The sequence below is a fragment of the Alosa pseudoharengus genome, unplaced genomic scaffold, assembly GCF_046254945.1.
Source record: "Alosa pseudoharengus isolate Yale_2024_CS ecotype anadromous, Long Island Sound unplaced genomic scaffold, YU_APseudo_1.1 YU_APseudo_1.1_scf_9, whole genome shotgun sequence".
In the NCBI taxonomy this organism is placed as follows: Eukaryota; Metazoa; Chordata; class Actinopteri; order Clupeiformes; family Clupeidae; genus Alosa; species Alosa pseudoharengus.
Window position 1 is genome coordinate 3,220,633 of NW_027468881.1, and position 144,179 is coordinate 3,364,811.

A 144,179-nucleotide genomic window follows, 5' to 3' on the forward strand; every position below is an offset into this window, starting at 1 on the left:
GAACATGGAGCTGATAACGAGCGATAACGTTAGCTAGTCACCATAACTGTTGTTAGTTATAACTGACGTCTGAAACTCTTATTGATGCCGTTTATTTGTTAAACACAAATTTGAAACAACACTTCTTGTCTATGCAAAGTTTCCCTGTAGGTGATCCTGACAGGCTGGGTGCTGGAGAGGGCTCTGGACTCCTAACTTCACTTCTCGTCTGTGCAGTCGACTCAGAAGCATCACTTCAGAACTGATTCCGTGGTACTTTGACATTTTTCATACATTTAAATGGAGCAACCTACTGGATTCAATTGGCCTAGCTGTCTATTCCAGACATGGTTAGCATACTGAACAAACATGAATGCATTTCAGACATTTAGAGTGGCCTTTTATTGTGAGCAGTCCGGGGCACATCTGTGCAATAATTATCATGACCTCTTTTGATAAGTCACACATGGAAAGTAGCCTTTAAATCAGCAGGTTTTGGTTGGATACAGATTGGATAATTAAAGAATATGGCATCAGTGACTGGCTATTGTTTGACTGGACCTTGGCCTAACTGTTAATAACTACCTCAATGGGGTGTAGACATGAGCTTACACTGTTCCACTGAAAACATTAAAATACAAGAAATGGTTGTTGTACAGAACTTTGAATACACCAAATTTGGTTTTGCTTATTGCCTGCATAAACAGGACATGTGCAAATAGTTGAATACGCCTGTCCTGTCCCCATTCAGCTAAGTGTTCTGTGAGTTTGTTCATTATACATATTGGGAGTATTTTTTAGCTTAATTTGTGACCACTTGTTCATAGTTTGCAGTAAGTTCAAGGATGTGACATATACCAATATTTCTGTTTTCAGATCTGGAACATTTTGAAATCCTACCAGATGGGGCACAAGTCATTGAGCAGTGGCAGCTTCTGACTTCAAAGACTTTGTTCACCAGCAGACCCCTTGATTACCTTTATTTACAGCATTTGCATCTGTCAGTCTTTAAAGTGATCTAATATGTATTGACTATGTACTAGCTTAGTACATATTAGTTTTTGTTATTTTAGTTTCACAAATTCAGTGGTTACCTGTAATGCTCAAGATATACAAGTAAAAAAAACACCTTTACTTCTGCATCTGGGTCTTCAATTCAACCTACTGACTGAAGCTGACAGATTTGTATAAATGTTTTTGAGAGCACAGGCAAATTGGTTTGATAGATAGATAGATAGATACTTTATTGATCTCCAAAGGGAAATTCAAGGTCTCAGTAGCATACAGACATCACACACAACATGCACTTACAGCAGAAATGGTAAATATAAGTATAAACATATAACAAAACTCCACTGTACAATAGACAGCTGAAGATAAGAAAAACTAACAAAACTAAATACTGGCATTAGTTTTAATGTAATTCACAGTTCAGAAAAGTTCCATAAACATTTCCAAGTTCAGTGCCATCATCAGTAAGTTTGCTTTCTGATTCTGATATTTAAAGAACAAAATTAGGGTTTGGCATAAGTAAAGGGTAGGTGTAACATTCCAACATAACCATCAATAGACATAAAGTGAAATGTACTGTATAGTCTTAATGGGTTCAATATCACCACACCCCAGCCAAACCACTTCACCTGGACCTCTAGTCCCAGGTTAAGAGCCCATGGACCTCCTTGCCGCCTCCTCCCCATGGTGAACTGCCAAAACAGAAAGGTAAACATTTTATTAGTCATAACTACTTACAAGATAATACAATAATGCAAACCAACACCACTTGTTGTAATCAACAAAATTACAGTTGTTGTACAATGCTGTAGTACTATTGTGCGATTTGAAATGGGTCTTCAGTGACAAAGTACACTAATATTGGCATTGTTATGCCAAACACCGGACACTAACTGGATTTAACGTTTTGATAATAGCCTGACAAGGGGAAATAAGGCAAGCTAACCGAACATGAACGCTGGATCGTGAAATGGCCACCGATGAGAAATTTCAATGTCATCTTAGACCAAACTACCACTGACAACTTTAGAGCAATATAGCGATTTCAAAACGTGATATTAAGAGTTAATCGAAAATAATTAATGATGTACAAGTTAACTAATACCCTACGATTTTGTTATCAATTCACACCATACGTTGACAGAATACAGCGAGCTGGCTGATGTTATCGTAAATTAATTAACGTTACAATGATGGCTGCCACTGAGAATATGAGATGGATAACGTTAATTACAAAACAATAAAGGCAAAGATACATTTTTGTCAGTATGAGTTGCTAAACCTGTAAACTGCTAAGTTACTCTACGTGAGTTGGTAAACCTGTAACGCTAGATTACTCTACGTTAGTTGACCGTAACTTCAGCAAGGGAGGGATAGCTAACGTTAGTTTATTTTATCTAGAAGCTAGAATCTGCAAACTCAACTCTTCATTCTCAACTTTTCAACCGTTCACCCGAATATAACCTTTCAGCATACAACATTAAAAAGTGTCTGAACATGGCATTAAGAAACATACATGAACTTCACGTTAGCAGATCAAACTTACCAGCAATGTTACAGCAACGTCTGTGCCAGTCCATCTTGTAGGCTAACGTTAGCTGAGGTTGCTCGGCTGACGACGAGGCGGGTTCACCGGCTTGCTCAGTCTCATACAAAGCCCCGCCCTTTTACCCATATATGGATTGGCTAGGAGGTAGGCGGGGTTAGGATTTCCCAACGTTTTCCAAGATGGCGCCGCCCATACCCCCCATAAACGGCTTCATAACCGTTCTTCAGAAAATCTATGGGTGACGTCACAGACGCTTTGTCCATATTTTTTACAGTCTATGGTTTTCACCCATGGGAAGCACCTCTTTTGGGATCACAATTCAGCACATATTTCATCACATTAGTCTGCACAAAATCCCAAATATCTCACTTCCTGTTGGGCGTGGCTAATGCATTGTACATAGGAAAGTTGTTCATCTTGGAGAGATACAGACACCTACCAAATTTGGTGTGTGTAGCTGAAATTATATGCCAATCACGGGATCAGTCACCTAAGGAGGCGTAAGGGGGCGCTAGCGAGTCCCTGGGCCATGCCCGGGGCCAAGCTTTTGTACCTAGCTGCTTTGTGTGACACCTGATGTGTGTGTCAAATTTCAAGACTTTTCGTTCATGTTAACCACCTCAAAATATATGCCAACCACGAGATCAGTCACCTAAGGGGGCGCTAGCGAGACCCTGGGCCACGCCCGGAGTCAAACTCTTGTACATAACTGCGATGCGTGACACTTGACGTGTGTGCCACATTTCAAGAATTTTTGGCAATGTTAACCACTTAAAAAACAGGAAAGCAAAAAAGTAGAATAATGAATAATAATAATAATAATAATCCTTACAAAAACAATAGGGCCTTGCGCCCTTCGGTGCTCGGGCCCTAAATATAGCCGCAAGCGGCAATGGCGGGCCCGAGCACCTGCGGGCCGCAACCCGTGACATGTCAGAATCCAACAAAGCACTGACATGGTGCGTTTGTGAAATGTACATATTTCATGCGTGTGCTATTTGCTTTTGTATTTTATTTTCTGCCACATTTACTCGCTTGGCCAGGTGGGGGCGTAATGCAAGGCAGGCCCAATGAGTGTCATCATAATCATAATATATATTAACCTGAGAAATTTCAGACCATTCATTCAAAGCATAGAGCATTTCTGGCATATTTCCTGTTTGGCCAGATGGTGGCGCTATGCTAGGCATGTGAATTATATGTGTGAATATCATCACAATAAGGATATCCGATATTTTATAAAGTTTCAGATCAATCACTTAAAGCATTGTCCATTTCTGGCACATTTCCTACTTGGCCAGGTGGTGGCGCTATGCCAGGCAGGCCCATTGGGTGTCTGGATATCATCATAATCATAATATCTAATAACCTGAAAAGTTTCAGACCATTTATTCAAAGCATAGAGCATTTCTGGCACATTTCCTGCTTGGCCAGAAGGTGGCGCTATGCTAGGCCTGTGAATTACGCACGTGAATATCATCACAATAATGATATCCAATATTTTATAAAGTTTCAGATCAATCACTTAAGGCATTGTCCATTTCTGGCACATTTCCTGCTTGGCCAGGTGGTGGCGCTATGCCAGGCAGGCCCATTGGGTGTCTGGATATCATCATAATCATGATATCTATTAACCTGAGAAGTTTCAGACCATTCATTCAATGCACTGTGATTTATGACACATTTCCTGTTTATGTGGTGAGATATTAAAATCATATCAAATATATTACAACATTCCAAAATCCATTCACAATTTAACATCAGCGACATCTTGGCATAATGTTTGCCAAATTTCAAATGAATCTGACAAACCGTCTAGGAGGAGTATGTTCAAATTGATCATGTGACATCAGTATAATTGTCATTCTTTCTGTTGCCAGTTGGTGGCGCTATGCCAAACATGCATTATGGGCATGTGAATATTATCATTAACATGGTCTTCAATGACCTGTGAAATTTAAAACATTTCAAGCCATGCATGGTGAATTATGACACATTTATTGTTTATGTGGAAGGGTATTAAAATTAATAATTTCGCCATTTCGTCAAATTACAACATATCAAAAAAAAACTTCACAATTTATAATCAGGAACATCTCGGCATCATGTATACCAACTTTGACATGAATCGGAGCAACCGTCTAGGAGGAGTACGTTAAAATTGATCATGTCCATAACGCACAAAATCTCAATTACCTCACTTCCTGTGGGCGTGGCTAATGGCATGTTAATACAAAAGTTGTTTGTTTTTGGGAGTTACATACACCCACCAAATTTGGTGTGTGTATCTAAAACTATATGCCAACCACAAGTCACTGTGACGTAAGGGGGCGCTATGGAGTTCCTGGGCAACGCCCGGTGCCAAGCTTTTATCCCTGTCTATTCACTGTACCACTTGATGTGTGTGTTAAATTTCATGCATTTTCGACTATGTTAACCACCTCAAAATATTTGCCAACCACGAGATCAGTCACCTAAGGAGGCGCTAGCGAGTCCCTGGGCCACGCCCGGGGTCAAGCTCTTGTACCTAACTGCGATGCATGACACCTGACGTGTGTGCCAAATTTCAAGAGGTTTCGACCATGTTAACCACCTCAAAAACAGGAAAGCAAAAAAGTGAAATAACAATAATAATAATAAATATAGCCGCAAGCGGCAATGGCGGGCCCGAGCACCTGCGGGCCGCAACCCGTGACATGTTGGAATCCAACAAAGCACCGACGTGGTGCGTTTGTGAAATGTATATATTTGATGCGTGTGCTATTTGTTTTTGTATTTTATTTTCTGCCACATTTACTCGCTTGGCCAGGTGGGGGCGTAATGCAAGGCAGGCCCATTGGGTGTCATCATAATCATAATATATATTAACCTGAGAAATTTCAGACCATTCATTTTAAGTAAAGAACATTTCTGATACACTTTTTGGTTGGCCAAATGGTGGCGCTATGTTAGGCATGAAAATTACACATGTGAATACCATCACAATAATGATATCCAAAATGTTTGTAAACTTTCAGATCAATCACTTAAGGCATTGTCCATTTCTGGCAAATTTCCTGCTTGACCAGCTGGTGGCGCTATGCCAGGCAGGCCCATTGGGTGTCTGGATATCATCATAATCATAATATCTATTAACCTGAGAAGTTTCAGACCATTTATTCAAAGCATAGAGCATTTCTGGCACATTTCCTGCTTGGCCAGAAGGTGGCGCTATGTTAGGCCTGTGAATTACGCATGTGAATATCATCACAATAATGATATCCAATATTTTATAAAGTTTCAGATCAATCACTTAAGGCATTGTCCATTTCTGGCACATTTCCTGCTTGGCCAGGTGGTGGCGCTATGCCAGGCAGGACCATTGGGTGTCTGGATATCATCATAATCATGATATCTATTAACCTGAGAAGTTTCAGACCATTCATTCAATGCACTGTGATTTATGACACATTTCCTGTTTATGTGGTGAGATATTAAAATCATATCAAATATATTACAACATTCAAAAATCCATTCACAATTTAACATCAGCGACATCTTGGCATAATATTTGCCAAATTTCAAATGAATCTGACAAACCATCTAGGAGGAGTATGTTCAAATTGATCATGTGACATCAGTATAATTGTCATTCTTTCTGTTGCCAGTTGGTGGCGCTATGCCAAACATGCATTATGGGCATTTGAATATTATCATTAACATGGTCTTCAATGACCTGTGAAATTTAAAACATTTCAAGCCATGCATGGTGAATTATGACACATTTATTGTTTATGTGGAAGGGTATTAAAATTAATAATTTCGCCATTTCGTCAAATTACAACATATCAAAAAAAGGCTTCACAATTTACAATCAGGAACATCTCGGCATCATGTATACCAACTTTGACATGAATCCGATCAACCGTCTAGGAGGAGTACGTTAAAATTGATCATGTCCACAACGCACAAAATCTCAATTACCTCACTTCCTGTGGGCGTGGCTAATGGCATGTTAATACAAAAGTTGTTTGTTTTTGGGAGTTACATACACCCACCAAATTTGGTGTGTGTATCTAAAACTATATGCCAACCACAAGCCACTGTGACGTAAGGGGGTGCTATGGAGTTCCTGGGCAACGCCCGGTGCCAAGCTTTTATCCCTGTCTATTCACTATACCACTTGATGTGTGTGCTAAATTTCATGCGTTTTCGATTATGTTAACCACCTCAAAATATTTGCCAACCACGGGATCAGTCACCTAAGGAGGCGCTAGCGAGTCCCTGGGCCACGCCCGGGGTCAAGCTCTTGTACCTAACTGCGATGCATGACACCTGACGTGTGTGACAAATTTCAAGAGGTTTCGACCATGTTAACCACCTCGAAAACAGGAAAGCAAAAAAGTGGAATAACAATAATAATAATAATAATAATAATAATAATAATAATAATAATAATAATTATCCTTACAAAAACAATAGGGCCTTGCGCCCTTCGGTGCTCGGGCCCTAATAATAATAATAATCCTTACAAAAACAATAGGGCCTTGCGCCCTTCGGTGCTCGGGCCCTAATAATAATAATCCTTACAAAAACAATAGGGCCTTGCGCCCTTCGGTGCTCGGGCCCTAAATATAGCCGCAAGCGGCAATGGCGGGCCCGAGCACCTGCGGGCCGCAACCCGTGACATTTCGGAATCCAACAAAGCACTGACGTGGTGCGTTTGCGAAATGTGCATATTTGATGTGTGTGCTATTTGTTTTTGCATTTTATTTTCTGGCACATTTACTTGCTTGGCCAGGTGGGAGCGCAATGAAAGGCAGGCCCATTGGATGTCATCATAATCATAATATATATTAACCTGAGAAATTTCAGACTATTCATTTTAAGCAAAGAACATTTCTGATGCATTTTTGGTTGGCCAGATGGTGGCGCTATGTTAGGCATGGAAATTACACATGTAAATATCATCAAAATAATGATATTTAATTAAAATTTTGTAAATAAATTCCAAAAACTATTCTGACTATGGCCAGCTGATGGCGCTATGCCACACCGGCATATTGGGTGTTTGGATGTCATATACACCCAATCTGATTAATCAGATGCATCTGATTGTAATATCCAACAGACTTGGAAAAAACACATTCCTTCTCTTGCCAATTGGTGGCGCTATGCAAGGCATGTTAAAAAGACATATGAATATCATCATCATGATATCTAATTTTGTGTAAAATTTCAGATCAATCAGTCAAAGCATTGAACATTTTTGGCACATTTCCTGATTGGCCAGATGGTGGCGCTATGCTAAGCATGTGAATTCCACATGTGAATGTCATCACAATAATATCCAATATTTTATAAAGTTTCAGATTAATCAGTTAAGGCATCGTCCATTTCTGGCACATTTCCTGCTTGACCAGGTGGTGGCGCTATGCCAGGCAGGCCCATTGGGTGTGTGGATATCATCATAATCCTAATATGTATTAACCTGTTAAGTTTCAGACCATTCATTCAAAGCATAAAGCATTTCTGGCACATTTCATGCTTGGCCAGATGGTGGCGGTATACTAGGCATCAGAATTACACATGTGAATATCATCACAATAATGATTTCAAATATTTTATACCTACCAAGTTTAAAATAAATCAGTTAAGGCATTACCCATTTCTGGCACATTTCCTGTTTGGCCAGATGGTGGCGCTATGTTAGACATGGAAATTAGACATGTGAATATCATCACAATAATGACATCCAATATTTTGTAAAGTTTCAGATCAACCAATAAAGGCATTACCAATTTCTGGCACATTTTCCTGCTTGGCCAGGTGGTGGCGCTATGCCAGGCAGGCCCATTGGGTATCTGGATATCATCATAATCATAATATCTATTAACCTGAAAAGTTTCAGACCATTTATTCAAAGCATAGAGCATTTCTGGCACATTTCCTGCTTGGCCAGAAGGTGGCGCTATGTTAGGCCTGTGAATTACGAATGTGAATATCATCACAATAATGATATCCAATATTTTATAAAGTTTCAGATCAATCACTTAAGGCATTGTCCATTTCTGGCACATTTCCTGCTTGGCCAGGTGGTGGCGCTATGCCAGGGAGGCCCATTGGGTGTCTGGATATCATCATAATCATGATATCTATTAACCTGAGAAGTTTCAGACCATTCATTCAATGCACTGTGATTTATGACACATTTCCTGTTTATGTGGTGAGATATTAAAATCATATCAAATATATTACAATATTCAAAAATCCCTTCACAATTTAGCATCAGCGACATCTTGGCATAATGTTTGCCAAATTTCAAATGAATCTGGCAAACCGTCTAGGAGGAGTATGTTCAAATTGATCATGTGACATCAGTATAATTGTCATTCTTTCTGTTGCCAGTTGGTGGCGCTATGCCAAACATGCATTATGGGCATGTGAATATTATCATTAACATGGTCTTCAATGACCTGTGAAATTTAAAACATTTCAAGCCATGCATGGTGAATTATGACACATTTATTGTTTATGTGGAAGGGTGTTAAAATTAATAATTTTGCCATTTCGTCAAATTACAACATATCGAAAAAAAACTTCACAATTTATAATCAGGAACATCTCGGCATCATGTATACCAACTTTGACATGAATCGGATCAACCGTCTAGGAGGAGTACTTTAAAATTGATCATGTCCACAACGCACAAAATCTCAATTACCTCACTTCCTGTGGGCGTGGCTAATGGCATGTTAATACAAAAGTTGTTTGTTTTTGGGAGTTACATACACCCACCAAATTTGGTGTGTGTATCTAAAACTATATGCCAACCACAAGTCACTGTGACGTAAGGGGGCGCTATGGAGTTCCTGGGCAACGCCCGGTGCCAAGCTTTTATCCCTGTCTATTCACTGTACCACTTGATGTGTGTGCTAAATTTCATGCATTTTCGATTATGTTAACCACCTCAAAATATTTGCCAACCACGGGATCAGTCACCTAAGGGGGCGCTAGCGAGTCCCTGGGCCACGCCCGGGGTCAAGCTCTTGTACCTAACTGCGATGCATGACACCTGACGTGTGTGCCAAATTTCAACAGGTTTCGACCATGTTAACCACCTCAAAAACAGGAAAGCAAAAAAGTGGAATAACAATAATAATAATAATAATCCTTACAAAAACAATAGGGCCTTGCGCCCTTCGGGTGCTCGGGCCCTAATAATAATCCTTACAAAAACAATAGGGCCTTGCGCCCTTCGGTGCTCGGGCCCTAATAATAATAATAATAATAATAATAATAATCCTTACAAAAACAATAGGGCCTTGCGCCCTTCGGTGCTCGGGCCCTAATAATAATAATAATAATCCTTACAAAAACAATAGGGCCTTGCGCCCTTCGGTGCTCGGGCCCTAATAATAATCCTTACAAAAACAATAGGGCCTTGCGCCCTTCGGTGCTCGGGCCCTAATAATAATAATAATCCTTACAAAAACAATAGGGCCTTGCGCCCTTCGGTGCTCGGGCCCTAATAATAATCCTTACAAAAACAATAGGACCTTGCGCCCTTCAGTGCTCGGGCCCTAATAATAATCCTTACAAAAACAATAGGGCCTTGCGCCCTTCGGTGCTCGGGCCCTAATAATAATAATAATCCTTACAAAAACAATAGGGCCTTGCGCCCTTCGGTGCTCGGGCCCTAATAATAATCCTTACAAAAACAATAGGGCCTTGCGCCCTTCGGTGCTCGGGCCCTAATAATAATAATAATAATCCTTACAAAAACAATAGGGCCTTGCGCCCTTCGGTGCTCGGGCCCTAATAATAATAGTGAAAAATAATAATCCTTACAAAAACAATAGGGCCTTGCTCCCTTCGGTGCTCGGGCCCTAATAATAATAATAATCCTTACAAAAACAATAGGGCCTTGCGCCCTTCGGTGCTCGGGCCCTAATAATAATAATAATCCTTACAAAAACAATAGGGCCTTGCGCCCTTCGGTGCTCGAGCCCTAATAATAATAATAATAATCCTTACAAAAACAATAGGGCCTTGCGCCCTTCGGTGCTCGGGCCCTAATAATAATAATCCTTACAAAAACAATAGGGCCTTGCGCCCTTCGGTGCTCGGGCCCTAATAATCCTTTCAAAAACAATAGGGCTTCGCACCTCTCGGTGCGCAAGGCCCGTCGGTGCTCGGGCCCTAATAATAATAAGAATAATAATCCTTACAAAAACAATAGGGCCTTGTGCCCTTCGGTGCTCGGGCCCTAAATATCAAACCAGAATTCGTACACATACACTACATGGTCATTGTAAACATTGTCAACACCTCATAAAATATGTACCTTCAAGAATTTAGATGTACGCATATTTAATGAGATATTGCCTCATTTGCATATTTTATTTTATTTTTTAGGCAAAGTGTAATACAAAAAGTATTTATCTTAATATGAAGATTAATCTGGTATAAATGTATGGGGATATCTATAAAGGGAAAAAAAAGTCCCATTCACCTGTAGTGTGATAATAGTGTCATCTGTTGTGGTCATTTTCAGGACTTTCGTCCCGGGTAGAGATTTTGGCACACATCCCACGTTGTTCAGTGGGGTCATATAACAGTTGAGTTATTCTCCGCTAAATGAAATGCATACAAATCATACCCAGGACCTAGACTATTAGACCCTAAGCTAGCAAAATATGCAAAAAAAATAAATTTTTACAAGAAAATCCAGCGGGATTGCACAAGACACCGTACTGTGGGGAAAAAAACAAAGTAATCACGGGGGCGGTCCTTGCATCCCAGGTGCCACCAAGAGGAACCAACTACACTAAAATTATGTTTTGGTAGGACTCTTTTTCTGACGCACGTACAGTACGTGGACAAAATGGCGACTGACTGGTCTCTTGAAATGCTGCTCTGAAGACTGCACTGTTGGGTTGAAGTTTACCGGCTGTTAGGATAATGATATGCGAAATGACAGTTGGCAAATAACATTGTAGGAACCATATAATGCATTTCAAGTCTTCCCAGAAGGACGTTAACAATACATTTCGGTAGGTTATATTCTCATCATAAGCATACAGTTAGTTAACACACATGAGTTACGATACGACACGATACTGCAGTAGTTGCTAACGTTAACGTTAATGTTATCGTTAAACTTGGCTGGCTCACGTAATCTGCTTAGTTAGGCAACTTTCTTGCACGACAGTATGCTGACCTGCTAGCGATAACAATAAGTTAGTGATAACTTGTCCGACATAAATATCGTACTGCCAGTTAATTTGCGTTAAACCATCAGACATGTTAATTGATATTATCGGATTTATTCACATAATTAATAAAATAACAAACTTACTGTATTGCTAAGGTTTAGCTGGCAAATTAGTTATCACTAGAAGCAGCTACAACGTTATAGCTACACTGATCGCAAATGCATGATCTTTCGGCATATCATGCAGCCAGTTACTGTCTGTTACGCTTTTCATAGGCGCAAACTTCGATCCATTACCTGAGCTTTATTGTTCAACCTAAAGTGGCCACTCGTTACAATGGGTGTGAATGTTCAGGAGCCCAGCCCCATAGTACATTTACATGTATTCATTTAGCAAACACTCCTACTCAAAGTGACTTTTATGTCAATAATATAGCAAGGTCCATCCCGGAGCAACTTGAGGTTAAGTGTCTAGCTCAAGGACACAACAGTGGAAGCCGGGAATTGAACCCACAACTTTTCAGGCTACTATAAAACTAGGGTGATAGCGAGTCAGAGTTGTCGATCTTTATTCTGTGTTACATTCCTTTTTTGGACTGAGAATAAGGCTTGAGGATTCGTCTGCTTGCAGAGAGTTAGAATCTAGATTGCTGACAGTCTTTTTCCTTATTTGTTTTCATTGTAGGGACCGCATCAACTTCTTGTAGCTTACTGCTTAAATCACCTTGTACGAGGTGTGTTGAAGACCTGCAAGTGGATGCTGTATGTGAATCTGACCAGGCAATGGCCCAGGGTAAATCTGCCTGCTCGGAATCATCCACGTGTGTTCTAGCAGCTGGTTCCGATGGTCAGCAAGATCCCATACAGCCTGTCGATGGTGATGGCACAGGATTGAGTTTGAAAGGACATGTCCGCAGCAACTACACAGACAACAACAGCTCATCAGGGATTGCAAGGGTGGCAATGGATGTCAAACACAAATGTGAAGCCTATGTGCTGGCTCTACGTCCTTGGAGTTTTAGTGCTTCCCTAACACCAGTTGCCCTGGGCAGTGCCTTGGCTTATAAACTTGAAGGTCAAGTGGACCTGCTGGTGTTGTTGGTGTGTGCGGTGGCTGTACTAGTCGTGCATGGTGCTGGGAATTTGGTTAATACCTACTATGACTTCTCCAAGGGCATTGACCACAAGAAGAGTGATGATCGCACACTGGTGGACCAGATCCTTGAGCCACAAGATGTGGTTATGTTCGGAGCAGTCCTGTACTCAGTTGGCTGTCTTTGTGCCACATTGCTCTTCTTTCTCTCCACCCTTAGACTGGAACACCTGGCACTCATTTATTTTGGTGGCCTCTCAAGCTCTTTTCTGTACACAGGAGGTAAAACAGCCAATTGTTTTCTTATGCTACAGTGCATTTTCTTGTGATCTGTTTAGTGCAGTGGTTCTCTAGCTGGGGGCAATGGAACCCTGAACAACCAACCGCTGATCAGAGTTTAACAGACCACCAGGCGCAGAGTGTGTCCAAATGTGTCTGAAATTAACATCACCTTACTCAGATATGTGCCACGTCAACAATCCCATGTCAAAATAAATGGCAGGACTATTGCAGGGTTTCCACAGGGTCATAAAAAGTCTTAAATTTGATAATAAGAATTGTAGGCCCTAAAAATTCATAAAAACATCCCAATTTTCTATACAAGGTCATAAATTACGTTTAGTCACGTCTTAAATTCATACACTCGTTCATTCATTGGTTCTACCATTGCCTTTTCCCCACCAGAAATGCACAGGCGGCGGTATTCATTCATTCCGCCTCTTGTTGTAGTTCTGTCTGAGGAATCTGGGTGTTATCACAGCATTCCACAATTCAAGGTCGATGCGGCAGTGCAGCAAACAGACTTGTCGGAAGGACTTTCACAAAAACCCGTGCAAACTCCGAACACCCAGGCTTCACTGCCATTGTTTTCTTTTACAGTCTATGGTTGAGTGTTGCACCAGAGAGGGTTGAAGCAGGTTTCTGTGAAATTCCAGCTATTAAATCCATTAAGAATGACAGTGTTGTTTTGGAATAAGATACGTATTTCATGTCAGTGTGCGCAAAGCATGCTTCTAGTGCTTACCGTAGCATGTCTTTTCTCCTCACACACGTACGCAGCTTTCAACCTGCAACTGTCATGTGTGATGCTGTGACCGCAAAGCAACAAATAATAGCCTAGTAGCCTAGGTCAATGTTAAGTTGATTTGCTGAAATGTATCTCTCAAGTTTGTGTTGCTACCCTACCTAGGCTATGGAATTTAGTTCATTTAGGCCTACTGTTGGGTTTAATGACATTTCAGAAATAGGCTACGCAGCCTATTGACAAACTCACCAAAATCATAGAAATGAACATTGCAAGACACTTATCTCTGCCTTGATCCCAGAAAGATTTTCTTTGGCTTGTTAGTTTTTTGAACATTTATTTTATCTAATGACATAGAAAACACAATGATTTTGCATCCACATATCCTTGCACTATGCACATTTTCCACTAGCCTAAAACTGAGACTGAAAGCTAATTACTTTTTTACGTACTTAAAGTGACAGGCACTCAATTACACCTACACACCACCAATGTAATGACAATAAATACAAGTGTAATAGTTTACAAATCAATATGAAGTATTCAAATTACTAAATATTTAGCTATTACTAATTATCCAGATCATAAAATACTAGAAATTATTAACAAAATATACAGCTCTGGAAAAAATTTAAGAGACCATTGCAAATTTGAATAGGACTGTCAACTCATTTAAATGTCACTCAGCAACAGTAGGATAACATCAGAAAAATGTGCAGTGGTCTCCTGATGTTTTCCAGAGCTGTATAAAGTTTATATGAATTTCAAAATATGAAATAAAAACATATAACATAAGCTATCAGCTATGGCTCGAAGAGGATGCGTTTAGTAGTTGCCTCAAACCCGTCCCTAACAATCGGTATTAATTAATAGGTACCAATCAAAAAGATCGATACTCCGCGGGATTCCATCTGTGTCGTCTCCAGTTCCACACACAGTGGGTTCAGATCAACCTCCTTGAACCACCTTGAAAGCGGAGGTCCTGTGGGTGTTGAATACCGTGACTAAACACCACTTGTACGGGAACGAAGATATAGCCAAATTTTTCCAAACAATGTTCCCAGATAGCATCGCCCAAAAATATTTTGAAGGGAATTTTAATGACTAAAGTTATTTTTTGTAATTTGGGTAGGTTATAAATTTAAATCATAATGGTCATAAAAAGTCTTACATTTGACTGACTGAACCCTGCAGAAACCCTGTATTGTGAAGTAATCTGTTTTTAAGGTTACAAGAAATTCCATCTCTGCACCTCACTGTTTTTTGAGAAATTGGACAAAATATGGTGTAAAATTGAAATGACAAACAGTACATGAAACATATTCTAATCTACAGTGCATTGATGTTGAAAGTTGTCATCACATCTTTCTTTTTTAAAACAAAATGTGCCTTAATGTGAGGAACTGACAGTTTGCAGTTAAAACAATCTGATGGAATTGACAAATTATTTTCACAAAACAAATTGAGTTCATGCCAGTCATTTTGTTTTACTGCCGATGCTAGCTGCTAACTAGCCTGATGTAGCCATACTCAATTCTAGTCAGAATTTGAGTATGATACTGTTTGATTGGGACGTGATTATGGAGCTTATTTCAACCGATACATGGGGAGAAATGCCTCTGCACTCAATTGGATAGACCTAACTAATTAGAGCAACGAACTAGCCTACCATGAATCCTGTAGGGAGAACAGCCAAAACATCCTTCTTCTTGCTGTTTTAGTTTTGTTTTGTTTTAGATCGTTTTTAAAAGTTATATATATCTTGTACAACAGACGCGATAGCCAAATCTAAATGTATCTATTCTAGCGACAACATTTTTGTTATAAACAAGATCAACCGAAGCCTGCTCAGGTGACAGGTGATAGACTAGACACCATTGGCCATCTGTCCATCATCGAATAAAGCCCGCCTGGACAATTAGGTTGGTGCGGACTGCTCTGGTTCGATTGCTTGTAAATGGAGCAAGTCCAGACCGAATATCCCGACCTCAAATTTTGTGACCGGGGATAAATTCGGGCTGGCTTCCAGACTAAATGCTAACAGAACCTACTAGAAAATAATGAGGTTATCTCTAAGAATTTTTAAATAATTTTCTCAGAAATCTGCAGGAATTGGCATATGGATGTGAGACAGGAGATAACAATATTTAAATTAAGAATATTTAAAAACATGTGTGATGTGGCAAGGGATCCTAAAGCTTGATGGATGCCCTTGATATTGCCTGATTTTGTTACATTTCAATTAATATCTGAGAGTTGACAAAAAGTGGTGTACCATTCTGAAACTGTATGAAACGCATGTCATTTGGAAGTTTGTGAGTTAATTTAGCTTTTTATGTTAAAGCTTATTTTAAGTTTTACATCTTTAAAACACATTTTATTGAATGAATGGTTGAACCCCTTCTTTGTTGACACACTGTTTTTATTTGTAGTGGGAATACGATAAGTGTCATAAATGTGACACAGTACTAATACAATTGAGGAGGATAATTGTCTCATATACATTCTATTAACATTTAAACATAACATTAAAAATATATTAATTATTGAACCTGATAGTTTCAACTCCTGCACATGTTTTGTATAGAGATGCACCAATTTGGAAATTTCAGGCCGATAACGATAACTGTATTTAAAACCAATAACTCTATTTATTGGTTTGTTGTGGCCAATACTGATACGATAGCTGATAATATTACTCTTGGATTTTTTTTTTCTTTAAGTGCAAGGTACAGCATTTAATAAGCAGCATTTCATTTGCAGTCATTTTGCATACCACCAGTGACAGGCAGAACTACATTGATAGATAGATAGATAGATAGATAGATAGATAGATAAATAGATAGATAGATAGAGTGATAGATAGATAGATACTTTATTGATCCCAAGGGGAAATTCAACATTTTGAACTCATAATAGGCCTGTCCTCAAGCAGCAAAACTAGTCATCAAAATAGTATGTGTGGCTCCTTTAAGGTGAAGGTCAGTCAGTGAGTGTCTGTCCAGCGAGAGTGGACGGAGATAAACGGAAAAGCTGGAAAAATGCTGGTGACCGGATCCGAGGTCATGATGAAGGAAACTTGAGCATAGTTTTAACTTCAATTGAATAAAGCTCAGGGTTCCCACGGGTCATGGAATTTATGGAATATCGTGACATTTTCGAAAGTCTATTCCAGACATGTAAAGTCAGGGAATTTTATACAGGCACCATTTGCATAAGCTGCATTTAATTAGTTATTGGCATTATGGACTAGTTGTTATAACACAGTGAATGCAAAGAATTGTGGCTTGTGTAAGGCTACCAGCATACCATGCCATGTACCATGACTGAAAAAGGGGATGCATTTCTGTTATGTTATTACAAAGCAGACAGCTGCCTTTGATTTGTAACAGTCAGATCTGAAGCAAAATTTGTTTTGAAGTCATATTGGTCTATTCCATGCCAACACATTCAAAATTCAGAGCATTTCAGGATTCAAGAAATTTGCACGCTACAGCTTGTAATGGCTTTGGTTTCTTGCCTACTAGATAATGTCATGTTGCTCTGTGTCTGAACAAAATGTGTTCTAAAAGTCTACAACTAGAATCCTGTTCCCCCCAACATTTAAGAAATACCATGTTGAAATGTGATTCTGATGTAGTGAGATTTTTTACTCTTACCTGAAACATGGAATAGGGTCATTTTTTTCTGATATTCCACTAACATACAAATTCATTTGTCTTCTAGGAATTGGTTTCAAATATGTGGCCCTGGGTGATGTCGTTATCCTCATTACATTTGGCCCTCTTGCTGTGATGTTTGCACATGCTGTGCAGGTTGGATATCTTTCAGTATTGCCTCTGGTCTATGCCGTGCCACTTGCCCTCAACACAGAAGCTATCTTACATAGCAACAACACCCGAGACATGGACTCTGACAAGCAAGCAGGCATTGTCACATTGGCCATCCTGGTGGGGCCTACATTATCTTATGTGCTTTATAATCTGTTGCTTTTTGTCCCTTATGTACTCTTCTGTATCCTGGCCACACACTACACCATTAGCATGGCATTGCCCTTGCTTACCCTGCCTATGGCCTTCCCCCTAGAGCGGCAGTTCCGCAGCCAGTGTTATTCCAAAATACCCCAAAAGACTGCGAAACTCAACCTGCTCATGGGGCTGTTTTATGTTTTCGGAATAATCTTAGCACCACAAGGAAGCTTACCATTACTGTGAAAATATTTTAGAGATGTTGCTGTTTGTTTTCATGTAAAAATGCTTCTCATTGTTTTGTATTTATGTATTTGTGTTCCCTACAGATTCCAAAAGTAAGTTACTGCATTAATATTGGAAAAGTGATTTATCAGAAAGACTTGCAGGCTCACACATTCAAGTTTGGTTTTTGTATGTCTATGAGGGTGCTGTCAGGAGGTCTTCTTTGTAATTTTTCACTACCTCTGATTTCTAAGTATAAACTGAAAAACAACCCTTAAATAAAGAAACAAGGCCATTGTACTTTCCTTCCAGGCCCTGTATTTTCTTTTGCATTTTCACCATTTTGAAAGAAAAGCTTAGATTTGTAATCCCTTGTCTCCTTCAGATCTATAATATTTTGAGCTCATTGTTGGTACCATGAAGAATAAAATGTGCCTTTAAAATTTTTGTTTGTATGTGTAAAAGCTTTAGTAAACTTAATTGTTTGATGCAGGGGCATGTCTACGGTTGCTTGATGGTCTTTTGGGACCCCACCGTCGACTTCAAGGCAGCGCTGCCACTGTCGACTTCAGGGCAGCTCTGACCATCAACCAGAGTTTAATTAAAGAAAAAAAAGCAATGTTTCAACCTAACAGGGTCTTCTTCAGGCAAACCATAAAGAAGACCCTGGTGGGTTGAAATGTTGCTTTTTTCTTTTAATTACACACTGGGAGCTACTCCGGTGTGCGGACACTTTTTACATTGACACGTTCCCCTGGCTGCTAAAGTGGAGACCAATTCCCTCTGCCAGTCACTGTGCTAAATTGTCTCACGCATACCAAGACATTCACCTCGCAATAGTGTTCCATTTGCTACCTTTGATACATTCGCTAGAAGTGTGCCATTCACTTCATCTGTTGATGGAAAACCACCCAGCATGGTAGAAAAATTTGCATTAACAGGGACATTAAGACATAATTTAATTAGCTAGAATCAGTCTGTTGAATGGAAAACCATTTTGGGGCTTCTAATATCACTCAAAATGACATTGAATGAATGAATGAATGTAATTCGCTTGAAAATCTTATGGAAAAAGGGCTATAGTCACCTGCATATTGATTTTGTGTTGATGGTAATAAGGGTACTGCAGCTAAAACACAAAACATGCTTGTACGATGTGTTATTTTATTTTATCAGCACTCATGACCCCCCCCCCCCCCACACACACACACACCTACAAGACTTTTAGCACTTTTACATCCCTCTCCCTATGCTACAGACCTTTTATTTATTTTCTTATTTCATCACATGTCAAAACACACACACACACACACATATCTGACTTTCTCCAACTTTTGCACATCTCCATTTATTTATTATTTTTGATTTCTCCTCCATCTACCCATGTCCTTGATTGCCTAGCCTTTCTGCCCCCCCCCCCCCCCCCACCCCCATCCCCAACACACACACAAAAAACACACACACTTACATCATCACTGTCATGACCTCACATACATACAGCACACTACTTGCTACAGTAAGCCTCCTCTACATACTTGCTGCACACTGCCCCCCCTCCTCCCTACATACACAGCACATTGTCTTCAGGATCTTCTCCAACACACATCCTCTACATACTTACAGCACACTGCCCCCACCTACCCACACACACACTACACACACATACACACAGTCACTGCTCCACTCCCCTCCCGCCCACACACACATCTTCACTGTCATCACTCACATACATCATACATACAGTACTCTGCTTGCAATAGTAAGTCCCTTCATCATACTTGCAGTACACTGCCCCCCCCCCCCCAATACACAGCACATTGTCTCATGAGGAAGCTTCTCCAACACACACTGCACACTGCCCTCTCCCCACATACACAGCACACTATCCCATTTCCCCTGTCATCCCCCCAACACACACACCAAGACCCCTGGCAGTTGGGTTAGCCCCTTGAGCCGTGGATCTGCCCAAGGTTTCTTCCTTGGTAAGGGAGTTTTTCCTTGCCCCTGTTGCTCTTGGGTGCTCCTTGTTGGTGCCCCCGCCCCCCCCAATCCCAATCCTCCCCCACCTTTCTTATGCAGCCCTTGCCACTTAATCTACTAAACCCCTCTTCTACTGACCCCCGCCACCCCCCCATAAATGCACAAATAGGCTGACACCAGACATAATTTCACTGCATTTCTTACTTCCAGTAACTATATGCATGTGACAATAAACTTCCTTGTATCCTTGAAAGTCATCAAATTTAACATCGAGAGAAAAAAATAGATTGACTACAGAAATTGGAGAATAATGAAAGCATACATTTAAAACAACAATGCTAATGGTTTGAAATCAATTGCGAGTTTGATTGGCTTCACTCTTGAACACATAGACTATAGCCTACAGTGCTGGAACAAAAGGAGTGAATGAATAAATAGTATAAACTCAAAAACAACTTTGCCATATTGGTCATAAAATAAATTAGTATCAACATAATAGCCTATTGTCTCCCATAAGTCCCAAAGTGTTTGAAATAAAATGATCTGAAATGCAATGGCAATGAAATAAGCCAGGTTTGGCCTTTAGCGAGGTTGATGGAATAGCCCCCTGGTCACCCCACCACTAGTGGTGTCAACCATAGACATAAGGTGTCAACATCTTCACATTCAAAAATTTGGGGGGACCTGACTGTGCTTTTTGTCCTTTTGGCGTTCCTGCAATTTTGCCACCTTTTATGTATGGGTATGGAACCCTTTTTATTTAGGTATATATTTTTTATAACTGCTATTTGATACTTGATGTTCATCTATTAATAGCCTAAAAATGATGGCAACCGCACACACGTAAGCCTTTAGGTCACGATGCTCTCTACAGCCAATGGGAGGCGAGAATGTAAGCACATTGCACATGGATTCCAGAAACGAGAATTGTCTCTAACGTTAGCGTTGATGCGCATTACGGCATTACCTCGCGAATATTATAACTTCTGAAAGTGTTGCAGAACAGTTGGATTGGAAGTGAGGTGTAACTGCGTTAGACATATGAAAGACCCTTACAATTTGGTAAGTGGACTTTAACGTGACCGACGTTTACTGGTGTTTGATCTTTTGTTAAGGTTATGTCCTTCTTTCCAGGAAGCTAAAAGTCAGCGTTAGTTAACGGTAAGTTAGTTATTCACGTCAAATTTACTTGTCACGACTCTGCTTTCGTCTTCCCCATATGGTGTGGTGTTACGTCCGCGGGTTTAGAATAGATCTAGATATCTGTCAAATCGATTAGAATTCGTTAAAGTTTACTATCGAGTCTGTAGTCTATGTGTATTGGCTCTATTTCGGTTCAGACAGGAAGACAGACAGACAGCGTTTCTCAGCAGCAGCACCTCTTTTATCAGTTTGTAAATGTAATGTAACGTTAACGATAACGTTTTTTCTTTCCTTTTTTGTGGATCAGCTAGAGCTTTTTGACAATAGCAGATATACAGCATTGAATTACTTTACAACTTGTAGCACTAGCTGCTGCAATCTCTCCGAGTTCTTCGATATCTTCTGGCGTCACACTAAGTTAGCACTGTAACGTTAGTGCTAGTTCTAGTCGTTTCTGTTGAGGCAACGTTAGGAACACTTGTGGAATAACGTTAACGAATCATTAACGTTAACATTAACTTAAATTATTCGGTTCATGACAATTAGCAGCTATATCAAACTGCATGCTTTCCTGCGCTAACTGTCGTCATATGCCGCCACTTTGTGGCCGCTACTTCGTTTATTAAACATGTACAATAGGCCTGCCTAACGTTATGCTTTAAAAACAAAAATGGCAGAACGATCACATTAACCTAGCAGCTAGTACCAGTACATGGACACTGTCCGTCTATATTGGACTGTTTCGTTTTAAACTTGAATATCTATGGCTCTACAAATTGCATAATAATCAGTTATGGCTTAAAGTAAAGAGGATACTTAGTCCATCAACTTAAGACATTTTAAGAATGTTATTTTGAAACGAGTGCACTTTTACAGCTGCAACAGCAAAACAATTTCCATACGTCTACTGTTTTCTTTGTTTATTGCAGTATGGAACTGGTTATGAGAGTCTTAAGAAATTAAAAACTACATTGCATGATTCAACAACGTCATGGTAGTAGCTGGTAGATAGGTAAAGGTTTACTGGTATTACAAAGAAGATTTAATATGATATCTTTAGGCGTTGCCAAGTGTCTAATAGCCACCAAAACAACATATCAATCCCTGAATATCAAGTGGGTTTACTTTTTTCGTGCATTAAGTTATGTCCTACAGCAAACCATCCTGAATTAATTTATATGTGATATGATGGATTCTTTGTTGGAATCTAAATGACGGTCTATACCTTCTACAAAATATACCCAAAACCGATATAAATACAAAGTAAGCTCTTGTGATGTTGTCATGTGAGGTTTCCTCACATTTGTCCCCGAGATCTTCCGATTAACAAAAATTAGTTGTCCACATCAGAGCCCCGTTAGCCCGAACAATTACTAAGCTTGTAATGTGCTGTACAACTTCAGGTAATCCACCTGAACTCCAGGTGTCCACTTGGGGCAGAGTGGAAACAAAACAGGACATCCTTCTCAGAGTGATCTCACCCGTCTACTGGGTCAGGTGCAGAAGCTGCAGCTGCTGCGCATAGTGCTGCTGCATGCAGTTGTTGTGGTGGTGCAGCTGCTGCGCACGTTGGTGGTGGTGTGCCTTGCCCATGTAGCCCATGTGGAAGGCCTGAATGACCTGACAGAACAGAGCTGTTGGTTGCACAACTGGAGCCTCTTCAGCCGAGGTGGCAATGGGAGGGACTCAGGGGAGGAAGAGTCAGCCGCACAGAGGGTCCTCTGCAGCTGCCTTGAGTGATGGGAGGGACAGGTGCAGAGGAAAGGCCAGGTGTGGTTCATTCCGAAATGAAAAAAATAGCAAATGTTATATCAGGGAACACACAAAAAACCAAGGAAACAATCTGTATAATATTAGGTATGTATACACATAATACATGCATTTCACTATCTAGCATAGATATTGTAGAACAAAACACAGGTTGAACTAGATTTCCCTGTCCTATTATGCAGGTATGAGGAATACATGTAAGCTTACTTCACTAATGATTGACAGTTGTACGGGACCATATGGGTTATACACAAGTTATATGTACGACAACATGCATAGTCTTCCTTAGACTTATGGAAGGCAATATCTGAATATTAGAATTAGCCAGGCTATAGGCGTGTTTCTGCTGTAGGTAATCGGCCCCCTACCTAGGTAAAGGGGATAGGTACCGCCTCGCTTTTCAGTCCTTGTCTTTCCATTGTTTACAGGACCTACTTATATGCAGCCTTTTTTGCTGCACTATCGCGACATATGGCATTACAACTGCAGTAAATACTCTCCCCACACTATACACCTTTTGCTTTAACATTTTTATTAACTTTATTAACAACATCAACATTTTTGCATCAGCTAAGCCTATTTTATGCAAATACCTTTAAATGGATTGAACTAAGGTCAGTAGAGACCATAGGCTACCGTTGAATAGCTGTTCCAAATCAAATGTTGCATTATGTAGGTTTCATTTGTAATTACTATAGCCTACTTGGTAAATAAATATACCATCGACATTCTAACAACAGCAAAAGCCTATTTTAGCCCATTCAGTGTAGGTTACCTAGCCTAGGCCAGTTTCATTACATTAGCTAACTGTAGTTTGCAAACATTAGCTAAGCTTATAGCCAATAAATATAGGAAATATTAACCAAAATCTATCTAAATGCATACTCGTTAAAGCTCTGCATGTTCATTTCCAAATGCAATCAAACTACGGATATTAGGCTACATGTTCAGACGCAATCTAGCCTTTCTTTAATTAGAGGAATCCATGCTGGCTGGAGCCTGGATTCCCATCAAAAAGACGCATTGACATTTTTTCCCTCGACTAGACCCAATGTGAAAAGCATGTCGAAAACCTGTTCCCTGTTAAATCTCTTCAATATTGTTTGTAAATTCTACCAATAATGCGAAAACTATGAAGAGTTGCCAGCACAGGTAGTCAGGTACACGCGTGCAATTATCAACAAAGCATGGCAGAGCATGACGCACCACTGTCAAATTTGGTTACACATCAATCAATCACACGTCAATGTCTTTCGATGTTGGGCAATTGTCATACCGTTTTGAAGCTGAAACCCAGTACTATTGGATAAAACAGGTGTCAATCAGACAGGAACCATGGTTATCGTCACATTAGAATCGGTTGTTTAAAATGCGGAAGTGGTTTAGGTATACACTACTCATGAAAACAATCACCAGACAAGGAATACAATGTATTTCAGTGATAAAAACCATATCATCTTGTGGAGAACATATTAGGATTTCGTAATATAGCCATGGTTTTGGGGGAAAACGTTTTTATATGACCGCTACAAGATCTTCACCATTATGTAAGTACGATAATAAACTACTGAAACGTGAGTAGATAGTCTACCCAGTCTTGTCATTGTCTTTTAGATGGCAGTTTTTTTGACAACTCCAACATGTCTAAATGAATGATTCGTTTGGAAGACATTATCAATAACTGTTTTCTAGTGAACTGTAGGATCTATGCTTCTGAAATTGTGTGCTTGTATCAATATTAGTGATTATTATGTTGACACATTGCTTATGAAAATATGATTTATTTTTGTTGTTAGATTAATGTGAAGTTGAAGCAATCAGTTTGGGATCGGTGGCGATCCCACTAGGGGGGCGCTTCAGCATGAACAGGTTAAAAGCCAATGGAAATTATTCTCATGGATTGCACAATTATCATGAAGTAGGTTAGAAACAGAAGATGAAATTGAATTCTGCCAGTCTCAGTCCTGAACACCTCTGTTTTTTTAGTGCTCATATGTGAGGGGACTCAATAGCACTGTTGATTTTAATGATTTAAATAGGCATTTGTTCACATGATTTCAGTTAGGTGTGGGTGGAGCAAGAATGAAAAGAGAATGAGGTTGCTAGGTGACGAATATGCTGGTGAGTTACGCCGCTATGTCTGGCATGTTGTTTTTGTTTGATTTTTTTTATTAGTGGGCTTGCAGAGCAGAGGGGTGACTGCCCCTTGTTGTTCTTTCGTTATTTGTGTTTTTTGTCACTCCCCCCTCCCGAATGGCGGAATGTTAGCCGATTATGACATCATAATGCAGAGTGTAGAATGCTCTCTGGCAGCTGAGTTGAGTAGGCTACCAAAGTGTGATGTACTGTTTCCATGACGACAGTTCCACTGGATCTAAATAAACTTTCGAAGTTCATCGATAGTAGACGTGGCAGCATTTCTACCTTACAACATGTTTTACCTGCTGGGAAGAAGCTTAGCCACATAATACAGATTCCCTGTCAGGCGCGTAATAAGAAACAAAATCCCAGTGAATATTTCATGTCTTATGGCTGGCGGCTATTAATAGTGACGTTTTTTGCCTCAAAAATAAAACTGAGACGTCTGTGAATTTAAGGACGTTTACCGCAGGCTCTGAAGTTATGTACAGGTAGCTTTTACGGAGGATTTACTACAGAATTAAAATAAATTCTGTCACCAATTAAAAATAAATTCTGTAGTTGAAATTTATCATTTTGGTATGAATATATGTTGTAGTATGTGATTCCTGCAGTGTGGAAAAATTATACTTATGTCATAGAAACATAGTAAAATAATCTAAATAGATTAAGAAAGCCACCACTATGGTCACCACCATAGTTAGATTGATTTGTTGATTTGTTTACAGTAGATCCAGTGAAATTGCTACCTTGACAACGCCACGTCATGGCTTCAATACTCTATTCTGCAGCTGGGCTGGGCTGGGCTGTCTTTGTCTGTGAAGGTGTGTGCATGTAACTTTTGACTCGTATGCCTAATTTTTTTCAAAAATGAGGTACTGTTGGAATCCTTGGATGGAGCCGAGTTCCCTGCACCAGATCAAGCCCACTTTTGCAGTTTTGCATAAATGCAGTTTAGTTAGAGCAAGCCCACTATTGTTTGTAGTGCATCCAAATGATCAAAGGTAACGTCCAAGCTTCTGCTAAAAATAGGATTTTATCAGGCTGAGGCAACAAGTGAGTAGTAGGATGACAATTTTGTTTAAGGGCTACTCTGAATAGTGGGAAAAAAATGTTTATTTTACTGTCTATGGAGGAAAAAACGAGCAGGTCTGAAAGCCGTTGGACCCGAAAAGAGGTTTATTATCCCATTATTGCATCATCAATAACCGAATAATTATGAAGCTGGGCTAAGCGGTCTTTTTCTGTGAAGGTGTGTGTGCATGTTAATTTTGACCCGTATGCACGATTTTCAAAAATGAGGTACTGTTGGAATCAAACTGCCAAAAAAACAGCTCACCGAAAAAGAAGGGTTCGCTGGCCTGTTCTTCTTCAGTGAGTTTTTTTTTTGTCAGTTTGCACAAAATGTTTGATAACAAAACACTATGCAAATCAGATTTATCTACTAAAACGGAAACCCCACAGAGTTTGTTTTGTATGCTAGGCTACTTATCCCCAACTAGCGTGAAGTACAGAGCTACACTAGTTGTATGTTTTTCAAGTGCAAGACTGAAATAAGCATTGTAAGTAAGTTTCATGAAAGTGTAGGGGCTACTATGATTTAAGGGAAACTGTGTAAGTATCGGTGGGTGGTATCGGGGAATCTTTACAAGTACGAGTATATGTGCCCGGTATGGCTCGATCCCCGATGCCAGGATCGGTATTGGCCCATCATGAATAAAATGCGCTACACAAATAAAACTGACTTGACTTGACTAGTGTTTACTTTTGCACTAGGCTTTTGCCTGCACTATGCCAGTAGTTCAAATTCTGTATGGAACTTAGGATAATTAATTAAACAGATCATCTTTTGCACACACCAACATTGTTATTTCCACTAAGGAGATTATATTAATGTGGTTTGTCTGTTTGCAGAAAAAAACTTATACGAATAACAATGATCATCACAGTAGCATTAAAAGTAACAGTTTAAAAATCATAATAATAGACTAATAATAATGACAATAATAGTCTTCAAAGTCTAATCAGGTAGACTGAGGGATAACCTAAGGCACAAGTGCAAAGTAGGCTGCAATTTCATCACCAAATACAGCCTGCTGAAAGAGCACTGCCATACTTAATTTTTAGTTATAGTTAAGCCCAGAGCCATAGAAAGAGAAAATTGCGACACTCTTTGATGTTGCCACCATGCGATCAACAGTTCCAAAAAACCTGTGCTGAATGGCTATGTCGCAGGAGGGTTGGATGTATTTCCAGATGCTGGTGGGCGTAATTTGGTAACTCATTGGCTACTGACCAAGTGATTGGCAGTTTTCAGTTCCAAAACTGTCTCCATTACCAGAAACTGGCATGGAAAAGCATCTTTTTCCACAGTCTCTTATGGAAGTGTTGCCACTGTATTCTCTACCCCTCTGGTTAAGCCAAGTTACACCTGTTCAGTTATACCACAGTTTCTGGCTCTAATGCTCATTTACTGCTAGTAAAATTGAGTAGCCCTTGTGGACAAAAGATGTCTGGTGGAAAAGGTAGACCTAAGTGTTCATTTCAGTCCCAGGGATCTTTCTCTCTCTTTACTTGAGAATGGCACTTATCGTGTCTTTAGTCAGTAGTGATATTATGACCCAATAATAGGAAATTCTGTCTGGACCCTGTGAGATGGATAGGTGAGGCCTTGACTACGTTCTGTCTACAGAATAGCTCAGGGGTTTAACAAGTTGGGCAATCAGTGCTTGTGGTATGTCCCACCAGGATGTGAAGAGTAATGCCAACCCAGCCCCCATCCCCCCAAACATACACTGGAATTGGATATTAGTGGTGTATTTATAGAGCAACAGCAGCTAGAAGTCCTATTACGAAAGGAAAGATGCCACACATTAAGTAATGCCGTTTATTGAAAAACAAGTAGACATAACCTATCAATTATGTGAGCTAATTAAATAAGTGACCAGTTTCGTAAATATAGGCTAGCGTTAGGTGTGTTTCACAATAACCTGGGACAAAGTGTGACATGAGTACCAAAAAATAAAACTATGTATGTTTTTTGGTGAAACCTTTAGAAAAAAACAGTTCTGTGAATATGAAAGGGGAGTTTCTAGATTAAATCTTGGTACATGATAACTTGCTATTGTTTACAAAAAAACAATAGCCTAAAGCATTATTTTATGCATTATGCATGAGACACATCCCAAATCTTGAAATGATCAATACAGTGACATATTTAGGCAAAAAAGAACTTGCTTCAGTGTAGACCTGTTAAGGAAGATGGATAACTTCTAATTCAAAATTAACACCGGTTATTTATAAAATATGTATTTTATATTCAACAAGCAGACTGTGAAATGCACTGCAATGCAATTGTTAGAGCTGTAACGAAATCACGATACAAACATCCACAATTTTGTGTCGTGGTTCGAGAAGACAGAACTACAGCACACATCCCTCTCCAGGGCATAATTCACGTTAATACCAATTAGGCCTGCAGTAGAGGGTAAACCTAGACTAATTATTTGAACATCTAAGTTTTTCAAAAAAAAAGCTAAATATTTTGTCTTTTCTGTTTACAGAAGAAAGCATATCATCCTACACCTGCACATTAAAAATCAGCCAGTGACAACTGTGATGGAGAAACCACTGGTTCAGACACAGGCTTCTACACTACCTTTCTTTGACACGGCCCATGCCTTCAACCTACTACGAGGAATTCATGAGCTACGGGCTGAGCGCAAGTTCTTTGATGTGACATTGTGTGCTGAAGGCCGAGAATTTCATTGCCACCGGACAGTCCTTGCTGCTGCCAGCACATATTTCCGTGCCATGTTTGCAGGAACACTCCGTGAGAGTGCCATGGACCGTGTGGTCCTTTATGAAGTTTCAGCAGAGTTGCTAGGCCTACTGGTAGACTTTTGCTACACCGGCCGGGTCACCGTTACACAGGACAATGTGGATCTTCTTTTGAAAACTGCTGACCTCTTCCAGTTCCCATCAGTAAAGGAGGCCTGTTGTGCTTTCCTGGAGCAGAATTTAGATGTGTCCAACTGCCTGGAGATACAAGACTTTGCAGAGGCCTATGCCTGCCGTGATCTTGCTGCTAGCGCTCGTCGCTTTATCCTCAAAAATATTGTTGAGTTGGCCAAGGGCAAAGATTTCGAGCGATTGCCCTGGAAGCGTCTGCTTGAGTTTATGTCAGATGACGGACTGTGTGTGGACAAAGAGGAGACCGCATACCAGATAGCAATACGCTGGGTAAAGGGTGACCTACAACGGAGACTTCACTACTGGCCTGAGCTTTTGCAACAGGTGCGGTTACCATTTGTACGACGTTTCTACTTGCTGGCCCATGTGGAAAGTGACCCATTGGTCTATCTCTCACCATCATGCCTAAGGCTGGTCAGTGAGGCACGTAGTTTCCAGTCTTGTGAATATGACCGACATGACTTTCCCTGCCATCGCATGCACCCGCGCCCATCCACTGGCCTGGCTGAGATCCTGGTGGTGGTAGGAGGCTGTGACCAGGACTGTGATGAACTGGTGACTGTTGACTGCTATAACCCACAAACAGGCCAGTGGAGGTATCTAGCGGAGTTTCCTGACCATCTTGGTGGAGGATACAGCATTGCTGCCCTGGGCAGCGATATGTATGTGACAGGTAATTACCTTTTGAGTGATATTATTGTAGTTATACTTGCTGTGGAATTGTATGATTAATGCATCATGAAATATAATGTGATAATAAGATGATAATAGACAGGCTTAGTTTGCAGAATAGTAGGCTAATTTAAATTATTTTTATTATAATAGTGATTTGTTTGTCGACACCCCATCATAGCTGGCCCCATGACCTATGTAATTGGAATTGACACGTAGGATGAATTACTTTAGAGTCTAATAGATGTGGCATTAAAGATATGTACTAATGTATAGGCGCCTAGTGCAGCTGAATTCAGCACTGTGATGCATTGGGCAGATTTTGTAAAATTACTTCAAAAAGTTTGTCTTTGGAGGCCTTGTTAGCTTGTTATAACTAGTAATACTTTTGTTACATTGCTTTCATTTATACTCCAACAAGCTTCTTAGAAGCTACTTAGAGGTGTTACTCGGATGTCCTCTTTGGGTGGGCATTTGGACTTAAATATAATTCAATATTGAAAATACAGTTCCCATACCAAGTGATGATGCTACTTGTCAGGACACTCTCCACAGCTGAGGAGTAAAAGGCCTTCAAGATGGGTGCTGATACTTTGAACTTCGTCGTAGGAACGTACAGTCTTTGCAGGGTTTCCCGCAGGAAATGTGTTAGTCAAGGTGGTAGGTCATAGGTGGGGGGGGGGGGTCTTGTATCGGTTGCCGTTGGTGGGGGGGGTGTGGGTGTTGGCGTTTTGTTTGTGCAAACAACAAAGACTATTACAAACTATAGAACAAGTGCAAAAGAAAGTGCAAAACAACAAAATGTGCAAATGTGATCAGTCACTACTTATGGCAGAGCTGACAACTAGCATCGTTACAAGCCATCCTCCTTGGCTTTAAAAAGATCATTTCAAGGGCCCTTTGGTAATTGCACTGTTTTACTATTGGACCATTAATGCTTATCTTCATGCAGGCTGTCAGACTGTTGACCTGCAGCCTGTTCCGCAAGTCTGTCCTGATCTATACACCGAGAGTGAATGAAGTTTAGATCATTTTATAGTTTTGTGTAATATGGATGGAATTTGAGCGCGGAGCGCTTTTTAATTTAGAGGCCGGAGTTGCCGCTCTGTTCTGCTCCCATACCGCTCACACCATAAGTCTGAGGCATGCCCAACTGTCTTCCTAATAAAACCAAGACCGTTAAATTTCAAAGATATTGGCCATATAGCCTAAGTTCGTTGATGGGGATGGAGTTGGCTCAATAATTTAGAAAGCATACGCGTAGGCACGGATGGGCCTGGACGGGCCTAGGCCCGTCTATTGTCAGTTTTGCGCGTACGATTAGACCCGCAAGTCAACACTGTGCTGAGAGCAGGTGGCTGTTTACTCGGCTGCTTCTCCAGGCAAATTCGCGTTAGCTCCCCGGTCCCAAAGAACTAAGAGCAACGGCAATATATTTCACTCAGAACATTTATTTTAAAAGACTGCAACACTGATAGTGAAACAACAAACAAGCTTGGCAACGTTAACTAAAGGGATCAGTCGGGATTAATTGCCAAAAGAACGAAAATTACAAATCACGCAGTTGGATAAACATTTTAAACTTGCGCCAAACGGATGAACCCAGCAACGGTGCGTCGCATAAATTAAAACACAAATTGAAGCAACAACTTGATCATTGGACAACCCTACCACTAAACCTTTCAATAGGCCTGCAACGTTTGTGACATAAAAAGTGGAATATGAACGCATTTCATCACACCTGACAATTAAATGGAGCTGTGGCTGTTTGCGGTTTGACTGATTCTTGAGAACGAGGAGCGAGATATTTGCACCGCTCAGCTCCGCTCACTAGCTCTGATTCGGAGGCATATCACATATGTAAAGATTATCAAATCTGATTATTTTTCGATTCATGACACGTTTCTTCTTATTTTTTAATGCGTTCTGCGGAGAAGGGAGATTGGCGTTGGTCACGGTTTGGAATGAAAGGGAGAAAACAGGACAAAGTAGTAAGTAAGTAAGAAAGTAAGGCGGCAGGCTTGTTTTGCCAAGGTGGCCGCCTTGACTGCTGCGGGAAACCCTGCTTTGCCTAGATTTCCTCGTGCTGGGTGTTAACAGTCCATGTTAGATCGTCAGTGAGGTGTACTCCCAGCAGTGTTGCGCGGTCTGCCCGAAATTAAGCGGTCGCCCGCGGATGACCGCGGTTACCCGCGGTTATGAGTCATAAACAAAATATTTTAATGATATTCGGGTCATTTGCGGGCGGGTCAGTTAAAATTAATTAAATATATATTTTCTACAAATAGGCCTACTTAAAATATCACGAGAAGGCTAGCATCAATACAGTAAAGCATCAATACAGTAAAGTCAACAGTAAAGAAGCTGAAGACGGAGTTAAAATAATAAAGACACCCATTCAGGAAAACAGGACTTTAAACAGTGGATGTGCTTTAGTAAAGCTTTGTGCTTCATTCAGCATTATAAACCAGTTCTTACGCTAACGTTTTGACCAGCAATGTATCTGTCTTGCCTACCTTACCTCACCATTTCTGTTTTCGAAAGAAAGATGTATGTCCATGGCCTTCAAATCTTATCCTAGTGTTCTAATGGTTGCGTGCGTGCTTGCGCTCTTAATCTCATTCTCTCTCCTGCGCAAACATTAGCCTATGTCCTGCATGCCTACTGCGTGTAGTTCTACTGCATAAAGTTTCGCAAATAAATTCGTTTGTTTTACAGAAATGGCCTACTGTCACGCTGCATGCAGCCTATAACCAAAAGCACACATTTTGTAAATAAGCGGGTCGGATCGCGGGTCGGGTATAATTTTGTCCTAATTAATATTCGCGGTCCGAGTTGCGGTCGGGTTGATTAAAATATCGGGCGACCGCGGGCCGCTTGTGACCAAACCCGCGCAACACTGACTCCCAGGTATTTGAAGTTTGTGACTCTCCACTGGCAAGCCTACTGATCTTAAGTGGAGTGTAAGCTCTGTTCTGTTGTTTCCTGTAGTTCATCACCATTTCCTTTGTTTTGCTGACATTCAAATTGAGGCTGTTGGACTGGCACCACTGTGCTACATCCTCCACCTGGTTCAGATAGGCCTGTTCATTGTTGTTGCTGATCAGGCCCACCACCACCGTGTCATCTGCAAATTTAATGAAGGAGGTGTGACTGCTGCTGGCTCTGCAGTCATGAGTGTAGATGCAAAACCAATAACAAAAACATCAATAAACAAATGATAAACAATTGTGGTTTAAAGTCTGAATGAAAAAGGAGGGTACTATGATCATTTTCAACTTGTGTAATGGAGTCAAGTCTGTGGTGGGGGTCCATAGCTTGGGTGCAGCGTAGAAGAAGGGCCTTGTACCTATTGTGTTGAGCCTGGTGTTTGGAATGACCACTGATCCTATTGTGATCCTAGATGACTGTAGGGAACAGGTGGGAGTGTGGTTCTGGAGGATGTTTGTGATTTGGCAGGGTAAAGGTTGTGAAAACCTTTAAATGCCATTAGCAGGATTTCGAAGTTGATCTATTGCGATGTTGAGCCACTGTTGGATCAGCAGGCGCATGATATGATGGGTGGACTTTGAGTTTGTTATGGGCATAAACTGGACTCAATGGATGAGTTTGGGATACAGGATCGGGTTGCAGTAGTCAAGGGCGTGATGTCACTAGGGCATTGACAAACACATTCAGTAGAGTGTTTAGTCAATGTCAGGGCACAGTCTAGAAATCTTTCTGTAGCAGTTGGCTTAGTGGACACCATAGATAAGTAGCAAGATGTCTCCTTTAGCTCCTCAGCATACATGTCTGTGCCATTGACCGTGGACGAGTAACGACTATGAAGTTTGGGGGGCAGCCAAGTTTCCCAGGTGGGACATGGGAGTAGTTTCATGAGTTTGTATGGGAATATGTGACTGCATGCTCTTGTATAAGTTAATCATTACATACATGCTTTGTCCCAACAAAATACAGATTTATGTGCAAATTACTTCAAATAAGTACTGCATCATTTCTTTATGCCAGCAGGAATCCCATTCTCTGTCTATGGTCCACTAGCATGCTAAGTTAACTGTTTCCAGTCTGTTTTTTACTAGCAGCTACTAGCCAAGACGGCAGAAGTGAACACATATTTGTAATACTTATGAAAGGTACACTATGCAATATTTTACCTTAATATAACCTCTACAAAGTAGAAGTCTGCGCGGGATAGATTTTTCAGTCCCGCCTACTCCCGCAACATTCTGTCCCATTCCCACCCACTCCCACAATACATTTTTAGTCCCCCTCCCTCCTGCATCTGTAACGTAGGTCCTGCGGGAGTGCAGACCTCTACTACAAAGCCAATTTGATGGTCAACAAACTTGTAAAAGGGGAATCATTCACTTAGCATCTATAGAGCATAGCCGTAGCAAATCGCTAACAAGAGAACCAGCCTTGCAACTTCAAAAATTGTCCCTGGTCTATAAAATCTACAAAAATAAGTAATAGTTCTAAAAACTCTTTGAAAAGATTGAACTTATTGGTGTCCTGTCCTGGTGTCTGTCCTCCACCAGTTCTAACTGAAGAAAGGTTTATAAAACCAAAATAATTCCAAATGAAGCATGAAAGAAACCTTCAAATATGTGTATGCTTACACTACATTACAATGATGATGGCTAGTAAAGTAAGCTTGTATGTGGGCATGTAGAAATTATCTTGATATTGTCTATATTTTGACAGGTGGATCAGATGGTTCACGTCTGTATGATGGAGTATGGCGCTACAACTCAAGTGTGAATGAGTGGACTGAAGTGTCGCCCATGCTGAAGCCAAGGGAGTACCACAGTTCCTGTGTACTCAAGGGTCAGCTGTATGTGGTGGCATCTGACAGTACTGAGCGCTATGACCATGCTTTGGACTGTTGGGAATCCCTTGCACCAATGCTACATCCTATGGACAACTGTTCTACCACCACCTGCCGAGGACGCCTCTATGCTATTGGCTCACTCACTGGGCAGGACGCTATGGCCATCCAGTGCTATGATGCAGACACTAACCATTGGTCACTTGTCAACAGTGCCCAACTACCGCCTTGGTCCTTTGCTCCTAAGACTGTTACACTCAATGGTCTCATTTATTTTGTGAGGTAAGAATTACAGAGAAAGCATGCAAATAGTCAGTTGTTGTGCACACTCATTATGTCCTGAGGAGTGTTGAAGAACAAGGTATTTTTCTGTATTTTAGAGATGACTCAGCTGAGGTTGATGTCTACAATCCTCTGAAGAACGAATGGGACAAAATAGAGTCAATGAACCAGGTAAAACACACAGCACTAAAGGCCCGGTTATACTCGACGCACCCGACCTGTAGCACGACAATGTGACGTCACAGAAGCGCCGTAACCATTTATACTCACGACACTCACGACACTAGTTGCAATATTCTCCTGAACAGAGGTGTCGCTGTTGTGAAAAGATTAACGCTAACTACGTTAGGCTACACAGCAGAAGAAGCTGCATTAAGAAACACTAGTAGCAGAGAATGTAAACGGGCTCTGCTATTACCTAGCCTCTGTGATGGTACTTCAGACTTTGGTTGCTACTATTCACAACTACCACCATCATTATCATCTAGTTTCCAAGGTGTGCGCACAGGTAGATAGATAGATAGATAGATAGATAGATAGATAGATAGATAGATAGATACTTTAGTCATCCCGAGGGAAATTTTAATCATTTAAACAGTTTAGTTAGCTGGCTAGCTAGCTAGCAGCTGGCTGAGTTTGTGTAATTTCCTGAAGTGGAAAGAGATTTTGTTCAGGCCTTAATAGATATCCTTTGTTTGAAAATAAATCGTTTCTATTCTTTCCTCTTAATTCCATGTGTTGCAACTCTGACTGGTAACTTTGTTAACTTATCCAGCAAACTATTAAAAATTCACGACTGTAACAAAACACTGCAACTCGCTTGCCCTCGAACTAGTCCATCTTCCTGTTTCCGCCTTGTCGCGCTCGTCTGAAAAAAAAATGAGTGGTGCGCTACCGTGGGCTACACGGCCAAAACCCTGGCGCGCCAGAGAGATCTACGTCATTTTGACGTCACGTTGTCGCGCTACCGGTCCGGTGCGGCGAGTATAACCGGGCCTTTACCTTCTCTTGCTTGCTCTTTCCTTATCATATTATTGCATTTTTTTTCTCCCTCCCATCTTGTTTTGACTCTTGTAAAGTGACATTGAGTTTGAGAAAGGCGCTATATAAATATATTATTAGGGCCCGAGCACCGAAGGGAGTATTATTATTTTAACTTTGTCTCAGAGCGTTTTCCTTTTTTGAGGTGGTTAAGATGGGTGAAAAGTCTTGAAATTTGGCACACATATCAGGTGTCACGCAAAGCAGTTAGGTACAAGAGCTTGGCCCTGGGCGTGGCCCATGGACTCAGTAGCGCCCCCTTAGGTGATTGAGGCAGTGGTTGGCACATACTTTCAGCTAGACGCATCAAATTTGGTAGGTGTGTGTATCTCCCCAAGATGAACAACTTTCGTATGTACAATGTATTAGCCACGCCCAACAGGAAGTGAGGTATTTGGAATTTTGTGCGGACTAAAATGTGATGAATTGTGATGCCAAAAGGTTCTTCCCATCGGTGAAAACACATGAAATTTGGCACACATGTCAAGAGGTACCATGAATACACAGGGGAAAAGCCTTGGCACTGGGCTTGGCCCAGGAACTCCATAGCGCCCCCTTATGTCACTGTGACTTGTGGTTGGCATATAGTTTTAGATACACACACCAAATTTGGTGGGTGTGTGTAACTCCCAAAAACAATCGACGTTTGTATTAACATGCCATTAGCCACGCCCACAGGAAGTGAGGTAATTGGGATTTTGTGCATTGTGGACATGATCAATTTTAACATACTCCTCCTAGACGGTTTGTCAGATTCATGTGAAATTTGGCAAATATGATGCCAAGATGTTGCTGATGTTAAATTGTGAAGGGATTTTTGATATGTTGTAATATGTCATGATTTTAATATCTCACCATATAAACAGGAAATGTGTCATGAAGTCACAGTGCATTGAATGAATGGTCTGAAACTTCTCAGGTTAATAGATATTATGATTATGATGATATTCAGACACCCAATTGGCCTGCCTGGCATAGCGCCACCACCTGGCCAAGTAGGAAATGTGCCAGAAATGGACAATGCCTTAAGTGATTGATCTGAAACTTTATGAAATATTTGATATCATTATTGTGATGATATTCACACATATAATTCACATGCCTAGCATAGCGCCACCATCTGACCAAACAGGAAATATGCCAGAAATGCTCTATGCTTTGAATGAATGGTCTGAAACTTCTGAGGTTAATAGATATTATAATTATGATGATATCCAGAGACCCTATGGGCCTGCCTGGCATAGCGCCACCACCTGGCCAAGCAGGAAAATGTGCCAGAAATTGGTAATGCCTTTATTGGTTGATCTAAAACTTTGCAAAATATTGGATATCATTATTGTGATAATATTCACATGTGTAATTCAAATGCCTAATATAGCGCCACCATCTGGCCAAAAAGTGTATCAGAAATGTTCTTTGCTTAAAATGAATGGTCTGAAATTTCTCAGGTTAATATATATTATGATTATGATGACACCCAATGGGCCTGCCTTGCATTGCGCCCCCACCTGGCCAAGCAAGTACATGTGGCAGAAAATAAAATACAAAAACAAATAGCACACGCATCAAATATGTACATTTCACAAATGCATTACGTCGGTGCTTTGTTGGATTCCGACATGTCACGAGTTGTGGCCCGCAGGTGCGCGGGCCCGCCATTGCCGCTTGCGGCTATATTTATTATTATTATTATTATTATTATTATTATTATTATTATTAACAACTAGGGGTGGAATGGTACAGAAATGTTTAGATTGGAATTTTATTTTTGCATTGCATAATATTACAAATGTTTTGAAGACCCAACATCAATCACAGACATACATATACTTTATTTGTCAAGTCAAAGTCAAGTCACATCAAATCAAATTCTCTGAACAATGCATTCGGTCCACAGTTAGTATCACACGGTGCCCTCCACACTTATTTTTACTCCTGGTAAAGTTGACTGAAAACAGGTAAAAAAAAAATCTTTTAGTGATTTATCATAATCTCACAATGAAAACAATGAGGAAAAATCCAGCCTTGAAGGGATTGAGAATAAAAAAAAGAAATACATGTGCTAGAACTATTTTCACCCCTAGAAAATCTTAAAAAACAAAATGTACCAGAAGCTGTTTTTCCCATATATATTCAATTTATTTAAGTTAATCAGGGTGCCTGTGAACTTCAGTAGTAATCAGCAGTTATCCATGACTTCTTTTCACTAAGGTATGAAAATAATGTGACACAGAGGTGAAATCCACTAGTCATTTTTCAACATGGGAAAGACAAGAGAATAAGCTAAATTCAAATAAAAGGAAAGCGTGTTGATCTTTGTAAACCAGGTTATGGCTATACAAACGAGGTACTCTGTTGAAAATGTGCATATTATTACAGTTAAAATGATAAGTAAAAGGTTCCAGTCAACTGGAAATGTGACAAACTTGCTTGGACAAAGACCCATGTTTATCTTGGAAGATTTTTAAACCTTAGGCTAAGTCAACAATTTAGTTCAATCTGTAAAATTATAGCGACTCATTTATATGATCACACAAACAAAGTAAAATTAAAGGACTAATTTACATACTACTAGTGCAGTGCCCGTTTAAACATGCAAACAATTTCTATAGAAAACCTGTAGAAAACCAATTACATGCCCACAGGTAGGCCTGCTTTAACTCTTTTCCCCATGGAACGCCTTATAGAACTACCCTTTTAGAACATTCCAAGGCTACCCATGGAGTATTATTGAATAAAACAATTAAAACTCGCCAGGTGATTACAAATGAATGATACACTCCATCAACTTACCTGAAACATAGTCATGTTATATATTTTTAGAAACCTGAGGTTCTGAGCTATCTATTATGACAATGTCCATTTGTTTTAAATAATATATAGGCAAGTCCTCACCATTGGAACATTTAAAATTCTCTAAACTAGTGTTTAGTTTTTTAAAATAAAACATACTCTCCATTTAATATATACATGTTATGAACTTTGTACACACATACAAAATATTCCAATATGTTGGCCAAGTTATTGAGACAATGAAAATATCACCAGGTATGGTATAGAACAGTTTTCATCTATTTTAACTTTTAATTAATTGGGGGGGGGGGTGGCATTCTAAACTCGCCAGGTGATAAACTTGATGTTACACTCCATGGACCTTAGAGAAACCCAGTCATGTTATATATCTTTGGAAACCTGAAATTATGGACTATCTGAAAAGAATTATGTAAGTATGCAATGGTAAGTATGGTATTGAGACCCTGTACCTGTACACATGGAAATTGCAGCGAGGGTCTTCTCATGATCAGGTAAGTAATGGGAAATATGGCAATGAACTATTTCACACCTGTTTTACCAATCTTGTAGTCTGTTGTAGTCAAGATTCCCCAAGTTGTAAGTAATGGTAAGTGTGGTACAAAACAGTTTCAAGCCTATTTGACCTGTTTTGTGTTGTAGTTTCAGTTATCAATCTTATACGAAATAAAACCAGATTTGACAGTGTTTGGTTGTTTCAATTAATATCTGTTTTTACTGAAACAAAATCAGATAATATGATAAACAGATATCATAAATAGATAAAGATAAATATGTATCATGAACAACACATTTACCACCTCATTAGGTGTGGCAATAATATAAAAACAGATATAATATCAATAGATAAAGATAAATATATCATGAACAACACCTTTACCACATTAGATCATTAGGTGTGGCAATAATATAAAAACAGATATAATATAAATATATAAAGCTAAGTATATATCACATGAACAACACCTTTACCACATTAGGTCATTAGGTGTGGCAATAATATAAAAACAGATATAATATAAATAGATAAAGATATCATATGAACACCTTTACCAACCCATTAGGCGTAACAATAATATAAAAACCGATATAATATAAATATATAAAGCTGAGTATATATCACATGAACAACACCTTTACCACCTCATTAGGTGTGGCAATAATATAAAAACAGGTATAATAGAAATAGATAAAGATATCAGATGAACATCTTTACCACCTCATTAGGCGTAACAATAATATAAAAACAGATATAATATGAATAGATAAAGATATCAGATGTACAACAAGTTTACCAACTAATTAAGCATAACAATAATATAAACAGATATTATCTAGATACATACATAATATATACATACATATCAGATAAACAACACCTTTAGTTCATTCCTCAGGTTGGTGCAGCTGGAGGAAACAGTCCCTGCACATGTGTGTGTTGCATGTGGCACAGCCAAACACCGTTTCATGCCGACGCTCAAGTCTGTAACAATTTTTACACCTACGGTGCTTGCCGGGAAGTCGCTCGAAGGTGTGAGCCGTCTTGTGCCTTTTTGGATCAATTTCAACCCCCCTTTCTGTGATGGTAGATCGCTTCCTACTGGTGAAGCCATTGATCAAACCCTTACCAAGCTCCAAGATGAAATCTTTCTGGGTGTATCGCGTCTTTCTCCCCACTCGTCTTGTAGAGGCCATCCTGTACAAAATCCACGCATTCACTCGGCAGACGTCCACCACAAACCATAAGATATACTTCCAGTACTTCTTACTGGGACGAGAGGCAGCGTATTTTTTTCTTAGCTGATCGTGCACATCCACGCCATTCATGTGCTGATTGTATCGAGTGATAGCTTGTGGTTATGGCACAACTAGCTTTTCCGTCTCAACCTGCCGATGACAGGTCACCATCTGACCAGGATGTGGGAGACAGGTGTGAGCTACGACAACTACATTGTTGTCATTCCATGCTGTGACAGTGATGCCGGCCTTCTGGAAAAAAATACTGTCACTTCGTTTCCGTAGAAGCTTTTTCAGGTTTCTTTTTTGCTTTATTTCTGTGGGGGCACCTTTTCTATTGGACATTAGCGTTCCACAGGCATAAATGCTATCTGCTAGCAGACTCTGCAAGAGGGGAATGCTTGTGAAAAAGCGGTCGAAATAAACACAGTGATTGAGGCCAATCAAATCCCTGGTCATATCATGCACGACCCTGTATCCCAAACCATGGATCCGTTGAAGAGGTGTCTGGTCCCGTTTCCCTGAATAAAGCTTGAAGTCTGACATGTAAGAGGTGTTGCCGTCACACCGGGCCCAGAACTTGATTCCAAACTTTTCTGGTTTGTTAGGCATGTACATTACAAGCTCTGTTCTGCCTTTGAACCCTTTCATAGCCTCGTCAATAGAAATGTCACGACCGTGTTGATAAAACAACTTGCAATTTTGACGTGCCATCTCAAACACCGGCGCAACTTTAGCTATCGGATGATAGCTAGCATCAGCTCTCGTCACTCGCGCGGCAGCATTATTACAGTGTAAGTACTGGCACAACTTTTCGTACCTGTTCACAGTCATGGCACGTTGAAACCCGCTGACACCCAGGAATGGATCGATCCGTGGACCAGTAATCACTGTATTCATGTTTCGGATTAACACCCATCAGGATATTTAATCCAAAAAAAGCTCTCATCTCGGCGCCGTCAGTCGGAAACCAGAGGCTATCAACTCGCGAGTGTTCTTGAGCACAGCGCTCCGCGTACAAGTTGGTTTCAGTAGCAATCTTCTGAAACATTGTCTCGACGAAAAAAAGAAAAAAGTAATCCAAGGGTGTAGCGTTTCCTACATTGAATGTCCTTGGCAACTTCGGTCCCGAATCCATAGTAAATGGATTGATTGGTTGGTCCCTTATAACGCGACTCCAGGCTACATCTCCCGTTTCTCTCATCTCGTCAGTGACATGTTCGTGACCATCACTTTCGCTGTCACTTTCCTCCGGGGGTATAAAATCATCTTCAAACCCAGAAAAATCAGACCCATCAGACTCGTTATCAAGAAAATTCTCAATATAAAAGGCTGCATCTTCCGGATTCCTAAACACTCGCGCCGCCATGGTCAAAATCTCAACATTCGCGGGTCCCTCTGACAGCTGACGCGCTCGTCTTTTTTCCCCTCAGAGGCTAGAACTTAGATCGTCAAACTTCGGAAAACTCCGCGAATATGTATCCCTCACTCCTATTGGTTAGCCTGGTGTTGCTAGGTTTCGGCTCTGCCGATCAGATTATTTGTTACAAAGGCAAACACGGTACTTGCTCTAGTCATCGTCAAAACACGTCTTTATTGATACAACAGACTCGTCAAAACTCGTCATAAAGGATTTGTGGGGGGTAGTCATATGACGTCTTTATGGGGGAAAGAGTTAAAAATAGAATGATAGGGGAAAACATCATTCCAGCTAAGCATTCAATAATGAATATTGAATATTATTATATTATTTTATTTATTAATTTTTTAAGTATATTTTTTGGGCTTTTTTGCCTTTATTTGGAGAGGAGAGTAGAGAGTGACAGGAAGCAAGTGGGAAATAGAGATGGGGTGGGACTGTGAAAAATGACCCCAGGTCGGATTCGAACCTGGGTTCCCGTGGGCACTCTGTCCTGTATATGGTACGGACGCTGTAGCCTGCTGCGCCACAGCGCCCCCCGCATATTATTATATTATAATATATTATAATAAATGTGCAGGAAGCAGAATATAGGCCTAAGCATGGCTGCATGTGACATTTTGTACAAACAACAGCCTAACAGCTGTTTTGAGTTAGGGCTATGTTTAGCCCAATTGAACTCGATGATGGAAAAGACAAACCATTTTGTGGAATGTCATATGAAATTTGTAACAGTGTGACTCTTAAGTGACATTATGCTCTGTCTGCCACTCGTTGTCTATAGCTGGTCATGCTTTTCATGTGTGGCATTCTGAAGACGTCTTTAAATTCGGGACCAAGCTTGCAAGCAGTCGGAATTGTCGTTTGTTTAATCAAAGTCCAAAGACATTTCAAAGTAGCCTGGACATCTTTATGTTGTTTTGATATTCACTCTTTACCAGTGTTGGCATGTTGTTGCAAAATCCACAGAATCATTTTATGCAAGCAAATCGCATACAGAGAGGCAGTCTTTATTGTTGTGGTCAGACATTATAATCATCCAAACATTTTGCACTCGCTTGACTTTTTACCCGTGTCCGCTGATTCAGTTTTGCTAAAGCTCCGCTTCTACCCTCTCTGGTGCAGTGTTGTGTGAGAGGGGAAGTGGCTACAGTAGGGCGGCAAAAGCCAATGTGTGCTTCTTTTACCGATATTTAACAATATCTTTTGCATTTCTTATCTAAATTTCAAACTTGGCACTACACTCACTTGTGCCTGCAGCAAGACACCTGCCAAGTTTGAAGTCAGTCAGACGAACGGTTCGACAGATATGCAAATAACACACAAACACAGACGTTTCTATCATTAATAGATATATTATTGTGTGTTTTTACATATTAATTTGTAAAATGCAGGTCACTTCATACAGTTTATCTAAACGGTTATCATACTGCCCCTTTTCCAGCTAATGTTCTGATACAGTGCAACCGGAAAGTTTTCAGACTCTTTCAAGTTTTACACATTTTGCTATGTTTCAGACTCCTCTTAAAATGGATTCAATCAATTCGATCAATCTACAGACAATACTCCAATACTCCACAAATAACAGGTGTGAAATATCCCATTTACTAGTATTCAGACTAGGGGTGTGATGATACACTCAACCCATGAGACGAGACGGTACACGATATCGGGTTCACGAGACGAGATATTTTTAAGAAATTGTCAATGATGAAATATATGACTAGAAAAATACCCTTTTATTGACTGAAAGTCACAGAATGCAAAAAACTAGACATTTTATTAAATAACATTTCGATCATTTGGAACACTAGCGGAATACAATATTTGAAAACCTGGACTGATTTAAACACTGAAGAACCATATGAACTTATGGTCTCATAACAAATTATGGCAAAATAAATAGCCGAAGCTATAACATTTCTCTTTTCTCTGTAACAAAATACTGTTGAAAATAAACAGAACTAAACTCCATTGTGAAGATGATTTCAACCAAGTTCTCATAAATTTACAAAGTTAATAAAATGGCTATTCTCTTTTACACTGAGGTAACAGACTTGCTGTCTGTGCTGTAAACAAAGTGTGTAAGTAAACAAGGAAACAACTTCTTTCTCTTAAAGGTGCAGTCAGGGATTTTGCAGGAAGTCTTGTTTGTTTGTGTTTATGTTTAGGCCAGTGGCGTCGTTAGACCTAGGCATTCGAGGCTATATCCCCGGATCTCTATGCCTTAAAAGATAATAATGAAAACCTATACGTTTTTATGAGGTTCTAATCGAACACCACGGCCAGCAGCCACAACTGCAACTGCAACTGAACGCTGACCTGGCGTTCTTTACGGAGTTGGAATAATTTGTTGCAAATTCAACATCAGTGTTCTATTCTTTCCCCCCTCTGTCAAACTGATATTACCAGAGCCTGTCTACAGTTTAATAGCCTACTATTGCGTTAGTTAGTATAGTAATATGGATACAAGAAGAGGTTGAGAGTGAGACATCTCCCCCAACCCCTGATAATACTTCCATCAGCTCAGGTTTGTGAAAAAAGCAACCAGCTCTGGCTTTGAATTTATGGTCTGTGTTACTAGCTAGCAGTAGCCAGCCTCTGTACGTCGCTAGCTTTAAGACACTTCCTTTGGATAACTGAAGAAATAAACTTACTTACGTATCCTACCGGCTCTGTAGGATCGAATCACATTCTTCACAAGCATTCGTTTTCCATGAACTTGTTCCATTAAGTCTACTAGTACAGTAGTCAACAGCCTTTCTTAACACTGCTAGCTACCATAGGGTGTAAACCGAGTGGAACAGCCGGGATAGCCAGAGGTAGTCCTACTGTAGGCAAACATACCAATGATTTCCATGAAAACTGAAAATTGAACAAGGAGTTGTGTTGGATTAATCCATTTACAGTTAGCAATTAGAGTGGCACCTGAAAATGATGCATTCATTCATCACGTCACGAGCATAAAAAATTGTTTGGGTGTGAGGTCTTTGTTAAATGACGATTTTTTTCTCTTAATGCCCCATAAATACCATATACTCAATAGGCCTAGTGAGGGAAAATTAGCTTTATTTGTTATAAAAATATGATGATTAAGGACCCCAACAATTGGCCTTCCTTTCCTTCTCAAACTACGAAATTGCATCTTTAACAGCCCAATTTTCAAAATTTCACGGGGGAGAAACCTCCGGATCCCCGTAAAAAAAATTTCCTGGCTAAGCCCCGGATCTTTTGCACTCCTAGTGACGCCCCTGCTTTTTAGGCTATGTTTAAATTTGTTCTGTAATTTGTTTCTCCCATGTCCACAAAGGAACTCTGGATCTCATTCATAGTTGCCATTGGGTCCTTGGTTACCTGGCCATCTGTCCCGGTTTACTCAGTTTGGCTGATCGACCAGATCTAGGAAGGCTGTTGGTTGTTCCAAACTTTTCCATTTGAGAATGATAGAGGCTACCATGCTCTTGGGCACTTTCAATGCTACATAAATGTTCTTGTACAGTTCTACAGATAATTCTCTTGAACTTGTGGCTTGGTTTTCACTCTGACATACACCATCAACTGTGAGACCTTACATAGACAGATGTGTGCCTCTCCTAATAATGTCCAATGAATTCATTTAGGCACAGGTGGATTCCAATCAAGTTCTAAAAGCATTTCAAGGACCATTGATAGAAGTAGGATGCACCAGAACTCAATTGCAAGAGTCATAATAAAGGGTCTCAATACTTATATATATGTAAATGGGATATTTAAGTCTTTTTTTTAGATGAATTTACAAAACACCTGTTTTTTGTGGTGTATTGGACTTTTGTGTGTAAATTGATTAGAAATAGAATAGAATCCAATTTAAAATGAGTCTGAAAGATAACAAAATGTGGAAAACTTGAAAGGGCCTGAAAACCTTCCGGTTGCGCTGTATAAGGCTAATCCACAAACTCTAGCCTTGGTTGTGCCACATTGATAACACAATATTAACAATAATATGCATATTAAGTTATCAGCAGCCATCATTGCTTTGGAGTTGACATGTTTCTTGCTTGACATTTCTGTTTGCAATTAAAAGTGAATGTTGAGCCTGGTAGCCATTAAACAAGATTGTTTTCAAATAAATTGTACTAAGAGACGAAATAAATTAGGCTACAACTTGTTTTTCAACATCAGTTGAATGGTTAGAAAATAAACGCTTCCCAGTAAAGTGAACTTGCCCTGTTCAACGTCTCCTCCAACTAGGGCCGGCGGAAGGCAATCCTGTGCCCTGGGCGAAATAGGAATATGTCGCCCCCATGTTCATAGTGTGCCACTTTTGACTGTCTGCTACCTTCGCAAAAGCCCCTGGCTGCAGCGTGCAGATCGGGGCTGGTTTCAATGTGTGGGGGAGCTCAACGTTGCTACTTTCCAGCGCTACTGGACCGCATGGAAAAATAAAAAAATGTTGCGGGACAATTGCGACCAGGCCACACGGAAAAAATGGTAGCCTACAATTAAGCAATTAGGCTTTCACGTAACATAAACATATTATTATTACAGATTATACAGTAATCGGACTACCTATTTAATATGATGCCATCTGTTAGGTGTGCATTTAAATGTGACATTAGGAACGCACTTTGAGTGTCGCTGTCTCATATCACCCCGCGATAGTATCATCTTATTGCGGGGAAACAAGCTCATTGCTTCCCTGTTCGGTGACATGGTGAGATTCAGATTTTACCTTATTACATTGTCGTCCCTATGCTACGTTCCACTGCTAGCAACCTGACGATTCGGGCTGGCCCCATATGTGGGAGAAAAGTTTTTCAACCTGTGCACTTTTCTGTATTCTGCAGCACTAGACTTTGAACGTCTTATTCATGGCTGTTATTTAACCGATATCACTGAAAATGAATTACTTGCTGCTCACACATTTAAACCGTCTTTGTCATTATTAGACAATCAATGTGTTTTCAATGTTGTAGCCTAGCTTGCTACGCTGTGGCGCCCCTGATAGTTTGGCGCCCTGGGCAATTGCCCAGAATGCCCATGCCTTCTGCCGGCCCTGCCTCTAAAGATAACCTGAAATTAGACATTCAGCTGAAATTCAAGAGAGGTCTAACTAGATTTAGAATTTTTTAGTGAATGTCTAATTTCAGGCTAACTTTACTCCAGTTCTTTCAACACATCCGTGGTCAGTGTGCGTCATTCAAGTAAAAGTTCACGTTGATTAGGGGTGTCACGATTCTCCAAATCCTCGATTCGATTTAATTTTCGATTTTAAAGTCACGATTCGATTCGATTTTCGATCTTTTTAAAAAATATTACTATTAATGCATTGCTTATGTTATTTACTTTATTTTAGCCTTTTCTGGTTCGTGGGGCTTTTATTTTGAAACCGATTTTTATTTTGAAACGTTCCAACCACGAGGTTGTAATGTAAACAGAACAAACATTAGGCTAAACAGAGACGAGAACATAGTGAAATGAAACACATGAATGATAATTTGATTGTTTCAGCACACTCCGAAGAGACCCAAGGTTAGTGTTCATGGAATATGTACTTATCAATGCATTTTAAGCCTTAACGTTTTTGGACTGTAACTTGATCACCTTTTTTTTATCACTTGCTACGTTGAGTAGGCTGTTAACGTTAGTGTGAATTGATGTGAATGAATGACAAAATACTTCCACACCGGTGATTTCAGAGTAGCAAGAGGGGCTTTGATTTCGGTAGGTTGATGTGTTAACTGGCTGCAGCCTAAAATTAGAGTGTTGACGTCGCAGTTCAGCACGTGCGTGTGCGTTTAAAATCGAAATTGTGACACCCCTAACGTTGATGTGGCGTAAACTGACCGACAGCAGCCACATATTTTTTTTATTTTAACATGCATTATTATATCATAAATTATTGTGTTCAAATTCAAAACCAATTTTTTTCGAACGGGGCATTGCAATTCAGCCAGACTGACACCAGACCACTTCTCAAATCTCAATTGAGATTGAGACTAGGTCTGAGAAGTCTTCATTGATTTAAGGCTGTTTTATGCTTCTGCGTTGACTTCTTGCATGGTAGTCAGAATGGTGAACTCCATAGACTGCCTAATGAAATATTCATGTCATTTGTTTGGCCATTTCTTGCTTAGGTTTTATAAAAGTTATAGACAAATAGACACAGTATATATTCCAATGACCTAGTGTGACCAGAAAAGTCTGATGTTATTTGCGAGGTGTCTGCCAGCCAGTTTATGTTATGTTAGCAAGCAAACTTCCCACAACTGTCTTGTTTTGTGTAATGTGCACCGCTAATATTAAGATTTTAAGAATTTAAAATTCTGTGTATAATACACAAATAAATATGGTGTATATTTCAAGATTTCTGAATGGTTCTGAAATCATTGCACCCAATCTTTGCCGTTTTTTTATGTTTTACATGGTATTTTTACAGGTCCATGTGGGAGGCAGTGTGGCTGCTCTAGGGGGACGTTTGTACGTATCGGGTGGCTATGATAGCACCTTTGAACTGTCAGATGTTGTGGAAGCATATGACCCTGAAACACGCACGTGGAGCATTATTGGCCGGTTACCACAACCCACCTTCTGGCATGGCAGTGTCAGTATCTTCCGGCAGTTCATGCCACAAGCACAAAGCGCTTTTGAGCCACTGGAACCCCCTGAGGTCAATGTTGTCCGTCTCCACCGGCTTCATCGTCACCAGGCAATCCACAATCACAATCTCAACCGCCACCAAGATGTCAATCCTGCCCACTGAGGCACACGCTGCTCCCACAGCTCAGGCAAAGTTTTGGGATAGCTAATGTCATGTTTACTGTGATTATGAGTGAGTGTGCTGTATTTTACACAATTGTACTATGAAAAGAAGAGTTTTGTTCTTTATGAAATTGTAGCAGTTTGTGCACAAAAGTAGTTGTTGAATGTCTGTTGCATGCAATAATAATAAGTATCCAGCAGGCTGGGGCAGGGTAGTGATGGTCGATCATTGAAGTTTTGGTCCAGAACTTTCCATGATACTTTACAAACCGTTGAATTGATTTAAAAACAATTTATGCATCAATCTATACTCTGTATACACACTCCATTTGATTGATTATATTTACTCCATATATTCCGCTGCAGAATTGACTTTTTATAATAGAAAATTATATGTTTGTTTTGAGTTTGAAGAAGTACAGTGCCAGCTGAGGTTGGAGTCTGTTGAAACCAGGTTTTATTTGTGAGGAATTTCATTGGACCATTTTCAGTGAAGTTGCTTCTTGCAATAGGGAAAGATTTTTGTGAAATTCAACAACTATTGCTGGCTTATTTTCTTGTGTAACCAGTGTTGTGAGACGTACGGTCTCAGAGTAGATCTCTAGCCATGGACCGGGCATGCAAGCAAGGAGGTTTTTACACTAGAGTGAGATATTTGCACCCTTTAGAGGTTCCTTGACCCAGTTAACATCATTTTGTGGTTTATGTTTATGGTATTTGGCAGACGCTTTTCCCAATGGAAATTTACACTCATTATTATTCAAACATAGACCCTAGCTTGCTATACTGGATTACTCCTTTTAACTGAGGTCTTATAACAGGACAATCCCAGTGAATAAGATTGGCAAGCATTATGGTGGCAAGTATATTTAGGCTAGTTCATAACAGTCTACATCATCCCAAATGTGGCCTACAAAATTCTAAATGTTAACAAATGTCAATCAGTCCAGCATTGTTAAGAATAGATGCACACCAGATTTTCAAACTGTTTTTAAGTTATGCGTCAATGACATTTGAGGAAGTGGCCTGTGATGATGAACAATATCTTTTTATGTTAAGTTCCATATTTAACCAAACAATATTACCATGCCATTCTTAGGCTGCATGGCAAATTAGGTGCTGCAACATACACATGTCATTATTTGGGGCGTGCCACGACAAAATGAGTCAACTATAACTTTGCCTGCAAACTCCCAAAAGGATGTGGAAGCCAATAGTTAAGTGATTAGCGTAATGGTTTACGTAAGAATACGTGGGAATCCGGGGTTCGATTCCCGTCTAAAGTGTTTTGGCAGAGATAAGTAGAAGTGTAAGTGTGCATGTGTACCAAAGTCTCTAGAGAAGGCGTGCAATTTGAAGAAGTTCGCAAATGGAAGTTTTGACAATTAGCTAGTTCACGCACCAGGGTGTAAATAGCACACATTACTATATACACCAGGGTACGAATAGCATCCCTTTCTAATTATACAGTGATGGAAATTATTTGTACCAGGGTGAAAATAGTCCGGAGTGACTATTTGTCTAATACAGCCACACAACTTGGACACACAGCTGGGCTATTCCCACCCTGTGTGATACGCGATACTTGCGCATGCATGAAAACATTCATTTTTTATTAAAGAAATTGAAGAATTGAGAAAAGTTTCGGCACTAATATCTGATGAATTTTGTTAGTTAACAGCAATTTCATGATTATGACGACGGTCAGGTAAACGTTAATGGAAACAAGTTGCCTGCAATCTTACAAATATAAGTGGAAGCAGGTACCTACGCAGTTAGTACAACAGTATTGTACACGGGAGTCTGGGGTTCAAATCCCTTAAGATTTATTTTGATTGCGGTTGAGAAAAATAGCTATTTCATCCCTAAATATAAGTGCGCATGTTTACCACGCCTCTGCAGAGAAGGCGCAATTTCTTTCCACCTTGTTGATGAAAAAATGAAGAAAGCAATTCTCAAACGGAATTCAGTGTAAATAGATTAGCATTATTATGTACACCTGGGTGTAAATAGCAGATTGCTATATACACCAGGGTACGAATAGCATCCAGTTCTTATACACTGGTACAAATAGCATACATTTATATTTGCAACAGGGTGTAAATAGCCTTTGCCATAAATAAACCATCAACCTTTTGCCAATTAGACCTGTTCTCACAATTGCTTGGACCCTGATAATCACCAAATTTTGTTCTCATAGATGTACAGATATTAAAGAGCAATGAAAAATAGTCAGTAGTATAAAGGAAAAAAGGTGACACAGGTAAAAGGCAATTAAATAGGCTATTATACTATATTTACATCTCATATTTTCCTGGATGATTCAGTGAAAATACCTGCATGTGCACTACCAGTCAAAAGTTTGGAGACATTTCCGTTCCACTATAGACAGAATACCAGCTGAGATCATTTGCACTGTTGTTTTACTCAGGGCAGCAGTTTAGATTACATTATGTGCTTACATAATTGCAAAAGGGTTCTCCAATATTTTCTCAGTTAGCCTTTTACAATTATATCAGAGTAGTAAACAGAATATGCCTTTGCAACATTGGATGAATGGTTGCTGATAATGGACAATGTAAATATTGTATTAAAGATCAGACATTTCTTTCTACAATAGTCGAGAACCCTTTTGCAATTATGTAAGCACATAACATAGCATATGTAATCTAAAAACTGTTGCCTTGATTAAAAAAAAACAATGAACAAATGATCTCAGGTGGTATTCTGTCTATAGTGGAGAGGAATGGAAATGTCTAAGTGTCTCCAAACGTTTGACTGGTAGTAGTGTATATAATGAAAACATTGAGTGGCCCAAGGCACAGATTGATGAGACCCCTAGTTTCAAGTAAACATTTCAAACCTGACTGGTGACATAATTTAGAAGCACTATTCTTACAGTAATTAAAATTTCAGTTGAAACAGACCAAACCAATCATGATTAGTTGGTTTCAAATAAACAGCATCCCAGTGTTTTTCCAAATTGTTTTGAATATAAATATGGCTTGGAAATAAAATACAGAAAACCTTTGTATTTTCTCCATGTCAAGATACAGAATGTGTTACTTTGACAGTCACAATGAATCACACCTGCATGAAGTCTATAGATTTTTAGCCTTCATATTTCATTATTTTTCATGGTGAATGTGAAATTTGTGTATGTATTTAAAGTAGAGTGTGGGTGAATGTTCAAGATGCAGGAAACCAAAAGCAATATACAACTCAAATACATGTCAAACTGTTCAGCATCAAAACTGGAAGTAGAGACTTTTTGAACTAATCCTGAATGAAACCATGTGTTACTTTATTGTTACGTATGAGTATGAGTGTACAGTATGTTATGGTAAAATAGTTTTTTTTTATTAATCAACTGTATAAAATTTGTATTTGTGTTGTGACAAAGATTGTTTTCGTTTTAGAAGCCTTTTGGATTTGCATGGTGGTTAGGGGCGTTTGTAATAAACCACGTGTGTCTGCATGAACTGAATTGTTTTTGGAAACACTTTAATACTGCTTGGAATTGGATAAACATTCGTTTAATACCAAAAGGTATTTCATAGTCTTCCTTCTTCCCTCCTAAAATGCAAAATGAATGCCATACCAGATTTAAATTTGTGTTAATTACAGTTGTGCTCATAAGTTTACATACCCTGTACATACACATGCTAAAGTTGACTAAAAAGAGCAATAAAAAAAAAAAAACATCTTTTGGAAATTGATCTTAATGCCTTAAAAAATGATGAAAAATCCAACCTTAAAGGACACCAATTTTATTTGTAAATTAATAATGTATCGTAAATAAAGAAATGTTCTTCCTCTTTTTAGTCAACTTTAACATGTGTATATGTACAGGGTATGTAAACTTATGAGCACAACCATATCTAAATAATTTTGTAAACATATAAATAATAAAGAGTATAGCAATTTTTCTGAAGGAAAAAAATGCATCTATTGTTCAAATCAGTGAAGCATAGTGCAACAGATGGATAGAACTACATTTTTATTTGATTATTCTCTGCTTTGAGGGATGTGTAATCATACCCCATACCATGTCCTGACACATACATACTTTTTTACAAATCTAATTTGGTTGGCTATTATGTGATTTGATCTCAATTGTGTGTTTTTGTTGTTCAGTTTTGTATTTAGTTAAATCCCAATCTCTCCCTCTTGCTGCATGCTCTCTGGCTTAGTTGTCTGCCTCAGTTTGCTGAATGGGATATGTATCTGTCCCCAGTAAGTTGTGCTCCAACACATCCACCACTGTAAACTCTGTCTCCCCATCATTTGAGGACGCAGCTTGTGCAGGTAACACAGAAAATTCAGCCTGCCCCCTACCAGTGCTGGTGCCTGGTGTTGATAAGACTGGAAATCCAGTCTGGCTTTCTCCATTGCTTGGTTCAGATGCTCCTTGGACTGGCACAACTTCTTGCACCATGATGGCACCTGGTTGTATTGTAACACCAGCAATGACATCAGTTTGTGACTCAGCAGTCCCTTGTTTAACTGGAGGAGTGGCTGAAGTCTTTTCCTTGTCTTCAATCACCTCCACAATGAGGTTACGTAGACGTCGTTGCCGAGGGTTGTAGTTTTCCACACGATTGTGGATCTGAGCATGCCGCCTAAGATGGGCCTGAGGGGAAGAAAGAAGCAATAGGTCATAGTATTACAACAATTAAAAACAATTGCTCAAATGACATGCAGATGGTTATCAAGTTCCCAATTTGAGTGAAATAAACCATTTGTGTCCATATAAGTCTCGGGTCTTTTGCTTCAACTTGGGTAGGGTGTGGTGATTTTTCTTGAGTGGGATATAGTTCACATTTCATTTTCTGCGGAAATGGACCATCATCTCCCAGTTTCTTTACAGGTGTTGAGGCAAAAAGATGCAAGTTGTCCTACACTTATAGCAGAGAGGGTTGACTAATAACAAAATGTACACACTTGCCCATAGGGTTCCATGGTATATTTGATCTTGCCGGTGGTTGTAGTTATAAATGAATACTGGACCAACCAGATTCGTAATTGAAAGACATAGAATAGATTTGTAAGCGAAGGACATATGGGTAATACTGAAATTTATTTGTGTAAAATTTTTGTACACTCACAAATCAGTTTTACAGTTACAAATCATGACATACAAAAACATACAATAGGAGACATTTTTGATCAGGGCTTTGAACCAGAATTTTACCTCAATTGGTTTGTTCTGAACACAAACAGTATTTTAACGTTTTAAAAAATAAAGTTCCCGAACCGGTTAATAACGTTCCATGTCAGCTGCGGGACATACAAATGAGTAGGCTGATCATTAGGACTTTAAAATTATATTGTTTCTACATAATTTTCCTTAAGTCTCTCTCCTGTCATCAAACATTTAAAAAAGCACTATAGGCTGCATTATGTAAGCGGTATAACTGTAATTCTGACATGCCTACATTTTTCAGTATTATACATGAATTAAGACAAGGAAAATGTCTGCCATGTCGTTTATTGGCAAACACGTGAACACATATCCATTATACTTCTCACATACAGTAGCTAAGTCTGTGCAAATAACTGAAATATGGTAGGCTGCATACAGTAGCTGCCATTGTGAACATCAATTGACCAAACCTGGGGCCCAATCAGTGCATGTTTGTCTCTCTTATGTCATCAGACAATACAAAACCACAATGGGGTGTGCATAGCTGCCATTGTGAATATTAAACTTTTAAACAAATGCCCAAAACCTTGTCAGGGCCCAGAGGGAAATGAAAAAGATTCTGCCTGTACAGCTTGCGGAAAGCTTCTCTATTACATTTCTTCCGTTGAGTGAACGGAAGTGAACCTCACCAAGTCTTATTGCATAGAAATCTTGTCAAAGAACGAAAAAAAATAACGGTATTAACCGGTTACCATTATTTTAGATAAACGATTCTGTTCCGGAACATAACATTTTTTAAAGTTTCTGGTTTCGTTTCTGCTCCTAGCAAAACATCAAAAGTTTCTGGTTTTCATTTTGTGAACCGGTTCAAAGCCTTGGTTTATAGATATTAAAGGTGTGGCCAGTCCACATTCACTAATTTAAAGGCGCGATTATGTGGTCAAACGTTGGGCGCTTGGCGCAAATAGTTTGTTCTTATGAGTTTAAAAGCATTTGTGAAATTGGCTTAGATCTCTATTTTGGCGATCAGAAACAAATGGTCAGAGGCGTAAAGTTTATAGACATTAAAGGCGTGGCCAGTCCGCATTCACTAATTTAAAGGTGTGATTATGTGGTCAAACTGGGCACTTGGTGCAAGAAGGGCGCTTGGCGCAAAAAGTTTGTTCTTATGTTTCTTAATCAATCATGGGTGTGTTTTGATCATAACATACTTTAAACCAATTCCCTTTAACAGCAAGCAGCGCAACTTCAAACAGCACATCGGTATTTTGATAGTCAGCGGCGCATTTGAAGGAATCTGCTTGCACGCGGGACCATATGGAACAGGGATTCCACTAAACCTTGCTTTACTAAAACCTGTTTGTGACTAGCAGAGTACAGCCTACATGCATCTGCACTCATAGGCAAAGTGAAAATAACTTCACCGTGGTCTCATAGTCAATGACAAAACAATTCAACACAGTTAATTATTTTCACTATTGTCTGGCAAGGGGTTACCATCAAAAACATAGTCTGAAAAATGCAACACTTACCCCAATAATGTTCAAAGGACTGAATAAAAATCCTACGGATATTTATCTAAGAGTTGCTGCTTACATCTCATGACAGTGCATCTTCAGCTGTGCTTTTTATGCGCCTTTCGCTTAGACCAGATTTTTCTTGGTCAGTGGCGTAATGATTTTTACAGGGTGTAAGATAGCGATTTTGGGATCATACGCCAGACCACACCTTATGTTGCTAATTACCACTCCCCTGGGCACAAGTTTTAATAGAAGAGGAGTGCATGGCAAAAAATCAACACTTTAGTGAGTGTAATATAACAATAAGCTTTGCGTTTATATCTGACATCCCTCTCCATCTTCAAAAACTCCTGAAGACCCAGCTCTTCAGAGAACATCTCCTCTCATAGCACTACTTACAACTAGTCTTGCTGATCCTAGCACTTACCACCCGTCTAGAACTGACACTCAATTGTTTAAAATCAGCACTCACTGATGCACTTATTCTTTACCTTTTTTAAATTGTCCTATAATTGTTAAGATAATTTCTTTAAAACTTAAACTGTTTACCATGTTGTTAGTAGCTTTGGGCTTTGGTTAAAAATGCATCAGCCAAATGTAATATAATGTAATGTAATGCAATGTAATATGGGGGGGGGGGGGCTGATCTAAAGCAACCTTTCAATTTCAACTCCATGCAGTAATTGTACACTCTCTCAGGTCTCAACAAGTAGTTTTTCCTACCTGTTTGCTGTTTAAACTCAGGTGACAGCTCTGAACACTCCTGCCACCAGTTACATTGTAATGTAATGCCTTAACCCCGCCTTTACTAATGTAGCTCCTTGCTGAACAAGATGGATGCAGTCTTGTACATTAGCCTTTTTTTTAGTTTTTCTGTTCTCAAAATGAAATGTTTAATTTCAGCCTAAAGCAGATTTTAAAACTCGTATGGTTTACGTTTTTTTTAAATACGGATTTCTAGACGTTGATTGAGAAATGAATGGGAATCTTACTACCGGAAAATACAATGTTTTGGAGGAGGGGCTAGACTGACTCTCTATTAAAGGTGCAGTCAGGGATTTTGCAGGAAGTCAGGTTTGTTTGTGTTTATGTTTGAATTAATTATCAGGCGCTTTTGTGTAAAAACAAAACATATATAATATTTTAACCCAGGACCAAACAAAACAGGAGGTAGCTCACCCCTACCTTCAGTATTTACAGAAAAATTCCACGCAGGGTTTCATTTTACGTATTTTACTATGATTAAACATGTCTAGGAGCATTCTCACCTGTCTGGTGAACTTGTAGCCACACTGCGAACACTCAAACTTTCTCATTCCTTTGTGACGCCGCACATGAACACGAAGCTGTTCAACAGCTAAAAGGGAAAACAGAACTGAATGTACTGTATGTAGTCAGAATATATAAACTTTATAGGACACACACACACACACGAAGACATACACACACTCATTGGACATTGGCGGTCTCTCTTACCCTTAAAGGTCTTGCTGCAGATTTGGCAGTAATGAGGGCGCCCCTCTTGATGTTTGCTGGCAACATGTCGGAGCAGGGGACCTTTCTCGGTGAAACGCTGCTCACAGAACTCACAGGCGTAGGGACGCTCACCAGTGTGTGTGCGGTGGTGCTTATCAAGACTGGCTGCATACATGAACAAAAAAGACTGATGAGTATGTTAAAGAAAAGAACATATCACCTAATAAACAGTGTACACAATGTATGTGTCCCTTCAAGGGCAGCTAGAGGACTGTGACAAAAAAAACACACATATTTCATGGTGATACCGGGAGTGAATGTGCTGTGTTGCATGTGCAGTAAAGCAGTGTGATGTAAGGCACAAGGCCAGTCCGAGCTTAATTTATGAGAGATTTGGTTACAGACCATTTAGCATTGTTGAGCAATTCATTTAAACTGAATGCATCAGACAACATTACAATCTAAGAAGATGTGTACAGCAGCGTGGAGCAATGGCGAATAGGCGTCTGCGCCTTAAGTTTGTGATGTTTTGCCTGGTGCGTGAACTCTGTCATAATGGAGACATTGATAAAGGGCTAAGCCCGAAACGTTTGTTTCCCAGTTTTTTGTCAGTAGACTTGTTGAAGAAACCTCGGCTCTCAATACAAATTTGTATTAGAATCAAGCCCTTGAGTGCGCCTCTGCTTCTTTTTTTCTACAGCAGCGTGGTCAACAACAGAGAGGAAAAAAACTAATTCTACTGCAGACAGTTAATACTGCAATATTGGCACAATAACAGCACTAATATGAATCATGCAAGAAGTTTAATAGCCAGAGCAAACTTAAAAAACAAAATGACAAAGTAGAGGGACACACATCTTTCTGCTTCTCATACACTGACCAATCTGACCAGTAATCAACATTGATTCGACCCTCCTTTGCTATCTGGGAATGTAGCATTACATTAAATAGGGGGGTGTCCGTAGTCATAGTAACAAGACTCTAAAAAATACATTGTTTCTTCTTGTGTAAGCGCAGAGCTCTAGACTCTGCCATGAAAGTTGACCTGATTTTTTTCCATCTGAATTTTTTTCATCTTGAATTTGTGAAGTTATTTTAATGACTTTCAATGCAAATAGTCTAATTCAACATGTCATTTTGCTTTGAAAACTTATGGCGCCTTTGTACTTCTATACCTATAGACCCTTTCAACAATAAAAACAAAAACAATGCTTGAACATTCTATTTGGCAACTATGGGGGCCAAATATGATGCTGATAATGGAACTCTCTTGAAAGGGTCTATATGGCTCTGGGTGTAGTAATATTCAAATGTCCCCCATTGTGATGTCATAAAAGGGGAGATTTCTTACTTACTCACAGAAGCGCTACCTTCTGACATCAACCTCTCTCAACTAACCCACAAAAACTCAACGCACGGTTTTGTTTCGCACCTGGAGTGTCTGTAGAAGCAAAAGACTCAAATGGAAGTACAAAAGCAAAAAGTGAGTTTTGCATAATATGGCCCCTTTAACAAATTCCAACAACGTAACAAAATGAGGGGGTCCACTCTATAATACCGAAAACTCCAAATAGTCCAAACGAACGCACTCCCGCTGTTCACTCTTGAATCCAGCGTCAGTGTACTGTCTAAGCTCATGCACCTCACTTCCCAACAGTACCTATCTCTAAACTTACAGATTTCAAAGCTATTAGTAAAGGCAGCTGCTAATCAGCTCCACAGGGTGCTAGAGCATAATGATATATTTGAGTTTTTGAGTTTATTTGAGTATTTGAGTTTCAGTCAGCACAGCACAGAAACTGCCCTACTCAGAGTATGGAATGATTTACTGTTGAGTGCTGATGCTGGGGAATCATCTATCTATAAATTATAGGAACGTCTGTCTGTTATTTGCATATCTGTCGAACCGTTCGCAGTCAGTGGCTATTCAAAATGACGTAAAAATTATGTGCAATAAACGGACACTTCGAATAGCCCAGGCTACTTTGGACTGCCTTTAGACTTTGAATAAACAAACCACTATTCCGACTGCAAGGTGCCAAATTGAAACGAGTGATAATGACATTTCAGAATTCTACACATGCAAAGCATACGCTACAGATGACGAGTGACAGACAAAGCGTGAAGTCAGGCTACCAGAGACTGTTTTGAGTGACTTTGTTGCAAATTTCATATGATGATGCATCTTTCCACAAAATGGTTTGTCTTCTCCATCACCAAGTTATTCAATAGGCTAAACATAAAGCCTTGACTCAACTTATGTCATTTTGATCTGTAAAAAATGTCACATGCAGCCATGCCTCAAATTCTGCTCACTGTACATTTATTCTATTATAATATAATATTCAATATTCATTATTGAATGCTTTGTTGGAATGATGTTTCCCCCCCCCCATCATCTTATTTGTAAAGCAGGCCTACCTGTGGGCATGTAATTGGGCTACAGTTTTCTACAGGAATAGCATGTTTGAATGGCACATAGTAGCACATCCTGTATATAGTCTTCCTTCAAATGAACATATTACAATACTGAAAAAATGTAAATGCTTAACTCAAAAGTACAGTACTAATACGTAAAAATTCTTATTATCAGCTAACGGTTAAACAGTTGATTATGAATGTCCCTTGTTTCTACTTGTGTTTTCTGGTAATACCTTGTGTACGGAACGTTTTGCCACACAAGTGACACTGGAAAGGCTTCTCCCCTGTGTGTGTGCGGAGGTGCATGTTGAGATTGGCTTTTTGGGTGAAGGCATGGCTGCAGAATTCACACACAAATGGTCGCTCATTCCTGATAAGTGACAAACAGAAAAGAAAAAAAGACAGAATATGCATTATAGTTTCACAACCTTGCTAACAACTATTTCACTCCTAAAACTGCTTATCTAACCAAGTGTTATTAATCTCATAACCAAGTGTTATAAGATTATTACCCCCCAGACACACACACCATTACCCCCCACACCCACACCATTACACCCCCCCACCCACACATACACACCCCATTACCACCCACCCCCCCCCTCCTACACACACACATACACTTACTTAAGTTGCAAGAGTAGGAGATGGAGTAGGAGATGAGGCAAATTGACAAGCGTGATTTATTTTTGTGGAGAGAATGTGTAGGACTGAGCAGCCGTCATATTTTGTACCGCTATGCGATACATCTAGTTTATTAAGAGTTTGCTTAACGCTTCTGGCAGACAAATAGGCTTAAGCAAAATGATCTCACGAGAAAGCGCTAGGTAAGTCTCTTTATACTAAAATCAATACCGACTACATTATTTTTTATCTTAATAGAAGATTTGGTTTGGATTTGGTTTGGAAGATTTGGAAAACACTTGGTTAGATGAGCAGTTTTTGCAGTGTTGTCATACACTTGTACTATATGCACTGGTAGATGATGTCAAATGCCATTGGAGAGCTCACCTGTGTATTGCTTTTATGTGCATCTGCAAGCCATTCCGGCTAGAGGCACGGTGACCACATTCCTCACATACAAAGAGCTTCTCTCCGCGGTGCTTTGAGGCCTCATGAAGATGCAGTTCTGTGCGTGAAAAGAAGCACTTGGTGCAAAGAGAGCACTGTAGAGATAGGACATGATTGTTATTATTGCCCACTAATATACAAAATGACAAGAGACACAGTTACAAAATTTGCCATGTGTTAAAAACATTCCTATTCTAATAACCAGGCTACCCAACAGGGCTTAAAAATCCCCAAAATGCTGTCTTGCCAACCTTTTTTTATGTATGTCTATTTTTCTGTTAGCAAGAGACCAAAATAAATGTCCATTACAGTCACAGATTATTGCTGTTTGTCAGATGCAGAACAGTGAACAGCAACTCACCGCATGGGGTTTAGGAGCTCCATGGACTTTGATCAGGTGGATCCTTAGGTCCTTTTTCTGCATAAACTGTTCAGAGCATGAAGTACACTGAGAGAAACAGAAATAAAACAAAGGTAAGAAATCACTGCCATCCCTTATAAAAATTAAATGTTGCGGCAGATTTGCGGCAAACTTGTGGGTGATTTGTGGGAAACAAATATCGCCAGAAGTTTGCCAGTGTTGGCCGCTAGAGACAAACTTCCAGCAAAATTTTGGCAACAATGAGAAGTTTGCCACTAGTGGCAAATGTGTTCGCCAGTGATTTGCCATCACACTTAGCCAATAATGGCAAATTTCCAGTGAACTTCTGATGACAAACCTAATTTGCATAATGACATTGCTGCAAATTTGCGGCAACTTCGCCAGAAACCTGAAATTTCTGTAAGGGATATTCTTCTGTATTTATGTGTGATTGCCTCTGTACCTTGTTTGGCATCTCCCCTGTATGTGAGACCATATGAACCCGTAGCTCTAGTCGGCGATGAAATATCTTCGAGCACACTGAGCATGAAAACACCTAAGATAAGCACAGAACACAGAAACAAAGGAAGTAAGCATACAGAAAGGACAGGAGACACAGAACAAAAAATAATATTTTAAGTGCTAACCCACCCCACACACACTCCATTACCAGCATTTGAAGTGTAGGATTCATCAATAAATGAATTTATGTGTACATTTAGTGACGGTACACCAATCGGCCTTTAGATGGTGGTGTTGAGCGAAGGGTTGCACACACCTTCACGTACAGACACACATGCACACGCGTGCGCACACACACACACACACACACACACACACACACACACACACACACACACACACACATAAACACATGTACACACACACATTCACATACATGAACACACACATATAAACACATGCACACACACACACATAAAGACATACACACACATGCATATGCACATGCACATGCACACACACACACAGACACGCACACACACACACTCACACATAAAGACACAAATGCACATGCACACGCATGCGCACACGCGCACTCACACACACGCACACTAGCATAGACACACAGGCACACACACACTCACACACACAGACACGCACACACTCACACACACAGACACGCACACACTCACGCACACACACACGCACGCCCGCACAAACCCACACACAAACGATGTGGGGGCCAAACAGTCCAGCAGGCCAGAGTTGCCATTGAAATGTTATGTGATTATTTCAAGGGCATGACTGCAGCATCTCACATGCACTTACACTCACAGCACATTGATGTCAATTGAGCCCTTTTGGTTTGATGGCTTTGCCACAGATTTGCATTAACTACGATGAACAATTGCTTTTGCAAATTATTCCTATATAACATTATGTACTAAGTGGGTCGAGGTATATTCAGCAGTCAAAATCTGGGGCTGCAATGCAGTGGGTAGTGATGGCATCCCACACCACACAAGGGTCCATCATTCCAAAAAATGGTTTGTCTTTTTTATCAGGAAATTATTCAATAAGCTTAACAATAAACATATAGCCTTAACTCAAAACAGCTGTTAGGCTTATGTCAATTTGATCTGTAAAGATGTCACATGCAGCCATGCCTTCATATAGCTTACCGCACATTAATTGTGGGCTAATATAATATAATATTCAGTACTCATTATTGAATGCTTAGCTGGAATTATGTTTTTTCCTATCATCCTATTTTTAAAGCAAGCCTACCTGCGGGTATTCTGTGGGCTACGGGCTACTGCACTTGTTCAGTTTAAATGCGTATTCCGGTTTTACTCAAAACTGCACCGATTAGTCCCAAATGGAAATGTACACTTGTTATCATCCACACAGACCTAAGTTGTTGTTAAACCGGAGTTTCCCTTTACATTTATCGAATTAAAATGACAAACTACACCTTTAACTGGTGTCAGATAAGTGACTGTTTTGAGTTGTTTTGAAATCAAATCAGTAGATCTAGAAACTCACCACTTCCGTTCTGCTCTGACAATTTCTTCTCTGATGTTCAAGGAGATTCTCCTTTCTGTAGTAGCATTTTCCACAACTCTCGCACTTAAATGGTTTTTCCCCTGTGTGTCTCCTATAAAAACATACATAGAGTGCATACATTTATATAGTGTGCATGTGTATGAGTAAACCACACTGTAAACACAAATGTTGGTTGTCAAAGGTAGGCTTATTTTTTGAGACATACAATGCATAATTAGTACAAATATGAAGGAGTTGAATTCTGGTGTGTGTAATATAAGATGGACTGTTGGAGTAGTGAACCGTTCTAAAACCAGTCGTCTGAATGTTGCGACAGGTATGCTGGCTTATCTTTCATATTGAACAATATTAGCATCAATCTTGACATACATACCTGTTATGAACCTTGAGGTAGTATTTGCTCAGGAATGTTTTATGACAAGTGGGGCACTGCACAGAACCTTTCCTGCTTTCCTTAGTTGTGTCATCTCCTTTCTCTTTATCAAAAGGCTTTCCCTGGTACCTGCGTTTGGGTCTTTGCCCAGACATTGCCATGATATTGGGTGAACTACTGGGTATGTACTCTTCATCTGTGCCATCACTGAGAGCATCGACACCAGCATTGCCATCAAAATTATCATCTTCCACATCATTGTCCATCTCAGTTTTGCTGTTAGAAATATTTTGGTCACTTCCATCCAGAATGGGCACATTCACCTGTTATTGAACATGAAAAGCAGAAAGAAGAGAAACTACACAGGTTATCTATGAATGGTCACTATGAATTGCAACATGGTATTTCACTTAGTCTTTCTGTGGCTCCTTAAAGGGCCATGTTCTTCAGGTTTCAAGTTGTCTTGAACTGAGCCACACAACACTTTTCCATAGGCTTGCATTGTATTTAGTACAGTGGCCATACATGGTACAACATGTTATTATTCGAGAGGCAACATGGGGGCAGCACATCGTCAGAAAGTTAGCCCCAAGCTTGTGTAGCTTCCACTATAAGGGACGTCTGGCTACACCAGACGTGATAGCGGTGTTTATGTTCGGAAAAAATTAGACAAGTCATATAAAATAATGTTTACGCCGCGCGAACGGAGCGCTTCATTTGCAGAACCGGTGTAGCCAGTGTACACCATGAGTAACTGAGAACAAGCAGAGAGCTCACAATTGCCTTTTACCAAGTGGGATTATGAGAAAGGAGAACAAAAGATAGCTGGTTAACTTATATTGCTACTTAAGCAGCATCATGTTGGCCCCACAGTGCACATTTTGCATATCAAATTGAAATAAAAAGTATTTCTGAATGTTTTACTGTAAAACCTGTGGATTTATCCATTTCAGATACATTGTAGGACTGAAATGTTGTAACATTTAAATAACTTGTCATTTCTAATATACAGTATATATATATACTTACATGTTTAACATTTCAATTATATGAATTATATGTTCACATCAACTGATGTGCTAATTGGAATAAAATCTGTATCCCATTTTACCTCTGGTTGATTTGCATTTTGGGCTCTGCTCTTATTCTCTGCCTCAGCACTTCCTTCCTCTGGATTGATGTCCTCCTTAGATGTTGTACCTTGTCTTCTCGGTGGGCCAATTTGAGAAGCCACCTCGGTGGAGTTCTGTCCAACCAGACGCCTTGGCTCTTTTATCCTGCGTCCAGATCGAGTAGTAGTGATGGTAATGGACACTGGAGCCTCTGTTGTACCAATGGCACAATCACGCTTCTGTCTAGCTTTCTGCCTATATGTACTTCTCCCCTTAACAGGCACACCATCTGCCTTATCCACATTAAGCATGCTGCTTTCTGGTTTAGCTTCACTCATGGTAAAATCAGCCAGGTTTGTTTCAGAGGTACCCATTATTGGTGAGGGTTGGGCAGGGATAAGTGTATTTGACACTGATAGAGCACTTGCTGCATCATTAACCCGTTCCCAGCTTACATTTTCCAGCTTCAGTTCACCTGTATAGAAAAAGTCTAAAAGGAGTTTCAGTCCATCGGAGGGACATTCCTGAGGGAGGTGAACCTCCATGTTTGGAGTTGTGTTTGAGCTGGCATCTTGAAACAGTTGGCTGAAACAAGCAAGGATATTACGGTGGGCAGGGTACACCTGTCCTGGACCGACACTTAGCACCACATCACAGAACTGACCCAGTTCCCTCTGTCGGTTCAACATAGATATCACTCGCTGCGCGTGAGCACAGGCCTGTTGATGCATTTCTTCGTTTTGAAGTCTTCACTGTCGCTGTTGTGGTAATGTCATGTCTATCACAGAGAAAGAAAAAAAATTATATACATATATAATAACATAGGCTAGCTGTAAATGTGGCAAACCTTGAATTATTACCATAATGTTATAGCCACATTCTGTTTACTAGTCTTTTATTTACTTAAAAGGCTAACTGAGAACACATTGGAGAACCCTTTTGCAATTATGTAAGCACATAATGTAATCTCAAAACTGCTGCCCTGAGTAAAAAAACAATGCAAATGATCTCAGCTGGTATTATGTCTATAATGGAGTGGAATGGAAATGTCTCCAGACTTTTGACTGCTAGTGTTTGTATATATATAACACACACACACACACACACACACACACACACACACACACACACACACACACACTTATCAATCCATCCATTGGCAGTCACTTGAAACGAGTAAGCCTCTGTAGGGGCATCAACATGTGGGTCTTCAGACTGTTTTTGATATTGTCCTTGAATCACTTCTTTTGTCCACCAGGGGCTGGCTGACCTTCTCTCAGCTGAGAGTACAGTACAGGATCTGTTTGGGGAGATGTGTATTGGACATGCGAATGACATGGCCAGTCCATCGAAGTTGGTGCTGCATTATTGTGGTGGTGATGCTGTGCATGTTGGCCTCCTCCATCACACTGGTGTTGGTGTGTCTTTCCTCCCAGCTGGTCCTCAGAATCTTTCGCAGGGTTCTTTGGTGGTTTTGTTCCAGAGCTCTCAGGTGCCTGCTGTAGGTGGTCCATGACTGCTCCATAAAGCAGGATAGGGAGGACCACAGCTTTATAGACCAGGAGTTTTGTTTGTGGTTTTAGGTCTCTGTCTTCAAAGACTCTTTTCCTGAGTCTGGCAAATGCTCCACTGGCACAGCTTAGGCGTTTGACCTCAGAGTCGATGTCAGCTTTGGAGGAGAGAATGCTTCCAAGGTAGGGGAAATGCTCGACATTGTCGAGAGTGGAGTTCTGCACTTTTATGGTGGGCTGAACAGATGGCTGGTTAGGTGGAGGTTAGTATAGGACCTGGGTCTTCTTGATGTTTAAAGTTAGGCCCAGGGCTCTGTATGCCTTGGCAATGATGGTGGTATGTTTAATTTTGCCCTTGGCTTTGAACCTGTTCAGGTTGAAGAGCCTGCCATCTGTTCTGTTCAGGATTGGGATCCCCAGTGGCAGCTCTTGGCCAATGAGGTGGAGGATGGCAGAGATGAAGATGACAAACAGGGTGGGTGCGATCATGCATCCCTGTTTGACCCGTTTCCACAGAAGGGCTCGGACTCAGAGCCGCTGTTACTAAACGGGCGCGCGCGCACACACACACGCACACGGTAATTCTCCCTGTGTTGGGTTGATTGCTTAACTAAACACAAACGCTTGAATTGTCAAATATTATGAATATTATGCTACGTTTTCACCAATATTTGTTAAAGATGAAAGCAGTGCATCTTCAAATTGCAACTAACGTTATGATTCCGTTTTAGTTTAAATGATGGTTTCGCGTTTTCTGTCTCATCTCGACGTTTGGGTAATATCCACAATTTGTAAGACAGTCCCTTAGCACTATCTTCTCTGAAAAACTTTGAACAACTCACCAGAATAAATCACTCCGACTGCCTTTGGGTCATAGGAAAGACTGAGCGATTACCTAATTCATTGCAATTAATTTCAAGGATTAGGTGTGAAAACAACAGAACTAATGTTTCATTTTACAACGACACTAAAAGGTTACAGGTTACACATGCCGGAAATGACGGTTGTTTTGCACATTTTCAGTGAACTGGCCAACCAATAATAACACATGTGTTGCAAATACTTTATTACCAATGGTTGTAAAATATTCCGTCCGTCTATTTGACTAATTTCACCTATTGTGTCTTCATATGTTTTTAAGACCCGATGGGTTTTATATATTTAGGTCAGATATGCCACACAACAGATGTATTTAGTGAGCTTACTTCACAGACTCTGACATATTGTGTTGTTGTCCACCAGACCACTGAGCCGCGCTGTAAGCGTGCTCATCAGAGACGGCTCATTCGACGTCTTGCAGCGCTGCGCAGATCTGGCTTGATGCATGCTGGACAAAATGCATGTACATTGTGCAAAAGTCCAGCATGGACAAAAACGTAAAACCAGGTTGAGTTGAAGACAGAACGTCAACATAAACACTGTTGTGTTGAAAGCTCGGTTGTTCGCTCAAGCGCTCAAAGATGGCCATTGTTTTCTTTTCGAAATGTAGTCCGAGCCTGATTAAATCTAATATATAGATTTCATTTTCTTTTCAACTTTTCATTCTTTTCTTTCATCTGTAGGCGGATGCTGTGCTCACTGCCGACAGGTTGTGACACACCCACCAACCAAGCTACCTCAAATCGCAGCAAAACGGAGCTAAACGTTTTGCTTTTGAACATGCCCTAGCTCTAGCTTATCACATGTATCACTCTGAACCAATCAAATCAACCTCTGACGACCCTTACCAGAGCCCTTACCTTTAGCTTAGCATTAACGAGTTTCGTTTACTTATATGGGGAAAAACTCTCATAAACTATCGTTTTTTATTTGTTTATTTTAGACCTGGTGCTGTTATGATTTGGGAAAGATGTTAAATATTATATCAGCGATAGTATAATTCAAATGGACCCAAGTGTTTGTGTTACTTTAGCCACTTACTCCATAGGATTGCATAAAAAATAGCTTCCGATGCTAACTTTCCGGACCTCAGCGGAACATTGAAATCTCCCTTGCCTTTTTTCAGATGATCTCTGGCATTCATATGACAGCAGCACCCCGCGTGGGTAACTACAACTATATCTGACGCTTTTTTGTCTAGTCGGTATATCGTAGGTTGCTGAGCTGGGCATAGTAGATAACCCATTGATAACCAAGCCCTTCTACCTAGTAATTGTCATAAGTTGTTAGGATTTAACTTTCTTGTAGTTGTTAGGCATGTATAGTTTCTCAAGCGATTGAATGGCACCATATTTAGTATGCGTAGCAGCTAGCATGCGGCTTTGCACACATGAAGAATCACTAACTTTCGACAGCCAACGTGTTACCTTGGGTTAACTTAACGTTATTAACGATACATAAGGCATACCGCTATCGTTACTTTTGTGAACTCCTAACGGGTAAGTATTTATAAAGTACACAACCTAGTGATAGTAGTTACAGTTTAAGATTATGTTCATTAACTGTTAGCATTCAGTAACAACATTTTAGCATCCCTGCGAAATCATCATACTGTTTATGTTAACGTTGAAGACACGGCAAGGGGGCATGCCTTGATGGACGTTTTTGTGTGTGTGTGTTTTTGTGTGTGTGTGTTTTTGTGTGTTGTTCTTTGGTGTTAACATATACTAACGCAAGATGCCTTGTCTTAAGTCATTGTTTTATTACAGTTTATCTCAGTCACTTTGGCGCGTTTGTACAATCAGAATTTAAATTCCAAATCAATTTGTTCCCTCCACAAACCTCCACTATCTAATGCTAGTCATTTGTGCACCTCAAACAATTTCTGATTGTGTCGAACAAGTAGCCAAGTGATTTGATACATCCATGAATATCTTCAATTATACATAGAAAGAGCACTGTTTAATTATGGCTAAAGGATTTGATTGATTCCCCTTTCCCCTTATTACAGTAACTGTTACTAAAGCAGACGGATCATAGATTGTATGGCTATATGGTCTGGTAATGTTAACAGACGATTGAAAAAGTACAGATAAAACAATGTGCAGAAATTCTTAGGAATACAGTAAAATAAAAATATATAGGGTCTAGAGTAGGCTGCAATGGTATATTGGGGTTATTCTGTGTCAAATCGGAAAAGCTTGCGGCTGCTTCATCTCAGATTTGGTTCTAACCCTATCATAGTCCCAAAACCAAAGCCTGTAAAATATTTCTGTTCAAATCCTATGTCTCCATATTATTTTCAGCCCTTGAAATTATTTACAAATGAAATTACAACCTCAAGTCTGAAAATCACATTATCTTGGAAGCAATGTTTGATCATTAATATAACTAGTGCAGTGCCCGTTCAAACATGCCATTCCTGTAGAAAACATGTAGCCCAATTACATGGCCGCATGTGTGCCTGCTTCAAAAAAAGGATGATGGGGAAAGACATCATTCCAGCTAAGCATTCAATAATGAATACTGAATATTATATTATAGTAGCCTATAATTAATGTGCAGAATTAGGCATTAGACATTTTTACAAATCAAAATGACATATGCCTAACAGCTGTTTTGAGTTAAGGCTATACAACACTGGGCTGTCCGTGCATGCGCCTGACTGTTAATCGACTTAATATATTCAGAAATCGGTCACTGCCGATTATTTAAAAACGGTCAAAAAGCGGCCGATTAATTGGCTGGCCGATCAATCGGTCTACCTCTAATTTGTCGTGGAAAAATGTGGCCTTATATAAAACTAGTCCAATCATACTGAGAACATGTCTGAATTCCATCCTACAAAGATTTGGCAAACTAGGAATAATACTTTTTTTATATACTGATGCTCAAACATGGCCTCCAAGATGAGGAATTTCTGAAAGTGTAAAAATTATACAAAATCAAGGGTGAAAAAATGTATGAAAACATTAGCCTAGAAATCTAGACGCACCCTAGCGGCAGCAAATGTAATTTGCAGCCATGGTAGTCTAGCAACTCTCTGTTGGCTTACAAGCTGCAAAACCAGAGTCGGTGGTGGATTGAGCACGGCCAATGGTGAGTTCCCAGACCCTACATCTTGATGTGGGTCTGGCTCGTCAGGCTATGAAAACATTGGAATTTCACAAAAATATTTTGCTGGTCTTAATGTTGGGACCTAAATGTTAGGGAGACAAACTTTGAGCAAATTTTGAGAGTGCAGCAATCATTTTCCTGGATTTTGTCTGATTTGACACGGAATGACCCATTCACAACATGGCTAGCCTAAGCATTTTGACTATTTAGTGACTATTTTGGACTTGTTAGTTTTTTCAACATCTATTTTATCTAATGATCTAGAAAACATAATGCATTTTTTTTTTTTGTTAAAGCATTTTTGTCAGTATCTTTTTTTGGTCTACATTCCACAGGTGCAGGTCAAGCCCCTTGTAGAGTCCTGAGAAGCAATGAAAGCTCAGAGAGCCTCATCACATCCCAAAAATACTCTGCGAAATGTTATCAAAAAAGCAAAGAACCCCAAATGGCATGGTCACAATAAATCACTACTCTCAGATGATCACAAGCAAAGCCTCAGTCTAACATCAGCTAGGTATGAGAACCAGATGGGCCACAGTGGGAAATCCAGTTTAAAATCGCAGAGAATACAATATGCTAAAGCTGTCAGTGGTAGGACTGTAAGCAGCCCTCTAACTGCAGCACCTAGAGTTAAGGCCTTAGCAGCACACATTAATGGACAGACCAAGAGTTTGTCCAGTAGCGGTGACAGTGATACAGAGGACTCACAGGGCTGGAGATCCTATGCCCAATCTGTTCTTCAGAATGGCAAGCAAACCATCCCTGATGCTGAAGAAAGCTTGCTATCCGAACACGTTGGGGAGGAAATTGAACCATTTCTCACCCAGTTTGACCATACCAACAACCGCACCTTGATGGTTATGCGACCAGGCCAGGTAAGTACAGCCTTTTTCAAATACAATGTCAAGAAAAAGTATTTTAGCTCTTTGGAATTGCCAGGGTTTCTGGTCGTCTCATTTTCACAATCTGTTTGAATATATCAAAGGGGCCTAATGAAAATGGACAGCCAAGAGACACTACAAAGTTATGTGTAAGATCTGCTCCAGTATAATCTGTGCATAATATGGACAGACAACCAATCTGCATGAACTCTGTGTGTGCACTATCCAGTGGAATTGCCAGCATACGCGGGGCCCAATAAAAAAAAGCTAGCCATGGTCAATAGGGCTGGGATAAACGATTATTTTTTAAACGATTAATCTAGCGATTATTTTTTCGATGCATCGATTAATCTAACGATTCATTTTTTCAGTCCGATTCGATTTCGATTTGATTATCGATTATCTCCCCATTAATTCACTAATAGCAACTTATACATGTTTATTTACATATCTGAATGAAAAAACATAAATTCTTTAACATTGCAATATATGTTTATTGCTCTTAAGATTCCAAAATAAAAGACTGAAGTGCAAGTAACTACAAGTGCAAAGTAATGCATTCTTAGTCAGAGGTAGCATTCAATAAAGTTCAGTAGGCTAGTGTATGTCTAATTGAGTGCCTGTCATTTTAAGACGTTCGTGTGGGAATCCTTGCAATTAACATTAACACAGTTAAAAGGCTGCTGTGTGGATGCAATTCATAACGTAGTTAGTTCAAATAACAGTTCATACTTCTCCTTTAGACAAGCACTTTTGAGTCTTGGAAAACACTTTTCCATTTCCATCGGGATTTTGCAAACAGTCAATAAAATGAGCCCTGCATGAGTAATACAAGCAGCTGCAAGTAAGCATGCTAAACTCGACATCCAAACAGTATTCTAACGTTAGCTTTAAGATAGGGCTACTGCTTGATTGCATATTGTAACTTAACTTCGTTTAGTCTCCTCAATGTAGGTACTATGTTGTGACAAGACCTTAGCAGAGTTTATTTTAACTTTAATGCAACGGTTTTGAACAAATTTGCGCAGCATGGTCACGATGCTAAGCGGATTTAATAGCAATTTAGCCCACTGTGTTCTATGCAGTGCTTCTATGTGGCAACAACAATCCTTCAACAATCGTGAATATTTTGTTAAATGCACATGCAGAGGAGGAGCAGCGGGCTCGTTACGAGAGAGAGCGGGCGGGGCGAGGAAAGGCTGTGTGAGTAAAAAGTGCAGCTCAATGAAATTATCTTATCTTATCTTTAATTAGGGGTTTGCACGGACGTCACGTTCTGGCCGGTAACCTTGGTAACCCAGCACGCGCGGCCATATTGGCGGTACTCGGTGAATGAAGTACAATGGAGTATTATGCACTTTGGATATCTTACGTGATTGTAGCCGTGTCTAAACAACAGAAAAGCTCATCAAAATGCGTCTAATGCAAAGGCATATAGGGCAGGACTTGGACCACAAGAAAAGGCGCAATGTTTTGAGAAATTACAGTTTATTGGCAGCGCAGATCCATATGAGTTGGGTGAGGGAGACGAAGTACCAAGTTCAACCACAAGCGCCCCCCTTCTTCTGATAACTTCTGGCATTATTCTCCTTTCTCCCTGGTTTTTTAATAACTTTTGGAAGTCGATACCTACACCAGATGTTTTTCTCAGTCTGACCTATTGGTACAACCTAAAACACGGCAATAATTAACCATTTTCCTTGACGATGTTAGGGATTTACTTCAGTGCCTAATGCTTTCTAATGAGGCGAGTACCTCCACTATGGCAACGTCCAGATCTGATGACACGCCGTGCAAACCCCTAATTTAAATAGCAGGCCTACAACATAGAACATCAATGTGTGGTGGCCGGTTTTGATTTCGTGGTGCCCAGCCACAGATTAGTCAACGTATGGAAAACACTGAAGGTGTAAAATTAAAAATATTTAGCAGCACACGTTATGCTTGACGAATCGACGCTCCTATTTTGCGTCGACGTCATCGATTACGTCGACGCGTTGTCCCAGCCCTAATGGTCAACAAACAATGTCTGGGGCCAGGGCCAGAGTGGGACACTACACACATCTCATAACCTGCATGTCAGGCGTCAGTTGTTGCCATGTCATTACTAGGGCTTAGGGATCGACCGATATGGATTTTTTAGTGCCGATACCGATACCGATTTTTTTTCCACCAGCCTAAGCCGATGACCGATACAGGTTGCCGATTTTCCTGAGCCGATATTTGGAGCCGATACTGCTTCCCTCAATTTACATCATACAAATGACACATAATTACACAAATGATCATAACAAATGTTATAAGTCTCAATTTAAAAAAGGAACATTGAACTTATGGATGGGTGCACTGAATATGGTTAACTGTGCAAAATGCTTTCATCAACATCTTACAACACAGCCTTGATGATGCATTGCTTGCTGACATATTATAAGACATAATTCAGGTCATCACAAAATGTCAACACATTTAAATAATTTAAGAAAACAATAAGCCTGAAAATAAGCTATTGAAATAAAGTGCTTGATTTGTAATTTAAGACTGCATGGTTTCAATTTTTCTATGTCTATATTTTTCTAAAAAAAGCTGCCAGATTTGTCAACCACATAACATAAATCAGCAGAGGAAAATAACGTGGTGTCAAATGTTTCTGTTCTAAACGGCATCAACGTCAAAAGGTATAAAAACATATCTCTCAGTTTTAAAATCTCTCCTTCAGGTAGCGCAGCACTCTCATATCGCTGTGATGCGTGTGTCCCACTGAGTGAGACAGACCAGACGCACACACAAACTTCTGTTTGGTAGCTGACGAACCACCATTGAACTGGATTGACAATGATAACGTTAGCAAACGGCTCTAAACAAGTAAGGCATACACGGTATGTCTGGTACATGATAAACGTTAACACGAATTAATATTCAACTACATATAACACGTCTCTCATTATTAAAGCTCTGATATCACTGCGATGGCAACTCCGCCCGCTCGAAGGGAGAGGGGGAGGGAGACGCACACACCACACGCGTCCAAAACTCAGCCAGGTGGTCGCTGAATAAAACTCCCACAAGTATCTCGGAACAACGTCGGCATTACTTAATCATATGATTGACCAGTGTTCGTAACAGCTACCACTAGCTATTTGCAGCTCCTTAAATACAATGGCAAGCAGTTTTATAGAAGAGGGGCATTCAGGGAGGGAGACACACACACACACACCACACGCGTCCAACACTCAGCCAGGTGGTCGCTGAATAAAACTCCCACAAATACCACGGAACAACGTTGGCATTACTTAATCATATGATCAGTGTTTGTAACAGCTAGCTACCGCATGCATATGGATAGCTTAGCCTACAACTTAGCTATTTGCAGCTACCTAAATAGCAAGCAGGCAAATGGCAAGCAGTTTTTTTATAAATGAGGCATTAAGCATTAAAAAAGTAGGCTACCTATATCATTCGCATTTTCCATTTGGACCCACAAACTTGCTTCCACCTTCAAAGTGTATGGCAATATTTCAGCGAAGTCAAACAATTAAAAGATGCTTTGAAAGTTTAAAGTTTACTGTTGTCTTAAAGAGCAGGCTTTCAGCTCTCTGCTCCTGGGGGAGGGGCAGTCTGCACGTGAATTGCAGCTTCTCCAGGGGGGAAAACTATCGGCGAACGCAGCCGCTTATCGGCCGATGCCGATACACGTAAAAAACGCAAATATCGGCCGGCCGATATATCGGTCGATCCCTACTAGGGCTGCGAGGAGGGGTCGCGGGGAGCGAGAGTTAGGGGCTTCGTCCACACAGTCCAGTCTGCTGGAGGGCACTGCAAAGAACTGTGATATGTCCTTTCTAAGATCAGTGATCTGCCAGGTAGGGATGGGCGATATGGCCTAAAATCCATATTGCGATATACATTGCAGCCTCTTGAGAATGATATATATATATATATATATATATATATCATTATCACAATATATAAATTATAATAGAACCATTTCAGAACAGGTTACATAGATCCTAAGGAAAGCCATACTGCTAAATGTATTTTATTTAAAAAGAAAGAAAGAAAGGTAGTACATAGTTTTGAGAACATTTATTGTGTAAAACTGTAATTACAACATATATAAGTATATATACTCTTTTGATCCCGTGAGGGAAATTTAGTCTCTGCATTTATCCCAATGCTCAAGGGCACTTCAGCCGTTCCTACTGGTTGGGGTTTGAACCGGCAACCCTCAAAAGGGATTGGGGTTATGGAGTTACATTTGTTCTACTTTTATGAGCGAGCAGTAGCACAATTTGAGCGCAGAAAAATATTTTGAGTGAGCACACAAATTATATTTTGAGGAAAAATAAAACTCGAGCACAAAAAAAATTGTACAGTAGTTGAGCAAACAGGAATCTATGTTGTGCTCCACAAATGTCTTTGCCTGTTTGCTAATATCAATATGTATGTGCAACATCAGCCCCCTTTCTTTCAGTTTCACTGTACGTGCTCACATAAACTGTTCCTCCACTCGCTCAGCAGATCTGTCGCGCTCACTCAAAACTGTCGACAGCGTTACGTTTGTTCCACAGTTGTCAACCAATCAGAAAATTCAGGGGAGATTAAGTGTTCATTGGCTGCTGAAGTCCAACTCTCATTGGCTGCTGAAGTCCACAACGCCTAGCATCATTTACTACCGTCAGTGGGAATTGGGAAAAAAGGAACATTGGAGCACGCCACACGGAAATACATCTTTGGTAAGTATTTATCATAAATATGGGTATTGTTGGATTTACAACACGGTTACAACGTCTACTTAACTTTATGCGTTGAGAGAAAGATTTCTAAAGAGGAATGCATAACATTAACGTTAGGCTATTGTTGATCATGCTGGTCTCGCAGAAAGTTAAGTAGACGTTGTAACCGTGTTGTAAATCCAACAATACCCATATTTATGATAAATACAGAAAGAAGTTTGCAGTAAAGATAAAAAAAATAGCGAGCAACCTGTGATAACCTTATTAAATGCTCAATGGGCCGGATTAAAGTGCGTGGCGGGCCATAGTTTGCCCACCTCTGCTCTACAGGGTATAGTTTGCTGCTGCTCGTCGGACGGCTTAAATCTGAACCAAGTCCAAATAATGGATGTCGCCCCGGCCTTTTTCACCAGCTCCTCCGTTTCGCTTTCAGCCATGTTCACTCAAGATGACGATGATGCATTGCAGCCGGTTGCAGCTTGTGGCTCTAAATTTCACGGTTAGACTGTTTCATCAACATGCATTATTGCGATAGATATTTTTATTCTATTGCACTATCGTAAGCCAATTTTGTATCATTTATATTACATATCGTTTCTATCGCCCATTACTACTGCCCAGCCTCAAAACATTATCGGCCGACCAGGAATTCTCCCAAATTTCTTGATTACCTCTGTACTGCTCCTATATGGGGCTTTTGCCAAATGCACAAAATACAAGCTTAACATTTCCTCTAGTCATAACAATAGTACTAATTCCTGTAGGACTAATTTCTTCTTAATCCGGCCAATTTTAACACGGAGCTCAGTTGATCATGTTCAGGGAATACTGAAAAACGTGAAAAAAATTGGTGCTGTCTGACGCAAGTTAGCCGGCTAGCGGCTAAAGCAGCCAAAGGACCTAGAAGCTTTGCTATGAGGATACTGTGGAGTGAGTAAGACTGTTTTTAGTGGCAGGCTAACACATACTGATGACTTGCGCTAGCCTAGCACCTGCGAACTCTGCAACTAGAAGGACTGGAGGAAACGTTTTGAAAACGGTCTCCACTGATAAATATCACACTTGCTAACTTGGAAATGAGGTCCTATGTCCAAAATCCTGAACCACCTAAAGCCATTCAATGTAGTTTTGGGTTTTATGGGCTCCCCCTATACTAGTCACGGATTACTTATATTTTACCTTTCCATTGTAAATACTGCTCCTGGACATGGTACATGTGCATTTGTTTTGGAGCCAAATGACTAGTAACAGGTGAAGACAGAGCCATATCTACTGACTAGGTAATGTTTCCCGGTTCTTGCAAGGTGTCAACAGGGCACCAACAGCCAAATTGCAAAGCTGGTTATCTGCCTACGGGGCGCTGTCAGCTATGCTAGGCTCATGATTCTCCCTGTTACAAGTTTGTTTACCATGAAAATTACTTTGAAGCTGTTGTATGGTAATTCCAAAGGGTTCACTTACTTTAATGCCAAGAATATTCACTAATTACCGGTATGTTAATTTTGTTTCTTTAAAGAGCATAATGGTACATTGAATGTGTGGCTTATTTGCGTTTTGTGCATTCTGATGAGTTGGATCTACGTCGCATAGCAATTCATCTTATGTCTGTATGGTCTCTGGTCTTTGCAGACGCTGTGTTTTCGAGGGAAGTGCCTGCTGACGTGTTTGTATGGGCGGGTGGAGGTGTTTGGTTTCACCATAGAGGAGGGTCAGCAGCCTTACCCCCTCTACTCCCCAGCCTCTCACTGCCCACTCACCATTACGGCCTTGGCAGACAGCTCCCTATCCACCAAAAACCGCAAAGAAGGCCGACAGGAAGCCAAGATGGTTGTGCGCAAATACTTATCCTCTGGTAAGACTTGAGCCGAATTTACGCTCCCTTTTTGTACGAACATAGATTGTTCCGTCTTGTGGGGCTTTTACTACGAGCCTTTAATGAGCCTTTACTCTGTCGTTTCTGTGTTTGTGAACCAATCAAGGACACTCAGGGACACATTAGCCTTTTACTTGCCTGCTGCATAAACCAGCATAGTACTACAAGTCTACAGTGGTTGCAAAAAAATATCAATGTCATTGCCATCTAAATTACTATTCAGAAGTTTGCAACTCCCCAGAAATGTATCCATCAAATAACGTGCATAATTAATGATGTAGTCAAGACATTGAAGATTTTTACTTAAAATATTGTTTTTGTGAAAATTTGCTTTCATTAACGTATCCTCCATTTGCTGCAGTTACAAACTTTGCAGCATTACAGTTTTGAGTGCCCATCCAAAACATGCCTCTACAAAATGTGCTTGCAGGCAGAATGCATCCGGTGTCGCTCTTCATTATGTTTTTGGTCAAGATCCGAAAAAAGTGGCCAGATCCTGAAAATTTTGTTTTTGGCATTTCACATTATATGAAAGGTCTAAACAATTGACATGGTTACACATGTATATGTTTGTGTCTTGCAAGCCACCAGCTCACTGGACATAACTGCGATGTCAGTAGCCTACATTTGATCTCCAAGTCTGAATCCTAGATAACACATCAAAGCCTATTGTTACTACCATCACAAGTATTAAAGTAGTCCATAAAACCTTGAAGGCGACGGGCAATTTATGCTTACTATATGATAGTCCTAGCTAGGGGTGGGCGATATATATCGTCTGCGATAATATCGTGATTGTTGTTTTAACGATGTGCAAATTTACATTATCGAGTATTTAAATTACTTATGGGGAAAAAACACTCGAAATTAGGCACTGAAGACTCATACATTCCCAGGAGGTAAGCTATGCGGGAGAAGTGCAGCAGAGCAAGTGTCACGTGATCACAAGTGGGTCACAACGTTGTCCCACGCAGCCTAATGTTTATTATACGCAGCGAGAGTAGCCTACTTGGAATTTTATGCGGCTACTTCTGTTCAAGTAGCATTGATGAGACAGTCACGTTTTTTCCTACACGGTATTATATGGAGAGAAAACATTAGCCTTTGAGTATTTTAATAGTCAGTTTGTGTTGCCCCCTAAACCTAGTCAACGTCAGCAGTTTCTCAGACGTAACCCCAGGCCTAAGCAGTTAAAACCTACGATACCTCCCTTGAGGTTATTGTAGATAGCAGGGACCTACTGTCGAGTGAAGTCGCACGTCTTCCCTCTACGGCGCAGATAACCTAAAGCTCCTATTTTTAAATATCCCCCTTGGAAGTTGATCAGGCTTCCGTGGTGGATTTATTGAGATGTTTATGAAATAAGAAGCGACTACGCCTAGGTCTCGAACAGTTGGCTAACGTGCGAAGATGTTTGACCCTAGAATTTATCTAGAGACACAGGTTATAGGCTACTTCTTGCTTAGGTTTTTAAAGAGTGGAGACCTTCTTACCGTCCTTCAGTATAAAGTCACGCTGACCTAAGTCTTAGAAAAGACAGATGAATAACCACAGAAGAGACACGTTATCTTATCCTCCTGCTGGAATTCGTAGGAAAACCAAGAAAAGACAAAAATACTGCTTGAAGAATTAGATGCCAAGGTTAAATGAGTTCTTTACTTTTCAGCACTTTGGTGATGTTACAAAATGCGGCGTAATATCCACTTGCAGGTTACAATGTCGTAGAAAATATAAAAAGAGTAAATCCACAAAATAGGAAAATAGTAAATCCACAAATGGAGAAGAGATTACAATAAAAATAGTAAATCCACAAATGGAGAAAAAGAGAATATACGGAAAAAAAAGTAAGTCCTCAAAAAAGGGAAAAAGTCAGCTGATTGTCTTCTGCAGTCACTCTCTGTCGGAGTAGCAGGTCTGATATCTGCAACAGGTTCCACGGAGTTTCGGTCCGCGACTCAGCCTGGCACGACGTCCAACACTTTGCTTCTCAACGAATTTCGGAGGACGAATTCTGACAACCGCACGCGACATCATAAAGCAAAAACCCAGCGAGTTGAAGGAAGGAAAAAAGAAGAAGCAGCCCCGATCGTCTAGTTCGGCCCCTATTTATACTAGGTGGACTTGTCCTCCCCCACACATTCCTGAGACAAATCAATCCTATTTTCCCACGACAGTTTAGAACCTTCTAGAAGTTCCCACGAGGGCTGGGAATATTCTCACGTTAGCTGGGAATATAGCTGGGAAAATTCTCACGTTAGCTGGGAATATTCTCACAATAGCTAATACATTCTAGAAGTCACTGATCTTAACCAACAATTTAAGATGACACGCATTAACATACTTCTCCGGGTTACATTTCGGAGATGATACATTACATTCAGGTTTACAGATAGTTTCCACAGGTTACACAAACATTTTCCATTCTTTTATTCATATTCAATAATCATCAAGTATTTCTGAGGTCAGGGTGATCTGGTTTAGTAATCCTGCACATTGTTCAACATCTGCTTCAACACATTCATTCACTTCCACGCTTTCAGGTGAACTTAATTCAAGAGTAGGTTGCAAGGTCATTGGTTTAACATTACGATTCAATTCCTGGTCAGTTTCTTTCCTAATTTGTCTAATCATATTTTCTAGATCAGAGAGATTACCTTGATAGCTAGCGCTGAATCTAGCCTTTCTGCGTTTTCGCCTTGTAAGACGTATTGGTTTTGTGCTATCGCTCTGGGGTCCATACGGTTGGTGTTCTGGCAACACGTCAAGTTGTAAACAAATAACTATTCTCATGTAACTCTTTTGTAAATGGATTGAAGTTCGCTCTATCTACGTTTACCGATTATGCTAACCGTTAGCATCTCTATGGGATTTTCTTATATACATTAGCCATAAGCTAACGCATTAGTTTCTATTCTGTAACTTGGAATGCTAGCCTACGTGATTGCTCTAAAACAAAACATAGAAGGAAATAACTGAGATGTAGGCTACTCTGTTGGTCTGCTCTTAGTTTTACAGTGAATCCTATGTAAAGGTTTGAAAGGAACTTCAGCTTCAGACTTTCTCTTGGGAAACTGTTAGGCCTATTCATCTTCTCTAATGTACAGTAGCTGGCTAGATCATGTCATTGCCACACACACAAGTGGGGGCAGAATTGGAAATGTGCAATACATGCAGGTCTCTTTTACGGAGGAAACCCATGCTAAAATAAAACTCTGTAGTCACGAATTTGATTGTGTTGGTATGAATATATGTTGTAATATGTGATTCCTACAGTGTAAAAAAAATATACTAACGTCTTAGAAACGTTGTAAAATGATTGAAATGTATTAAGAAAGCCACCGCTATGGTGATTTCTAATGGTAGATTGATTTGTTTAGATCCAGTGAAATCGCTGCCTTGACAACACGGCTTCGGTACTCTATACAACTCCGCACAACAGCATCGCACTTTGCTGCCGTGTAAATCACGATTCAGTTCTATTTAGTCGGCGCCGCTCCATAAAATCTATTTTTAATCCAGTGTTTGCCAGTTTAAAACTTTGGCGCTGATGTGTGTGGCAAGTGACAGTGCACCATAGACTATAAAATAGCAGTGCACTCAGCAGTGTCTGCGCCGGTGTCTGCTTAGTCGACATGGAATTAAAATATCACCGAAGGATGTTGATAGATTAGTTTAATGTATGGATGAATGAATGGTTTGAAGTAGTTGGAGAGAAAGTTGAATGGAAGGTGCCTTGTATTACTAATTGAATGGAGAGAGACACAGAGAGAAAGAGGCCTAGACGTTGAGGAGCTGGCAGTTGGAACAGGTGCAACTCAGTTTGATTGGCCCCTTTATGAAGTCATAATGCCCAATGCAAAGTATATGGGTAAAATAAGCTTGTTTTTATGTCAATATCTCAAAAAGTATAACGTTTAAGTTTTAATAGCTAAAGTGTCCTTTAGAACAGTGGTTCTTAAACTGGGGGTCGCCAAAAATATGGGAGGGGTCGCAAAATTATTTGCACTAAAGGTTTCTAAAGGTTTTTAGTCAAAGGCTAACATAATGCCCTCCTCAACATTTTCGAAACAAAATTCCGCCGGTTAGAGAGAAGGGGGTCGCGAGCCTTGGCCCATGTTTTTTGGGGGGCCATGTTTTTGGTTTGTTTAAGAACCACTGCTTTAGAAGACCTATGCAACAATGTATGAATAAAGTTTGTACGTTAAATAGTTTGAGCTGAATTATAAAGCACAAATTTGGTTAGAAGAAAATATGATACGATACAACTTTATTTGTCAGTTTGTGCTGACATTCTTTTGAAATGAAGAAAATAAATATAATAAAATAAAAAGTATAAAAGCCTAGTGATAAAAGTACAGTGTATTTACATGCACTGTAATAACATGTAGAAGAAGAAGCCACAGAATAACAATACAGTGCATTGGTTTGCTTGCACTGTAATAAAGCAGCATCCTAAGTTAAATATATGCATGCATATTGGACTGAACAAGCTGCAGGGAAAGCAAGCTTAACTATTATGGGGCAGCCGTGGCTATGGAGCAGCTGTGGCCTACTGGTTAGCGCTTTGGACGTGTGGAGGGTTACCGGTTTGAACCCCGACCAGTAGGAACGGCTGAAGTGCCCATGAGCAAGGCACCTAACCCGACTGCTCCCCGAGCACCGCTGTTGTAGCAGGCAGCTCACTGCGCCGGGATTAGTGTGTGCTTCACCTCACTGTGTGCTAAGTGTGTTTCACTAATTCACGGATTGGGATAAATGCAGAGACTAAATTTCCCTCACGGGATCAAAAGAGTATCTATACTTATACTTTTTCAGGGCCAATACCGATATCAATTATTACCAAAACAGGACGCCGATAACCGATATGTAAAACCGATATGTCAGTTGTCAAAAAGGGGGGTAGATAGTAAAGGCTATATGCTGCAAAAATTTAATTCAAAATCATTTAATTATGCAAACTTTTCTTTCTTCTTTTGATACACAATTGTCTATCAACTTGCATCACTTTGCAAGTGTAAATCCTGTGTGTCATGTTAATCCAAGAGCTGAGTGATAGCAATTATTTTCATAGAGTAGGCCTGCACAATGGGTTTGTTAAGGGACCTGTCACAAAGAGGATGGTTTGCCATCGTGTGTGTGAGTGCACGAGAGGGAGAGGAAGAGGAGCATGCGTGATGGCAAGTGTTACGGTTGAATAGTTTAACAAAACAGTTTTAAAATAGTTCTTAGGCTATTTAAGCATGCAATTTGTGTCCATGTGTAGGCTATAAGCTACACTTTTGAGAGCCTAAAAGGCACAGAATTGGATTCAATTTGTGGCGGTAGCTGACTTTGACAACGGGGGGGGGAGGGGGTGGTATTAAGATCGTCTTGGTAGTGTATAGGTCTAATTGAGTGCCTGTCACTTTAAGACGTTTGAGGGAACCCTTGCAATTGTAACACAGTTGAAAGGCTGCTGATGTGTGGATGCAATTCATAACGTTTTCTACGTAGTTAAAATAAAGGTTCGTACTTCTCCTTGGGACAAGCACTTTTGAATTTTGGAAAGCACTTTTTTCCATTTACATCGGGATTTTGCAAACATTCAGTGTCGGAGTCAATAAAATGAGCTCTTCAATGAAATTGACAAGCAGCTTAGAAGTAGGCTAAGCATACTAAATTCGACATCCAAACCGTATTCTAACGTTAGCTTTGAGATACTGCTTGATTTCATAACTTAACTTTAGTTTAGTCTCTTCAATGTAGCCTACTATGCTGTGATAAGACCTTAGCAGAGTTCACTTCAATGCAGCAGTTTTGAACAAATTTGCGCAGCATGGTCACGATGCTAAGCGGATTTAATAGCAATTTAGCCAGACGTCTTCTATGCAATGCTTCTATGTGGCAACAACAATCCTTCAACAATCGTGAATATTTTGTTAAATGCACATGCAGAGGAGTGGGGCAGCGGGCTACGAGAGAGAGCGGGGCGGGGCAAGGAAAGGCTGCGTGCGTAAAAAGGGCAGCTCAATGGCAATGCAAGGATTTGACCTTATATTTAATTTAAATTAAATTAAACATAGAATATTCATCTGTGGCGGCCGATTTTTATTTCGTGGCGCCCCGCCACAGATAAGTCAATGTATGGAAAACACTGCACGTTAATAGCCAGCTCAGGACGCGATTTTGTTCAGGTCGGATTAAATTACGGTTGGCCCTGGGTGCATGTAGTCTTTTCTTACAGTCCGTTTCAAAAAGGAGCAATTAGACTTTTTGACGTTCGCTATCGCATAATTTAGGGCTTGTCTGTACTATGTCCGCCGAGGTGTCCCGTTATTCACAATTAACGAACGAGGCGGAGGCCGAGAACTACCGACGCACAGCACCCGAGTTTGTGGGATAACTAGTAAACAGCATCAGTAACGTGCATCAATCGGGAATTCGCTAAATGAAGGAAGTGGGTGCTTTACTTATTGATCCGGATCAAAGAGACAATAGCTTACAAAGTGGTGTTTTTGTAACTTCAGTGTAGATGATTGTGATTCACTGCAACTTCAGCAATGTAGGCTACCTTCCTTATCTTCGAAAAATAGCTCTGTAGGCTACAGCTGAAGCCCAGTCTGCCTCAGTGAGAATCCTAAACTTTGTCTGTGTTCAGTCTTCGATCCTGATTGGCTGCATTCGTGCTAACTAACAAATCAGACGGTGTAGTGGGCGGGACAATGCTCTTGACCACAGAGTAGCAAATTCAGGGAGTGAGAGACGCTTTACAGACAAAGTAGCGCGTTTCATTCTTTATCTATTTCAATATCGGCTTATCGGTGGAAAAAATTACCGATACCAATTATTATAAAAATGATAAATATCGGCCCTAATAATCGGCCAGGCCGATAATTGGTCGACCCCTACTGCAGACCTGCCTTATATTGGCTGATAAAGTACAGGGTTCCTGTACAGTATGTACATTGTAACCACAGCATTGGTTATACAGTGATTAGGGTGGGAAGTTTTGAACACTGTCAATAGAAGTCTACTGTGAGAATGCAAGATCGTCTAAACCCCTTCCTTTTGTACCGTCACTTTCGTATCACGGAAGTGATGAAGATGAATTTGCTATTACCCATAAAGGATTCAATAACTTTGAATTCTCCAAACAGTAAACTGACAAGTTTCTAAAGAAAATGGCCTCTGTTGTTATTGTTCTGTTTTTTTTTTTTAATTATTATTATGACCGCCGCGCAGCGAAGCGGCGGTCATATAGGTTTAGTCAGATTTTTTTTTTTTATTTATTTTTTTTTTTTCCGCATGCCCAAATTTCTGTCAATGATTCCCGGGACACTGAAAGACCGGGGTACACGAAACTTGGTGGGCATGTAACCCCACATGGATAGCATGGAACCATCGTTTTTCGTTTTGATCTGTAGCCCCCCCGCTGGACTGGACCCCCCGAAAGGAGGGTAGGGCAGACACAGTTTTCTTTGAATATCTCGAAAACCGTAGGGTTTAGGAGGACCTTTTTTTTTTTGTATGTTGATCTCAAGGGGCCATGTCAACCCATTCCATAACCACTCATTTCATGTATAGCGCCACCTAGTTAAACACAAAAAAGTAAAAATGAGGTGTTGTAATTGAAGGTATCTGTGACCTAACATAGTCAAAACTGCACGAAATTGGAAGTGTAGGATCATTATGACACCATCTGTATGCACGCCAAGTTTTGTGGAATTCCGTTCATGGGGGGCCACACAATAAATTAATTTATGTTACTATACACCAACTGGCCTGTAGGTGGCCGGAGACAGTTTTCTGTGAATATCTCGAGAACCATAGGGCCTAGGAGGTCCACCTTTTTTATGTATGTTGGTCTTAAGGGGGCATGTCAACCCATCCCATTACCACTTATTTCATGTATAGCGCCACCTAGTTAAAAATTAAAAAGCAAAAAATTAGGTGTTTTCATCACAATATCTCTGGCTGACAAGGTCAAAACTGCACGAAATTGCACGATCATTATGACACCCTCCAAATGCATGCCAAGTTTTGTGTACTTTCGTTCATGGGGGGCCTTACAATAAAATAATTTATGTGTACATTTAGTGACGTACACCAACAAGGATTCCCGGGACACTGAAAGACCGGGGTACACAAAACTTGGTGGGCATGTACCCCCACATGGATAGCATGGAACCGTCATTTTTCGTTTTGATCTGTAGCCCCCCCGCTGGACTGGACCCCCCGAAAGGAGGGTAGGGCAGACACAGTTCTCTGTGAATATCTTGAGAACTGTAGGGCCTAGGATGACCATTTGTTTCCGTATGTTTGCCTCCAGGGGTCATGTTAACCCATTTCATGTGCACACATGTGCACAAACAGATACACACACATACACACATACATTCACAGTAATCATACGTATGACACATACTCACACAGTAGACATATGTACGCTTGCATGCACAGGCACACACACAGGCACACACACAGGCACACGCATAACATAAACATAACACAAACAATCAAGAATTTCTCAGAATTATGAATTATGAATTATCAAATTTCTGCAGTTCTGTATTTGATGTTGAATTCCATTTACTGCTTTGGATTGTTTGCAACATCACTGGAATTATTCAGACCAGATTCATTACAACCAAAACCAGCCTATATGATGTGTGTGGTAATGTAATTTTTGTGTGTTTTTTGTGTAGTGCCGAGGAAGCATCTACTGAATGAGATGGATTCAGATTCATGTGTTGTTCTTCTTGAAGCTCTGGATAACCCCCTCACACGCTTCCTTACTAGCCACTCACAGCTCAAAGAGCTCTTTGGCCTTAGCTCGGTATGTGGAATGTTGCACACAGCACACACATATGCCAAGTATAGATATATTGACCTTTCAATGTGAATTTTATATTTGTTTATGGGAATTACCACTCCACATTTTCAGCTAAGAATCAATTAAATTTTGTGTCTAACATAGTGATAAGAATGAAAGTTCAGTTTTACTAAACATTTTTATTGAGCAGTATCTGAAATTATTATACAGCTCTTCAGAGTGCTGCAGAAAGTTCCGTTCACGTGACTGGGTCTTCCCTAGTTCGGTGGTCTGTTAAATCTGTATAATGAGCGCTGCAAAGTATACACTACTGTGAATTTTGCCGTTAAGCTCCTTGTTAGAGAACAGCAAGTTGTGCAGAAAGTACTGAAACATTGAATTGTTGGACATGCATATTCAAAAGTTTAGAGAAGGTCACATTAAGTTCACCTGTAAAAGGTTATAATGGATTTTATGTTCATCCTGAAATTTCACCTGAAAGCCGAATATCCCTGACTTTTTGTGAGTAGTGTATAATGACTGCTGTCAGTGGCAACAGGTTTTGTGATTCACGTCTTTCACGTCTGATTTTCTGATACACGTCTTTCATTCGCCTATAGCAATGGAACTTCATTCAAAGTGAAAGTCAGCAAGGAATTACGTTGCCACACAACACTTGAAACTTATATTTGTGTGGCAAACTATTTGTTTCCTCAGCGGAAGCCACAACGGTATCAAAATAATTTGTAAAGACCCTTTGTGTGAAGTTTGTTTACTTGTTTTGGCAAGTAGCCGTGTAGTAAGCCTATAACGTATTGTCCGCCGGTCATTATTAAAGGACGAAGCGGTCCTGTTCTTATTTTCCGATAATGACCGGTGGACAATACATTATCCCTTACAAATTTGAATGTAATGTGAGCAACCCCAAGGAACCATTCAATAGTAATGGACACTATAGTGGCATGTTCATAGTGATATTGAATATGTGCTTTGACCACCTTTCACAGTATTAGGAAGCCTACAGTACTAGGAAGCATTTCAGGAACATATTTTCATGTGTTTGCTTGCATGTTGAAGAGTCATGCTCGTGACCACATAGCACATAAAAATTGTGCCCTGAATTTCTCCAGCCTGCAGCTTTGCCATTGATCCATTGTAATATTTGTAATCTATTGTAATTTGTTTTGTATGTTCCCTTATTGTTCCCATATTGGTGTTTGTGTATTGTCAAAAGCTTTATTTGCTTGCATTTGTGCATATCTAGAAAGAACTGCGTTCAGACTCGGCAGTGGATAATTCTGCTCTGAGTGCAGTTGGACTGATGGCCCTGAACAGTAGTGGCAACCAGGGGCTGATCACTTCCAGGAGCTATAGAGATGCACTGCACAGACTTGTTCAAGTGTGGGGAGGTAAGTGAACTGCATATCTGCCTCTGTGTACCTACGAAGTTGCCTCAAAATAATTATGATAGTAATGCTGTAGGAAGCTAAATTGCTGCCCTGATTTCAGAGAAAAAATTTGGACTAACATCTGATTATTGTTGCTCATACTTCTACAGATGATGAGTGTGATCGCTGTCCAATAATTTTGGTGTATGGTGCTAAGAACTCTGGGAAGTCTACCTTTGTTCGTCATCTCATCAACAGCCTTCTTAACCAGTAAGTAGACATACACACTGTGTCCACGTGCTGGTCAATGATTTAGGATTTAGGATTCTTTTCACCAGTTAGGTGATTTTGCCTTAAAGGTGCTCTAAGCGATGTCACATGTTTTTTTGGCTCAATTTTTTTTTAGCATTTTCTAGCTGCCTGTCCCCTGAACACACCGTAAAAAATCACGGTCTCTGTAGACAGCCCAGGCTCTGCAAATGGCAACAAAAACAAACTTGTGCAACCTGCACCGTGAAACATAAGTGTTCCAGCCAGTTACTGCCACACGCACGGGTGTTGACATGCGGCATGTCAACATTAGCCCCAAACTTGACGCTAAAAAAGACTTCAACCTAACTAGAATCCCCTCCTGTTTTCTCTGAAATTACAGTGTGTTCATTCATTCACATTAGTTAACATTAAGGCTAGCCTCAATTTTTCAAGTGAAGTTCTAGAGTCCAAAATTACTATAAGGCATAAAACACAAACTAACAGTGCAATCTTCCGTGAACACTAACCTTATGTCTCTTCGGCGTGTGCTATAACAGTCAAATTATCATTCTGTGTTATTTCATTTCTCTATGTTCACGTTTAGTTGTCTTTTCTGTTTAGTAGCCTAACTCTGTCTGATCAGCTGTACATACAGTTATCTTGCCAAAATATTGTATGCCATGCTTCGCTAATATACAGTATGTATAGCTATCTACTGGTAACAACACTTTGCGTGAGAGAACTAACTTGCTATTTTGGCATTCATATCACCCATTACAAAAATACATGTACTTTCAATTACTTTAATGAATTAGCTGATATGCTAGGCTTGAGATATTAATTTTAATTTTAGTTTCATTCATAGGGAGTCAACATTTAAAATAATAAAGACATTCTTATCATATACTACAGCCCAACCGAATAAGTGTCAGCTCTTCTGTGATGTCTCTATCTGAAAGATTTGGATACTTATGGGCAACGTTTAGCTAACTAGCGGTGGTTGCTAGTTGTCTGTTGCATTGTGTTGCCGGCGATATACATTGCCCAAAAAAAATGCCCTGTGTATCATCAGCTTTACAGTTAGCCATCACATTTTAATTAAGGAGGGACAAAGAATTAAGCTTGAGTATGGATGCAGTATCTCATAGCCTACCTAGTGAGAGGTCTGACCCTGGTGAGTGGCACAGATTCTGGGGCAGATGGAGGTCACATGTTTTGAAGCAAGATGGCTAAATGCTGCTCATTACATGTTCCCACGGTCATCACATGATTGCATGAAAACTCATAGGTAGCTTATATGCTACTTTCTATTCGTTAATAAAATATCTTTTCTACGTTCTGTTAATGTTTATGTAGCCTATAGGACGTTTTTAATTTTTGGAAGAGGAAAAAAAAATGCTTCAGATAAAATAATTTGGCAGACCCCCGGTTGAATATCACTGATCTACATTGTGAGCAGTTTATGCTTTGACTCTATCCCTTTATGCAAGCAGAACATATTACAAGTAGGCCTTTGATCTGTTATTTTACTTTTAGCCTTTATAAACCATGCACTTGTTACTTGGTGTAAACACCTTTGCTGAAATGCATGAAATGGAAGACTGGAACATTTATTTTGTGTGCACTCTACGTGGTCAGTTTACAAAGCACTGACAGGGCCCCCAAGGACAGTGTGAGCGAGTCAACAGCAGAAAAACATTTTTAGCAAACTTTAGAACTGTCCCAGATGGATGCTTAGGATGCATCGTAGACAGGCATCTATCGCTGCTGTTATCTCCAGCAGCAAACCATGGCATTAGCGAATGTTAGCATTGTGGTTAACTAACTTAGCTCCTGTCAGTATACAACCTTAATTGCTATGGCCCAGTCCACCTCTGATCGAATCACGGTGGGCAGTAGGTCATGCTCCTACGCCATGGGATGGCCACCCTCCCAGGTCTTCTGGCACACCCAAATCAGCTGTGGACTTCCCGGCCCCGTAGAGGTTGTTATGCACAGAGTTAAGTTTATCTAGATCTTTATAATAAAAGACAGGTACATATCAGTTTGTCAGCCCTCAGTTTGATTTTGTTTATTCAATACATGGTAAGTCCACTTACAACTGTAGGATGGCATATTTTTTAACAGTAGCCCAAAAGAGGCAACTATTGAAGTACTATTCCATCAAATTGCAGCATTAAATGCTGTTGACCATTGAGTAATTAGTAACTTCTAAAATTTAGAAGAAATTTAGAATTTTGAAGTAGACATGTAAAAAAATTGTCTGCCATTTCTGCTATTTGTATTCTCAAACTTTGTTGGCAGAACTACCAGCGTAGAATACCTGGAGTGTGATGTGGGACAGACTGAGTTCACTCCCCCTGGCTGTCTCTCTTTGACAGCTGTCACAGAGCCTCTTCTAGGTAAAGTCTTTCACAACTTTGTGTTGCTTTCATACAAAGGCTCCGATGATGATGACTGACAATTGTTTTAAATGTTCTAACGAATATCCATCAAGATGGAAATGTGTAAGGTAGACCCCTCTTGTTGCTATTGTACAGCCAAATATATGCTAAAGCCAGCATAGGAATATTTATTAACAAACTTTTATTTGAAGTGTTGATTTTTAAGCTTGGGTTTTCCTGAGTACTTTTTGAGCTGTTTGTACATGACCATTGACACGTTGAATTCCGCCCTGTAGGCCCTCCTTTCACCCACCAGCAAGAGCCCAGACACATGGTCTACTATGGCCAAGCTGATTGCCAATCTGATCTTGACCGCTACTTAGAGTCCCTGAAGTCACTGTGGCGACACAGCAGTGGTGATATGCCGGTCATCATAAACACCATGGGCTGGGTTAGAGGTGAGGATTCTGCCTGGATTCTGAGGATTCTGTACACACACACACACACACACACTTTGTTTACTCTTGTGTTGTTGTTGTTTATTGTTAAGGGCATGAGTAACTGAACTGTTGGCTTCAAACCAAACATTTACTTGATTTTATTTTTTTATTTTATATTTCTAGCCAAGTAAAACTTTCTTTTACTGCCATCATTTTCTAACCCCCTTTATTTGTTTTCATGAATCTCTCTCTCTCTTTCTCTAGGTCTTGGTTTTCAGCTGTTGGTTGATCTTGTCCGTTTCTTCTCTGTGACTCACGTGGTGCAACTCAGCTTTGGAGAAACTTCTCAGTGTCCTGCTCTCACCCCTGAGTTCTTGAGAACTGCTCATGGCTGGCAGACACACCCACCGGCCCAGCCTGCTTTAGGACAACCTGAGAATCAAGAGGCTCCACACAGCCATGTGTTCCTCAGCATTCACTCAGAGTTTGAGGGTGCTGGCTCCTCTGGGGAAATGTAAGAAAGAAATTTCACATTTCATCATGAGTGAATGTCTCCTGTTGCTCGAGTGATTGAACAAGGGGCTAGAAACACCGAGGTCACAGGTTCACTGAAGTCGGTGGTTGTGTGGGTGGGATTGATGGAAAAATGAACTTCCAAGGAATGTCCTTCCAATGTATTTTGTTTCCGTTTCAGGGAAATAATTGACTCTATATAAGAATTAGAAGCACAGAAACATAGCCAATGACTTGTCATTATTTTGTTGTAACAGTCCAAATGTTGTGATGGTTCATTCAATTCAACTGAACTTTCTGTTGCATTTTGAGTAGAAAAATGAGCAGGTTAATTGTATTGAATACATTCTGTTAATAGTTCGTAATAACATATACATTTTAAAATGTATTAAACTTAACAGCAGTTGTTATTGCTGTTGCTGTAGTTGTTTTGGCCCATTTTGAAGAGTCAGTGATTTATTGATACACAGAGGATTGGGAGTTTCCTGATGTAGGTACTCAAGAGGCATGAGAGAAGTTCATCTATCATCATTGACACTACCTTTTTCTAAAGAGTCTCCTTTCTGCTTTTGCAGAATTCTGTTCTTCAGCCATGTGAAGTTGAAGTGTTACTCCTGTAGGCAGAGCTCACAGATTTGGGCACTATGGCCATTTTTCTTTAAGTGCTGTACTTGACACCAGTTATTGGCTTGAGGATATAGAGCAGTGTTTACCAAAGTCTGCGTCACGACCCACGGGTGGGTCGCAGGAGATTTTATTTGGGTCGCCAGCACAATTTATGTTGTGTTATAGGCCTAACTGATACCATTTGTCATTTGATACCAGGAAAGCTAACAGTTTTCTATTAGGATGTAGATTGTTAACTACCAGTCACGGTTTTGTCATAAAAGCTCATGAAACTGGCGCATGAAACTGGGGGACGAACGCATCCCAGAGGGGGTGCCAGCATGGATATCTACCTCTCAAAATGAAACCGTTCTGTGGGGCGCCTGCCATGTACCTCGCAGTTGCAAACTGCAAGGGACATGAATCCGCCTATTTGCACGAACATTAATAGATACCAGCTCCTCAACTTTACCGATTAAAATCTAGTGACCGTGCTGTCAACTAAAGCAGACATCCATAGACCGGACATAAGGCCATTCAATTTGCATACAGTTTCGATTGCAGATGCAATCTTTAAAGTTAATAGCAACCTCCTCACATTCTTATTTCTGATTTAAAATGCACAACAGTGCATTATAGTCTACAATTTAAATGGGCATTTTAAACACTATTCCTCTCGTTTTCTACCTCGCTAACTTCAAAGTAAAGGCGCATTCTTCCGGCTATTGCGCAAACGCCTCTTGTTCTGATATAACGACTATACAATAGCCTATAATATAATACAACAATACAATATAACGACTTGAGTTATTTGCTGTTTACATTGGAATTGACGTCCACAGTGTTATGGACCCATTTGTCTGCAACGCAACGTAGCCTACAACATTTTATTTTAGAAATACAGGAACAGCTTACTATGCTGACGAATGACGACTGCGCAACATGCGAGAATTTCCCCTACTCTCGGATGCGCATTAAAACATATCTTTTCAGTAGTCATTTCCAACTTTTCACGCTGATGGTGCTCAAAATGCAACACAACCGTGTTCAAAGCAGGGATCCTATAGCAATGTATGGTTGGGGAGGCATAGAAAAGTTGGAGAACCTGTGGCCTAAAACAATATTGGTGGTTGCAGGGTAGATTTGAAGTGAAATGGGTCGCGATGGTCTGTCATTTTTAAAAAGTGGGTCGCCAGAAAAAAAGTTTGGGAAACACTGATATAGAGCATCTGAAATCTCTTAAGACAGTTTTTTTTCTAGTGTATGACTGCATGATCTTAATTTTTTTTTGTGGCACAAAGGCGACATCAGCGCAGTAATGAATTGCGGGATCTGGCTCTCATGGGATACTTCAGTCAGATGCAGGCCCCAGATTCAAGTCTTATACGGCCTCTACATTGCTTCACCCCTTACCAGGTATACCTCCTCCGATTACAAACCCCTTAACTTTAATGTATGACTGAAATAGCTGTGGCTCTTATTTGTGTGATGGTTAACCCTTAGAACCCGATTGACGCAAAGTGCGTCAAAAAACACACCCTTTCTTCTATGTACATTGCTCCGGAACTGTTCATCGCAGCGAGATAAAACCTTTATTGAATGACAGAGAAGAAGTGGGGCTTTCCAACGAGACTACACACTTGTTTGTACGATCAAGTATAAAAATTAATAAAAATCATGAAATTAAATCAAATTGCATCATATTTATAGTCTATACTTCTCTGCGTTCACCTGTGCACCCATTACTCTCATTTGAATTACTCGCGAACCCGTGATCGCATAGATATGGCAAGTATATCAAATGAAAGAGGAGACACAGGGCTATCCATGTATATCGATCCTTATGGCTTATAAAAACAGACGAAGTGACTGCAAAATAATAACGTCATGTACACAAACCAATGCTGCACACCCATTACTCTCGTTTGAATTACTCAGACACAGAGCTATCATTTGATACCAAGTACATCCTTCTGGGTTATAAAACAGACGAAGTGACAGCAAAATAATAACTTCATATAGCTGGACTTACCCCACGTTTTTGTCTGTTTTTGTGGCAAAGCATGTTTATAATCCAACGCTATCGTGTGTTTCTCTATGACAAAGCATGTTTATAATCCGGTTTTGAGATCCTAGCAAATTCCTGCATGGCATCCAATTCAAGGCTCACATTGCATCCCAATTTGTTCAACAAAGAAACATCTTTTTTGCCTTTACTTTGTTCATGGCAATGCAGTAAAAAGTTGAGAATCATTATGGGTGCCTACACCATAAGCACACGCAGGCTAACACACAAACTCTGGTCAGGTCAGATCAGTTTCGTGTCACAGATATGGAGCGCAGAAAGGTCATTTTTCATCACTAAATAAAAAATGGCATTTATTTCTGTAAATCACACACCACATATTTATGTAAATTGCTCAGCCCCAGAGTATCCCTCCAACATGGCAATTATATTGAGCTATGAGCTTGCTGTGGTGAGATACATGTCAAAATATAATATATATGCTTTTTATATTTTAATTCTTTAAAAATCCAAATAAAATCAATGCTAGTGCTAATACATGAAATGATGGCATTAGGATGGATCTGGATAGCCTAGACTCTGCTGAAAAAAACAATATATAATATGCATGTGTGGCACTTACAATGACCAGAATAAATCCTTATGAATAAAGGTAGTGAAAATGCCCTAAAAACAGCTTAGGGTTCTAAGGGTTAAAGGGATATTCCACCATTTGGGGAATTACTCATTTTCCACCTCCCCTTGAGTTAAACAATTGATTTTTTACCTTTCTCCAGTTCATCCAGCCGTTCTCGGAGTCTGGTAGTATCACTTTTAGCTCCAGCATAGCATAGATCATTGAAAAAAATCAATTGTTTAACTCGAGAGGAGGTGGAAAATGTGTTTAATTCCCCAAATGGTGGAATATCCCTTTAAAATCAAAGTATTCCTACTGTTTTATTTATCTGCACCTTTTCTAGGTTTCTCTCTCTGCTGTGGCTATTGGTGTGACACATTGTGACGTGGCCCCCACACACATCCTGTATGCTGCCAACGCCAGCCTAGTAGGACTGTGCTGTCTGGATGAGAAGGTGGTCGGTCGGGGAGGTCCAATGCTGCTTTCCCAGACTCCCATTTGCCCGTGTGTTGGACTGGGTAAGTGTTGGGCCTGGAAATAGTGCTGTGGTGTTTGGGGTATGCAGTCTGCCTGACCTTGGGGAAAATATAATACAAAAATAAGCCCTTATTTAGCTATGTAATAATTGTCAAATCATACAACCAATACAAGAATGTGTTTTACGTTATTACGTAATTGCAAAAGGGTTCTCCAATGTATTCTCGGTTAGCCTTAAAATATCAGATTGGTAAACAGAATGTGCCTTTGGAACATTGGATGAATGGTTGCTGATAATAGGCAGTGTAAATATTGCATTAAAGGCCCCATGCCACACCTATTTCATTCATTTTGTTATAATCCTTGATGTCCTTTGATCGAGTTTGTAACATTATTTGGGTTGGAAATGCCTTGGATGGCTTATTTCAAGCTGTTCCTTAATTGTCTGAAAAGCCTGGTAGAGGAGACGACTGTTTTTCTCATGTATATTTAATATGTAAATAAGCTTTGCTCTGATTGGTAGTCTGCAAAAAATAAGCGGACTACAGCACGTCGCCTGCCTGCAGCAGCAAGCAGGACAGTTGAGAAATATCCATGGTTACAGATAACCCTTTACTCACTCCCCTGGACTTTTCATGTCACTTACATTACAGTCTACAGTACCTAAAATATCTGATTTATACTATCCAACCGATTGTTACAGCCAAACCGGTAATCGACATGTTAACTTTATTTAACTGCGTGATCATTGTGAGAACTTGTTATCCCCGCTCGGAAAAGCTAACTATGGTTAGCTTCGGCTCCCTTTGTGACGCATTTAGCTAGGAGACAGCGCCGGAGACCGTTTGTAGTTTAAGGCTTTTCGCTGGTAACAGAGGCATAGCAGTAGTCATATTTTAGAGATATAGCAGATGTAAAGTCCTCACGGAGACAACATACACGCTAATTTTGTTGAAAGGAAACGGACACAGGGACTCGCGAGCAGTTATTTCATTTAGTTATTTTATTTTATGATTATCGAAACCATAGACTATACAGTCTATGATCTAAACCCCATTCATTCGCCATTCATAGTTTTTTTTTCTTACGAACCGGAACAGGCAAAAATGCTAATCGAACGCATACAAAATGACGGTAGTGTCTACACAAGGAAATCCTATTTAAAAAAGTTATATGTAACTACATGACCTATAAAGTGTGGTAGATAAAAGTACTTACAGCTGGTGGAGAGGTGGGCAACCTCTTCAAAATGTGCGGAACACAGCACTAATTTGGTACCATAGTGTTCCGATATTTCTCCACAAATAAATTAACCATTTCTCCCTCAACTCCTCTTTCTTTGGCAGGAGATCCAATGTACATGTTTTGTTTAGGCATAACACACAGGTTTGCGTCGTTCTGCCATAGCAACTATGTATATTAGCACTAGCTCAATCTAGATTCTGTCAATTTCTGTGGGTGGTTGCGAACCAACCAAGTGGGCAGGACGATGAATAATAATTAGGCAGTGCTACGTAGCAATGACCGCTTATCCAGATTGGCTCAATTTTTCTGCTTTTCATTTGGCTATTGCATACAGCAGACAAACTGCATAGATCTAAAACTTACCACAGGTCACAAACTCATTTTGACCTATGTTATTTCAAAATCAACAGGAAAATGGGATTTTAATGGCATGGGGTATTTAAAGATTAGCCATTTCTACAACAGTGGAGAAACCTTTTGCAATTATGTACATAATGTAATCTGAAAAGTGCTGCCCTGACAAAAAAAACACAAAAAACACAATGCAACTGATCTCAGCTGGTATTCTGTCTATAATTAGAACACAGGACTGATGGTTGCTGGAAATGGGCCTCTGTGTATATGATACACAGAGGCCCAGAGATGATATGTAGATATTCCATTAAAATATTCCATTCCATTTTCAGCCATTTCCTGCGAGAATAGTAATTTACCACATTAACAATGTCTAGACTGTATTTCTGATTAATTTATGTTATCTTCATTGAAAAAACAGCACTTTTCTTTCAAAAATGTGTAAGTGACCCCAAACTTTTGAGCGGTAGTGTACCTTTGCCAAATGAGTATACGCATGAATATTTGAATAATGCCACTCCTTGCCAATTTGGACCATCGGCTTCGCAGTTGAAGAAGGACTATCCACTCTGCTTAGTTTCTAATGAATGGTGTCATTAAATCTTGTGTTGCAGGTGTTTTGAGGGGTGTGGATATGATAAGGGGCCTTTATCTTCTGGTGACGCCTGTGCATCCCACTCTGCTCAGTCGAGTCAACTGCCTTCTGCTTGGCGAAATCTCCCTGCCTAAAGCCTTGCTTACCATACAGGTAGACTAGACATTAGAATTTTTAATCACAACATTAACAATTATTGATCTTTCAGAGTGAATGCTTGTTCAGTCTTCGGGTAGAAACTTATAGTAAGCAGGTTTAGAACTGGTTCTCCTGTTCTTATATTGACTGTACCCATCTGAGATTTCGGAGCCAGTTAGTATTCAGACTCCTTCACTTTTATTTAGCATTTTATGTTGCTTTTTTATGCTAAGATCATTTGTTTATTTTCCCTTCATCAATCTACACTCAATAACATATTGACGAAGTGAAAACAGAATTTTAGTTTTTTTCTTTTGCAAATGTATTGAAATGAAAAAAACTGTATTTGAAATATCATTTGAAATTTAGCTCAGTTGTCTTATTTTCACATAGAAAACATTGAGGAGTTTCTACTCCTTGATTGCGGACCACCTGTAGCAAATTCAATGTCAATGCAGGAACAGCTGACAATGCATATCACAGCAAAAACAAAGGCATGAGGTCAAAGGAGCTCCTTTATATATTTCTATGCATTTGTATGCATGTATTTGTATATACAAACTGATGAGAAAATCATGGATTCAGCGTCTGCCTCTGTTTTCACGATCACTTCCCACTTCCGTTCATCACTAAGTGGTTTGATTGACATTGTGAGTACAAGTGGGGAGAGGGAGACGGTAGCGTTTAACCAGTCAGATTTCAGGATCAGAACCTCAGTACATTCCCAGGACTTCCTGTTACATTATATTGATTAGAATTTATATTTTGATTAGGGCTGTCAAACGATTAAAAAAAATAATAATAATTAATCTCATATTTTGAAATGAATTAATCTAGATTAATTGTGATTAAAAAGTAAATTTTATACCTAAAGACGAAAGCTTCTTAAATGCCATATAAAATACATAAACATTTTTATGTTATTTAAATGATCGTAATGACAAGTCATTTTGTTTTAAAGTATTAATTTCTTGAGAAATGCTTGTGTATATTACTGCTAGATTTTGACAAGAGCTTGTGATATTGCATTAAAATAAGCTACTTGGCATGGGCTCAGGCGGGCTGTCAAACACTGTCCACTAGCCTATGTGGTGCACCACTCTGCTTTAAGCTTATACATCTAGTGTGCACGTTAGCTAACTGTATCTGGACAGGGTGAAGGCGTGAGAGTGCAAAAATATTTAGGTGCACTGGTGCGAATTACATGTCTTGCGATTACGTCTTGGCTGGCTAGTCTAACTTTCCGCTTTTTCAGCACGCCCTAGTGAAGCGACTAGTGAGTCACAAAAAGGTAAAGCAATGCGAAACTGCTAACGTTGATGGGAGGTGTTGCTTTTTTGCTGCGTTCACAATGTCAGTGTTTGTCTAAAATACATCGCAACATTTAGAAACATTACTGGTGTGAACCATAAAATCACATTGTGAACGCAGCAAAAAAGCAACACCTCCCATCAACGTTAGCAGTTTCGCATTGCTTTACCTTTTTGTGACTCACTAGTCGCTTCACTAGGGCGTGCTGAAAAAGCGGAAAGTTAGACTAGCCAGCCAAGATGCAAAGTAGGCCTAGAACTAATTTCTTCAATCCACTGAATTCATCGGAAAAATTTAAATGTACCTAACGAAGAAAGATATAGAAGGAACAGGAGGCAGTGAGAGAAGGAAAAGTAACATGCCTTTTAGCCCAGTTGACTGATTGGCAGCAATATGTGAAATATAGCTGTAGCAAACAGGGACAACCTGTTATGTTTTAGTAGTAGTATTGGGCAGTATGCATTCAGATAGGTCACAATGGGCATATTTGGATTTGCTACAAATGGATTCACAAATAAATAAATTACATTTGGCAGGATACTTGATATACAGGCTAAATGCAAATATCCCAAAGCATTATATTATTTTACATTAACAAAATGTAAAACAAATGGACAATTACAAATACATTAACAAATGGAAAATAAAGTAGGTCCTGATATTCTTTAAAATCTTGTTTACTGTAAATGTTGTCGGTCATTCTTAATCTTCACAATTGGTGCACTAGCATGTTTAACTGTTAGCTGCAGTGTAGTGTTACATTATGTATAAGTTAAGTACAGAACTGACTGCGCCCAGATTTTTGTCTGTGCTCCTAATTTTTTTAACTTGGGCGCACAAGTGCTCCTGGAAAAAAATGTTAGAGCCCTGCTGGATGTGGTGCTATCACAGCAAGACGTTAGAGATGGCGCATTACGTGCAGTGATGCCTCGTATTAAAAAATAATAGAAGAAGAAAAAACGCCAGAGATTTAAGTAGCATCGAAATGAGGCACCAAAATCCACGTTGTTATTCGATGTCGTTACTACCGTTTGTGTGGGCGCCGGTTAGGGATGGGCGATATGGCCTAAAATCCATATTGCAGCCTCTTGCGATATTGCGATACAAAAATTATAATAAAACCATTTCAGAATTTGTTACGTTGACCAGCCGTGGCCTACTGATTAGCACTTCGAACTTGTAACCGGAGGGTTGCCGGTTCGAACCCCGACCAGTAGGAAGCGGCTGAAGTGCCCTTGAGCAAGGCACCTAACCCCTCACTGCTCCCCGAGCGGCGCTGTTGTAGCAGGCAGCTCACTGCGCTGGGATTAGTGTGTGCATCACCTCACTGTGTGTTCACATAGTGCTGAGTGTGTTTCACTAATTCACGGATTGGGATAAATGCAGAGACCAAATTTCCCTCACGGGATCAAAAGAGTATATATACTTATACTTAAACCCAAACAGCTAAATGTATTTTTTTTAAAGAAAGAAAGAAACGTAGTATGTAGTTTTAAGAACATTTATTGTGCAAAACTGTTATTATACAACATAATTACTACCTAGCAACCTCCATAGTGACCAACATGAGTACTCTAGCCATAGCATAGCAACCGCTTTAATAAGCATAGCAACCACCATGTCTACCCTAGCAACACCTTACTATCCATCTCTGCATTATCTGTTTTAACTATAATATTGTGCATCACAAATTCCTTGGAATTGCATCTCTAGTTACTCTATATTATTTTTATTATTTTGTTTACTTGTTGTGTAGTAAAACTTGCTAAATGAAAAATTAAGGATAACACTATTTGTGTAAATCTAGTGTACCAACTGTTATTCTTGGAAATCATTGGTGTTAATTACAGTGTGATTATTGAGTGAGTGATTGATTATAGAGTAATTCTGATATGATTGGAAATGTAATTTTGAGAGACAGTGATGACCGCATTGCCCTCCTCTTTTGTCTTTCAGTCTGGAGTGGAAGGAGACCTACCATATATCACCACAGACTACAGTTTTGAGCTTACAGGAGCAGGAAAGCTCCACATTTTTAAAGGACTGTCCAGGCCCAGTTTTGTCAGGTCCAAAACAAGTAGCAAGGTATAGATGGCTCTGCCAGGGTCTTTAGATGGCTCTGCCAAGACTTTATTTGACCAAGACCGTCATTTATGCCTCAGAACGCAAGACCGAAACGAGATTGCCATCTGGTGGGAGTAAAATGGTTTGCCATTGTTTAAAGTATGAGTTTATTAGTGTTTTTGTCAGTGTGCTGGTCAAACCAGCCAAAGAGTCCAATTATTATGTTTTTCCGAAAGAGCATTGTCTCCATAAAGCACTATTAATATAGGGTTATTTAATTGCATGCTCTACATTCTCATTTTACACTTTCACCAGCTTTTTCTCCCATGTACCATTTTAAACGTTTGTCTGTGGCTTAGACACCTATGACATCAGTGTTTGCTCCTTTTTTATTTTTTAGCCAGATGGCGAACAAGTAGATTGAACCAATTAAGTTGAAAAATAATTATTTAGTATATATAGGACTGGGTTATGTCTATTTTTTTGTCCGCATCTTGTCCCATGTGAATGTCATTAATGAGTGTTGGCAAATATTCAAGACTTATTACTTGCAGCTTACTTATTTTAATTTCATTGCATTGTGGATGCAGTAATGCCACCAAAGCAGTAATGGATGAAAGCAGTAATGGATGATTGGAGTAGTTTTGATCTCTCATTACATGGCCAAGTGTTTTTCAATTCCATCAACTGGTTCTGTATTGCTTTGTGCGGCCAGCAGAGGTTAGAAATAGTCTTTCTTTGTTTTGGAACTGGACTGGACTTGTGGTTGGCTTAACTATGACTTGCCATTTAACTGTCAGTTCATGTATATTTTACCCTATTTCCCAATGGCAGGGAAGTAGGGCAGTCTTTTATATTACATTTTGACAGACACAAAAGACATTCAAATTTGTGACGTTACAGTTCGCTTTTTCAAACTATACATCAAAACATCAAAAAAAAAAATTCAGTTTTGTTGTTTCTTCTTTATGATAATTTGTGTTTAAGCAGTGTCAGGTACTTGGAATTCACACTTTTTTTGTTGATACACACCAGCTGACCATTGTTTCTATGTGTTTTGTATTTTTATTTGTCTTGAAATAAAGGACTCACTTACAGTCTAGCAGATCATGTTTGGTTTCTCCATTTCTATTGCAGAGCTCTTCCGCTGATAAAGCAAGGGCGATGTATTGATTTTGTATATTAACCCGCAGTGTTTGGGGAAGTTACTTTTAAAAAGTAGTGTTTGCTTGTTACTCGTTACTACTTAAAAAAGTAATCCGTTACTTTACTTAGTTACCCTCTACGGAAAGTAACTTTTTACGTTACTCGTTACTTTTACGTTTACTTTTATATTGGGCAGAACCCAATATCTGTTCCTGAATGTGTAGGCCTACATAAAGTTCTACTATGGAGGACATGTATTTCTTTTGTGCTCTTTATTATAAAAAATATCACAGAGTACTTGACAAGAAAACATTTGTCTATTATAGGCTTCAACACCACCATTGAAGCCCTATGAAACAATATCAAATAACAGCCTCGATACATCTTAAGGGCATGTTTGGTAAAATTGGTGCAAAGCTTACACTTACACACTGCACGATATTTAGCGGGGTGGTGGGAGGGCCGATCGCCAGACGATCAGGTTAAAATAATTCTCCTAGGCCCTCCCCCCTACGTGAATCAAATAAAACTTGTCGAAAAATGACGTTTACAAGGTTAAAACGGCCAGCAAATGTCATAAGCACACATACACACACGGGTACACACCAGTGTTGCGCGAAATTATACCCGACCCGCTTATTTACAAAATGTGTGCTTTTGGTTATAGCCTGCATGCAGTGTGACAGTAGGCCATTTCTGTAAAACAAACTAATTTATTTACGAAACTTTATGCAGTAGAACTACACGCAGTAGGCATGCAGGAAATACAGTATGTTTGCGCAGGAAAGAGAATGAGAATAAGAGCGCAAGCACGCACGCAACCACCAAGGATTAGAACACTAGGATAAGATTTGAAGGCCATGGACATCTCAATTCTTTCGAAAACAGAAATGGTGAGGCAAGAGAGATACATTGCTGGTCAAAACGTTAGCGTAAGAACTGGTTTATAATGCTGAATGAAGCACAAAGCTTTACTAAAGCACATCCACTGTTTAAAGTCACAAACACAACGAACTAAGGTAACTTTTATGCATGCGCGAACCTATACATACCGGTAGATATGGCTGTGTAGTCTGTGACATAACATTTATTCCTGCAGGCTGCCCGTTTTGGCTGTCATACTTTTAAATGGCTTCGCAAGAAGTAGGCCTACATATGGTGCTTTCGAGATGTCTCGTAAAACCCGGATTTCTTGCGGCATTTTGGGCAGGCACGCAAATGCAGCAAATGAGAAATGAGAAAAACTCATTTCATTGATTTTTGGTGAATATCTTAAACATTTAAATGCATACTGTTTCACTATAATGGCAGATATCAGCAACATTTCACCTGTAGTAGGTAGCAGCCTACCATTGGCAACTACTACAGCAATCAGAATGAGAAAATGTCTTTTTGTTGATTTTTGGTGAATATTTTACACATTGAAATGCATACCGTTTCACTATAATGCCAGATATCAGCAAAAATGCACCTGTAGTAAGTAGCGGCCTACCATTGGCAACTACTACAGCAATCAGAATGAGAAAATGTCTTTTTGTTGATTTTTGCTGAATATTTTACATATTTAAATGCACACTGTTTCACTATAATGTCAGATATCAGCAGAAATGCACCTGTAGTAAGTAGCGGCCTACCATTGGCAACTATTACAGCAATCAGAATGAGAAAATGTCTTTTTGTTGATTTTTGGTGAATATTTTACACATTTAAATGCATACCGTTTCACTATAATGCCAGATATCAGCAAAACTGCACCTGTAGTAAGTAGCGGCCTACCATTGGCAACTACTACAGCAAACAGAATGGGAACATTTATTTTCGCTGATTTTTGGTGAATATTTTACACATTGAAATGCATAAGAGGGCTGCATTCGCCAATGTGAGACGTTGTCTGAAGGAGAAAGACGTGCGGTTCTCCCTGCGTTTTCCTGCCCAACTTCGCATCGACCATGGCAACGAGAAACTCCACTTCAATTCGCCCATGGAAGCACAGAGCTGGTTTGACAGTAAATTTCCTTCAGGGTGAAGTAAGGTTTGGGCCTTCTAAATATGTGTCAAAGTCTTTTTACAGTCTATGGTCAAAGTATATTGTTTACTTCAAGTCCACTAGCCTATATAGTGTTTAGCCTACTAGCTTGCTTGCTACGTTGCTGGCAAGCTGGAACTCATCAGCAGCTAGCTAATACTAACTTAGCTCTTTTGGTAATTAGCCTGTTCTCGGACCTAATTACCATGTACATGTTTTATTTTTTTTTCTTGACTATGTCGTGCGATTCCCGGCTGGGTCGTTTGTAGAGTTTTTAAAATGCATTTCACATTTACTTGCGCCAACTAAACTGTGTTTGCGATTGAGCTGTAACGTTGTTCTATGTTTAGCCAGTGTGTTTCTGACCTGTTTATCGCAGGGGTGTTTTGATATAATAATTTAGCTGAAATACTGGATATTGTGTATTTTTCACCGGGGAGCCTCTCTGTTCAGAAGAGGAGATTTGTGTGTTTAGATGCATCGGAATCAGATGACAAGTTTTCCCGCGATCTCTCTCGATTGGGGAGGGAGATTCAGGGACTGGGGGAGGGGAGGGAGAGGGGGATATTTGTGTGAACGTGTGACTTTGTCTCGCTGTCTCTATGTGTTTATGTCTTTATCTATGTGTTTTAATTTGATTTGGTTAACTTTACAGTTGTTTGATCATATGGTGGTTGCTCTAACATTACGCCTCTTAGCTGAGGTCCTTTGGTTTTTGCTAGGTGTAAGCATGTGCTGTAATTCAGCCTATTTCTCATACCCATTTTGCTTTTTCATTTACTCTGATTTAAGGTATGGGGGATCATGTTAAAAATGACTTATCCTTGAGATTCTTGAGCTGGAATGTGAAAGGGATGAATAGCCCTGTGAAGAGATCTAGAGTGTTTTCTCACTTAAAACAATTGAAGGTAGATGTAGCTTTTCTTCAGGAGACTCACCTGCGTGTTAAGGACCAACTTAGAGTAAAACCGCCTTGGGCTCAGCTTTATTTTCATTCTAATTTTGATTCCAGGGCCAGAGGAGTTGCCATTCTAATCCACAAAAATATACACTTTTCCCAAACTAAGGTTATAGTTGATAAAAATGGTAGATATTTAATCATAGTGGGATCCATCAACCACACCCCTGTTATTTTGGTGAATGTATATGCCCCTAATTTTGATAATTTGGAATTTGCCAATAACCTTTTAATGCAGATTCCAAACCTGAACACCCATTTATTAATATTTGGTGGAGACTTGAACTGTGTTGTCAACCCTGTGCTGGACCGATCCAGTGCTCGAACCAGTGTTCCATCGGCTATGTCCAAGGCCTTTTGTGAATTCATGTTGCAGCATAAATATAGTGACCCCTGGAGAATTAACAATCCTCTAGCAAGGGAATACTCATTCTTTTCTCACGTCCACCATACGTTTTCTCGCATAGACTACTTCTTTGTTGATGGCTCTCTACTTCCAAAGGTTACAAACACAAAGTATTTACCTATTGTTATTTCAGATCATGCTTCCGTGCTGCTTGATATTAACTTGAATTCCCACCATGCGGACCGACCCCCATGGAGACTGAACTCCTTACTTTTATCTGACCCCTCTTTCTGTGAGAGAATTTCTTCATCCATTGACACTTTCCTTAGGATAAACAAAACTCCTGACACATCTTACTCTTTACTGTGGGACACCCTCAAAGCTTACCTAAGAGGATACATTATATCATATGCGTCGTACCAAAACAAAAGTAGGAAAGCTAAACAGACAGACCTTTCCAATGCCATTCTTGACATTGATCGTCAGTATGCACTGAACCCATCTCCTGAGCTTTATAAACAACGCCTTGACCTTCAGGCAGAGTTCGACCTCTTGTCAACAGGGGTAGCTGAGAGGTTACTGCTTAAGTCTCGGGGTTCTTACTATGAATATGGCGATAAAGCCAGTCGCCTTCTAGCACATCAGCTGAAGCGCTATGCAGCAGGACGCACTATTCCACAGATAAAAAATCAGTCTGGTACATTAACGATCGACCCTGTTGAAATAAACACTGCTTTTAAGTCTTACTATTCTTCTCTTTACTCCTCTGAGTTCCCACCCAACCCCGATAACATGATCCATTTTCTTAATAACTTGGATATCCCCAATATAGATTCCACTCTAGCTGATCAACTTGATGGCCCTATACATTTGAATGAGGTTGTGTGTTCTATCATGTCTTTGCAATCAGGCAAAGCCCCTGGTCCAGATGGTTTCCCTCCTGAATTCTATAAGAAATTTCACATTCAATTAGCCCCGTTACTTCTCTCTGTGTTTGAGGAATCACTAGAGCAAGGTTCACTCCCCCCCACTCTAAGACAGGCTTCAATTTCTCTCCTGTTAAAGGAAGGGAAAGACCCTGAGCTGTGTGGCTCTTATAGGCCCCTGAGTCTCCTCAATGCTGATGTTAAGGTCTTAGCTAAGCTGCTAGCTACCCGCATTGAAAATGTTCTTCCCTGTATAATATCTGAAGAGCAGACTGGTTTCATAAAAGGCAGACATTCATTTTTCAATATTAGAACTCTGTTTAATATTATCTATTCCAAAGACACGTGTGAACTCCCTGAAGTAGTCATCTCTCTGGATGCTGAAAAGGCATTTGACCATCACTGTTCTGAAAAGATTTGGCTTTGGGGACACACTAATATCCTGGATACGCCTCCTGTACACCTCACCCATCGCCTCTGTCAACACCAATAATACCAGGTCTGAATATTTCAACTTATTTCGTGGCACTCGTCAGGGTTGTCCGCTTTCTCCCTTGCTTTTTGCCATTGCTATAGAACCCCTCTCCATAGCTGTCAGGAAGTCAACCTCATTCCTGGGGATAACCCGTAGGGGCGTTGAACACAGGCTTGAATGTCTCCCCATAAACTCAAAGGCTCTCCTGCTTTCGCAATCTGATCTACCATTTCAACTGAATACCTGTAGCATCAAGTATTTGGGAGTAACTGTTACTCGTACACTGTCTGCTTTATTAGATGCCAATTTTACCCCCCTACTAAGCTATATACGGTCTGCTTTTCAGAGATGGTGTAATCTGCCCCTGTCAATGCTCGGCAAAATTAATGCAGTTAAGATGAACATTCTTCCAAAATTTCTATATCTCTTTCAATGTATCCCTCTATTTTTACCAAAATCATATTTTAAATCTATTGATCAAGCGGTCATTTCCTTCATATGGAGTGGAAAGACTCCTAGGATTAGGAAGTCCCTCCTGCAGCAGTGCTCACTTAGTGGAGGACTGTCTTTGCCAAATTTTATGTATTATTACTGGGCAGCAAATATCCATAAACTCCTGTTTTGGGTATGTAACACCCAACCCCTGTGGTGCCAACTTGAGTTGACGTCATGTGTGTCGTCCTCCCTCCCGACTCTTCTCTTTTCATCACTTCCGACATCTCCCTCTCGTTACACAGATAACCAAATTGTCTGTAACTCCTTGAAAATTTGGTATCAATTCAGGCGCCATTTTAAGTCATACTCCCCCTCGACTCTCATGCCAATAACCCGCAATCATCTTTTTCCACCTTCTTTTCTAGATACTGCATTTCAGTTGTGGGAGAGAAATGGTATACAGATGTTCAATGACTTATACATAGGCAGAGTTTTTGGTAGCTTCACAGACCTATCTGCTTCACATGACTTGCCTAAGGCACACTTATTTAGGTACTTTCAAATTAGGCACTGTGTCTTAAAAACGTTTTCAGATTTCCCCGCTTTACCCTCTAAGCAGCCATGGGAAGACCTCTTTAAACTCCAGCCCAATCAGAGGTCACTTGTTTCCCACATTTATCAGGCTCTTCTGTCGCTTAACACGGAGCAGTGCTCTAAAAGTGCTGCTGCATGGGAGCAGGAGCTGGGTGTGGAATTTGAGGTAGATTTCTGGGAGAGGGCCATTAATAGAATACGCAATTCTTCATCATGTGCCCGTTTGGGCCTGACTCAGTTTAAAGTTGTTCAGAGATTGCATCTGTCAAGTTCAAGGCTATCAAAAATGTACCCTGACACTGAGGACATCTGTGTTAGGTGTAGAGGTACCCCCTGCCACTTGACTCATATGTTTGCATCATGCCCCAAACTTCAGCATTACTGGAATTCTATATTTAAAATCCTATCAGAAATTTTAGAAATCACTTTGGAACCATGTCCACTTGTAGCCATATTTGGTGTTTCACCCACCCCACACGTCCTCAGCAAGACCCAGGCAAACGTTGTGGCATTTGCCACCCTACTGGCTAGGCGTAGAATTCTACTTAATTGGAAATCACCACAGCCCCCTCTTGTATCTGTCTGGTTGACAGACATCATGTTTTTTTTAAAATTAGAGAAAGTCAAATTTACTCTGCGGGGGGACACAAGTAGATTTTTTGAGCACTGGCGTCCTTTCATACAATATTTTACAGACTTACAAACACTCCCATGACCTGACTTTCTATTCTCCTTCTACATGCCTAGTACTTATAGGACATATCTATATCTCAATAATAGGGTAGTTGTGAACTCTTCCAAACCTTCATTTAGGGCCCCTGACCCCCATTGTATGGTATTAGCACAAGCACACCATACTGTTGTTGTTATGCAGCCAACCACCAATGATCTGTCCACCATGGTTTTAATTTATTATTTTTATTTTTATTTTATTTATTTTGGTTTTGTTTTTTGTGTGTTTTTAGGTTTATCTTTACTGGGCTTATGATCTGTGTGTCTGTGATGTATTTGTATGTGTATGCCTGTAGTGTCAAGGGAGGGGGACTGGGTGGGTGTGTGGGGAGGGGGTGGGCTGGTGGGAGTCTGCTCCTTGATTGTCGAATGAATATTTGTAATGTACAATTTTTGCATTCATGCTTTGAAAATGAATAAATAAACCATGACAAAAAAAAAAGAACAAAAAAAAAACACCTGTAGTAAGTAACGGCCTATCATTGGCAACTACTACAGCATTCATAATGGGAAAATTTCTTTTCGCTGATTTTTGGTGAATATTTAAGAAAAATATTCAGAAAAGAATGAGTCCTGCTTCCATATAAATTGTATTTTCAGGAAACCTTGAACTGTAGTAAGTAGCAGTGAGTGATTGGGACGTACTACAGCAATCAGAGTGAGAAAAACTCATTTAATTGATTTTTGGAATATTTTTTCAAGAAATAGCCAACGTTTTGCATCCGTAGCCTACTACCTTCAATCTACCAAAACGCTAATTTGTCGTCAGTCCCTTACACAGACCATCGCCACAGAACAGGCGGTGCTGTGAAGCTTTATAGCGATAATAATTTCGTTGTTTTCGCTTGATACTCTGTAATAATGTCAACTTTATTCAACCCTGATCACGCCATTAAGCTGAATTGCGTTGTCGATCTCGAATGAAGGGGACGTTAAAATCGAATATCAACTGAATATCAAACGTCCAGCCAACTTCACCTCGCTCGCCCACTTTACCTCGGAGTACTTGAGGGTACCCCGCGGTGGACATACGACCTTACAACAAACATGGCTGCGCCCATAGTTGAGATGAGATGACATGTATTTTTTTGGCATATGTACTGTGTTGGTCATGTTAATGTTGATGTAATGCTCTTACACACTAGATTACATTGTTGCTTCAATCCGGTCACCAATTCATGCATTGCACGGTCTTGCTGTGCCTGCAATACAATGTAACAATTTGTTTTCCAGCCGTTTAGCTAGAGGCTACATGTAGCACAAAACAATAACAATGACTAGCCTCCTGCTAATGCCCCTCGTGGCTCAAGAGAAATGCGTTCCTTAAGCCACTCATTCCTTACATGTTGTACGTGGATGTACGATGATTTACGAGACATCTCGAAAGCACCAATAGACCATAACTTGTACTACTGTCATCTTTAAGAAGTTTTCCCAATATTTCCCATAGCCTATATCGCTTTTCCTGAAGGGGTGTCTTTATTATTTTAACTCGCGTCTTCAGCTTCTTTACTGTTGACTTTACTGTACTGATGCTAGCCTTCTCGTGATATTTTAAGTACGGCCTAGGCCTATTTGTAGAAAATATATATTTAATTAATTTTAACTGACCCGCCCGCAAATGACCCGAATACAGCGGGGAAAATAAGTATTGAACACGTCAACATTTTGTTTTCAGTAGGCTAAGTATACTTCCAGTGAGGCTATTCGCATGACATTTTCTACAGAATTAGTATTAACTTAGGTAATCCACACATATTAAAAAATCCAAACATTAATGTCCCTAAATAGAGTTATGTAAAAAAGTATTGAACACGCCTACTGAAATTTCTTAAATACTTTGTGGAAAACCTTTTATTTGTAATGAGAGCTTCAAGGCATTTCCTCTATGACTAAACTAATCAGTCGCAGTATTCAGGTGTGAGTTTGGCCCATTCTTTTAAACAGATAGTCTTTTAATATTGATGATTCCAGGGGTCCCTCTTGTAAATCCTGATCTTTAGGTAACTTCCAAAACTGTTCAATTGGATTTAAGTCAGGGCCTTGATTTCCTTTCTCTGAAACCAATTGAGAGTTTCCTTTGCTGAATGCTTTGGATCATTGTCCTGCTGGAAGGTCTAGCCACGTCTCATCCTCATTGTCCTGGTGGATGGCAATTCTCCCAGAAAAAATGGCTCCATTCATCATTTCTTCAACTGTATGAAGTCTGCTAGTACCATGAGATGAAAAACAGCCCCACACCGTGATGCCTCCACCTCCAAACTTTACTGTTGGTATGGTATTTTTAGGGTGATGCACAGTGCCATTTCTCCTCCAAATATGGTGTGTGGTATGACAACCAAGAGTTACATTTTGCTCTCACCTGACCAGAATACATTCTCTCATTATTTCATAGGCTTGTCCAAATGTTGTGTAGCAAACTTTCAATGAGCTTTGACATGTTTTTCTTCAGTAATAGAGTCATGTGGGGTGAGCGTGCATAGAGGCCATGGCGGTGGAGTGCATTACCTATGATTTTCTCTGTAACAATTGAACCTGCTGCCTCCAAGTCTTTCTGGAGTGGTCCTTGGCTCTTAGGCTACACTTCTGACTATTCTTCTGACTTCCTGGTCAGAAATCTTGTGAGGAGATCCTGTGCATGGCCGATTGATGATGCAGTGATGTTCCTTCCACTTGCAGATAATGGCTCCAATACTGCTTACTGGATGATTGTGAAGTTTTGAAATGCATCTGTAACCAGTTCCATTGATATGTTTTGCAACAATAATGTTGCAAAGGTCTTGGAAGAGCTTTTTGCTTTTACCCATCATGAAATGTTTCTTATGTGACAACTTGGTAATGAAAAACCTTTTTATAGCTCATCAATATGTACTAACCCAGCTTACATTAATTTGCACAGATAGGAGGGATAATTACTCTCTAACTATGTATAGATTCCAGCTCGTTCCTTGCCATTCATTGCCTTTGTATACTGCTTTTTCTTAGCGGGTTCAATACTTTTTCCCTGTGCCATTCCACTTTTTTACTCATAATTTTCTACTTATGAACATTAATATTTAAATATACATTTAAATATTTTGTTTATGACTCATAACCGCGGGTGACCTGCAAGCTTACGAGGTGGGTTGTGGGAGATTCAGGTAGGGTTGCGACTTTTTGGACTCGCCCAAAAAATTTCTCCTGGGCCTTCCCCTAAGGCCTTAAAAAATTCTCTTTGGCCCCCCGGTAAATATCGTACAGTCCCTTACCAGTATCAGCTGTGCTGTTGTTAGTGTTCGCATGTCCTTTAAGGTGGTTAGCTGTTATAGATAAACAGCTTTAATGCACCTGACAGTCATGGCAACTTTTACCACCCAGTGAGACCCAATAAGAAAAGCTGTCCAGTGTAAATATTCTTTGTCATTGATCTCTAAACACACAATCAAATGTGTCAGCAGACTAGCAGGTGGGAGGGCTACCTTCCAACTAACAGAAAATTGTATCTTGTGAAGGTAGTCTACGGTTCAGAAATAAAAATGATTTTGCCTGTGATACCAGTTCTGATGTGTGGAACCATCATAATACACCACTGTATACCTATTGAAGGTGCTTTTCACCATTGATGCTATTGAGCTGGAGGATAGACAAAGCAAAGGAGTTGCAGTGATGGCAAACGGTCTCAGTCTGTCATGCTACAAATTCATTGGTGTATGAGATAATGTTAGTCTACCTGAAATGCTTGTGTGATGAATTGAGTGGCCTTCTCCAGGTTGATGCAGGCTTGTTTGTGACTCATATCCAGATGCTGATGGATCTCATCCATCTACACACACACAGAGAGAGAGAGAGAGAAAGAGAGAGTCAGGGTGCATTGACTACAGATCATTAATTTGGTCAGTAACCCCCAGGGAACGCAGAGTGAGATGTCGCCTTCAAACTGACCAAGGATGAACGGGCGTGACCTCCGTAGCCAGAAACAACAACCGTTGGATGCGCGAGGTGAAGACCTTTTGATCTTTGCATCGCTCTTGGAAAGTTAGGCTACTGTGGGTACCTGATCTGCACGGGTTACCAGATCTGCATGATTACGTCATAATAGATGATGTGTCGCCACCTCATTCGTCCAAAGTCGAGAGTAGAATTCGGCTGGGTTTGAAGCGTAGTTGCTCAAGCGATGCCTGAGGTAAAAGTTTTAATATTTAAAGTGGACCCTTTCACAGCAACAGTGGTGTGATTGGCTGGTTTGTGTGACGTCACCTACGACTGCAAACAACGCTGTCTGATTAACCCTGCTGTAATCGCGGGAAAATAAGCTAACTTTAGGTTATACTTTGATCTATTTTTATGTTTCTTAAGTGTAATGCTATTGCATTGCTGTTTGACAGTAGTGAAATCCAGGGCTGCCAACTTTTCAAAAAACCTTGGAGTGAGATTTGGTGGGGCCAACCAAAATTTCTGCGGACATTTTTGTTTGGGTCATTCAGCATTATACCGTACAGTAAAAAAAACGTACATCAGTGGTTCTCAGGTGTAGGGACCAGGCATGGACGGATTATGAACTTTCGGGCCCCTGGGCCCACATGTATTAAGGGCCCCCCACTAATTGTCGCATATGTGGAAGGGGGGTTTGGGGGTCCTCCCCCAGAATTTTTTGAAATTTGTTTGATGTGATTTCCTGTATTCTGGTGTATTTTGGGGGTGGCCAATACTAAATTCAATCAGATTCATAGCCTACATCCTGATGTGTTGATATTGAGGCAATGATTCCATGCAAAGGCTTGGGCTTCAGGGCCCTCTGACACCTTGGGCCCCTGGGTCTGGGGCCGGAAGGCCCGTGCAGTAAGAGTTAAATTAAATCAAAGGGATCTAACCTACTACTAGGACCATGGGTGATGGAGGCATTCTGAAAGTGGGTGGGACATTTCAGTGGGGGGTATGGGGTTCTCCCCCAGAAATTTTTTTTTGGACTAGATGCAATTTCCTGAATTCTGGTACATTTTAACAGGTTATTTAGATACTTCTATATAACAAAATAAAGCCAGCCTACGAAATTAATAAAAAGTAAATCATGCATAATTTAAAAATAACTCAATATATAGGCTACCTGGCTACACAATAAGGTTTCCATTACAGCACTGCGGACGTTCAATGAATGCATGAAAGCGGATGGTTTGTTTGAAATTCCGACACTCTTTCAACTACATGGAACGTAATAGTGATCATCAAATACCTCCCCAGATTTGAGTGCCCATCAGTCCCAACATTTAACAATATAATCAAACAGTCCAAAAGTAAATTAAATATCAAACTAAACCGAAAATGTCATGCTTTTGAAGGCCTACCAGTATGCCGCTCCAAGAAACGCATGTCTCAAAATAAAACTCGAATAAGAAATAAGGCTGTCTCGAATACAATCCTGCCCCTAAAGGCCTGTACTTTGTCTTAAGACCCCGGCCATAATTTGAGTATTTACAGTATCTAAGTAGACAAACTGGCTTCAGATATCCAACAGAGTAAATACGAGATTGTGCAGTCTTAGCTGTGGTTAGTGACGTGATGCTGTTAATGTAGGGTGACCAGACGTCCCGGTTTAACCGGGACAGTCCCGATTTTGAGATGCGTGTCCCGAGTCCCGACAAAAGCCTGTCGGGACGCTAAAATGTCCCGGTTTACACCAACCACTATTAAAGTGTCCCGGTTTTTCAGAGATTACATAGCCGGCATGGTCTTATTATAGCCCGATCATTAACTAAACCCATGTAGAAAGACTAGCAGCATGATTTCGATAATGTGTGCGTGTGTGCAACATGCATGTCTGGCACTCGTTAGGCATACAGTACAGGACCTTTTTCTCTGACTGAAAGTGCGCAGAACTTTTGTGTTTGCGTACAATATTTCATAAATTTTCTCGGGGGTGATGCCCCCGGACCCCCTATACCTTTTGGGCTTAAAGAAAAAATATCTGTCTTCACGTTAAACGCGGTCACGCACTAAGTGTACCGGTTTTAGTTCCGACAAATCTGGTCACCCTATGTTAATGGGGAGTTTTACATAGCCTAGCGTAAACCTATAGGCAGGGATGGGCACAAATACATCAAAATGTATTTCCAAATAAAATACCAAATACCCACCTTAAAAATTTATCAAAATAAACTTCAAAATACAGCAGCCAAAAAATTTATCAAAATAAAATGCTGTATTTTTGTATTTTCAAAATACGACAAAATACTTTTTTCTAAAAACCTTTTTCGTCCATCCCTTCCTTACCTGGATAAATATCTGAAAACAAGAGACTCCTTCCATAATCAGTCAACAGATTCGATATGCTGACCCCTCATGTTAGACATCCCAATATAAACCTCTGCCAGGGTCGGTGTCAGCGGGTGGGGGTGGGGCATGAGCACTGACCGGGGGGGCACCTCACCTCACCTCACCTAACCTCACTTTTATTAGTTATTTTTCCAAAATTGCCATATAAGAGCATCCTTCGAGCCTTTTGGATAACTGAAACAATATGATCATGGGGCTCACACAGCGTTAAATAGAATAGTTGCATAGGCTACAATACAAGCAAATAGGCTATAACAGACTCACCACTATCAGGCCTAGGCTACAGCTGAGTGCAAAATCTCATCACTGTGTCTTTCCATTCATTTTGAAATGTTCTTGTAAGATCCTACTCAAAAGCCAATTGTACATAGGGCCTTCTGATAATATTGCAACATTGAACGTAGGCTATGTGATCGCACCCAATAAATGGCTCTGAGCATTCGTAAACCACGTCTCAAATACGAGAAAATGAATGTGTAGTTCCCAGACCCAAACTCAATGAGATGAGGTCTGGCGTTAGCCAGGCTATGTGGCTAGGCAGAGGCACCAAATGTGATGGAAAGTTTAAGAGCGAACAGGACACTCGGCATGGCTTTTAGTATCTGCTCTGACAGTTCACTTTTATTGACTGTTAGTCTACTGTTTGAGTTTAGTGATGTACTGTTTTACAGCAACAGGAATGCCGACTCTACAACTGTTGCACTTCCCAGCCAGTTGGCGTAATAGATTGCCCACTATGAATCAGTGACAATGCTGTAATTCAAAGACAAACAATCCAAATGGATGACTTATTTAGAAATTTAAGCTAGGTAGCATTTCATCACAGATTAATAATTTTGTATACACCTGAAACTGATGTGTGCACAACCTCTATCAATGTAAAAAAAAAAACAGGTTGTCACATTAATACCATCCAATCAGTTAAGCCAATTAGAAGCCAATTATTATGACATTATCAATAATTTCTTATTTAAAATGTGCAAAATTGGAAATGTCCTCATTTGAGGTATCTTGTCAAGTTACCATAGCACTGAAATATTTCACAGGTCAGAGAACATAGACAAATTTAGTCTAGAAAGATCAGTCCAGCAAAGGAAAATAAACTCTCTACTGAAGCAGAGGGGCTTGACCATGCAAGGGTACCACAGTCAGACAGAGACAGAGATTTTGTGCTTTATAGATAGTTAGATAGATGTCATCACAGTGTTTCACAGAAAGTATTTTACAGTATTTTGAAAATACAAAAATACACAACACTGAAGTATTTTGATACAAAATACGAAGGCATTTTCATTATCTCAATAAAATACAAATTACAAAATAGTATTTTGTATTTGAAATACGTATTTTAAATACATGTATTAGAAATACTGCCCATCCCTGCCTATAGGTTATTATTTATTTGGCGTACCAAAAAGGCTTTTTACCTTATCAAGAGTGATGGGGACGACTGATCTCTTCAACACTGCGGGGGATTTGGCGCTTGTCACTGTGTGTGTGACAGAAGCGGAATGGGAGAATGCGTGTAACAAAAAAAAAAGTTTATGAGCAATTTACACGCAAATGGGAGAATCCAATGAAAATGACAATGAAGCACTAAACAGATGCTGAAAACAGCACTGGTATTTCGCACGGCAAAAGTGGGGGGGTCCAAACTAACAATTTTAAAAAGTGGGTGGGTGTTTTGTAAGAATTTAAGAAATGTTTGTATATTGCAACTTTAAATCCATCAATCAGGTAGCCTGGGTTTTCCCATGCTGCCTTATGCGCGCAATTTTATTCACGCTGCTAAGCAGCCTGGATTCCATGGAGCAAAATTTTCGCCTCAGTTAGGGGACCAATAACAGAACGGAGGGAGGGCATCAAGACGATGACGACACACCGAAGCCGTTATGAGCTACGTACGGACGCATTTGATAGACATTCAATAAACCCAATAAACGGCTCTGGGCATTCGTAATCCACGTTTCAAATACGAGAAAATGAACGTCTAGTTTCCAGACCCCATCTCAATGAGATGAGGTCTGACGTTAGCCAGGCTATCAATCAGGTGCACTTTCAAAATAAATTCAGAGGTCAGACTTGCTTATTTTTATGGAAATATTTGTGCTGTAGCCTAAGCTATTTTGCACTTCAGAATTATAACCATGCATACACAGGTGGAATAGTTATGGTGATATTGCAATGAGTTCACAACCACAAAAACATATGCTACATTTCACAGTTCAGAAATGTTCAAAATGTGTGTACAGCACTCCATGAAATTATGCAGAAGTGGTCACCTGTGTTATTCAGCTAGTTCATTTAAGATAATATATTGGTCATTAATGGCCATAGCCTACATGCTATTTCTTTTTCAGGATGTACCCATATCTGCATGATGTGAATGTTTGCATATGGTTTATGTCAGGCTTTATATCAATATTTGTGTTTCGTTATTTGATTTTCTTCATATTTTTGCATTAATGTCACTAGGAAGCATGCCAATATAAATATATTCATTTATCTGTGTAAGTGGGATTGGCTCAAACCTGAATATAAGAACCATGATAGTGGGATAATCTATGGCTGAGCAATTTACAAAAATGTATGTAGGCTACTGACAAATAGTTTACATTAGAATACATTATAATTTCACCCCAATGAGGCTATGTAGAAATGTGTTGTAATTTCAAAACCGGATTACTCAGGAACCACTTATTGCACAGAGGCATGCTTTATATCCTCGTATTCTGTACGGTTTGCTGTTTATTGTGATATTGGGTTTGCCACGTGTTGTGTGAAGAGATATTAAACCGAGAGTAATGGGTGTGCACTGTGTGCAAAATGCAAATATGATTAGCCTAAATTGCACATCGGTCAGTGGCGCAAAAAGTGGGTATGCGCTATATGCGGCGCATAGGGGCGCAGCTCCATGGAGGCGCCAGAGCGATGGTAATATATTTTGTATTTTCTATATGTAGCTACTGCTGTCCGTTTCTAAATCATTTCAACATTTTCTCAATATTCTATAACATTGTCGTGGGAAACAGCAGATCACCACCCTCCAGCTAACAACAACTCTCCACCGATCAAGGTAAGTACATGAATTACTTGAATTTACCATAACAATTGCTTGATAACTTTTTTGAAGTTACACAACTATCACTTTCTCTCATGAAAACAACGTTAATCAGTCCTTTGGTCTTATAAGTAATGTTACCCTAGCATAGTTATTTCGGGAGAAGAAATGTAAGTCTAACAGTGGCTAACAGTCTAATTTGTGGTTTCCAACTCTCGGTCAGAGTCAATCTTACAGTTGTAGACCTATGGAATCTTGTTTTTTTACGTGTATCGGTAGAGTAAATACATGTGTGTTTATTAACCTTTTCCTCAGTTTATAGCTAAGCGCCACGGTTCAGCCTCTGGTTTGTGGTCAACCATTTGCGCGTAAAGCGACGAGCTATTAGGACTTATGAGTGGGTTTTCCTGTGGCCATCACTCGATCGAGTCAATCTTACAGTTGTAGACCTATGAAATCGTTGTTTTTTTTTTACGTGTATCGGGAGAGGAAATACAGATCGTATTGAAAGCATTTCCCATATCGTAGCCTACTAGTTCGCTCGCAACAACAGCAAAAATGAAACATGGAGAGTGGATGTCTCCGCAGAGACACCACTGTTACATTAGATGCGCACTCAATCGCAATTCGACGCAGGGGGAAAAAAGCAACGACTGGTAGAAACGAAGGTAAACTGGATTAAAGCAAAACTTGGCCAAAAACATTGTGTATGCACTTGCGGTGAGCCTAGTGAATAGCGGACTATAGCCTAACCAACAAAAGTAAAGGAGATTTGCACCAAAGGCAGTGTTGTGGGTTGTGTTTCTACAACATGTTGGCACCAAGTTAATTTCTGTCATAAACGGAGTAAGCTAAGCGTTTTCTTCATTGTCCACTCGATTTTCGCATAGACCTCTGTACCAGGCAGCCACAGCACCACTCTTGGGGGCATGCTCATGAGCCCCCATGTTCATGCCCCCAAGACTGTAGTGCTGTGGCTGCCTTGTAACCTGCATATTGTTTTTATTTTTTCCCTATTATTAACACTCTATGATTTTCCGAAATAGTAAAGGGGAATTCCTGCGATTTTCGCATAGACCTCTTTACCAGGCAGCTACAGCCGTTACACTTACTGCCCATGTTCATGCCCCAAGACTGTAGCGCTGTGGCTGCCTGGTAACTTGAGCTAGGTGAAACCAACTGAAACAGATTTATGAGAATTATGTTTTAACCAAGGACTAAAAGCGTCAGCAAATACATTTTAATCATAAACATGATAACACATGAAAACTTCCTGTTCTAGTTCGATGTATGTTATACACAGCAGTGGTCATGCTTTTCTATGTATGTCCTTTGTTTGTCCTTTGTTGTTCTTTGTTTGTTCTTTGTTGTCCGTCAGGCCTCAACGAAAAAGACCACCTTCAGCATTCACTCCGCATTACTCCCGGCAGAGACAGGTGTCTTGTCCTACTAACACCCAACTCGTGGCCTGCATCTTGATGTGGTGAGTGGGCTTTCAACTATACAAGTCTTACTTTCATGTTCCCATGGAGTATGGAGGTTAACTGGCACCATAATTTGATGTAAAAAGTAGTGATGCTCCGATTGAAGTGGCCTGAATGCGAGGCTATTGACCAGACGGATAAGCTACCGAGTTTAATTGAACATAGCCTCACGCAGACACACACACACACAGTGAACCACTTTGCGCTTACGCAAATCAACTACGCAACCATGGCAAACTTATACATCTGGAGAGAGCTCCTTGCTAACTATCCCGCTAGCTCATGTTACGTCTGTCAGTAGGCCCTAGTGCTCACTAAAATCATTAATGAACATTGCAAGACACTTATCTCCTCTATGATCCCAGAAAGATTTTCTTCGATTTGTTATCTAATGACATAGAAAACAATTAATTGCATCCACATTGCATCCTTATGCACTATTACATTACATTTGGCACTATGCGCAACTTGTATTCACTAGCCTAAAACCGTGAGACTGATAATTACTCTCAAGTGACAGGCACTCAATTACACCTACACATCACCAATGTGCACTCAATTAGACCTATACACTACATTAACAATATGCCTAAGTGTAATAGTTTAAAAATCAATATGAAGTATTCAAATTGCTAAATATGTTTAGCTACTAGTAATGGTGCAATCATTGGTACAATTGGTGCAAATTCTGATAGATTATAGATAAAAGATTCCCATTCCCCTGCCATTCTGTGATCGGCAATCGGCAGATCATGATTTTGGTGATCAGCCCCAAAAATGCTGATCGGAGCATCTCTAGTAAAAAGAGCAAAGAGAGGCTGAGTCTCTCAGAACTAAAGATACCAAGGTATTCATCTCTGTGAAAACTTCTTAAACTGTCAACGATACCTGGGACACCGAAACACCGGGGCACATGAAATTTGGTGGGTATTAGGGGTGTAAAGATTAACCGATACGTATCGGTATCCGTTTTTAACGTGTAAGATACGGCTACATCGATATGTGAAGCCCCGTATCGGAATAAAACTGAAATGAACCGGTGGTTATATCGATTTACTTGTTAGAAATCGGTTCATAACCTTTTCTGCTCGCTCAGACTCTGATTTACGTTGCAAGCAGCGCGTTCATCCCACTTCCTGTTTTGAAACTACACGTGGCACGGATTTGTGGGTAATGAAGTTCGTTTTGGGCTATACTCATTGCCTAAAGTAGACAAAGGACTTCATTACCCATACATCTACTGCAACTTAAGCACGTGACAACTCGCACTCTGTCGTTGTTTGACAGATTTTACTCTTTTGTTTGTCAAAATCCAGCGCGAAATTAAACTATACTATAGCATTCCTAAACGGCAACGATAGTCTGTAGAGTAGCCTTACGTTTGATGAAGGGATTTCCTTAATGTTAAAGAATAATTTGGCCCTTGCTGCTAAAACGATGTACAAATTATTATTATTTTGTTCATATTCACTCCCTTGCTGCTAAAACGATGTACAAATTATTATTATTTTGTTCATATTCACTCAGACTTGGAACAAAATAGGCCCAGTTCATTGATATGTAGGCCTATGTTGTTCTAGCTATGAGAAAAGGCCAAGATTGTCTTAAGCACCGTTTTATTTTATTTCGGTATTGTCTTACCTCAACAATAGGCTACAGCTCCTTGAAAACAATCAGATATAACTCTATAAAATGTTGTATCTGGCTGCTTTGTTTGGCTGAAATGTAGACTATTCTTTTTTCATTTCAATACAATATATGATACAAACCTCAGTTTAGATAATCATATTCACACATTTGTTTTTGCCTAATTGACATGACCATGATAATTTATAATATAAAATTAATTTGCACCTTAAGCAAATGATAAAAAATCTTTCAGAATGCTTTCCATTCTTCAACTGCATCGAACTGCATCGAATCGCATCGAATCGTACTGAATCGTTTTTTATGAACATGTATCTTTTCTTGTATCGAATCGTGCCCATGTATCTAGATGTGAATCGTATCGTCTTTTACATGAGAGATTCACACCCCTAGTGGGTATGTAGCCCCGCTAGACTTTTACTGAAAAATTTCGTTTGGTCCCCGGGGGCCACTCCCCCACCGCGCTGGGCCCCCCGAAACTGGCACTGAGGATGAAGATTTTTTTTATGGTATGTTGGTCTCAAGGGCCCACATCAACCTGGCCCATAATCACTCATTTGTGATTGGTTTTGTCAAGGGTTGGGTTAACGACGTCAATGTTTCCGGTAGTTTGCATGTAAATCATATTACATAAATTTTAATGTCCGATGAGGGTCTCGTTTTAACCTCATGTCAAGTAGGAGGGTTGTGCCCATAAAGATTCACTGACGAATGTTGTCGGGCTGTAAGCGATAAAATAAATATATATATATATATATATATATATATATATATATATATATATATATATATATATATATATATAAATATATATAACTAGGTGGCAGTGCAGATAAGAAATAGAAGAGCCGTATATATTAACAGGCTAGAAGTTTGCAATTTAGGAGCCTACTGCAACAAATGTTTTCTTTAAATTACAAACAGTAGGTAAGACTGCATGTTTTGGTGGCTAGCTGGGTAGTTCTGTATTTCAAGGTTTGACAGGCTAGTTCGCAATTCAAATGTCCACTGGAGCTCCAAGCAGATTTCTACACGCAGCGTCATGATTATGTCTGTGTGTGACCTGTGCATAGGCCTATGGTTTCCCCTCTGTGCTAGTGTATGCATTCTTAAGATGATACAAGGGGTAACTTTTGGGGGATTTTTTTTAGCAAATTTCTGGGCAACATGTTCCCCCTGATTTATTTTTGTTGTATGATCATGATATCTTACTGGTGATAATTTGCCTACTGATAATTCTCTAATTTTAATTCATTAAAAAAAATGTTGCCCAACATTAACGTGAATGTGCCAAGACAACAAATCTCAGGACATTGCCCAGCAGCATTGGTCAAAAAATTACCTTGTGCATCATCAATACCTTATATAAATGAGTGAACCATACACCTCCTCTCAAAACCCTAATAATCAGTTTATTCATAAGATATCTCATAGAGCTTATCTTACTCCTAGAGTCAGACACTTAATCGGTCAAGCTCCACATCCATTTTGTGCTTTGTGCTCACAAAATGCTTTGGGGACTTTTATGCATATAATGTGGGACTGCCCTAAGATTTATGATTTTTGGAATAAGGTAAAACATTCATTGTCAGATCTCACTGATATTCAGCTTCCTATGGATCCTGTTTTACACCTTCTCAATGATGACTCTAAACTTGAATGCAGGACCTTGAATGAAAGGTCTACAAAGATCATTATTCAAGTTTGGGTTCCACCCCACAACTTAGCCCATAAGCACTGGCTGAATACATTCTTAAGAGAATCATTTATCTTGACTGCCAAGATTAATGGCGCTACTCCTCGGACAATACAAACTTGGAGAAATGGAATTGCTGTATTGGAGTAGCTGTATTGTAACAATGCCTTTCATATATGTTGTTACCCACCAAATAAAAAGTGAGTACCAAAAAACCCATATCATACAAACACACCCCATCAGAATATACCACTGTATAACCTTGAACACTGAAGTACCCAGTGACTCCCAATGTACACACAACTTGTTGTACAGAAATGTACATATACAAATAGAAATAGGGAGAAAGAAAAGCATTTATTGTATGGCAACAGGCACATGTACTACATAGACATGACATGCCCAGTGCACATGTTGTTCCACCATGGTAGACTCTCTCTGGTCAAGGCCACAATGTTGCTGGGGTAGGGCCAGATAGATAACACCAAAAAAAAATTCCAAGGCACTGTCATGAACAATTTGTTCCGGCTTGCGAAAAAGTTCCGGATGATGTAATAATCACGTTCCGATCTCACATTAAAATGTTTCTCATAGAATGTTGGCGTCGTTGCTATGACGGTTGCTGTCGCTGGACGATCCATTTACCCATTTGTGACGTCTATGCTTTGTGACCACCGAATCCTACTGCGGTAAACGTGCGAAGGAGTCCTTCAGCAACAAGGGGTTGATATGGCAAGCGATTTTAACATTTTCCCGCTAGACTGGATATGTATTGCAGATATCTGTAATTCAGTTTTGCCTAGTCAAAACGAACATTTTAGATATCCGCAACTGAATTCTTCCTATCCATAATCGTCATTTCAGATATCCACAAAGACATTCTTCCTAGGACAAATGACGCCACATTTGCCATTCATTTCTAAAACAAAATTTTATCATTACGGATATCTACAATTCAGTTGCAGATATCCACTATGTGAATTACGGATATCTGCAATTGAATTGTAGATATCTGTAATTCCAGTTAGAGATATCTACAATTTGATTCTGACTAGTCATAACTCCAGTTGAAGATATCTTTAACCCTTAGAACCCTAAGCTGTTTTTAGGGCATTTTCACTACCTTTATTCATAAGGATTTATTCTGGTCATTGTAAGTGCCACACACATATATTATATATTGTTTTTTTCAGGAGAGTCTAGGCTATTCAGATCTGCCATCATTTCATGTATTAATACTAGCATTGATTTTATTTTGATTTTTAAAGAATTAAAATATAAAAAGTGTATTATAAAAATTCTTATATTTTGACATGTATCTCACCACAGCAAGCTCACAGCTCTACATGCATTTCATGTGGTTGTAGGGCAGACTGTCCTGAATCGGGCAATATAATTGCCATGTTGGAGGGATACTCTGGGGCTGAGCAATTTACAGAAATATTTGCTGTGTGATTTACGGAAATAAATGCCATTTTTTATAGTGACCTTTCTGAGCTCCATATCTGTGACACGAACTGATCTGACCTGACTTGACCCGAGGTTATGTGTTAGCCTGCGTGCCTGTGTGTATGCTGTCATAATAATTCTCAACTTTTTACTGCATTGCCTTGAACAAAGTAAAGGCAAAAAAGGTGTTTATTTGTTGAACAAATTGGGATGCAATGTGAGCCTTGAATTGGATGCCATGCAGGAATTTGCTAGGATCTCAAAACCGGAATATGAACATGCTTTGCCATAGAGAAACACATGATAGCATTGGATTATAAACATGCTTTGCCACAAGAACAGACAAAAACGTGGGGTAAGTCCAGCTATATGAAGTTATTATTTTGCTGTCACTTCGTCTGTTTTATAACCCAGAAGGATGTACTTGGTATCAAATGATAGATCTGAGTCTCCTCTTTCATCTGACATGCGTGGCATATCTATGCGATCACGGGTCCGCGAGTAATTCAAACGAGAGTAATGAGTGTGCAGCGTTGGTTTGTGTACATGACGTTATTATTTTGCAGTCACTTCGTCTGGTTTTATAAGCCCGAAGGATCGATAAACATGGTACCAATGGATAGCCCTGTGCCTCCTCTTTCATCTGATATGCTTGCCATATCGATGCGATCACGGGTTCGCGAGTAATTCAAACTAGAGTAATGTGTGTGCAGGTGAACGCAGAGAAGTATAGACTGTAAATATGATGCAATTTGATTTCATTTCATGATTTTTTTACATTTTCATACTTGATCGTACAGACAAGTGTGTAGTCTCGTTGGAAAGCCCCACTTCTGCTCTGTCGTGCAATAAAGGTTTCATCTCGCTGCGATGAACCGTTCCGGAGCAATGTAACAGAGAAGAAGGGGTGTGTTTTTTGACGCACTTTGCGTCAATCGGGTTCTAAGGGTTAATTCACTTCAATTCAAGATATCTACATGTTCCTTTTCAGATATCTTGAATTAAGTTTTGACTAGGCGAAATGACATTGTAGATATCTGTAAATGGAATTTTGACTAGTCAAAATGACGTTGTAGATATCTCAAACTGGAGTTAGGGATAGTCGTAATTTGATTGTAGATATCTATTATCAAGTTATAGATATCTTGAATGAGTTTTGATTAGAGATGTCTGAAATTGGAGATATCTATAATTTTCATTCTGCCTAGTCAAAATGTAATTATAGATATCTTGAATTAGAGTTTTGACTAGGCGAAATGACGTTAGAGATATCTGTATTGCTATGTAAATTAGGCCCGCATCCCACTTTAGGCGGGAGAAGAGCGTGTTGTTGTTTAAATCATCAAATCACATAGCACCTGTTAACTTTGTAATTAGCACTTAGCACCATGTCAGAGCAGCCAGAGGGCGAAGGAGTTTTTAATCATCTTTTTAATGCTGCCTATGCAAGACAGGAGCTGGCAGCAAGAATTGATGATTCAATGTTGCTTTGATTTTTTTCGATTACAGCCAACATGGAATTTCCTGTAGATGGTGTGCATTTAGTAGCCTAGGCCTACTAATGTATGTAGGCTACGACATTACAGCCTGCTTATTCTTCTTCCATTCATAGAAATAAGGAAATAAGCCCACTTTTTCTTCGATTATGTTGGGGAGGGGAAATTAGCTGACAGAATGTCTAAGTAGATGGGCTCTAGCCTAGAAATCTAGACGGGCTCTGCTATGGAACTAAAGAGCAACGTCTTGCACAATAATTTGCACTAGTCACAATGACGTTTGAGATATCTTCACCTTTCATTCTGCCTAGTCAAAACTGAATTAAAGATATCTGCAATTGCCATTTAAGATGTGTGACGAGTTGAATGTTGTTTTCAATGACGTGATGACAGATATCTGTAATTCAGTTTTGCCTAGTCAAAACTAAATTACAGATATCTCTATCTGACGTTTCAACTAGTCACAATTACGTTACAGATATCTTGAATGACAATTCCAACTATCCAAAATGTAATTGCGACTAGTCAGAAAGACGTTGTTGATATCTACAATGTTAATTCCAGATAGTCAAACTTAGCGGGTAAATGATAAAATCGCTTGCCATATGCTGCAGCCTATGCAAGACAGGAGCTGGCAGCAAGAATTGATGATTCAATGTTGCTTTGATTTTTTCGATTACAGCCAACACCATTATGAATGGAATTTCCTGTAGCTGGTACTGGTGAATTTAGTAGCCTAGGCCTACTAATTAATGTAGGCTACGACATTACAGCCTGCTTATTCTTCTTCCATTCATAGAAATAAGGAAATAAGCCCACTTTTTCTTCGATTATGTTGGGGAGGGGAAATTAGCTGACAATGTCTAAGTAGATGGGCTAGCCTAGAAATCTAGACGGGCTCTGCTACGGAACTAAAGAGCAACGTCTTGCACAATAATTTGCACTAGTCATAATGACGTTTGAAATATCTTCACCTTTCATTCTGCCTAGTCAAAACTGAATTAAAGATATCTGTAATTGCCATTTAAGATGTGTGACGAGTTGAATGTTGTTTTCAATGACGTGAGGACAGATATCTGTAATTCAGTTTTGCCTAGTCAAAACTAAATTACAGATATCTCTATCTGACGTTTCGACTAGTCACAATTACGTTACAGATATCTTGAATGACAATTCCAACTATCCAAAATGTAATTGCGACTAGTCAGAAAGACGTTGTTGATATCTACAATGTTAATTCCAGATAGTCAAACTTAGCGGGTAAATGATAAAATCGCTTGCCATAGACGTTGTTGATATCTACAATGTTAATTCCAGATAGTCAAACTTAGCGGGTAAATGATAAAATCGCTTGCCATAGGTTGATGGCTTGCTTGACAGCACGCTTTGCGTTACAGGAATAGGCCTACCAACCTACGTTCAGTGTAATACTTCTGCCATTCAGGCACCGATTTTTATATTTGAACATTTCTTCATAGACATTACATATAGGCTTTACAGTGGTTTGGTTGGTAGGTTTTAAACATATTTTTTTGTTTTACTACAGAAGATTGACTCACTCAACGTTACATCTGGATCTGGATGCGGAGCAGCAGAACTACCACACCAGAAGCTCGTGGATCAGCTCAGGTAATAAAGTAATTGTATTTGTTGCTATTGCAAATTATTCTGGTTATTACGGCGTTATTAGGCCTATCAGCAATTCCACAATGTGTGCATGACCGTAACATTTGCAATGCTTGTTATTTGGTGACTTTTGTTGTTTGCTAGTCGTGTTGACATTAGCAGATAGCTTAATGTTTTTAAGACAATCTAAACTGTTTGAATTAGAAATATAGTTTCTTAGTTCGTGTTAGACTATTTGACAAACAAGAAAGGGCAAATATGTCTTGATTTTGAATGAAATAGCCTAGTTAAAATTCCCTCAGGATGAATAAAGTATTTGTCTATCAATCCATCCATCCAGACTGCCCATAATCAATGCTGGCTGGAAAGCTGGTAGCCTATGCCTTACGTTTAATCTTAGGTTTTTTATCACACACTTGCTACAAGTGAGCTCATGCCTTCAGTCCTCCAGTGAGCATGGTGTAAATTAAGATTATGTGGATGTGGAATATATAATAAAAATATTATATGTGGTATAATTAAGCCCTATGATTTATTAACATGTTTTTATCTTCAATTACACTACCCTAACCATCCATAGTATTCTATTTATACGTAAAAATATGCATATTGCAATTACACTTAAGCTTATACATCTATATTCTACAGCTCTTTACTGTTATTAATGTGCATACACTTTTTGACTGTTACTATACTGCACATATCTGTCTATATATCTGTCTATGGTTCATACTGAATATCCATATTTATTCTGTTTTTATAATATTACTGTTAATATACTGCATACTGTATATCTGTATTATTAGTGGGTTTGATCCAGCAAGACCACTATTGTTCTTCTTAAGTTTACTTATTATTAGTGGGTTTGATCCAGCAAGACATGCTGTGGGCTTGCGGAGCAAGCCCACTATTGTTCTTCTTAAGTTTTCTTTATTTCTTTATTAGTGGGTTTGATCCAGCAAGCCCACTATTGTTCTTCTTAAGTTTTCTTATTTATTTATTTCTTATTTATAATCCTGATTGCTGTGAGTGATACTGTGGGCACTACTTTAAATGCTGGCCAGTCTAACTGAAGCCTGCTTAATAACTAAGCCAAATCTATTTGCAAATGTAATATCATGAGAAAGATCCTAAATACAAACGTAATGCCGTTGGTTCATTTAGAAGAACTTTGCTCATAGACTGACTTTGCACAGCACTGAAATTAGGGCCCCTTCTCTCCTTGGCCATGTTCATCAGGCCAGGTGTCAATATTATGTCTGGCTGTTGGATGGGAAAAGAATGCCTATGCTAAATAAACAGCTTCAAAGTGTGTTCATGTGTATGTGTGTCCCAAAGCTAAATTAATAGACTCCAAATGGCAAGGCTCAGAATTGGGTTCAGAATTTCTGGGATACTATAACACAAATATATGACACACATTCACCAATGTGCAAAACTCTCCACAAAATGTATACATGCTACCACACCTACAGAGGAATAATGTATTGGCATGAAATATGAAATGACTCCCAATACATTCATACACATTTTAATAGAAAGATCAGACTACACACATGGAGAAACATAATTGTTGAAAAACTGGAACACAGAACTTGAAATAGTATATCTCAGGTCTACATATTCTGTCTGGCATGCTTACACTGATGCTTTTTAGACATTGAAGAGTAGAATAACTCTTGCCACACTGAGTGCAAAAATGTGGCCTCTCTCCTGTGTGAATGCGCTAGTGTTTTTTCAGATTCTCCCCTTGTGTGAAGCTCTCGCCACAATGATCGCAGTGGTACGGCCTCTCTCCTGTGTGAATGATCAAGTGTTTTCTGAGATCTCCTTAACAGGTAAACTTCTCTCATGTGTGAATGCACTGATGAACTTTCAGATCGGCTCGTTGCACAAAACTCTTGGCACACTGGGGGCATGAGTAAGGCCTTTCTCCAGTGTGAATCTGCTGATGCCTTTTGAGATCTCCCTTGTAAGTAAACATCTGACTACAGTCAGTGCACTGGAATGGTTTTGTTCCTGTGTGAATGCGCTGGTGCGTTTTGAGATGCCACCCTTGAGTGAAGCTCTTACCACACTGATCGCAACAGAATGGCCTCTCTCCTGTGTGAATGCGCTGGTGGCTTTTGAGATGGCACCCTTGAGTGAAGCTCTTGCCACACTGATCACAGTGGTATGGCCTCTCTCCAGTGTGAGTGCGCTGGTGTATTTTGTGATGTCCTTTACAGGTAAACTTCTTACCACAATCAGTGCACAGGAATGGCCTCTCTCCTGTGTGAATCCGCTGATGGATTTTCAGGTTGGCTCGTCGCACAAAACTCTTGCCACACTGGGGGCATGAGTAAGGCCTTTCTCCTGTGTGAATCTGCTGATGCCTTTTGAGATCTTTAAGTGAAGTGAATCCCCTACCACACAAGGAGCAGGAATGTGGCCTCTTGCCTGTGTGGACATAATGATGTTTCCTGAGCTGAGACCGGAAGTGGAAGTTTCTACCACACACAGAACAGGAGTGTTTTTTGGATTTCTCTGTCTCTGTATGTGACATGGAGGGGAATGCTGGGGTCTCAGAGGATGAGAGAGATGATGCTTCTGCCAAAACACACAAATACAAAGACACACACACACACACACACACACATATATGAGAACACACACCTATGCACAGTACATACAACATGATTACATCATGTTATAGGAGTAGGGGTGGGCGATATGGAATTAAAACATACAGTATTCGTGGATTTTTTTGTGTCAACAATATGAATGACAACATGACAATACCATTCAACATGCTATGAATACTGTATCTCGCATGGCCATAAGAATGACCAATGATTTCAAAGTTGACGTAAAGACTACGGCCATTACGATGCTAGAGTTCAAAACGATTCCCAAATATGAGAGGCCAGACTCTCTTCATGAAGAGAATAAATCTGGTTTTACCAGCTAGTTATTTAGACCAGGGGTCTCAAATGCTACCCTGCAAGCCAAATCCAGTATAGAACGTTGTGTTGTGTGGCCCTTTGATTTATTTACTTTTATAGTGACATATGTTCAAATATCACTTTTGTATATAATCTCATGTCAGAGTGAGTGACTGAAGGGAGAGAGATCTTACGAGTGTTGGGCTGCTTTCTGTTGCTGTCGTCTGTCTTTTGCTGGCCCAGTGTTCTACAACAGTCCACCAGCACCACGAATACAGTCCTTAACTGGACCAGAGCTTGTTGGTCTGAAGGGGACAGATCTGTTTTGGAACACAGGACTGGAGCCATGTTGGACCTCTCTTGTCCCTAAAATTTAAGTGTGAAATGACAAATACAAAAGGCAAACATCAGTGTTAACTTTTATCAGTTTTGAATGTTCCTAAAATTAATTGCATTCTTTTTCTACTTGTCACCTGATGATGGTTTAACTGTTTTATTAGCTTTAACATGTCTGACCTTAATTGACCTCAATAACAGTTTGCAGTTAGCATGTCTGATGATATGGGCTGAGTTTAAAAAAGCTAAGTGGAATTCTGTAGGATTCTAGTTGTCTTGAATGTGTTGTGTCAAATTCCAATCCACTGATTAAAACTCAGAATAATTTAGACAAAGTGAAAGAATACTTTAAAATGTGTAGCTTTAGTGCAATCCAGACTGTGTTGTGAGCATTAGGTCATGAAGTAAGCTGATTCTGACATTTTGTACATGGCTCTTATAGCCCTGTCAAGTAATCGTCACTTGTTTGTGCGAACTCAGAATAGAAGACATCTCCTATGTCTTCTTCCCCAAATTAAGGTAGACATAGGTAGCTGACGCTTCATGCTAATTACTTCTTCTGACCTCTAATGTTGCTGACCAGTCACTCCAGGCTTCAAGTCCAGGCTTCAAGTCCTTATAGGCACCAAGCCTATTTGTTTAGCTTACATTAACCCTGCCATTTCATCACAGCTTCACCACACCAGAATTCAAATTCATAAAAACACTACATAATACTATTTTTCATAAAAACACTACAAACACAGCCACAGGACACACCTCCACTGACTTGCGTTGTATATAATACAGCGGCCACACATGGTACAATGTGGTATTACAAGTGGTAAACTGGCACTAAGTGGTTTAACATGCTAGCTTCTTCTTTTTTGCCTTCAGATAGGATAGTGAAGAAACTGGCAGGAAGCAAGTGGGAGAGAGAGATGGGTTGGGATCAGGAAATGACCCAGGCCGGACCCTATTATGACAGTCTAAAACGCATGGTCACTAGCGAAAAGCTTATTGAAATTTAGTGGGATGTCCAGTCCACACTGGGAGTGTTTTTGTTATCAAACGTCAGGCGGATGGCGCAACAAGGTGTTCCTAGGTTTCTTAATCAGTAATGGATGTGTTTTGGGCGTAACATCATTTAAACCAATGAGAATGACATCTGTCATTCCCTTAAACAGATAGCGGCGCAACTTTAACCAGCGCATCGGTATTTTCATAGTCAGTGGTGCATGTGAAGAAATCTGCTTGCACGCCAGACCGTATGTAACAGTTATTCCACTAAACCATGCTTTACTAAAACCTAGCAGAGTATAGCCTACACGCATTTGCACTTGTCTGTCATTGGCAAAGTGAAACTAACTTCGCCGTGGTGTCAGTCAACGACAAAACCGTTATACACAGTTAATTACTTTCACTATTGACTGACAATGGGTTACCATCAAAAATATAGCCTGTAAAAAGCAACACTTACCCCAATAATGTTCGAATGAATGAATAAAAAAACATTTATCCTGCAGAGTTGAAGACAGTGCGTCTTCAGCTGTGCTTCATATTTGCCTCTCCATCTTTACTGATTCGCAAATAATAGAAACGGTTCAAAGAATGAAAACATTTTTGGATAAACGTAACAGAAAACGGGCAAAAAAACAAATTTCACTTGTTCCACTATTTTCTATTTTCAATTTAAGATAACCGGTTAATATTTATAGTTCCCACCTTTCTTTGAATACTATTCAAAAGGCTATAGGCTTGAAAAGTCACCTGCCCACACAGTGTTCTCCAGACCTTTAGATACATTTAGTCAGATTATATGAATCAGTGTCTCCCTGTATAATAGGCTAGGCCTATTATGAGTTGATAAAAATGATTTTCATATCCAGTATTATCTAACTGCCTTCTCCAAGTATGTAGCCTAAATTACTGAAACATTGTGTGAAATAACATAGGCTAACAGAGACACTAGGAAAATATCTAGGCCTAGTGTCATGCAGTTGATAGCACCACACATACAGCGGGGAAAATAAGTATTGACAGCGGGGAAAATAAGTATTGAACACGTCAACATTTTTTCTCAGTAAGTACTTCCAGTGAGGCTATTCGCATGAAATTTTCACCGGACATTAGTATTAACTTAGGTAATCCACACATATATAAAAATCTAAACATTAATGTCTAAAAGTAGAGTTATGAGTAAAAAAGTGGAATGGCACAGGGAAAAAGTATTGAACACGCTAAGAAAAAGCAGTACACAAAGGCAAGGAATGGCAAGGAACAAACTGGAATCTATTAGTAGAGAAATTATCCCTCCTATCTGTGCAAATTGATAAACTGGGTTAGTACATACTGGTGGGCTATAAAAAGGTTTTTTGTTACCAAGCTGTAACACAAGAAATATTTCATGATGGGTAAAAGCAAAGAGCCCTCCCAAGACCTTTGCAACCTTATTGTTGCAAAACATATCAATGGAACTGGTTACAGATGCACTTCAAAACTTCTGAATCATCCAGTAAGCAGTATTGGAGCCATTATCTGCAAGTGGAAGGAACATCACTGCATCATCAACTGGCCATGCACAAGATCTCCTTGCAAGATTTCTGAACAGGAAGTCAGAAGGATAGTCAGAAGAGTAGCCCAAGATCCAATGACCACTCAGAGAAAGCTCCAGAAAGACTTGGAGGCAGCAGGTACAATTGTTACAGAGAAAATCATAGGTAATGCACTCCACCGCCACGACCTCTATGCACGCTCATCCCGCATGACTCTATTGCTGAAGAAAACATGTCAAACCTCGTTGAAAGTTTGCTACACAACATTTGGACAATCCTATGAAATACTGAGAGAATGTATTCTGGTCAGGTGAGAGCAAAATGTAACTTTTCGGATGTCATACTACACACCATATTTGGAGGAGAAATGGCACTGTGCATCACCCTAAAAATACCATACCAACAATGAGGTTTGGAGGTGGTGGCATGGTGTGGGCTGTTTTTCATCTCATGGTACTAGCAGACTTCATATGGAAGGAATGAATGGAGTCATTTTGTTCCGGGAGAATCTTTACATCCACCAGGATGATGAGGATGAGACATGGCTAGACCTTCCAGCAGGACAATGATTCAGCAAGCCATTCAGCAAAGGAAACTCTCAATTGGTTTCAGAGAAAGGAAACCAAGGCCCTGACTTCAATTCAATTGAACAGTTTTGGAGGTTAAAGCAACACCAAATAACTTTTCCTCTGTCGCACGCACTATTTGTTTATCCAGCACTGGCTTTGGAAATAACAATGTCCACAGACAAGGTAGAATATGTTGCATGATTTTATGAAAGTACGATGTATTGCGACATCAGATGCAAGTCACATTTGTAGTTTCTTATGTGTCATTCCATCGAACTACAGATCCGCTACCTGATCTGGCAAACTTACATAGTGCGGTTATACCTGATAGAGGGCCGCGAAGCGAATGCAGAAGTGCGGTTCACCCTGTTACGAGTTGATGAACCACTGAAACGATTTTGGAAACATTGTTTTAAAGTAGAAAAAACTCTTTGGTGTTGCTTTAACTAAAGATCAGGATTCACAAGAGGGACCCCTGGAATCTTCAACATTAAAGGACTATCTGTTTAAAAGAATGGGCCAAAATCACACCAGAATACTGTGACTGATTAGTTTTCGTCATACAGGAAATGCCTTGAAGCTGTCATTACGAATAAAGGCTTTTCCACAAAGTATTTAAGAAATTTCATCAGGCGTGCTCAAAACTTTTTTCCTGTGTCATTCCACTTTATTACACATAACTCTACCTATGGACTTTAATGTTTGGATTTTTTTATATGGGTGGATTATCTGAGTTAATAGTAATATCTGGTGAAAATGTCATGCAAATAGCCTCATTGGAAGTATACTTACTGAAAAAAATGTTCGATACTTATTTTCCCCATGAAGGTTAGGCTATTACAGGGCTTAAAGCAAGGGCATTATCTGTGCCTGAAGTTAGGCTCAGACATTTTTGAAGATCTAATATTATATAGGCTAATTGCCTACTTTCAAATCTCGCCCTGAATGAGTGTCAGTTAGCCTTGATATTTAGGGCCCTGTTTTCCGACCTGGCGCATGGCTATTGTACACTACCTAAAACGCATTACGCCACTGACCAAGAGAAACCTGGTCAGAAGTCCACGGCGAGTTGTTTAAATGTTATTTTAAGAGCGCATTATCAGCAGTGATATGGGCGGGTGCACAAGGCACCATGCTTCTCTCATCCACAAACGCGCACCGGCGCACAGCCATGCAAAACATTACAAATTACACAATTACAATGGGAAACATATAATAAAGATATTACGAAATACATCTCACAATGAGTAGTTATAATTTAGGTACACTATGGAGCTATAAAACAGCAGATGAGATGTTGCAGCCGGACGAGTCCTTACCTGGAGTATAGTGATCGGTTTTGTTGTGTCTCGCTCCTGCCCCGCCTACTTTGTAAGTGGGTAATTGGCAGCTGTGCTGCTCCATAAAAAGGAAGCGGGGCTATCCAGGGCAGACGTCTGCTTTGTCCAGGGACGACTCTGACCGACCTATCGCCTATTTTACGCTCGGCCCTGACGTTTGGCTGTAGTTTGTTCCACCATTTGCTCCAGGTAGGCTTGAGTCTTTGTCTGAGGAACATTCGTTTGTGCACTGATGTGCCGGAAAGTTCAGAACTTTTGTTTACATTCCAGTAACAGCAGTCGCTGCTAAACTACTGGCTGGATATTCTCACGGCTGCTCTTTCCCCCGGTGTGCTCATCAATTTCAGCTTAGGTAGGTGTACTCCTTCCTGTGTGCAAATGTTATCGCATAACTAGGCCACTCGTTTACGTTATCTGTTAATTACAGCAATATCACGGAGTGTTGCGCTGTCTGGGCTCCCTACATCTGATGTTAGCTGTTGCATGGTAGGTTTTAGCTTTATTTACCACGATTTACCTAAATTAAGTGTTACCGACTGTACATATAGGGTCTTGGCTCTACATAAGTGCACGACTACGCCACTTGTGGCCTTTCACACCAAGATATGTTGTAAACCCAAGGATACTTGATGAGACACACAGATAAGATAAGTAAAGACAGAGACGTGATTCCAGTACAAAAATAAACAAGATTTATTAATATGGAATTCACTTAAAAGACCATTTATGAGGTTAAGCACTAGAGTGCGCACCCACTGGGGTGAACGGCAAGGGGAAGTGGTAATGGCTGTCAAAGAGTGGAGTGCACGCACATCTGCAAAATTTAAACAGGTGCTGGGTATAAGGCTTAGCCAACAATTGAAAAACTAAAGAGACCGCAGAGATTGCGAGACAATTGGATTCTCATTACGCGGAGAAGACTCGACTTGCTGAAATTAATAAGGAAATGGACCAACTGAGAAATAACTGTCTGACTGAAATCAAAGCCATCAAGCGTAAGAAGTTCGGACGTGATGTGAGAGACTACAAGGAAGATAAGGTGTACTTTTGGAAAAGAAGCACGGCTGATTCTACCCCACCACAATCACAGAGGGAACATGTCAACCAGCATCAGCCAAACAGACTACAAGAATGGCCATCTACTTCCTCAGTCGACTCCAACTCCAGCATTCAATCCAGGAATTCTTTTTTAGGAAATCCCGACCGACGTCACCAACATGGAAGCGCACGTCGGGGCGCACACGGAAGCGCGCGCGGGGGCGCACATCGAGGCCGAGGGAATCCCCAGCGAGGACGGAATCCACAACGCGCCCCAAAAAGTGCAGAGTTATACGCAGAGGGACGAGGGTACAACACCAGGAACAAACAACAACGGTAATGAACTTTTCTTCAAAACCCCTGCATCTCTGCCCTCAGCAAAGGACTATCGTTTGCCCCAACGACTTCGACTAATGACTTTGATACGGTTATAGACTTCCAAAAATTCTTTAGATCATTGAGACTAAAGGAATTATTCCATTCCAGTGGAGCAACTACTCCTCAAGTACCACGTAATGAGTCCAACATTGATAACACTGAAGTTGTGGATGTGAATTTGAATGAGGATTTGACGCTTCTAAATCTGCCTCCCCGTTTAGGAAAAAATCTACCTACATCCCCCCCAAGAACAGAAATGTGTCCTTGGACATATACTGCCGTTTGGTTGACCAAGATGTACGCTCTGTTCTTAAAAACAAAAAGGAGTTTAAGGTTTATAATAACTTACCTAAATTGGAGAGAGAGGCCATTACTGATCTACGTAATGATCACACCATAGTAGTACGGCCGGCAGATTAAGGTGGGGCCATTGTTGTTCAGAATTTTTCGGACTATGAATCGGAGATTTACAGACAATTGGGTGATAGTAACTTTTATACCAAGCTCCCATCTGACCCCACAGCTCAGTTTAAGACTGTGGTCGATGAGAAATTGAAAAGCTGTTTTGAGAGGGGTGAAATCAATAAATCAGAATATGATTTTATGAAAAACGATTTCCCCATCACTCCTGTGATTTATACACTTCCGAAGATTCATAAATCTCAAACGATCCCCCTAGTGGGTAGACCCATAGTTAGTAGCATAGGTTCTTTAACCTCCAATATCTCCACTTTTGTTGACTACTGCCTAAAACCATGGGTAACTTCACTTCCCTCTTATACTAGGGATTCAATTGACTTCATTGGTAAACTTAACACTGTAGATTTACCCAGTGCAGAGTTCTTTTTTGCTACATTGGATGTTTCCAGTCTTTACACCATTATCCCACACAATGGCGGTTTAGAAGCAGTGGGTTTTTTTCTGAGTCAAAAGTCTCCTGCTAGTACACCTAGTGTTGAATGTGTCACTGACCTGACCAGGACTGTACTTACCAACAATTACTTTCTTTTTAAGAAGGACTACATTTTACAAACAAAGGGTACTGCTATGGGCAGTACAATGGCTCCCAATTACGCTTGGGTTTGGGTTTGTTTGAGAATAATTTTGTCCTTAATCCAGAAGTAAATACATATTTTACGAATATCCTTCTGTACCAATGCTTTATTGATGACATTTTTTTCATCTGGACAGGCACGATAGAGGCTCTGAAACAATTTCACCAGTATCTGAACTCGGTCAGTGAACACCTTAATTTCACTTTAGAATTTAGTCCAGACAAAATCAGCTTTCTGGATGTTATGGTCATCAAACAAGGTAAAACTCTACAGACAGATCTATACAGGAAACCCACTGATAGAAATACTATATTACGTGGGGATACTTTCCATCTCACTCATCTCACTTAAAGTCTCCCCATCAGTCAATTCCATCAGGTCAGGAGAATCTGCAGTTCTGAGAACAGTTACAAAAAACAAGCTACTGACCTAGCTGACAGATTCATAGAGAGGGGTTACAAACAGGAATGGGTTGAAGCTGCTGTTGACTGGTTCAGCGCCATCTCTCAGGATGAGGCTTTACATCCTAAAGCTAGAAGCAAAAACACTAACTCCCCCTTCTGTGTAACCAAATACTCACCAATCGGGTCTGAGCTTAGGAAAATTATCCGTAAGCATTGGCACATAGTCGAATCTGACCCAAGACTGGGAAATGTCTTCAAGGAGCCACCTAAGCTGGTTTTCAGACACCCTCCCAACATAAGGGATCAGATAGTGAGATCATATACACCTGGGGACAAACGCACTGGTGTAATAAACATTCCAGATGGTAACTACAAATGTGGTAGTTGCGCACAGTGCAGCTACACCACCAGATGTAAGACATACACACACCCTCACAGTGGTAAAACCATTAAGGTCCGTGGGGCCATAACCTGCAACACCACGTTTGTTGTATATTTGATCAAATGCCCTTGTGGTCTTGCTTATGTTGGGAAGACATGTAGAGCTTTGCGCACATGCATTAGTGAACACCGGAGTAATATCAGGTGTGGGGATGTGAGGAACCCTGTAGCGGCACATTTCAAAGAAGCTGGGCACAATATCAGCACCCTTCGCTATATGGGCATTAAAAATGTGGAAAGGCCACCTAGGGGTGGTGACCTAGAACGACTGCTTTTACAGCGTGAAACATATTATATACATGCCCTCAATACCATGGCTCCATTTGGACTGAATGAGGAGTTTGATTTAAAACCCTTTTTTATATCTAAAAATCTGTCATTTGTTTCTTTACAGTGTGTGAGATTGACCATACTGCACAATTACTCTTCTTTCGTCTGCCACAAGACATTGGAAACTTGGAAATATCAACTTTTCCCCTTTTTCTTATGTTCTTTTTTTCTTTTTTTTCTTGTAATATGTGGCACTTGTACAGATGTGAGGGATTGGGTGTGTTTTTCAGTCTGATGTGTAATGACCTATACAAAGGATTGAATTGGTGCAACAGTAACACTTGGTGGGCTGATGTAGGCCACATAGGCCATTTGCTTACAATTGTCTGATGTATTAATGGATAGGACAGACTGATTGGTGGACATGGGGCATTACCCACTACTTTGTCTATATATATCTCCACCCACCCACTCATCTTCTTGATACCTGACGAAGACCTCTGGTCGAAACGTTGTGTTAATAAACCACTCTGGGAGCTTATAGGAACAGTGTGCGGGTATCTTTTTATTTTTCAGAAGTGGTAATGGCTGCCACCAGGGATATTACTCTTTGGGACAGTAGTAGGGGAGAGATAGCTAGTCAGCTGATGGGGAGCGGTTACCTGTCCTGGGAGAAGTGTGAGGCCGACACAACACTCGTGCTCTTGACTCTGGTGCCTATTCACACAGACACACACACACACACGCATAGGCACAACTACTGCAACAATGTGATTACAGCAAATGGTGAGGTGCACATTACCACTACAAAATACTGTGAGCAGTGTGCGAAGAGGAGGACTCAGATCCGACGACCTGCCCCGTGAGCAGCTTCACTATTACTCTGGAGAAGAGAGAAGGGGGAGGGGATGGTTAGCACTCAGTGACTGGGAAAACAGTAGAGCAAAGCTGAATAGGAAGGATTTTACTGGTAGCAAACTACTGGGGCAGCCAGTACCACACATACCTAATGCCGTGAAGGAGAGAGGCAACAGGAGGCTAAAAGGTAACGGCCAAGTCAAATAATACCAAATGAAACCAACTAAATAGAAAAGAAAACAAACAAAACGGGCAAAAGCTACTTTACATTAATTTTACAATAGGCAAAACAGCAGTGGCAACTGGTTCTGGAGACACAAAATAGTCAGAATCAGCCATCCATAAACAATACACAATCAACAAATAAACAGTTTTCCATTGACAGTATTTACACATGCACACTAGGCATCATTCTACTTTACCTCAGTGCATCCTAAAAGCAAACACAACATGGCAAGGGGACCCCTGCCACTCGTCACCACAAGCCGGCGTGAGAAGACTGCTGTACACAAGTATATGTCAGATACAGGCATTTACCTCATAGGCAGAGGACATGATTAGCTCACATGTGTTACACCATACTAAAGCGGCAACAATCACATATAGGTAGTAAACAGGCATGCATAAGAGCAAAGGAGTTTACAGGCAAATGTTTCCCTCCCCAAACAAGAGTTACAACTAAATTTACCTTTGTTGGCTAGGTTCCTTAGTAAACAGTGCAGGGCTTCGTTGAAACGTCCTTCACCCGAGACCTACGTTACAATGTGGCTATTAAATATATGTACAACCTCACAAACATAGTAGCCTGACGTTGAACAATGATTAAAATAGTGTACGATTACCTTCAGTAGTAGGGCTACCCACCAACTACTCGGAAGCATCTAGCGACAGTAGGACACCTGTTGCCCACAGTTTAACATCAGATAAACAATTAAATGCAATCATATGATCGTGTAGCAGATGAGGCAATAGCACGTATCTTTCACAGACGAACACCCAGAGAGAACCGAGGATAGCCGAATCGGCAGAGTTTACAGAAACCAGGGATCTTAGTTGGCCTACCGGTGAGCCTGTTATTTTATAGGAAGTGGTGTTGCCGCTAAGGAAACCTAGCCACTTAGAAGCTAACTGGAAGGCGTGACAAAGGGGAAAGGAGCTACGGTAACAGCAGGAGGACTTTTAGTACAGCAGTGGCTCTGCCGGTTACATTCTACCGCCCCCATTTGTTATCGGCGACCCGCAGATAAAATCAAAGAGGCCCAAAACACCCAGAGAAGAAAACCCAACCTATACAGATTAGCCTTAACACCAAGGTCGGAAAACTGCAGTCACCCTACTGTTAGATCCAAACACCCGGGGGTCCGTAGCCCCAGCTGCCCTACTCACCATGGACACTGGGAGATGATGAGGGTTCACATGTGTTCCAGCTGTGGCACGAGTCGTTCTCCATGGAGTTACTGTACTGGTGGCCAGGTCAGCCGCAATGGGGGCAACTTGAGTAGGAGCAGGCAGGGCAGGCAATGCAGGTGGACCAGGTGGACTCGCCTCGACTTGGAGCCTGGCTGTTTCAGAGTGTCCAGGGCAAGGGGCGACTGGCAGCTGGACAGACTGCGCCTGGCCTCTGGGGGAGCGAACGAGGACCCACTGGCCATGATCATCGTCTTCTGCTGGTCTACTCACCACGGCCTGAGGTTCCGTGGGCATGCGGGGGGGTGCTGTGTCCGGCTCAGGATGGGCAGGCTTCAACATGGTCTGGTGCACTTGTCGAATCTGTCTAAGATCATGCACAGGCGCAACGGAGTACACCACTCCACCAGGACTTGGTGCACGGACAATTTGATGTATGGTGGGACTCCAAGCATCCTGGATTTTCGTGCGTCCCCTCACGCTGCAGTTTCTCAGGTAGACAAGCTGTCCTTCTGCCAAGGGGTCACTCTGGGCCCTGTGGTCGTGTCGTTCCTTCCTCCTTAACGCAGCGGCTTGCAGGCGTTCCCTGGCACCATGGAAGGCCATCTCAAGACGCCGCTGGTGTTCTCGCACCCAGTCACTCACTCGCCCATCCTCTGGTTCTTGTACCCTGCCTAGGAGGAAGTCGACAGGTAAATGAGGTTCTTGACCAAACATCAAGTAGTGTGGTGACTCACCTGTCGACTGATGAATGGTCGTATTGTAGCAAAACACCAGCTGGGGTAAGTACTCCGGCCAGCGGCTCTTCTGTTCTCCCGGTAGAGAGCGCAACAGGTCGAGCATTGTGCGGTTAAACCGCTCACACTGACCATTGCCCTGTGGGTGGTAAGGCGTCGTACGGGTCTTCTGAACTCAATACAGACTGCACAGCTGGTAGACTACAGCGTTCTCGAAGCTGCGGCCCTGGTCCGAGTGGATGCGAGCAGGGACGCCAAATTGAAAGAACCACTCCCGGACAAGTATGCTGGCCACGGTTGTTGCCCTCTGGTCTCGGGTTGGCACTGCCTGTGTGAATTTCGAAAAGACGTCAGTCATAATCAAGACCTGTTCCCTACCCTCCGTCACAGGCTCCAGAAAGGTAAAATCCACCGCCAGTATTTGATTTGGATGGGATGCCAGCAGATGTCCCATAGGTGCATGGAGTTTGGGCTGGGCTGATCTGGCAAGGGTACACCTCACACAGTTCTGACACCACTGTTTGATGTCCGCCCCCATTCCGGGCCAATAGCATCTCTGTCGTACAAGTTCTGTGGTACGTTCAATGCCCTGATGGCCATGGTCATTATGAAGCTGCTGCAGAACTTCCTCCCTAAGACACGCTGGCAACAGGAGTTGAAGAACTTCTTCGCCCCCATCAGGCCGGTGCATTCGGCGGTAGATCAGACCAGTGATTCCCACAATCCTGTCCCACTGCCGTAACAGCACCCTAGTGGGTCCCGATAACCCTTCCCGAGTGGTGGAGTTTGGTGGCTTCTTGGTTCGCCAGAAAGTAAGAAAGATGCCGATGGTAGGGTCTGCCTCTTGCAGCATCCTCAGGTCGTCAGTGGTACGGGAGGGGAAGACAGATATGGATGTTTGGGTCACTTGGAGCTGTTCTTGTCTTCGGGCGGCTTGATGCACCGGCACAGGTATAGCGGTCCCTACTGCATTTCCACTGCAATCCCTGTACTTGGTCCTGGTACCGCTACGGGAGTCTGCCTGGACAGAGAGTCAGCATTTTTGTTGGTACGACAAGGCCGATATCGGATGTTGTAGTTGAAGGCAGACAGCTCAGCTACCCATCGCTGCTCCGTAGCACCCAGCTTGGCTGTCTCTAGGTGACTCAACGGATTATTATCCGTCCAGACCGTGCAGTGCTGGCCCCACAGGTATTCCCGGAACTTCTCAGTCATTCTCCGTCATTTCATCCCAAAAAAAATTCCAACTTCATGGAGCTGTAATTCCTTTCTGCAGGGTTCAGGCTGCAACTGGCGTAGGCAATTGGTCGGACCTTGCCCTCCTGCTCCTGAGACAACACCGCTCCAAGACCAGTATGACTGGCATCCACCTCAAGCAGAAACGGGAGATTAAAGTTGGCAAAGGCCAAGGTGGGTGCACTCACCAATCTCCCCTTCAGCTCCTGGAAACTGGTCTCGCAAGCATCCGTCCAAGCTCCGTCCAGTCGCATTCCTTGGCCCTTCCGCGTTTTAGTCCCCACCAGCTCAGCAACCAGGCGGTGCAATGGGGCCGCTAGCTTAGAAAAACCCTCTACAAACCGTCTATAGTATCCAGCAAAACCAAGGAAGGACCGCAGTTCTGAGACGTTGGTAGGGTGGGGCCAGTTCTGCCACACTAAGGCAAAAGGTCGTAACTTCGATTTTAGCAAAAATGAGTTTTTGTCATTATTAAGACAATAAACATAAGTTTTATCATGTAGACAAACATCAATTTTCAATTCGGTTGTTTTTTGGGAGAAATAAGATGATGTTTTTGCCGTAACTTCAAAAAGCCGAGGGGAAACTGTGGCAGAAGCCCATAACATCAGATACGGCTTTATGCCTTCCTTTCACGCTGCTACTGAACACTCGATTGAAGTTACGACTGTTCTATATTGGTTATAGAAATAAACAAGCCAATTAGTCTAAATTAGTGCCTCATATCCAAACAGAAATATGCTTTATATATATATTAAAACATCAAAACACTCTCATTCTTAATTCTGACATCGGTCAGAAGTGACTGTCTGTGTGGTACTAGTATGAGTATGAAAATACAGAAAGAAACTATGAAAAAAACTATAATTTTCATATGATGTTGATAAATGTGAAGCCATTTTATCATAGTGAGTCCAATAGGGTTAATATTGCTTACATTTTGCATTGCATACATTGCTTACAAGTTATCATTGTTATCATAACATTGTGCTATAAAATAGAAGTTAAGGTATTTTGCCTTAGTATGACCGATTGTCATTTAGTGGGCAATACTAATGCAGAATACAGTAACTTCCAAAAAAGGGTCAAAGGTCAAATTTGAGTTCAATTTTTTTTGTAGATAGATTAATACAGGTATACACTACAAAATGTGAAAATTACAATATTATACCTATTACTCAATTGTCAGGACATTAAGATAACTTTAAAGGCATTTTTCTCAGTTTCACACTCTGGTGAGTTAAGGTCTTTTGCCTTAGTAGGGCAGAGTTGGCAACAGCAGACACCTTGGCTGGATCTGTGGACACTCCCTCATGAGAGACGAGGTGACCTAGATACTGAACTTCCTCCCTGAAGAAACAGCATTTCTCCAGTTTCGCCTTCAGCCCTTCTTTTTGGAAGCGGCTTAATACCAGATCTAGTCGGTTTATGTGCTCGTCCACACTGGAAGAAAACACAATAATGTCATCCAAGTACAGTAGGAGGGACTGACAGTGCTGTGCCCCAAACATTCTTTCCATCAACCTTTGAAAGGTCCCTGGAGCATTACACAGCCCAAAGGGCATGCGATTGAACTCAAATAGCCCGAAGGGTGTACAGAAGGCAGTCTTCGGGCGGTCTTGTTCAGTTACGGGTACCTGGTTGTAGCCGCTAGCTAGATCTAGCGTAGAGAACCACTGAGCTCCAGACAGTGCATCCAAGGACTCCTCGATGCGGGGTAGGGGGAAGGCATCCTTCTGAGTCTTGCTGTTAAGCTGTCTGTAATCGACACACATGCGAAGGCTACCATCCTTCTTTCTCACCAGGACAATGGGAGAGGCATAGGGGCTACAACTTTCCCGGATGACTTGGCCATCTAATAGTTGTCGCAAATGGGCCTTTACTGCTTCATAATCAGAGAGTGGGAGACGCCTGTATCTCTGCCTAATAGGCTTATCATCGAGCAAAGGGATATCATGTGAGA

General features: G+C 40.3%; 4 protein-coding genes and 1 long non-coding RNA gene across 14 annotated transcripts in view; 4 read left to right on the top strand and 1 right to left on the bottom strand.

Annotated features, from left to right (window-relative positions):
* Positions 1–1,113, top strand: part of LOC143114413 (uncharacterized) — a 1,833-nt gene extending 720 nt beyond the window's left edge. Inside the window, exons 2-3 of the long non-coding RNA XR_012984913.1 lie at positions 140–252; positions 856–1,113. This is a non-coding gene — a long non-coding RNA (uncharacterized LOC143114413). The remainder of the gene's footprint in view (positions 1–139; positions 253–855) is intronic.
* A 10,263-nt stretch (positions 1,114–11,376) lies between these two features.
* ubiad1 (UbiA prenyltransferase domain containing 1) lies at positions 11,377–18,490 on the top strand. Its single transcript, XM_076276353.1, has 3 exons — positions 11,377–11,574; positions 12,421–13,110; positions 17,579–18,490. The coding sequence occupies exons 2-3, from the start codon at positions 12,519–12,521 to the stop codon at positions 18,064–18,066; spliced, it is 1,080 nt and encodes a 359-aa protein (XP_076132468.1). The 5' UTR covers positions 11,377–11,574; positions 12,421–12,518; the 3' UTR covers positions 18,067–18,490.
* A 2,479-nt stretch (positions 18,491–20,969) lies between these two features.
* On the top strand, positions 20,970–51,331 carry klhl21 (kelch-like family member 21). 6 transcript variants are annotated; one of them, XM_076276528.1, is made up of 6 exons: positions 21,119–22,938; positions 28,641–29,722; positions 34,426–34,831; positions 34,930–35,002; positions 43,358–43,428; positions 48,259–48,430. In XM_076276528.1, exons 1-6 carry the CDS (start codon positions 22,844–22,846, stop codon positions 48,287–48,289), a joined length of 1,758 nt encoding a protein of 585 aa, XP_076132643.1. In that variant the 5' UTR covers positions 21,119–22,843; the 3' UTR covers positions 48,290–48,430. The 6 variants fall into 6 exon arrangements, with proteins under 6 accessions (XP_076132639.1, XP_076132643.1, XP_076132638.1 ...); XM_076276524.1 differs by lacking the exons at positions 21,119–22,938; positions 43,358–43,428 and adding an exon at positions 20,970–21,087 and having other exon boundaries at positions 48,259–51,331; XM_076276523.1 differs by lacking the exon at positions 43,358–43,428 and having other exon boundaries at positions 21,122–22,938; positions 48,259–51,331.
* A 1,439-nt stretch (positions 51,332–52,770) lies between these two features.
* Positions 52,771–66,580, bottom strand: zbtb48 (zinc finger and BTB domain containing 48). Of its 2 annotated transcripts, none has more exons than XM_076276521.1 (11): positions 66,443–66,580; positions 64,089–64,867; positions 62,978–63,300; positions 62,584–62,695; positions 61,040–61,132; positions 60,577–60,663; positions 60,156–60,310; positions 59,378–59,514; positions 56,724–56,888; positions 56,516–56,604; positions 52,771–53,214 (listed from the first exon to the last, which is right to left on the bottom strand). In XM_076276521.1, exons 2-11 carry the CDS (start codon positions 64,818–64,820, stop codon positions 52,771–52,773), a joined length of 2,337 nt encoding a protein of 778 aa, XP_076132636.1. In that variant the 5' UTR covers positions 64,821–64,867; positions 66,443–66,580. The 2 variants fall into 2 exon arrangements, with proteins under 2 accessions (XP_076132636.1, XP_076132637.1); XM_076276522.1 differs by lacking the exon at positions 66,443–66,580 and adding an exon at positions 65,231–66,094.
* Positions 66,581–67,305: 725 nt separating this feature from the next.
* Positions 67,306–101,388, top strand: nol9 (nucleolar protein 9). 4 transcript variants are annotated; one of them, XM_076276999.1, is made up of 14 exons: positions 67,306–67,645; positions 69,932–70,471; positions 75,046–75,210; positions 76,840–77,062; positions 85,768–85,898; positions 87,139–87,283; positions 87,433–87,532; positions 89,819–89,916; positions 90,195–90,356; positions 90,603–90,852; positions 92,759–92,873; positions 94,443–94,617; positions 96,790–96,923; positions 100,176–101,388. In XM_076276999.1, exons 2-14 carry the CDS (start codon positions 69,968–69,970, stop codon positions 100,308–100,310), a joined length of 2,337 nt encoding a protein of 778 aa, XP_076133114.1. In that variant the 5' UTR covers positions 67,306–67,645; positions 69,932–69,967; the 3' UTR covers positions 100,311–101,388. The 4 variants fall into 4 exon arrangements, with proteins under 4 accessions (XP_076133114.1, XP_076133117.1, XP_076133113.1 ...); XM_076277002.1 differs by having other exon boundaries at positions 67,306–67,641; XM_076276998.1 differs by having other exon boundaries at positions 67,307–67,978.
* The last annotated feature ends 42,791 nt before the right edge of the window (positions 101,389–144,179 follow it).

Bases quoted from the DNA above. Each gene is read 5' to 3' on its own strand.
- ubiad1 (XM_076276353.1), top strand. From the start codon at position 12,519: ATGGCCCAGGGTAAATCTGCCTGCTCGGAATCATCCACGTGTGTTCTA. The intron at 13,111-17,578 runs GTAAAACAGCCA...TTTGTCTTCTAG, and splicing joins CTCTTTTCTGTACACAGGAG to GAATTGGTTTCAAATATGTG.
- zbtb48 (XM_076276521.1), bottom strand. From the start codon at position 64,820: ATGCATCAACAGGCCTGTGCTCACGCGCAGCGAGTGATATCTATGTTG. The intron at 60,311-60,576 runs GTGAGTTGCTGT...CTATCTCTACAG, and splicing joins GAGCTCCTAAACCCCATGCG to TGCTCTCTTTGCACCAAGTG. The intron at 56,889-59,377 runs GTATTACCAGAA...TCATGTATGCAG, and splicing joins CAAAACGTTCCGTACACAAG to CCAGTCTTGATAAGCACCAC.
- nol9 (XM_076276999.1), top strand. From the start codon at position 69,968: ATGAAAGCTCAGAGAGCCTCATCACATCCCAAAAATACTCTGCGAAAT. The intron at 77,063-85,767 runs GTAAGACTTGAG...TTTTTTGTGTAG, and splicing joins GCGCAAATACTTATCCTCTG to TGCCGAGGAAGCATCTACTG. The intron at 92,874-94,442 runs GTATACCTCCTC...CACCTTTTCTAG, and splicing joins ATTGCTTCACCCCTTACCAG to GTTTCTCTCTCTGCTGTGGC.
- klhl21 (XM_076276523.1), top strand. From the start codon at position 22,844: ATGGGAGGGACTCAGGGGAGGAAGAGTCAGCCGCACAGAGGGTCCTCT. The intron at 22,939-28,640 runs GTGTGGTTCATT...TTCTGTTTACAG, and splicing joins AGGTGCAGAGGAAAGGCCAG to AAGAAAGCATATCATCCTAC. The intron at 29,723-34,425 runs GTAATTACCTTT...ATATTTTGACAG, and splicing joins CAGCGATATGTATGTGACAG to GTGGATCAGATGGTTCACGT.